This window comes from Equus asinus, chromosome 20 (assembly GCF_041296235.1).
Source record: "Equus asinus isolate D_3611 breed Donkey chromosome 20, EquAss-T2T_v2, whole genome shotgun sequence".
Classification (NCBI taxonomy): Eukaryota; Metazoa; Chordata; class Mammalia; order Perissodactyla; family Equidae; genus Equus; species Equus asinus.
The window spans coordinates 75,664,687-75,800,118 of NC_091809.1; the positions used below are offsets into that span (position 1 = coordinate 75,664,687).

At 38.5% G+C, this 135,432-nt stretch overlaps 3 protein-coding genes across 10 annotated transcripts; 1 reads left to right on the plus strand and 2 right to left on the minus strand.

Moving 5' to 3' along the window:
- Positions 1–23,272: 23,272 nt before the first annotated feature.
- On the plus strand, positions 23,273–41,519 carry CCDC90B (coiled-coil domain containing 90B). Of its 3 annotated transcripts, none has more exons than XM_014840318.3 (9): positions 23,273–23,774; positions 29,361–29,480; positions 30,980–31,083; positions 32,502–32,603; positions 33,485–33,526; positions 33,623–33,694; positions 33,792–33,845; positions 35,209–35,323; positions 39,331–41,519. In XM_014840318.3, exons 1-9 carry the CDS (start codon positions 23,675–23,677, stop codon positions 39,390–39,392), a joined length of 771 nt encoding a protein of 256 aa, XP_014695804.1. In that variant the 5' UTR covers positions 23,273–23,674; the 3' UTR covers positions 39,393–41,519. The 3 variants fall into 3 exon arrangements, with proteins under 3 accessions (XP_014695804.1, XP_044608436.1, XP_044608437.1); XM_044752502.2 differs by having other exon boundaries at positions 23,282–23,406; XM_044752501.2 differs by lacking the exon at positions 33,792–33,845 and having other exon boundaries at positions 23,278–23,774.
- Positions 41,520–41,728: 209 nt separating this feature from the next.
- Positions 41,729–88,547, minus strand: ANKRD42 (ankyrin repeat domain 42). Of its 3 annotated transcripts, XM_070490559.1 has the most exons (12): positions 87,687–88,547; positions 84,199–84,362; positions 76,328–76,447; positions 75,119–75,254; positions 70,838–71,038; positions 69,552–69,677; positions 64,755–64,860; positions 60,535–60,710; positions 53,705–53,831; positions 51,758–51,902; positions 45,062–45,144; positions 41,729–43,169 (listed from the first exon to the last, which is right to left on the minus strand). In XM_070490559.1, exons 1-12 carry the CDS (start codon positions 87,742–87,744, stop codon positions 43,097–43,099), a joined length of 1,515 nt encoding a protein of 504 aa, XP_070346660.1. In that variant the 5' UTR covers positions 87,745–88,547; the 3' UTR covers positions 41,729–43,096. The 3 variants fall into 3 exon arrangements, with proteins under 3 accessions (XP_070346660.1, XP_070346662.1, XP_070346661.1); XM_070490561.1 differs by lacking the exon at positions 84,199–84,362 and having other exon boundaries at positions 87,687–87,824; XM_070490560.1 differs by lacking the exon at positions 41,729–43,169 and having other exon boundaries at positions 45,012–45,144.
- Positions 88,548–96,337: 7,790 nt separating this feature from the next.
- Positions 96,338–120,998, minus strand: PCF11 (PCF11 cleavage and polyadenylation factor subunit). 4 transcript variants are annotated; one of them, XM_044752500.2, is made up of 16 exons: positions 120,497–120,998; positions 116,658–116,783; positions 114,512–114,700; positions 113,975–114,169; positions 111,907–113,024; positions 111,321–111,501; positions 111,123–111,213; positions 108,623–110,187; positions 106,646–106,745; positions 102,675–102,794; positions 102,049–102,151; positions 100,113–100,296; positions 99,483–99,638; positions 98,995–99,087; positions 98,442–98,477; positions 96,338–97,451 (listed from the first exon to the last, which is right to left on the minus strand). In XM_044752500.2, the coding sequence occupies exons 1-16, from the start codon at positions 120,686–120,688 to the stop codon at positions 97,236–97,238; spliced, it is 4,665 nt and encodes a 1,554-aa protein (XP_044608435.2). In that variant the 5' UTR covers positions 120,689–120,998; the 3' UTR covers positions 96,338–97,235. The 4 variants fall into 4 exon arrangements, with proteins under 4 accessions (XP_044608435.2, XP_014695755.3, XP_044608434.2 ...); XM_014840269.3 differs by having other exon boundaries at positions 102,049–102,154; XM_044752499.2 differs by having other exon boundaries at positions 110,730–111,213.
- Positions 120,999–135,432: the final 14,434 nt, after the last annotated feature.

Genomic DNA, 135,432 nt, shown 5'->3' on the forward strand with positions numbered 1-135,432 from the left:
GCGGCATCCCAGGTCCTGGGCAGGGTCTCCCACAACGGAGAATTCAGCAGACTCGAGGCTGGCCTACCCAGGCGCTGCCTGTAGAAGGCAGATGGGGACAGGAGCTCCTTGGAAAGGAAAAGGACACAACAGTTGAATGAACTCCGTGAACTGGTGAATTGCTTAATCTAATCTTTTTCTTTGGATGAGTATCTTTTGTCTCTGCTTTAAACCTCGGGAAAGGGCACCTGTGTGAGGCTGCCGCCAGCTTTCTTCTCATTAAATAACAGGACCCAGGTCTGGCATAACCAATATTCCAGAAGCCTAGGAAAGGACATTAAGTTAAATGAGCCTCTCACCCCCTCCTGCTGTGTGAGCTCTAGGATATGAAATATGCATAGTGATAAATAAAAATAATTCTAGTAATGTGACATTATTAGTTCTAATAATGCTACTATTATTATCAGCTATATAACAGCTCAATAAATAGTACCTTCTTACTCTGTGTGTACAAATGTTTTATATGCATTATTCAGTTTAAAACAATCCCTATAAATACTATTATTATCCCCATTTACAAGTCAGAACACTGAAGCTGTAATAAACAACTGTCATAGCATCACTCAGCTAGTAAGTAACAACACAAGCACTGGTTTAGCCCCAGTCGTAACCACTATACTATAGTAGTCTGTACAGTAGAATCTTGGCATTCATGAGGGATACACCAAAAAGGATAAAAGAGCACACACATTTACCTCCCCTTTAAAATCTTATAAAACTGTAGGAAGGATATTTTGAAAAAAATAACAAACAATAATAACAAACAAAATAATAAATCTTTAATAAAAACATTAACATGAGAGACAGAGTAGTACATTGGTTAAGCACACAGACACGGGAGCCAGACTACCTAGGTTCAAATCTCAGCTCTACCATCTACCAACTGTGTGACCTTGGGCAAGACATTTAACGTCTCTGAGCCTCAGTTTCCTCATTTTTAAAATGAGTTGTTTTGAGGATTAAAAGAGTAAATATAGTTAAGTGTATTAGCTTCCTTTTGCTGCTGTAACAAATTACCACAAACTTAATGACTTAAAGCAACACACATTTATTATCTTACAGTCCTGGAGGTCAGAAGTCCAAAATGAGTCTTACTGGGCTGCAGTTAAGGGCTACGTTCCTCTGGAGTCTCTAGGGGAGAATCCATTTCCTTGCCCTTTCCAGTTCCTAGAGGCCACTCACATTCCTGGGCTCACAGTCCCCTTTCATTGTCAAAGCCAGAATTGCATCACTCCAATCTCTGCTTTCTCTGACTCTGACTTTCCTGCCTCCCTCTTCCCTTGCAAGGGAAGGGCCCACCTGGATAATCCAGGATAATCTCCCTGTCTCAAGATTCTTCATTTAATCACATACGCAAAATCCCTTTTGCCATGTAAGGTAACATATTCACAGGTTCCAGAGGTTAGGATATGGATATCTTTGGGGGCCATTATTCCACCTATCACAGTAAGAGATAGATAGATAGATATATGATAGATAGATAGATAGATAGATAGATAGATAGATAGATACTTTGATACTAACAACAACACTGAAAATAATAAAGATTACCCACGAGCAAATCAGGACTTTTGGGGAATCCCTGAAAGACAGAAAACAAGTGGGATCATATTGACGATATAACCATAGCCCAAAATATGACAAGAAAAGACTATTAGGGATAGTTCCAGGAGGGTGCCAAGCTTGGAGTTAAAATATATAAGGGGTAGAAAAGACCTTAGGCACTTCTCAGGGTGCTTAGTTCAAGGGCTTCCATAGCAGGAGCTGGTTCTGTGGGTCCTGCCACACTCCTTGCTTCTTCTAAGAGGTAGAGCAGGATTTGCCCAGTGAGAGCGAGTGCGATGTGACAGGCCAGGCCCCCTGGGATTCGAGCTCCCGGCACGCGCCCATGAGCAGCACATCCTGCCTCTCTCCTGTCACAGTCACAAAAGCTGAAAATGTAATCTGCGTTCAGAGACCCTCAAACACAAATGTTCATATATAAAAATGGGCACTAATCAAGAATCACCAATATTTGAGGAAAGCAACACTGGTGAAGATTAGGACTAATTTAACCAAGAAGAAGTAACACCTACAGAGCAAGCAGAAGAAAACTTTACATTGTTTAATTATTCTCCTCAGGGAGATGTGAGAAGACACTCCCTAAGAAACAACAAAAGACCCTGAAATAAATAAGATTAAATATTAATAACAATAGAATGAGGAAAAATATGTTGAGTTGAAATTTTTAGAAGATCCTTCTAAATTACTCTTAGGTTAAAGAGAAAAAAAGCAAAATTACAAACTATTTTAGAAGCAAACAATGAAAGTACTAGCTATCAAAACTTGTAGAAAACTGTCAACACAGTATCAGAAAAAAACATCTATAGCCTCAAATGCATTTATTAAAAAAAAAAGTAGAAGATAGATGGAGGGAGATAAACTCAAAAAAAGTAGAAGACAGAAATTACTTTAAAAAAAAAAACAGGGGCTGTCCCGGTGGCAGAGTGGTTAAGTTCGTGTGCTCAGCTTCAGTGGCCCAGGGTTTGCAGGTTTGGATCCCAGGTGCAGGCCTAGGACCGCTTGTCAGGCTATGCTTTGGCAGCATCCCACATAAAATAGAGGAAGATGGGCACAAATGTTAGCTCAGGGACAATCTTCCTCAAAAATAAATTAATCAATTAAATAAAACTTACTGAATGACATAGAAGGAGCTCTAGACACACCGTAATCTGAATTGGAAGGCTAAATATTATAAAGATGTCAATTCTCCCCAAATTAATCTATAAATACAATTTATTTCCAAGGATAATTCCAGCTGGATTTTTTTAGTGGAATTTGGAAAGAATGAGGAATACACTCAAAATCTTTTCAATCTTCAAGCTACAAATATCACCTTTGCTTATAATTTTCTTCATAAAACTTGTGTTTTATAGCTAAAAATCACCACTTTCTTATTTTCTTTTTATTTCTATAAGCACTGCTAGCAATCGCCTTTCTTTTTTTCACTACTTTTTTTGTAGAAAAGCAGCAAAATATATTATATTAATAAAATAAATATAATAAATTATAAATTTATTATATATAAATATATAATAAATAAAATATATAATAAAATGCATACTATACTTAATAAATTAAATATATATAAAATATAAATATGTTTTGTTTGTAAGAATAAATAAAATATGTAAATTATAAAACAAATATAATGTATTCAATACTTATTACATACCTCACCCTCTGTGTGAATGCATATATATTATCTCACAAAATTCATGCAACCCTGTGTAAGACACTTTCAGTTATAAGTATCACTGATTTATATTCCACCAAGAAAGAAAAATCCCCACCATTTAATCTATATATCTCAACTTCAGAGCCAATAAAATTAAAAAGAAAATGTGTCTCAGAATCAATGAAGGATGTATTATCCCCATGGTGTAGGTAAGAAAACCGAAGCACATTCAGAGATTTAAGCAATTTCTCTCTTACTGCCCCTCTGTGCTCCAGCTTAGAAATGTCCTGCACAGATTGTATTTCCCCTTCCATCCTTATCCCACATTTAGAGCTGGTTTTTGATTGTTCATTTGGGTTTTTTTTTTTATTTTTGTTTTTGTTTTAAAGATTGGCACCTGAGCTAACAACTGTTGCCAATCTTTTTTTTTCCTGCTTTTTCTCCCCAAATTCCCCCAGTACATAATTGTATATTTTAGTTGTGGGTCCTTCTCGTTGTGGCATGTGGGATGCTGCCTCAAAGTGGCCTGATGAGCGGTGCCATGTCCGCGCCCAGGATCGGAACCAGTGGAACCCTGGGCCACCGAAGCGGAGCATGCAAACTTAACCACTCGGCCACAGGGCCAGCCCCTGTCCATTTGTTTTTAATTAAGCATGTGCATAAAAACTACACCACACTTTTCCTACTAGAAGCATCAAATTTACTTGACCAACTCCAGAATCCATGAACATTTGCAGGATTGGGTTCCCTGTGTTTAAAGGCAATTCTAATGTTTCATATGACCTAAAGACAGGACCCCTCACTCAGATAACATATTTCATGTACTGAATAGGGTTTTCCCTTTTATGGCAAGCATCTCAGAGTTTGGGAGAAGCTGAAGGGGAACACTTGAAAAGAAAAGGAGCATTCCTTAGCAGAAAGAATGTTTACTAGAGATCCGGAGGCCTTGTTTCCTTAGTAGAAAGAGCATTTAAATAGAGATGCAGAGGGCTCGTTCTTCTTCTGATCTTCCCTTTGGACCACCGGGATTGGTGAGAGACTGTGAGGAGCCCCCCAGCATTTCCTCCTTTACCCACTCAAGTTGGAAAGGATCCTAGAGGACCTCTGCTTCAACCCTTATGTTACAATGAGGAACTGAGGCCCTGATGGAGGAAGTGACCAGCCCCCAACACACAGTCCACAGAAAGAGCCTGGGCTCTGGGGTCTGTCTTGAGTCTGGGCTCAAGCCCTGCTCTGCCACTGGTTGTCCATGTGACCTTGGGCAGCTCCCTCAAGCTCACTGGAAAAGAGGTGTAATAATTCTTCCCTTAAAGTGGTGAGGATTAATGAATTCCTGACACATAGCCTGGAATAAGAACATAATCAATAAACAGCACTTATTATTTACTCTCTGCAACTTCCCATCATTTACCCTGGTTATGCTTTCTTGAACTGTGCAGAGTAAGCTTGATTCCTCTTTAATACAGCAGCCCTTCATGTAAGTGAAGAACTCAGTCCTGTCCTCCAAGTCTTACCCAGATCAAACTATACAGTCCCTTCCATCCCAATTTTTGTGACATGATTTTTTGGAGCCAGCTATCCTCCTTGAAATATTCCATTTGTAAACATTTCTTTTAAAGTGGTACATACTACTAAAGAGTCAATATAGAAAGAAAAAAATGACAGAACATGAAAAAATATTCACAGCATATATTAGAGGAAGGATTACTATCAATCTAGTACAGAGGTGGAAAAAAATTCTATACCATACACTGCATGTATAATTTTTAAAAAATTAGGATCTCAATTAAGAACTGGACGAAGGGTATGAACTCAAAATTCACACAAAAGGATTTAGAACTCATGAACAAACATCTAGACACTCAATCTCATTAATAACCAAAGAAATAAAGACTAAAAATGATTATGAGGTGCCAGTTTATATGTAAAATTAGTATAGAAAAAAAGATTTTTGTCATGGTAATATCTGGTGCTAGTGAGGGTACAGGGCAACTGGTTCATTCAAAAGTACCAATGCCAGGATAAATTTGGACAACTTATTTATAAAACAATTTGGTGAAATACATAAAGAGCAATAACGTTCATACTCCAATCCAAGAAAGTCAATTCTGGAAGTTTATCTTAAAGAACGAAAATATTTTATATTGTTTATGAAAAAGAAGGCTCAATGGCCAACAAAAGGGATTGGTTTTAAAATTTTAATCTACACTGTCTAATATAATGATTTTAAATTCTCTGTACTCACATGAGAAAATGGCAATATTATACAATTTATATTGAACAATTAATAAATAGGTAATATCAAGTTTTTTAAAAGTAAACTGTAGAATTGTATATACATTGTTATTTATTACAACTGTATTGTAAATAAAAGGATTCATAAGAAAAAAGACTATTAATAAATACACCAAAATATGTAAATAATTGTTTTATTGGGATAGCGGAACTATTTTCACTTTTCTTTTCACTTCAGCTGGGAGACTACGTGGTGACTGTACTCTGGGGTACTCTGGAGGCTGCAACTGCAGAAACAGCAAACACCTCTGCAGGAAAATTCAGTGAAGTGAATCTTTGCTTTCACAAAGGAATTTAGCAAAAGATTTAAAAAATAGTAATAATGCATTTATTTCAAAAGCAAGTATTGCCAAAAACAATTTACCTAAAACCACTTGACTCCATGATCTGGAGGCTGATAAAAACATATCAGTTCATGAGGGATGCATATATAAATTTGTATAAAAAGATGTCATGGCCATTTTCATTTGGGAACAGCTCTTGCCGTTGAAATTATAAATCTGCATTGTTTTTACCAGAAGAAGATAAAAATATTAAAAGGACAGCCAGGGTACTATCTTGTTAGGAATAACTTCCCAAACAGCTCCTTGAGAATGTTTTGCTTTACATTTATTTCATTTGCTGGCTTTGGTTAAGAGGGTCTGAGAGACCTGGACCTTGAGCCCAGTTCTGACAGTAATTAGCTATAAGGCTCTGAGTGAGTTATTTAACTTCTCCAAGGCTCAGTTCTCTCATCTGTGAAATGAGATTGAGAATACTTAGTTACAGATGTGTTGTAAGGAATAAATGAGAAAAGGTGTGTACTTTTAAGGACCTATCAAAGCATTAGGAATAGAAGGGTTTGCAAGGCAGATGGCTGGACACAGTGCCCTATCCCCCTACCAACCTGCAAAGTTCCCGAGGGAAATATAAGTGCCGGGCAAGCTCTGGCAAAAGAACACCCTTTACTCCTACGGGGACCCAAACACCAACACAGACTGAGCCATGTGGAGCACTCCTTTGTCTACAGGCCTGGATCATGGTTTCCAAGCCAACTAAGTGGCTTCCTTTGCCCCTTCCCCGTCAGCTCACATGAGAATCCCAGGTCTTACAGCTCAGATAGGAGGACAGATTAATGCAGAAAAAGCACAAACAAAAGAGCCTGTGTGCACAGGAGCCAGAGCAAGAGGGCCTCTGTGAGCCTGGCCGCAGTAGAATGGGTCCTGGCTCCCCAGGCTGGGGAAGTAAAAGCAGCCCTTGGCCTGTCTCACCTTTACACAGCATGGAACAAGATGCTCAAGGAGCACAAGAGAGGCAGAGATGACCGTGGTGTTCCCTGAGGAGGAGAAACCCAACCCTTCTGGATGAAAGAGGATCCCAAAAAACCAACTCCATGTGAGCGCTGACCTTTAAATGGTTCAACTCAGTGGATGCTCCCCTCCCTGGTCCAACAAAATGTGTTCAGACATGAGCAGTCTGTGGCAATGCTCTTTCTACACAGGATGGAGAGAATCAGGTGGCAGCAAAGACTGGTGAGTCTCCCCCAGTGACTCACATGAAGGACCAACGCATGGTCAATCACACAAATGCTGTGTCCTTTCCCCTCCTGGGCTCCTGGCATTATTTAAATGAAAGGGACAGTAGAGCTTATCTATTCTAGGACAGAGGGCTGGGTTTCAGCTAATTAGGAGGAGAGAGGGGATCAGATGTGAGCCTTCACCAGCAATCACATGTAACCGGCTCCAGAGAGTATAACAGCCCTATAGCTAATCTCTCCCTCTCCCCTACATTCATTGTCTACCCTGCAATCACAGAGATCTCTCCAAATTGCTCATCTGATTGTGCAACTCCTCTGTTGAAAGTGCTTCAGTGTTCTCACTGTGTGCAGAGTAAGTTCCAAAAGTTCAAGTTCCTTGGCATGACATCAAGGCTCTTGTCTTCCTTGTCATGCTCTGCTACTCACTAGCTCTGTGACCCTCAGTGAGTTCATTAACTAGTCTATGTTTTTGCTTCCTTGTTTGCAAAATTAAAATAACATAGTCTCTATCTCTTAGGGATTTTGTTAAGATTAAATGACATAATACATGTGTAGCTCTTAGAACAGAGCCTGGTACATGGGAAGCACTCAAGATATGTTAGATCTTATTACCATTGTCATCATCATCACCATCACAATCTATTATTCCATACCCCTCTACATGTTTTTCCCCTTGCCTGGAGTAAGCTGCCTGACATTTTATACCAGCCAGCTCCTACTCATCCCTCAAGAGTCAATCCAACATTGCCTTCCCCTACAAGCCTTCTCTGAATGCCTAGTCTGGTGAGGTCTCCCTTTTCTGTGATGCAGAGTTCCCACTGCTTAGCAATCATAGCACTTAGCACACTCCAGTGTACTTGTCAATGATCTGTCTTCCTCCCCAGACTGGCGAGCTCTGCAAGGGCGGGGGCCAAATCTTATTTATCTTTGAATTGCCAGGCCCAGCAGAATAAATGATGCACTGTAAGTAGTCAGTAAATTTTCATTGTATGGAAATGACACTGAAAGTATCACGGACCCAGCACTATGTGAGTTACTATGAGGGAGACAAAAGGAGAAAAGGATGAGTCCTTGGATTGGAGGAGTATATATACTTGTTGGCCAATCCCAAACAGTCCATGGATTGACTTGTACATGGAGGAGCTCCAAGGGAGTTCTGAGATGAGGTACATTCTTGAGGCCTGAGGACACAGGGACTACCCACCCTCGGTCAGACACCAAGTCTGTCCCATCCAGGCCAGGCTCTGAAGTTTACAGCCAAAAATGTTTCCAAGAGGGCCCAATGGTCTCATATTTGATGAGCCATAAATAAGGCCAGCTGTGACCTCATTTGGGAGGGCTGTGTGGCTGTACGTCAGGCCCTCCTACACTGCTAGTGGCTCTGCAGAGTTGGCAAAGGATTTAGACAAATCCAGTTTACTGCAGCCAATTCTCAAGGGAACTGCCCTGCTCACACTCCTCACTGAGGGAAGAAGTCATACTTTGAGCCTCCAGACCTGTCCTTCCTCCTGGTCAGAGCCATTAGAAGTAAGGGTTCAAATACTCAAGGGCAGCCAATCCAAGGCGGGCCAAGAACCTGCAGAAGAAAGCTCTGTCCAAACAAGGCCAACAGGAACTAACTGAGCCAGTCTGATTCTCGGTCCCAGGAAGTTGGTTGGAGAGTAAGGAAAGGAACAGACATCTGGTGGAGAGAGAAGAAGCAAGAATGCTGCACTGGTTATTCTGTGCTTGCCCTCGCTTCCATGCCTGATCCATTCTCCACCCCTTTCTGCCCTAGTCCCCTGAGCACATCCCCAGTGTCCTTTACCTTCTGGCTTCCAGCTGGGTTCAAGTTCAGCCAGTGGGGCAACTGGCAGGAGATGGGAGACTGGAAGAGAGAAAGGTCATGGTAATTAACCCTCCCACTCTCTTCCTCCCACACCCCAGTTCTGGCAATATCTGCCTTCCTCTATGGCCACAGTTTCTGTCAGGCATTCTTAAACAGCTTCAACTCTCAACCGCGTTCCAAGACCACTATCTCCTCCCTTTGCTCCTATAGGCCTGGGAGTGATATTGGCTTCCTGTCCACGCTAGTTTCTGGAGTCCCCTAGTGGGTTCCTTATTTCTGCCCACACTTTTGCAAATAGTCCCTTCATTTAAAAGTTGCTTCAAAAATCTCAGCTGAGGAATGCCAACCATTTCCTGCCAGGATCTGGACTGATCTAAAGGCTTACAAAGAGAAACAAAAAGAAAAAGTCACCTTGGGGCTGGCCCTGTGGCCGAGTGGTTAAGTTCGCGCGCTCTGCTGCAGGCAGCCCAGTGTTTCGTTGGTTCGAATCCTGGGCGCGGACATGGCACTGCTCGTCAGACCACGCTGAGGCAGCATCCCACATGCCACAACTAGAAGAACCCACAACGAAGAATACACAACTATGTACCGGGGGGCTTTGGGGAGAAAAAGGAAAAAATAAAATCTTTAAAAAAAAAAAAAAAAAAGAAAAAGTCACCTTAATGGTGTAACAACAGAGTGAGAAGCTACAAAATCTGGCTCCTGAGGCCCTGGATTCTGAGTGGACTTCCTGTTTAGGCTCCATTAGGCCTTGCTGTACTAGGATCCACCTCTTCCCCTGAGGTAAGGCCTTGTCTTTCAGCTTTCCAGAGCTGGGCTCACATGTCTATTTTCCTTACTACCACATGTCTCTTCAACAAACACCCCATTCTCCTGTTCTCACATGACTTTCAACAGCTAAGAGGCTGGAAGGCGGGCCCTCACACACTGCCGGTGGCCCGTAGAGCTGGCACAGCATTTGGGAAAGCCCACTTTGCTGCAGCCGCCATTAGCTTACCACTTGGCTCCATCAGAAGGAGGAGAGGACCACTCAGAGCCTGGACATGGCCTCAGATTGGGGCCTATAGACTCTGCACTATCATCAATGAGACAAACTAAATCAAGTAGGAGCAATTTGAGCCCCATTATTACAAAGGAAGCTTATTTATACACATTCTCTTCTAATTTAAGCATTCTCTTCAGTTCTTCTTTAGTGATGATTATTTTCCCATCTTCTGTCCTTCAGGAAGGACCTAGAATGCAGCCTCACCTATGTGTTCATGGCCTCAAATATCTGACACATTAAGCAAGCAGCAGTGGGAACCAAGCTCTTATGATTTGTTTGTGTCCTGATTTCATCAACATTTTTAAACTTGCTGTTACTTAATTTTCTATTCTTACACCTGTTCACATATTTTATCTGGGAGGCAACCTGCCACATATTGACCCATAAAATGAGAACCTGAAAACTAAAAAATAAACCAAGAGTCTAGATAAAACTAAAAAGAATTTCATTCTTCAGAGATGCTGGAGAGGAGGAAGTTTGCGCAACCACCACAATTGGATTAGCTCACCTCCAAGGCCCTTCCTGCTCTGAGAATCTTTATGAGAGTGATTTTTGCTTGGAAGGGTAAGTCTCATGCTGGTAGGCCCAATTCATTCATTGCTAGGATCTGTGCCTGTTGTCCTCAAGTGGGTAGGGTCTGGGGGCGCTACTTGACTCCTACCTGCAGCACCATCCTCACCGAGTCTCAGGAGCTAGTCCTGTCCAGAGCAGCATAAGAGGTTTGTCCTGACCATCTCTATATTGTTCCTTCAGAGACTGTCAGTGCCCCAAGGGCAGCAACCATGCCTCTGCACTTCTCTTGGCTAAGGCCCTAAACACAGCAGATTCTCAGAGAACGCTGGCTAAATGAATCAGGGAATGTGGTTCCCTGTGCCTAATCGCCATCCTGGCAGCCTTCCCAGCAGCCCCACTGGGGTAGACACGGTGAAGTGGCTTGTTCAGGCCCCTCTATGGTGCTCTCGACGGAGGCTGCAAAACTAAAAATGCAATTTCTAAAGCTCCTTTTCATCTAGGTTCTGAATGTGATTTAGTTTCTCTAATCAGACGTGCTGGTCTGAAACTTAAATTCAGAATGGAGTTGCATGGGGAAAGAGACAAAGCACAAGGCAGCCATTTTGGGGTGTAGATCAGAGTTGAACTGCCTTGGATCCAAAGACAATAGCTGTGGCAGCAGCTTCCTGATTTTGGCAAAGGCAGCAACTCTGCAGTACGACTTTGGGGAGTCATTCCTGGAAGCTCAATACGGATTCTGTTTCTTCGGCCCTTCCAACAATTCTGTGAGCCATAAATGCTTGCCCATAAACCCCTTTCTGCTAACCAGGTGAACAGACACTATTATTTCTAACTACGAACCTTGACTGACCCCCTCATACCCTCTCAGACTGCTCCTGGCCTTCCACCTTCCAAAGTTTATTCCCCAAACTCAAACTCCCATGCTCTTAATCACGGCTCAGTTTACCTAAGCTATATTAAGAACTTGCTGTGCTTGGGGCCTTGGGCTAGATGCTGGAATTACTGACATGAATGGGACCTAGTCCCTGCCCTCCTGGAGTTTGTAGTCTAGTGAGGCAACTAATTGGGTAATCAAATAATTTACCCATCACAGATAGGGAATCCAGGATGATTTTAAATGGGAGACACTTATGTTCCAGGAAGCTCACTTGGAAGGCAGCTCATCTCTGTTCCACAAGTGTTCACCAAGCACTATTCTGAGCATCTTCCGGAAAGTGAAACAAGGATCAGTAAACATTTGATGAGATAAGAGATTTTTAAAACCACCATGAGCAAACAACACTGTTCACCATAGTCAGGCTGACTTCCCTAAGGAGAAAACACATACACCCCCCCACCAACTCAATGTTGTTTCTTCATAATAAAGGCTCCCACTCATTGCTTACAACAGTGCAAGGGACACTCAAAATCTTACCTACCTGTGACTGCTGGAGAAAAGAACACTGCTTGACTTTGAGAGTCCAAAGACTTTGTGGTGCTCCAACTCTATCTCCTGTTAATCTCTCTGTCCATCCTGAGGCTCGGGCACATCTAACTTCACCATCTCCAAAACATGACCTGCCTCGTCCCTCTGTCCCTTCCCCCGCAACCCTCCATACTGCTCTTCTGCCTTGCCAAAATTCTACCCATCCTCCTTGGCTCAGCTGAATGCCACCTGTTATCAAAAAACCTTCTATTGATCCCTAGAGACGGGATTAACTTTTCACTCTGCACTATAGACCCTTGACATTTGTAGATTTTAACATTCTCCATTTCGAACATTTTCAAACCACCCCAAAGGTCCAAGATATGGGCTAATTTGGAATTTTGTTGAGGAGAGAATTTGAATTACAACTGCCGTGAGGCTGGTGGACAGGGGAGTGTTACTGAGCCAAGAGGGTGGTGACAAGTTTTGGTATAAATGAGGTCCTGGAGGATAAAGAGAACAGAGAATGGTGGCACCTCCTATTTCCATCCTCACCTTTATCCCACTCTGTTAGAAAAGAAGGGGTTAGTAAGGGATTGGAATCTAGTCCCTGAACCCAAGCAAAAGAGTCTGGGGACATCAGGAGATGCAGGCCAGGCCCTCTAATAGGGGAAATGAGGAAGGCTGTGTAGGGGGAATGGCCAAGGACCAAGGGGGCAGGATTGAAGTGCTGCTGATTAGAATCCAGGGCTCGAGCACCACTTGTCAGGTAGGAGCTCAAGGCCTTAGGGCCAGAGTGGACCAGGTACCCAGGAGCCAAGCACCGTATTTCCATACTTTGTCACACCTACTAATCGAGCCTGACAGGGTCACAATATTTCTGTCATATTTTTTCTGATTTCCGGGGGGGAATATGAAGCTACAGAGGATCCCCCAAGTGCAGAGGTCCCAAAGGCCTTGGCATGTAGCTGCTGAAATGTGAAAGTCCACTGTTAGAGAGAGCCTGCATCAAGCTCCTGTCACCTTCAAGAGCCGGAGATCCTGCCTTCCCCTCCACTAGACTGGCCAGGGACTTTGTCACGGTGGTCCTTGTAGCTATCTGTGGGACCACAGGTCAGAGTGGAGCAATCATGGCACTTGTCCACTTGGCCATGTGATTGGTCCAGGATTGAAATCAAATTCAAGCTGGCCTGTGAATCTTTTGTCTTTGAATGTTTGGACTTGGAACCAGAGAAAACTCAGTCAGTCTCTCCCTGGTGGCTGAAGTCAGATGTAAAATTTCAGAGCTGTCAGAGGCTGTTTTCCTACCATATGGAAAAAGCCAGTCTGCAGGTGAATAACAGAAATAATAGTATGAACAGCTAACATTTCTAAGCACCTTCTATGCGCTTAAACCAGGCACTATGCCACCCCTTTCTGTGCATTAACTCATTCAGTCCTCACAACAACCACAGGAGGTAAGTAATGTGATTGTCCTTGTTTACAAATGAGGAAACTGAGGCAAAGCAAGGTTAAGTCACTTGCACAATATCACAACTAGAAAGTAACAAAGCCTAGGTTTGTCTGGCTCCAGAGCCCATTGTTTTAACCATTACTCTATCTTGCAGAGCTGGCAGGCAGAAGGGAAGAACAAGGAGAGGTGACAAGAGGCCTGGTCATGTTCATGCCTCTGTTCCAGCTGTTCCGGACTACATCTGGAACCATTCTGCCCTGTGTCTGTAGAGAAGAACATGAGTGCACCCAACACAGGGTTGGTTCTCAAGGTGAGTTTCTGTCACTAGTAACTAAAAAATTCCTGACAAAGACAGTATCTCCCCAGTATGTAGCACGGCGTCCACCAACCACCTTCTTACTCTGCGTCTTACTCTTCCCGGCTCAACTGGGCAGTCAAAGTGAGATTCCACTTCCAAATGAAATCAAATCCTTAAAACTCTCCAATATGCTTCTAGTGCCCTAGGAGAAAGTCAAGACTTCTCTGTGTAACATACAAGGTCCTTCAGGGCCTTGCTCTGCTTCATTTCTCACCATCCCTCTGCCCCTGCCCCCTTCTCATGGTAATCTACAGCAAGAGGGAGAAAAATGAATTCCTGGCCTTCCATGTGCTCTCCTCCCCGAATCCCACCACCATTTTTCCTAAGCTCACCCCAATAGCTCACAAGTAGTTCTGAGGACGGGCATCTGCTTTGGGTCCTGCTACCCTGACTGGTTTCTGCTACTCCCTGCTCCAGAGGCAGAAAGCCAGAGACAGAAGCTCAAGACCTCAGCACTCCCAGACAAGCCAGGTGAGCAACCTGGCTGACTCCCAAACGTTCCCTCATCATCTCTGTCCACTGTGCTTCAGCTACCTGGGATTCTGTTACCTAACTGAAACAACATATGAGAAAGTGCCCTGCACAGTGCCTAGAACATAGTAGTTGCTCAGTATGTGATATTTTCCTTCCTTCCTTCCTTTCTTCCTCTCCTGGGAACCCCATTATTGAAGTGCTATTGTCCTCATCCTGCCCCTGTGAAAGTATCTCAGGCAAGACTCCCCACTTCATTGCCCTTGGCTTATCTGAGGATTATTAGGCCTACCACCCAAGTCCTGAGATCTGACAAGAATGGTTCAAGTAGGTCAAGGTAGCTGCTACTTCGAGTTCTGGGTCTGAGGCTGCAGGTGAGCATCAAAGGGCTTAGCTGTGAAAAGGGAAGAGCTTCAGAGGCTGCCAGCCCAGCAGACATGATAGGGCCTGCCCACACAGCACCTTTCCCTGACCCTAGATTCACTATAAAAAGAACAAGCTCAAAGCAAGCTGTTCTGGAAGCACCATTCCATCTTCACAGCAATTCTATTTGTGTCAGCAGAAGAAAGAGGGCTGGAGCATCCCATTCTGGTACAATTGGAACAATTACTGCTTAAATATGATAATTACAGTTTGATCATTTTGTAGGCAAAGGCAAGATTGGTTCCAAGATTTTCTCCTCCTTGTTGGAACTTTCTGTGAAGAAACTGCTTATGTTCCAGGACCACAGGCTTCGTATTTCAGATCTAGATGTGAATGTCTTCCAGCGCCGCTTACCAAAAAGACATAAATTCTGATATTTCTCTTTTGTGCTGTGCTGCTAAATTTAGGGGTGAGCCAAGGCAATTTTCTGGATAAATTAGGCCAGGAGGACTAGACTCTTTGCATGTGGATGTGTCCATCAATTTAAGAGCTGACTATCCTGTCAGAAACCATACTGACATCTTGGCAGCCATTTAACCAAGGTAGCAACATAAACAGTGTCTCTGTCAAGACCTTGAATATAGAATAAAGCTATATTCACAGTGTATTTTGTATCTGCATAAGCTGTATCTGCATCTGATCACATTTGGTTTTTGTGAGCTGCATAACTGGTCTGCCTATTCTGGACATCAGACTCTTACCTGAATGATTCAAGGCTTAGAACCTTATCATGGCAGCAAATAGCTGAGAATAAACAATCTGCGGAATAAAATATACACAGACTACTACACAAATTATTTAAACATAAGTATACATAAAACTGATTATAACCACCACAGTGGGATGGGAAGGTATCTTCCGGAATGGTGAAACTCTTTGATCCTTCGCCAAGTATGGCTAATGAAACATTTCTGCCCTCTTCCTGTCCAGGTCTTCATTTGTCTCCCTGCTTCTGCATTTTGATCCTTTTCTAGGCCCCACAGGGTCCTTGTTCTGCATACATCTGCCTTTAATGGCCACCTCCTAGTCTTGAGGTTTTGAGAATTCTCAGTCTTTCCTTCTGTAGTAGTTCCAAGCTCATGCCTTAAGTACTGATGGAATCAACATATGAAGATTTTTAAGGTTTTAGTGGTCCTTATTCCTAATATACCAATGCAAATATCCACAAATCCTCAAAGTTAAAGAGGTTCAAAATCCTGCTAGCCTTTCTGCAGCTGCTTGGAGCTGAGCAGTGTCACATGTGTCCCTCGAGCTTTAGAGGGAAGAGCACTAGCTCCAGATGAAGTGCCATCTTCAGGGGTCTCCCACCACCCAGAGGTCCTCTACTCCAGGCTACTCCTCATGTCTCATGAATATCCCCTCCTGCCTACTGAAGTTTGAGTATTGCAGTTTCTTCACTCAAATTCTCTCATATTTAGCCTCCACATGTTCTGCTAATCTGCAAAGGACACCCTTTGTCATCTCTCGGTTTTCCACAAGCGAAAATCCACCCCTTTCACAAGGAATTCCTTGTCCACTTCAAAAAGAAATGGGCCTTCCCTCAAAAAGTTAAGCAGAATTACCATATGACCCTGCAGTTCCACTTGTAGGTATACACCCAAAGAATTGAAAATAGATACTCAAATAAGGGCACGTACACACACGTTCATAGCATCATTATTCATAACAGCCAAAAGGTAGAAACAGCCCAAATCTCTATCATCAGATGAATGGAGAAACAAATTGTGGTATATATTCAACAAAATATTATTCAGCCATAAGAAGGAATGAAGTACTGATATATGCTACAACGTGGATGAACCTCCAAAACATTATGCTAAGTGAAAGAAGTCAGACACAAAAAACTACATATGGTATAATTCAACTGATTTCATATGAAATACCCAATATCGGTAAATGCATAGAGACAGAATGCAGATTGGTGGTAGCTGAGGTCTGGGAGGGGTGGGGAGTGGGGAGAACCTGTTTACCAGGTAAAGGTTTTACTTCTGAGCGATGGAAATATTTTGGAACAGATAGAAGCGGTAGTTGTACAATATTGTGAATGCACTACATGCCTACATGCTACTGAACTGTCCGCTTTAAGACGGTTTATTTTATGTTGTGAATTTCCCATCAAAAAAATTTTTTTTTTAAGTAAAAGGCCAAGTTACAGAAGAAGGAGCTACCAATAAAAGAAAGACTTTCTTGATGATAAAAGCTAAAAACAGGGTAGGGATGGTAGGAGTAAAATCAATCAAGGGCCCCCAAGTTCTCCCCAAAGTGATAGAGTGGAACAGTGGCAAAAGGCCTGGACCAGGAGTCAGGAGTTGGGGCTCTGCCACCAAGTAGCCAGTTTCTCTCCTCTCAGATCCTCAAGCTCCCTCAGCCGCAGACCCAGAGGACTACCTCATAGGGCTGTTTTGAGGCTTAAAGCAAACAGTGAAGAGGAAAGTATTCATTGCCCACCATAAAAAGGCAAGGTTTTCTCTGCCATTCTAGCCTCCTCGTAGTGTGTCCTTGGACAAGTTACTTAACCTCGCTAAACCTTGTTTTTATCTCTACCTATCTTGCAGGATTGTTGTGAAGACTGACAATAATGTACGCAAAGTGTCGAGCCCCCATTACCTGCTCAGTAAATTGAAGCTATTATTAAATGGGCAGGGCCAGTTACTGCAGGGAAGGGAAAGAATAAGGGAAAGTGAGCAAAATGGGTGTTGGGGTGAAGATGGGTGTCAGCAAAAACGTCATGATAGCACAAAATTGACATATTAGATGGCATCTGTGCTGCCCCTTCCCTCTCCTGCGTCCATAGAGGACATTGCCAATCACTAGTGACATTCTTTCTCATACAAGTCAATGCTTTGTTCTGAGCAGTTAATCCAAGGAAGTTGTTGTGAAGATGAAATCTATTTGCTACCCCTGTCCTAGATATTTTGTTTTCTTGAACAAACGAAAAAAGCTGTGGAACAGCCTCTCTTGGAGGATAAGAGTTCACGTACCCTAAGAGCAGCCACGATTTCACAATATGTGCTCAATGAGAATAAAAGGTAGGAGGGAGAAAAACAGGTGTTTCTGTACAGTGTGCAGCGTGTTCAATTCTGATCTCCACCCTTACTTGCTCTGTGACCTGGGACAGGTCACTTCAGCCTTCTGAACTTCAGTTTTCCCATCTGTAAAATAGGGGCAATAATACCCAACTCATGGAATTGCTAAGGATCTGAAATGAACTGGTGTATGAACAAGCTTATATGACAGGGTAAAGCAATAGCCATATATAAGGAGTTCTTTGGGGAAGAATGTCTCACTGTGTGGTTGGAGAGGGGAGGCCACAGGCCATGAAGAGTACCCCAGTGCAGAAATTGGGCCCCAAAAGTGAGGGGACTCTGAAATCCTATTTTCCAGGCAGATCCCTGTGAGATTCAAGGCAGCCAAGCCATACAATGAGGAAGCCTTCTCTGATCAGGCACCTTGAGGCCAGAGCTGTGGACTCTGCCTGGCAAAAGATCATCCCTGGTCCAGAAAGAGGAGTTCCTCAAAGTCCTTCAGGTCAGTCTCTAGGACAGAGACCTAGGTGAAATATATGGCCCTGACTCCTGGAAGTCTAGACAAGAGGACTGAGCAAAGAGCAGGCCAAGACCCTTTCTTTTCAACGCTACTCCCCAGCCTTCAGCAATTCCTCTTTACCCATGGATGAAGTCAAAGAGAAGTCGAGGGCCAGCCCCACCTCTTCCAACCTCACCTTCTGAATCCCTCCACCCTGAACCCTTGTTCCAGGCATTCTCTGAGACAAACCAGGCTCTCTCACACATACCTCCTGGCTTTTGCAAGTGCTGTCGCTTTTTATACACAACATACCCCATACCATCATCGACCAAATCCATTCAACTAAATACTTTTCTACCCATCCTTCCAAACTCAAGCCTTCCCAGGGCTCCCTGCTTTGGGTAGTACACGCCTCTCTTACATGTTCCCCCAACAGTCTGTACTTCCCTTCATCACAGTATTGATTAAAATTAGACTGATAGCAACCTCGGGGCAGGACGGTGTCTTCTGTCTGGATCCTCTAGGCTTAGCACAGTGCCTGGCACCATAAATAGTGCTCAGTAAGGATTAGTTGAAAGAATAAATGAATAATCAATGAGAGATACCGTCAAAATTGCAAAGCATATAATGTTTGAACAAGTCTTTTTTTCCTTGTTCTTTTCCTTTAATCATTCTTTTCTTTGATTCATTGTAATCAGCAAACTTAGTGTCACTGCCAGCCTCCTAATACAATCAGAAAAAAATTTGCCCAGATTTGTGCGGGGTAGGGGTTAGTGGTCACTTTTAAGCAGTGAAAAACGCAGTCTTAACATAAAATAACAGAAAGCTTTTGTGACAGTGGGCTCCTCGGATTAGACAAAAACTATAAAATCAGTAGAAGAAATAAGGGCAAAGGATTGTCCTCTGTTCTGTCCACACACTCCCTCTAGTGTCAAGAAATCCAAGTAAGCTAAGGAAGGAAATGGAGCCCGTTGGGTCCCGTCTGTCTCTCTCAATGCCTCATTGACCTGCTTTAAAAAACACTGGGATTCCTTTACACCACCTCTTCCCACATATTCCAAGAGAAAAGGACTGACCAATGAGAGTGGTCTAGGCTGCAACCTCTCTCCCTGAAGTCACCAGAGTTACCTTTACAGAGCTGGAGGGCCTCTGGCCATCTCATGTAATTATGTCCAACCTGGGTCGCCAGACATCTGGACACACAGGAAAGAGTACTCGGGTCATCCAGAGGGCCCTGGCATTTCAAAATGCCTAAAGAAATTGTACCATCACTGGAGATGAAACTAGAAACCACCAAAGAAATTGGCAAGTATCTTTGCCTTCAGCTGTTGGATCAGCACTGTCTCCCACTCGCTAGTTATCTATGCCTTGAATTAATTGAAAATAGGAAAATAGGTAATGGCTTCAAATATGCGGTTGGTAAAGAGCGTAAGGTATGCTTAAATTTGGGGCTCAAAATGGTGAAATCATAATAAAAGTAGTCCTTCACAATGAAAAAACCAGGACCCACACTTCCCTGCTACCCTCTTGGCCTCTGAGAGATGGATAAGCTAGGCTTTTAGAAGGAGAGCATTTCTCACAGCCAGGCCACCTCATCAGACATTGGGAAGAGCAATGACACATTAGCCTGCACTAGTAAATGGAAAACAGTATTTTCTGGAAAGGCACTCAGACTTGCTTTTATCAATTTGGGCTCAAAAACTTTTGAAATCTCCTGAAAGTGTACTGTATGAAAACCAAATTCCTTAGTCTTTTTTCTTCTTCTTTTTTTCAGTTTTATCTCTCCCAATTCCACCATCTTCCAAATGACTCCTATGCCTTAGTCTATCAGGTCTCCTCATGTAACTATAACTAAAATTTGGACATTTATTCATTCATTCGACACATATTTGCCAAAGGCTCACTATGAGCCAGGCATTCTGCTAGGTGTTGGAGAAACAGTGAGAGATGTGTCTCTCCTATCATGGAGGACACATGTAAGAAGTGACATGGGAAGGTTGGGTTGCTATAGGAGTCCATAACAAAAACACAAAATCTACACACAGGGAGGGAGGGAACCCCTAAATAGGCAGCATTTACACTGAGATCTGAAGGATAGGAAGGAATTAACCAGGTAAGGAGGAGAAGAAAGCACTCAAGTTGAGAGTACACCATTGCAAAGGCCCCAAAACGGGAAGGAGCATGGAGATTACTAAAGGGTCTTGCTTACTCCAATCCTCTCTCCTAGACCTCATCGCTACAATCTCTACCTATCAAAAACCCTTAAAAACAAGGCTCAAATCTTATCTCCTCTTGATAACCATGACTGAAAAGTATCATCCTTAACTGAACCAAAGGATTTCTTTTCTATAGCATTTACATGACACTAATCTATTACTGTCTTGTGTGGAAGCCATTAGTATACTTGTTCTGTTCTCCCAGTTATATTACAAGTTCTTGGAGAGCAGAAATCTTTGCACATGGTAGGAACTCAGTTGTTGGACTGAATTATGTTTCTTTTTTTTTTTTTTTGAAGATTAGCCCTGAGCTAACATCTGCTGCCAATCCTCCTCTTTTTGCTGAGGAAGACTGGCCCTGAGCTAACATCCGTGCCCATCTTCCTCTGCTTTATATGTGGGATGCCTACCACAACATGGCCTGACAAGTAGTGCCATGTCCGTACCTGGGATCCGAACCGGTGAACCACGGGCTGCCTAGCAGAATGTGCGAACTTAACCACTGCACCACCAGGCCGGCCCTGAGTTATGTTTCTTTACATTCCTCACAACATCTAGCCTTAAACCTGGCTGGCACTCAGGTATTTCTGTAAGTGAAATTGAAAGGAAGAAAAATTTTTAATTTTTTTTATTTTAGTTGCCACAGAAGGGCAATGCTTGCCAAGAACTGTGAAGGGTCTAAGATCTTACTCTGTTTGCAAGATAACAAGCTAGCCTGCCACAGTTGCATGGATTCTGGCAGAAGACATGAGGCTCCTTGGCCAGAGACAAAGGAGGTAATTACTCATGGCACAGCAAACAGGATGAGCATCACATATTTGCATCAGTTCTCCTTGCTCCCAAATCCCATGCAGGTGATACAGATAGGCCCAGGTATGCGCCTTACCATACAGTGGATTGCATTTTAGAGAGGAACCCTGAGCTAGAAAAAACCAAATCTTTTATAATAGGAAGTAAGCATGAGGCCTTTTGCTCCAGAGGGAGATACTATATTTCCCAAGGCAGTTCATTATACAAACTTCCTTAAAAAAAGAATCCATAACAACAGGCAGAGAGGATGTGGGAGGCATGCAGAAACATGAGAGATCCAGGGAGAATTATCTCCCAACACTGACTAAAGTCAACAGGCATTATTAATAAAAATAGCTACTGTTTATTGGGTGTTTGTACGTGCCATGTATTGTGCTATTTTATATGTATTATCTCCTTTATTCCTCTCGACACACTTATCAGAAAATACTAACAAATCTATGGGAAAATATTTTTATAAATTAAGACTTACAGCATACAAACAATAGCAACAATGAAGAGTTTGGAAACACACAGGCGCGTGAGAGTGGTCTCAGGGAGCGGCTAAATCTATTAGCTGAATACCATCCAGACTCTCACTCCATCTGCTGTGCCTGCTTCTGCTTCTCTGTACTTCTCCAGCCCACTTGGCAGAATATGGCTGTCCCAGCTCCCAAATTCACTTGCTGTAGTTCCAGCCAGCTTCAGAAAATAATTAAGAATCCCGGACTCCAATTGCCAGTTCCACAGAAGAGAATATGATTGGCCCAGCTTTGGTCACGTGACTAGTCAACATTGTGTATTTGTATTACAGAGATAGATTTACAATGATATAAAAATAACCAATACATATTAATATATAAAGAGGTATGCTTTTTTTCTGGTTTTTTTGGTGAGGAAGCTTGGCCCTCAGCTCTGGGGATCTGAACCCACAAACCCCAGGCTGTCAAAGCAGCACGCACAAACTTAACCTCCACACCATAGTGCCAGCCTCTAATCTTTTTTTTTTAAATAATCATTATTTAATTTAAGGTAAGTAAAAATATTGTGGTCCCACTTACTGGTCTGTATCTTTCAGTAGGCTGTGATCTCTTCCAGAGCACAGATATCATTCAACAGAATTATAATTATATTGGAGATATATTTATATATATAAAAATTAATAATTTTCCTGTCACTAAGATTTTTTTTTAAATATTTAATGATAACATAATATTCCAATTTGGGACATTTCTTCAAGTTGCTGAATCACTTTGAATATTTAGATTATTTCCAATTTCTCACTACTATAAATACCATTGCAAGGGTTATAATATTTTAAAGTCTTAGCTACATATGTGATTATTTTTCTTAAGATAGAGACTTAGAAGCGAAACTTGGGCTATTCACTTTTTAGAGTTTCATATACCTTATTGAATTGCTTTCCAAATACATTGTACCAACTTACACTCCTGCCAGCAGTGTGAGTAGCCCTGTCTAGTTGTATATTTGCTAGTATTAACAATTTTTTTAATCTTTAATAGGTAAAAATGGTATATCTTTATGCTTTGCTTTCTTTTTTAACTGATGAGATTAAACTGGTTTTTTTTTTTTAATTTTTTAATAGCCATATATATTTCCTCTCCATAAATTGTCTGTTAAGGCCCTTGCTGGCAGGAATCAAGCGTTGTTCTTTTACTGTGCCTCAGTGCTTAGGATGGTGATTGTTGCTCACAAAGCTTGGAAAAGAAATATGTAGAAAAGTCCAATAGTAACTGTTTGCATCCTTGTGGGAATAATTAAGCCACTAAAACCTAACTACTGTATACCACTTTAGAACTTACAAAGAACATATTAGCACATTTGAACCGCATAACTACCGTGTGTTGTTATTTTCAGCATTTCATCATGGCGGAGCAAAGTCTGGAGTAACTGAGGTCTGAAAAGGATAAGCGGCGGCGAAAATCAAGTCCACCCCAGAAACGGAAGAATTGTTTCCTTGAAGGGACTAAACCAACTAGAGTTCCTTCTTGTGTACACCAGAGGGCGAAGCAGCAGGATATGAAGCAGCGAGAACGAGGGGCTCGCTGGACTACAATTCCCAGAAGGTGTCTTCGCGAGGCCCAAGAATCTCAGCGGCCGAGGACTTCAGATCCCAGGTTCCTGTGCGGCTAGATGTGACCACCCGCCCCCCCCCCCCCCCCCATCCCCCCGCCGTTTCCTACCCATGCAAGCGCGTAATGGCCGCTGGGTACCCTGGGCGACTCTGCTGTTGACGTGTATCTCACTGCCAGGAAACGGGCGCTGGAAGGTTCTCGGAGAAGATCCCGCTTTGTAAGGGCGGTAACGGCGTGCACGGGTTGGGAAGGGGCGGTGGGAGAAGCGGAGCCGCTCTGAACCATGCTAGTGAACTGTAGGTCCGTCTGTGTAGAGGCCCAGCTTTTCGAGAACGCGGGTCGAGCCTGCCCTGGGAGGGCCGCGTGCTACAGACCGCAAACTACATTTCCCAGCATTCTCGCCGTGCCAGAACTACCTTGCCCGAAAGCCTGCGCGTGATTCATCCAACCTCTCGCCGCCTGCCCCCAACCCGAAAGCTGAGGAGATGTGGAGTCGCTGGGTTTGGCGGCTCCTGGGTTCTGAAGGCAGCGTGGGCCGCCGGGTTTCAAACCCCCGCGGGCGTTTCTCGCCGGCCCTGCGGAGAGGTGAGAAAAGACACCGTGCCACCGATGCCTGAGTGTTGTCTAGGGAGGCGACGGCCGTGGCTCGCGCCTGCTCGGCCGAGCGGGAGACAAGGGTGCCACCCCCTCCTCCCCAGCCCCTGCCTGGTGCCGGCGACCCTACTGCCGGCTCTCGCCCGGTTGGATTGGGGCGGGCAGGGCGAGGCCTGGGAAGAGGACCGCTTTCCTCTTGTGAGAGCGAGCCTCTGAAAGGCCTGGAGTTCCCGCCTGGCTTCTTTCTGAACCCTCGGTTTCTTTTTACTGTCAAACGAGGCTGATAATCCCGCCTCGCAGCTCGGTCAGAGCACCGTAGTAAGGTAACCTGTGTTTGGGGAGCCCTGATTTCGTTCGTGGCCTACTTAGGTGCGGCCTCGAGCCCAGGCTTTGGGTAAACGACAGCGTTCGTTTTAGGTCAGGCCCGCTGTATTTGCGCTGGAATTTTCAGTATTCTGCAGTCACGTAGGAGCCATTCAAAAACAAAATGCAAACGTGAATGCCGGAGCCCACGAGTGTTGGACTAGCTGGCGCCCCTGTTAGCAGTCTGTCCTGAACAACATCTGACTTTATTCTGAGAGATGTTTCCCGAATCTTTTTTCCCCAGTTTTTCAACTCTTTAAGGTTGGCCACAGAGTAGGCACTTCATCCTAACCTTCACATGCTGTGTTCACCTTCTTAAATCCCCAGTGCCGGGGAGCTGAGCCGCCCACTACCCGCTGTACTTTGTGCTGTTTTGCTCGTTGTTTCATTTTACTCACCCAGCGAGTGCAGTAGTCGATCCCCCATCTCTAACTGTTGAGCTGCCAGGATCCTTCACAAGGTCTTAGGATGTATACTTGGGTGTTTAGCATGCATACGTACACATTATGATGGATTTTACATAAAAGAAGGTAGCATTTTTTGAACCCTGAGAAAGTACCCCAATCTCAATCCTATCTTTGTAAACTTTTAGGGTTACACTTTGTTTACATAATCAAATGAAAACACAATATTAAACATTTTTAGAGAATGAACTTTGAAATACATATCAGACTGGAAAATACATCCCTGTAAGTAAACAGTAGTGTTTCAACATAGTTGTTGAGTTACCCGACTTGAATCTGAGTGCTCTTGGAGAAACCTTAAGTGGTCCCTTTCACTTGATTTGTGTCTATTATCACTAAACAAATATTTATTGAATGTTTACTGTGTACAAGTAGTTTAAACTTGCCTAATAATGTCAGTAATCAAGGAATTTGAAAACCTTGACCTCTGACCCATGGAAGGATCTTAGTTACCATCTAGTCCAATTCCCTTTTTAAAGATGAAGAGAAAGCACAGGAAGGTGATAGGATTTGTCTAAGTTTTATGACTGATAGTAGTGGATTCCTAGTTACTTCCCAAACTTAGCAGAACATCAGACGCACTGGAGGTGTTTTAAAAATAGAGATTCTTAGGCTCTACCCCAGAACTGCCGACTCAGTCTCCAAAACTGGAGCCCAGGGATCTCTTCATTAGTTTATTATTTAATTTATTAATCCTGGTAATTCCGATGCAACTAGCAAGGCAAAGACCAGCATATAGAAATATATATTAATGACCAGCCATGTCACTGAAGTGGTGCAGCTCCAAAGTTATCAGTAAACTAATATAAAACTTGCAGCTTAGATGTAATGAGACACCATTTTACATGTTTTGTCAAAAGTCAAATCTGGAGGCTGGTGTGGTGGCGTAGTGGTTAAGTTTGCATGCTCCACTTCAGCAGTCCACATTCACAGTGCGGATCCCAGGTGCAGACCTACACACCGCTCATCAAGCCATGCTGTGGTGGTGTCCCACATACAAGATAGAGGAAGACTGGCCCAGATGTTAGCACAGCGACAATCTTCCTCAAGCAAAAAAAAAAAGGTAAAATCTGGCCTTTGCTGGCAGAAAGGCGGCTTGGTGAAAGGTAGGGCAGAGTTCCAATCCAAGATATACAACTTAAAACTTGTGATGCTAGTTAAGTCTTTAAACTGTGAGTTTGCTTCTCACTGTGAAAACCACAAGATAGGTATGAAAGAATCAAAAGAAGTAACAATGAAAGGAAAGGTTTGGGGATTTGTACAATTGTGTAAGTTCTGGGAACTTTTAAGATATTAAGGCCTGTTACTCCACTCTAAGCTGGAAACACTGATTCTAGTTGCTTCATCTCCTCTACTATTAATGTGCCTGCAAAGACTTATTCTTAAGCAATGCTTATGAGTTCAGGTGCTCATGATACTGTCAAGACAGTGCTCATGACACCCTACTACACATAGCAGATGGCTTTTCCACTTCTTTACTGCCGCCAAAGAACAGTGCTCCCCAAAGTCCTACTGCGAGGGAGGGTGTCAACACCTACCTCTTAGGATTGTGAGGACTGAACAAAAGATTGCATGAATATTTGAGCACATATCAAGAATAAATGTTGCACATCTTCTGTATTCTCAGCCCTCCTCATCCCCATAGTAAATAGAGCCCAAGGTGGGAACAGCAAAGGCAGCCCAGCCCATGCCTTGGTGAATTTTGCTCATTCAGTTCCTCTTGCCTGGATTACTCCCCTTTAAGATTTACTATAACTCTAGCATCATTTCCAAACAGCCATTCTTGATTCTTTATTCTCAGCAAGGGCCAAATGTCCCTCCTCTGTATTCCCTCATGGATATATCTTGATGATATGTCATAAAAAACCACAGCCTTTTTCATCATTGTACCCATAATGCCTAGCAGAGTGCCTTTCATTCAGCAAATATCCACGTAACACCTAGAATTGCATTAGGCTTTGGTAAGCCAGTGGCAAGCAAGAGCAGATACGCCCCTGCTCACAAGGACTTTATAGTCTAATGGAGTGGTCAGCAAAGAGCCATAAAGTGAATATTTTAGGCTTTGTAGGCCATATGGTGACTTGCAACTACTCTGCCATGGTAGCATGAAACAGCCACAGATAATACATACATGAATAAGCATGGCTGTGCTGCAGTAAAGCAGTTTAGAAAAACAGGTGCTGGTGGCCTGCAGGTTGTACTTCATGATCCAACCTCTAGCCTCATGGGGAAGTTAAACAGTTATCGGTCACATAAGTGTGTATATTGTGTGAGGTATGGCCAAAAAATAGAGAATACTGTGGGAGCCCCTAACAAGAAAGACCTAACGTAAAGGAGTCTGGGCAGGCTTTCTGGAGGAGGAGACATTCAGACTGAACTCTAAAGGATAAATGTGAGCAGGAAAAGAAAAGGAGAGCTTTCTGAGCAGGGGCTGGGCAAGGGACCATGGGAAGGCACATGGCATGTCTGTGGAATTAAAAGAGCCCCAAGAGCAAAAGGCCAAAGAGCACGATGTGACAGGAGACTGGAGCTGCCCCCTGCAAAGATTTGCTGGCAGTGTTAAGGTATTCTGTCTCTATCCCAAATTCAGTAGGAAGCTTCTCTTTGTGGAAGGCATTCAAATGAAGTCAGAGGAACTGTTTACTCATCTGCCTAGCTCCGACACCATAAGATCTCAAATTACTGAGCTCCTCTGAGCCTTAGTTTTCCTCATCCATAACGTGAGAATTTTAAGGATAATAACTAATAGGTGTGAAAACAGTAAAACATTATATAAATATTATTACTGATTTTTTTCCCTAAACCCCAAATAAAAGATTGAACTTCTGGGGCTGGCCTGGTGGCTTGGTGGTTAAGTTCGCATGCTCTGTTTTGTCAACCTGGGGTTTGCAGGTTCAGATCCTAAGCACAGACTACACTGCTCATCAAGCCATGCTGTGGCAGTGTCCCATATATAAAGCAGAGGAAGACTGGCAAAGATGTTAGCTCAGGGTCAGTCTTCAAGCAAAAAGACAAAGATTGGCAAAAGACGTTAGCTCAGGGCCAGTCTTCCTCACCAAGAAAAAAACGACTGAACTTCAAGCTAGGCAACTAAGCGTACGAATCATTATTCCTAATGCAGTTGTTATTGGAACTATTATTGAAATCTGCCACTCCTTTTCCTCTAATTTTTCTTTTTCTCCCTGTCCTTAGGTCTAATATTGACACACAAAGGCACATTGCTTAACCCTTCTAGACGGCACTCAAAGCCAAAAAGATTGCTGACCACTGTACTAATGTGTGTGTGTGTTCAAAATTGATCCTTTACACCTGCTTCCTCTTATCTTTGGTTAAACAGAATTCATCTATTTGACTGAATTAATCTAAAAGACTGGACATTACTCTTTTATTTTTTTGAATTTAGAGTTTATGTTTAGATTTTTTTTTTTAAACACTTGTTGCCTACCTACTAGTGTATAAAGTCAATGAAGACATCAGTTAGATCTGGTTTTGCTCATCATCCCCTGTGCCTAACACAGTGCCTGGCGCTCAAATGTTTGTTGGCTGGAAAGATTTTTGGGAAGGAATCACATTTGCCCTAAACTATACTGGCAGAAAAGTAATACCTGAGGTTAGAGCTGTGTCTTTTAAGTACCTAGATATCTTAAGTGGTTAGGATGAATAAGAGAAACAGCTTGGGATGACAGAGCATGAGCTTTCGAGTCAGAAGAATCTAAGTCTGAATCCTGATTTGCCAGTGACTCTGTGATCTTAGGCAAAACCCTTTACCTTTCCTAGGCTTGATTATTGTATCTAAAAATGTGGATAATACCACCTTGATTCGGTAGTATATAAAGTATCTAGTATATTACCTTGTGTTCGATTAGTAGTTATACTAATTAGCAGTTATTTTACTTAATATGTAATAATAGTAATGAAGTTATATATGGGCAAAGTTCTCCCTAAAAGAGAATGCCTTTTAATAAAATTCATCAGCAATATATGGAAAAGGAGCTTACTGTGTCTAGGTTAAAAATTGGGAACTTATTGAAACAGGACATTTAGTTCAAAAATTAGAAATCTTTCCTAGAGCTTTCATGATGACACTGGTAAATACTCCAGGATTTAAAATAAAATTCATCGACTGATTCAACAGTAAAATATTGTGACCCAACTATCTGCCAAGCACTGTTCTAGGTGCTAAAGATACAATAATGAAGAACACAGTCAATGCCTCCTGGACGTACATTCTGGTTCAGAGAGACAAACAGTAAACAAACAAGATAATTTCAGATTAGAACTGAGAACTATGTAGGAAATAAACTGTGGATGTGTAAGAGAGAAGGAGTACAGAAAGCTGCTTTAGATGAGGATATAGATGTAGAAAATATTTATAGCTCTGTGAAAGACTTCTGAGCCCAAGGAGAGTTGGGCAGTTTCTGCTCACCAGTAATGAGAGATGTGGCAGTGATGGCCAACCTTTTGGTGCATAGTATTTTATGATTTTAGACTGACTCAGCAAATAAAATATTTCTGAATACTAAAAGAAGGAAATGAAACATTTATTGAATGTTTGCATTCAATATGTTAGAGACTTTTCAGATTAAGTCAGGGGCTCAGAGGAGTCAATAAATCTTGCTTAAGATACAGAATTCCCTAAGTAGAAAAGTTGGAACTGTATTATAAAAAGATGGGGGGAAATGCTTTAAAAGCTAAAGTGTAATACTTCTGTTAGTTACTACAAGAAAAAAAATTGTCTTCTCTTTTTCAGATTTTTTAACCACCACAACCAAGGAAGGATATGATATGAGGCGAGTGGACATAACTCCTTTAGAACAAAGGAAATTAACTTTTGATACCCATGCATTGGTTCAGGACTTGGAAACTCATGGTGAGAAACATGGGTACCTCTTGAAAGAAGAAAATTAACAGCACTCATAATAAATTACCTAGTCAAGACAATATGACTATTATGAACAAAAGTCACTATTTAAATATAAGTACTATTCATCCGGTGGAATATTTCACATTCATAAAAATGGTATTGCTTGAAGAATATTTACTGATATGAAAAATGCTCATGGTATGTTAAGTGAGGAAAGCATTATATAAAATTAGATATGCAGAATTATTTCAATTATGTAAAAAAGAAAAAAAAACTAGAGTTTCTAGGCTGATACTGAAGTCCGTGTGGAAGTACAAGGACAATGTTTAAGAATAGCAAAAAAGAAAAATCAAAGAACAAGCGCAAAAATTTCCAGATACCAAATAGAATGGCATTCAAAACATATATATAGGGGCCAGCCCCAGGGCCAAGTGGTTAAGTTTGTGCACTCTGCTTTGGCAGCCCAGGATTTCACTGGTTCAGATCCTGGGTGCAGACATGGCACCCCTCATCAGGCCTTGCTGATGCAGCATCCCACATAGCACAGCCAGAGGCACTCACAACTAGAATATACAACTATGAACTGGGCTTTGGGGAGAAGAAGAAGAAGAAGAAAAAAAGATGGGCAACAGATGTTAGCTCAGGTGCCAATCTTTAAAAAAAAATATATATATATAATCATTATATATATATATATATATGGATTTAGCAAGCAATAAAGAAGACATTACAAATTAGGGAAAGGAAGGACTATTTAATAAATGAGATAGGACAAATGACTAGCCATTGGAAAAAATATATTAGATCCCCGTACTGAAAAATAAATTCCAGATTAACTAAAAGCAAAATGTAAAAAATAAAATAAAAACTACAAAAATACTAGAATATAGAATATTTTTAGACTTTTAGAGTAACGAAGCAAGATACAAAACTCAAAAGCAATGAAAGTAAAGACTGACAGGTGTGACTACAGAAATATTTAAACCTGTATGTCAAAGGATATCTATAAAGTTAAAAATGTTACAAACACATACGACAATGAGCCTATTGCTTTAATATACAGTGTTCATATGGATCAATAAGAAAAAGTTCAGCTATTTTAGAAAAATGGACAAAGGCTATAAACAAACAGCTCACAGAAAAATAAATATATATCACCAATAAATATATATAAAGATGCTTGACAAAAGAAATGCAAATTTTAAGTATAAATTAAAATAACAATTGCAATACCAGTTTTTATGCCAATTATATATTTTAAAAAAAAGACTAAAAAACTAGTAATATCCAGTATTGATGTAGATGTGGGGAAATGGATCAGTGGGAATTAAAATTGTAGAGTGCTTTTAGAGAGTAATTTAGCATAATCTGTCAAAATTTTAATTGTGACCATTTTTTTCAAAGAGTATAACAATTTAAATGACATGAAAAGTTATTCTAGCTGTCTATCCTGATAAATATGTTCACTTTTTTAAAAAATATAAATACCTATTTGCCGCCTACAGGATTTAACAAAGCACAAGCAGAAACAATTGTATCATTATTGACCACTTTATCAAACGTCAGCCTGGATACTATCTATAAGGAGATGGTCACTCAAGCTCAACAGGTAATATTTTCATTTTTATCACTTCTGACAGTTTAATTAGACAATCTTTTCCATAACTGCATCTCTAAACTTTTGGTTATGACTGGTGTGTGAAATTAAAATCCCATTCCATCATTAAACCTAATCCAATTGCTGACCCCACCTCTAGGATAGAATAAGGCAAAAAGATGTCATGAAAGATGGGGCTGAGGCACAGGGCCAACAGGCAAGCAAGCTTTGTACTTGATCACTAAAGAAAGTGCCATACTAAGTCAAGTCTGCTCAATCTGAGAAATCAGTTATACTCTGAATTCACTTATAATTTGAATTACAGTGATCCCCCCCTTATCCACGGTTTCACTTTCTGCAGTTTGTTACCTGTGGTCAACCACAGTCTGAGAATAGTACATGGAAAATTCCAGAAATAAGCAATTCTTAAGTTTTAAATTGGGCACAGTTCTGAGTAGTATAATGAAATCTTAATGAAATCTTGGCCATGCATCTGGAACTGTTACAGCCTCTGTTTTATAAAAGTCAAGTCAGTTTTGAAATATTCTCACCCCTCTCAGTTAGCAGAGGACTATAACCCCAACAATGCACCCCTGGCCTCAAATTGTGACAAAAAATGGGAGTTCCACTAATGATATTGTTTTGTTTCAGCATTTTTTGTTTTGTTATAAACCCTTAGTTTTAGTCGTAGGGGATCGTTTTCAAGGTTACACCCTCATCTGCTGTCTCTTCTGGTAACGAGGGATAAATGATGAGTCAACAAGCCACCTACTTTTAAGAAGTTGAGTGGTGAAAGTTATATTTTCTTTGTATGGCTGCCTTAAATCATTTCTACAAAAATGTCCCTCCCTAGCAAAGCAAAAGCTTACCAATCTGTCAGAGAGGGGCCACCTTTGCTTTCACATGTTCTTTGCAGTGCCAAATATAGGAAAGATGCCCAGGACTTTAAACAAAACTAATTATGTTATGCTGACGCAGGGTAATTATTTAACACTTCTATTTTGTTTAACTACCTGACTCTGAGTCGTATCTGGTACCCTAGAATTTTCTGACAGTAGAAAATCCCTCAAAATCAAAAGAATAAAAGATAACAAAACCCTTTCCACGTGGGTATTAAAAAAAAAACAAACGTTATTTGTTGAGGAACTCTTAGAGGTTAAATAAGCATTTTATTGGGATTCTTTCAATAGAAAGACCTGAACAGTTATTTCTCTTCACTGGAAAATACTTTTTCTTCCTTGAATCTCCTGTTCCTTTCCATTTTGATATTTCAGTTATATAGGTTTCATACATTTTTTGTTTTTTTACTTAGCCAAGCAACATTATACCTCGTGGCATGATCACAAATTCTTTTAAGTATCATGAAAACAATTCTGTGTAAAGGGATGGCATTGTGTAAATCACTAGGTTACTTTAATTTTGCTTTCTAGGAAATAACAGTACAACAGCTAATGGCTCATTTGGACTCCATCAGGAAAGACATGGTCATCCTAGAGAAAAGTGAATTTGCAAATCTGAGAGCAGAGAATGAGGTGATACAAGTTTAATTTAATACTAATAAAATAACTGATCTCGCCAGTATCCTACTTGGTGAATAATAGGACCAAATAACAATTTTATGTGATTATTAAGTTTTTAGATAAAAATATACTATGTTTAACCATATCCAATTTTTCTATGTATAAACCATAGTTTCTTGCATACTAAAGAATAAGAGGTCTATCTTATACATATAAAAGTCACATAAAAGGAAAAATCTTTGAGCTGTGTTTATTATATAAAATTTCTAGTATAACTCAGTATAATGTTCTCAGCTGAAAGTAATATGGCATTTTCCATTTTATTTGATTCTGTACTAATTTTTGTCACTTAGAAAAACATGTTTCTGTGATTCACTTGGAACTTTGTTATCCACTAGCTTAGATATTTTTAAATTTAGAATATCAATTTTTAAAAGTAGAATACTAAAACATGGAGCCGGCCCCGTGGCCGAGTGGTTAAGTTCGCACACTCTGCTGCGGCGACCCAGGGTTTCGCTAGTTTGAGTCCTGGGCGCAGACATGGCACCACTCATCGGGCCACGCTGAGGAGGCATCCCACATGCCACAACTAGGAGGACCCATAACTAAAGATACACAACTGTGTACCGGGGGGCTTTGGGAGAAAAACAAAAAATAAAATCTTTAAAAAAAAAATAAATAGAAAAAAACTTAAATGTTTTCTAATGTTTTGTTCTTAAGAATTTTCTGAATATGAACTGCAGTTCGTTTTTTGTTTTTATTTTTAATTAAATTCTGTATTAGAAATCCATACATTGTCCAACTTTTGCTAATCCAGTTTCACATTTTTTGAATAAATCATAATATGGGCTTTTGGTTTAATGTTAATTGCATGTGATCTTTCTTATACCTAGAAAATGAAAATTGAATTAGAACAAGTTAAGCAACAACTGATAGTAAGTGAAACTTTTTTTCCCACTTCAAAATATTTTATTAATTTCAGAACAAATATTCATTACAAGATCATTTTAATATTTTTGTTTTCTTTAAAGAATGAAACAAGTCGAATCAGAGCAGATAATAAACTGGACATCAACCTAGAAAGGAGCAGAGTAACAGATATGGTAATGTGCTTTTAAATATACTCTATTAGTTATTTATTCCTTTTTAATTCCTTTTAGTCTTTTTTTTTTTAACCTCCTGATACATCATATCCTTTAGTTTACAGATCAAGAAAAGAAACTTATGGAAGCAACCACAGAATTTACCAAAAAAGTAAGCTAGTATGTAAAAATTTCTCTTTTGTACAGCTCTAAGAGAGCCTTGTGTAACTTGTGTATCATTTTAAAAGTTTGGACTTTAAAAAGCTAGCCCTCTGGAATCCATGATTACCTGATAGCTATGATAGTTAACCAGCACTTTGGGGGAAGTTGCCACCAGGTGGATGGTAGTACCTGAGCTGTGACCTCTGAGTCAGAATCAAGCTTTCCAGGTAACATGCTTATTATTTTTAACTAAATTATTTTTACATAGAAGAGAACCACTTTGTAAAAGATAGGATTCACAATTAGTATTTGAGTACTTAGGTTCAATTAAATCATTATCTTAAAATTTTTTTAATAATAGTAAATATTTATTGAGTCCTTACTATATGTCAGATCCTGTTTTACTTTCTTTACTGCTGTCTATTAATTTATTTAATCCTCATATCAGCCTCTGTGAGGTAGGCACCCTTATTCCCATTTTACCAATTTGGAAAATGAGGCACAGGGAGGTTAAGGTCACACAGCTAATAAGTGGTAGAGCCAGGATATGAACCCGGATTCTAAACCCCATACTCATAACTACTATTTACCTTCTCAGTAATACTAAATTGTAATCACTAATCTCTATGGCTTGAGTAAAACGCAGCTTTATGACTCAGCCTAGTCCTTTTCTTAAAAGTAAAAGCCACTTGGTCTACATTCTAACAGAAGAGACATTACTCTTTCTTTCTTATAACTTAATAGAAGGGAAGGTCCCATTTATCCTTCCAAGCATCGTATTCTCTTACTTCTTGGCCAGATAAAGGAGATAAGTAAGGAAATCAACAAATTCTCTCACAGCGAATTTCTGAGCTCTAAGTACCATCTTCTCTCTCTTCTTACCTCTTAGCCCCTATATACATAGCATTCAGTGTTACCCAACAAGCATTTCTGCCATTTCCTTTAATATTGATGCCAATTCATATTATAAACCTGGTTGGGTTTTTTCTTTGGCAAAATATATTTAAAATATAACTAAGGACTTTATACACATGAAGCGATAGTTCTGTGACTAAAATGTTTTCTTCTTGGTTTATCCTCTTAGATATTTAGGTCTCAAATATCTTATTATGAGGCCTTAGTAGACAGTGCCCAGAATGTGATAATCCTAAGAAATGGTCTCCAAATATCAGAGTAGAAGAAATACTTTTTCTCAGTTTGTGATGTTCATGTAATGTTACTTTTTTATACCACTGGGCTTTTACTATGTTTCCCTAATTAAAACAAAAGTAATAAACAATAAGCCCGTAAGTGAGGATTTCCAATGTAAATATTTTTGTCCGTAACACATAGAAACAAAATTTAATTGTCTTATATATTCTTATTTACTACAGGATACCAAAACCAACAGTATTATTTCAGAGACCAGTAATAAAATTGATAGTGAAATTGCTTCTTTAAAAACGCTGATGGAGTCTAACAAGCTTGAGACAATTCGTTATCTGGCAGGTAAGGCTGGGTTTGTCAGAAAAGGAATTCTTGTCATTTGATTTTCAGACCTGTTAGCTCCTACCTCCCAAGGTAACCATGGCCAGCACAGAAGAAAAGACAGAGGAGCTAGAACAGGCTTCCTTTATTGCTTAGTCCCCTGCAGTGCTTGAAGAATGTAAGTTGAATACATTTAGGATATAAGTTTAATAGGCAACTCTGCAACTTACTAATAGGAAAAGCATATGGATACCAACAAAATATTTAAACACAAGTACAAAATGATGCAAAGGTAAACTGGGTATTGCACAATGAAAAAAATGAACATTTTATTTTTATTGCTCTGCTTTTCCATAAGGACTTCAGTGGACTTAGAGAGAAAGATAAGTAAAATAGATATAGGTCATTATAAATCATATCAAGCAAAGGAGAAAAATTTACCTCCTACCTTGAATACAATTGATTGAGCACAGATGCTTCCCCAAAATTAGATTATTTGTCACATACTGAGCTCCTCAAGTACCATGTGACCTGACCAATTCCAGGGCCTCAGGGAGTTAGAAGAATGCCCTAGTCCAGTAGTACTTTTCTTTTTTCTTTCTTTTTATAAAAAGTAATAAGTTTTCATTATAAATTGTTCATATAATTCAAAAGCAATATAGTAAAAGTGATAACCTTCCATTCCATACCCATAGGCATTTACTATTAGTAGTATATATCTTTCTAGGCTTTTTCTTCTGTATATAAACATTATAGATTTTTAAAATAATAACTAGATCATACTATACAGACTACAGCTTTTTAAAATTTAACCAAATGTCTTGAATATCTTTCCATATCAATACATATATAGACATCTTTTTACTAGAAAGCATAGTATTCTATTCTATGAAAATCCCATAATTTATCCAAACCTCTATTAACAGATATTCTGCTCCCAATTTTTCATTATTAAAAACATTGTTGCACAAAATAGCCATATATATGTTTGTGTTTGAGTAAACATACACATACACATATCTTTGTGCCTTTGTGCTAGTATTTCTGTAAAATAAATTGCTATGTACATCTAAACTTTTGGGTCAAAAAGATACACACATTTAAAAATTTTTGTATCATCAAATTGTCCAAAATAAAAGTGCTGATTTATACCATCGGTGGTTTCCTGGGCAGCCACTAATTATGTTGAGATGGCAGTTGGAATGAAGATGGAATTCCCAGCCCTCAGCTGATGCATACCCCCTTCCTCTCTTCAACTTGAATGGCTCAGCATCTGTCTTTTTAAAATATTGCACTTTTGCTAAAGATTCACTTGAAGAAAGGGTTCTAAGGCTAAAAGAAGTTTTGAAAACCCCTATTCTAGCAAAGTCTCTGGAACTGGAGATCTTCAGTTCAACGGTAATGCTCAGGGGAAATTTTGAAACAGCCCAATTCGTTCTCACTTTCAAAATAGATCTCAAAGCAACCCAGGTTGGGAAGAGCTTCAGATTCCACTCAGCTTCCTCTAAGAGTATTTACCTAAAGAATCAATATCTTAGTTAAAAAGACAATCCTTTTTACCCTCAGTTTGAAGATGGTGATGGTCTCCAGAAAGCTGACATTCAGAAGTGGATATATACAAGGCTAACTCACTCTAATAGACTTAACGGCAGTGGCAAAAGAAATCAGCAAGTCATTGTTTAGAAAAATACCTTTCTTAAGTTATCTTCCTTTCCTTTTTTTACTGAGCGTTTGCAACCAACAGTTCTGAAGGCATTTTCTTTCTCCTTCCTTATCCTTCTCCAAACATATGCTTACTGCTGCTATTACTGGTAAGCCTGTTAGGAAATCCGAATCCCACACTCAGTAGAGGGCAAGTTAAATGTCATGAGTGGATCCACTGGGTCCTAGAATACCTGAGATGTCCCCAGTAAGAGATTCGCATATTGAATTGAGTCATAAGCACAGGAAAAAAAGTGGAAAAAATAGTAATAAAGCCCCAGCATTAAAGACCTTGCATTTCCCTTAGAGAAGAAATCCTTATAAAATTGTAAATCTTAATCATTTTTATTTGGTTTCCCAGCATGTATCAGTCAAGGCTCTGTTTCAGGTATCATACATCCAACTTGAACTAGCTTAGGCGTAAAAGGGAATTTATTGGCTTACTTACTGAATTATGAAAGGACAGAGATAGAGCTTGACCCCAGGGATAACTGGAATCAGAATTTACTGCATATCCTGCCTCTGAATATCTGCCTCATTTTCTTATACCAGCTTCCTCCATGGGTTGGACACATGGCCACCAGTAGCTCCCAGACTCATATCATTCCAGTTTCACCCCTTTCCTTAGTTGCAATTCAGAAAATCGCAGGGAAGGAGTCTTGAATGGCCCTTCTTGGGTCAAACACCACCATTTTAACCCAAATGACTGTTGCCAAGGAGGCAAGAACTATAAGATAATGGCAGTTTCCATTTAATTTCTAAGGTAAATGTGGCAGATTCTATTCTGGGCAGATGAGTAATAATAAACCACTTACAGAATACTTAAGATGTACCAGGCACATGCTCACATGAGCATTTTATGTACATGTAGGATGCATCCTAGACAGGCCATAGAAGATAAACAAATTTGAAATCAATTTGGGATAGTACAATGACAGCAATGAGAAGTAACAGTTGACAGCAGAAATGAGAGAGACATTTAAATGCAGTAACCATTGTGTGGTGTATTCTAATAAAGAAATCAAATACCTCCTTCCTCACAATAAATAAGCGTTCATTTGTTAGTCTGACTTAATTTATCAAGTATTTGGGTTAGCAAAGAATGTAACCATGTAGGTAGCACTATATGGCTCAAACAATGACAAATTAGATTGAGTCCTTCAGGTGACAAGGGATAAATAAGGATAACAGAATGGGTTTTTTAAAAACAAGTTTGGAGTCAGGTCCACATAGTGTTGAGTCCTGGTTCTACCACTTGCTAGCAGTGTAACTTTGGGTTTATTGCCTTGTCTATACAATGGAAATAATATCACTAACCTCATAGGGTTTTAATTATAGTTAAATAAGGTAATGTATGTAATTGCTCAGCACACTGCCTGGAACATGGAAAACAGTAGCAGGATCAAATGGGAGAATGTGTAATTGACCAGTGGCAACATGGCAAGAAACTCTTGAAGTGTTATTCTTTCTCCTCAAATGTCCAGCTTCCCTGTGTGTCTTAGAAAGACCTAATCCCATTTCTTAAAATTAAGGAAATGATCTTGTCATTAGCCAAGTTTCAGTAATTAATGGGATCAAATGGGATAATGTATAATTAAATTTATACATTAAAATTAGGATAGCTTTACTATGAAAGGCTATTTCTTGTGTCTTTAGTCATAGAAGTTTGCCCTTCGTCTCAGATTCTGTATTTTAAAAGTCATGGTTATTTAAACAAACTAGAAACTAGGAAGTCCCTAAAAGTTTCACCTAGATTCAGCTTCTGGAGAACAGAAGGTTTTCTGTCCAGAATGACGTAACAAAGAGCAGGTGGTATATTAACTGTTAAAAAAGCCTGATGCTTTTTCTGCCTTTTCTGGTTTTTACAGATTTTCATTAAAATTTCATTTTTATTTATAAATTTTTAAGTTATGAGAGAAATTATTTTTAAATATATTGAAAAGGCAATTAAAATTTTATATATTTTTAATATAGGTAAGAAAGATAGTTTTTCACTTACAAGATCTGAAATTAGACTTCATAATTATTTAAAGTAGTTGTTGTTATAAAAATGACTTTAAACAGTTTATAGATTCTGACATATAATCTACATTTTAAAATTATTGTCATCCTTATTCTGGTTTAAAATATAGGAAGCTTTTAAGAAGAATTGGTATTAATCCTGCCTTCTTTAGCTTAATTTTCTAGGGAATGAAAAACCTAAGAGAAAATTGGTAGATTTCCTTTGTTTTTTGTTCTTCATTTAAATTGAAGATGACATAATTCTGTTCATCTCTGTAAAACAATCACAAATGCATAACCTGTGACATGCTCTCTTCTTTTCACAGCCTCAGTGTTTACTTGCCTGGCAATAGCACTGGGATTTTATAGACTCTGGAAAAAGCAGTGAAAGTGAAACTACTATAGCGTGCTCAGCCTGCTGCTGCTGTTGACTTCTTAGAACACTACGCCAGGACAGATTTACTTTGAACATTGAAAGTTGCAGCAGAAACTTAATACAACAAAATTATTCAAAGGACACATGGACTAAAAAGAAATGTTTTAGAATAGCAAGGGTGTATTTTGTCTTTGTTTTTTATATGTGTTTTTATTATGTTGAAAAGCTGCCATTCAAACCCTGATTAATTTGAGATAGAAGGGCCTTTTGTCTTTATCCTTTTGATAGTTCATAGAAGCCGAACCAAAGTTTCTTGTGTTTGCTTGAACAACTGTGTAAATCATATATGATTTCTTTTGTATCTGCAACAAATTTGAAAACTATTTCAAAGCCTACAGACTTGTTAATGTATTTATCTTTCCTGATAACTACTGCGCAATTACCTTTTCATAGAAAATAAAATATTATAACAAAGCCATCTGGATTTTAAAAGTGACTTAACATATAGCTGGAGATTGATAATTTTTTGTAATGAACAGATTCTTAAAAATGTGTGCCCTAGTGCAAGTGTACAACACTTAGTATGAAATCTGTAGAGTTGCTAAATCTTGAGCTCTGATTATTACATATATTTTTAAATTTTTTGATTCACAAAAACCAGTTTATCCCTACTTCTTAGGAACCCATCTTAAATTTATTACATAAAGCTTTTTTATGATTTACTTAAATTTCACAGATGTCTATTAATATAACCTCTACTCTCAAGAAAACTATCAGGAAATTCATACTTTTGTTTTCTTGTTATTGGGTCTACTATATTTCTTTCTTATATAATAGTATCTATTAATAGTCTAGCCGTAATTTCAAGAAAAATACAAAATATTTTCATCTCAGACTTTCAGTTTTATCCAGATCAAGAAGCCAAGGCCAGAAAGTGCTAAACATTTCAAAAGATTTCATAATGCCTTGGCAATAGCTTTAAAAGTTTGATAATCCATTAGTTATTCAAAATAACCCTGTGATGTATTTAGTTATAAAGAGGGAATCTGAAGTATAGAGCAGTCAAAAGACTGGCCCACATGGTCCAGTGAGTGAGAATCAGGAGGCTTTCCAACTAAATTTTCTTCAAAGATCTAACTGCTGAGTTGTTTTCAAAACAAAACTCTATTTTAATATTATCCTGTTACATTCTGATTCATGTCTATCTCAGAATCCTCTTGCCACATCATAGATAAATTTTTATTGGAAAATAAATAAGAACCAAAAGTTTCCATTGTAACAAACTCTACAGTGCATTTGTTCACTCAATAAATAAGAATACACGCTAAGTGCCAGACAAAATGCTAGTCCCCATGTGCACAGAGGTGAACATGATGGTTCTCATAGAACTGACAACCTTAATGGAGAAGATAGACAGTACACAAATAAGTAAGTTATTGGCTTGTTACAATTTAAAATATGCTAAAATACTGAGAGGGAACACTTCTTTCCTCCATGTGAAGGAAGTTCTAATAGTATAACATTATTGTCACCACTCTTCCTCCCCTCATCCACATTGCCCCAAGTGAAGTGAAGTGAAAGGAGAAACAAGGCCCAAGTAGCCCAGCCACTTCCTCCCCACTCCTGTTTGGGACCAGCCTGTCTACAGAGAGCATTCATTCTCTTCTGCTTCTGGGATCAGGCTCAGCCCCTGCAGGGTGAGGCCTGCCAGTACAGTGATGCTTGGGACAGAGTGAATAAGTCTGTCCAATTCTGGGTTTCAGTGATAGGAAATTTACTGGACCAAAGATATAAACCATATTCTTCAATACCAGTTTTATCAGCAAACAAAGGTACTATTTAAGCCTTCATTTCAATTAGGTTCACAACCCTGATGGGAAGGAGGGGTGGCACTTATTGAATCTCCTCAAACCTCAACAAATAAATATGCATACTCCCAGTTCATAGCCATTATTGATAAAAAAGATCTTGTGAAGTGCTTTGCATCCAATAATGGAAGAATAGAAGTAACATACGCACGGTACCCTATTCCCATTACTTCTAGATCCTATATCTTTTCCATGGAGACTTCATTTTGGTGGTAATTTTGAAGTTTAGATAGATTTTGTTTAGGGGATGGAAATAAATGAAAAAAGATGAGAGGATTGTGTTTCTGTGTGCCTCAAAACTACACCTCTTCCAGAACTTGTACCCTACTATAAAACAGCTATTGTTGTACAGTTATATATGTATGTCTGTTTCCTATACTAAACTGTGAGTTCCCAGAAGGCCTCTAGGCATATATGAGGTACTTGTTAAATGCCTGTGGAATAAATGATATGAATAGATTGACCTTAATCCAAACTTTTAAATATTTTCAATGTTTTATTACGAGTGTGCTGAGAACATTTCATTTATACTGAGTTTCTGAGAACACGAAACCTTTTGGGCGTTTTCTGTAAGTGGTAAAAAGACTCGAAGAGGATTAGCTACCTTCACCTTGGTTACGGCCATAGACTAGATCCTAACTTGCCCATTCATACTACTTGGTGAAAAGGTAGATGAGGCAAGATTATGTAAGGACTAGTCAAGAGTCAGTAAAAACCCTTCACCATATCTGAAAAACAATTCAAAGCTTATATTGCCTCTTTTGTCAATCTTTAAGAATTTAGATATGTAACACCTTAAGTTTCGAAGTTTTAAATATTTTTAACATAAAGAGAAAAATGAGGCAGTGGAAAGGCCATGGTCACCACCACTGAAATTAGTGATTGTCATTTTGTAGAATACCTACTATTGACTATACAGCAGTGAAGATGCTAAAAATATATATCAACTCACTATTTTTCACAGCAGTCCTCTTAGGCAGGTGGCATTATCCTCATTTTACAGCTGGGGAAACAGGCTAAGTGAAGTAATGTGCCAAGGTCACACAGCAGGTAAGTCACACAGACTTTAACTCCAAATCTCATGCTCTTACTCAACACCCTAATAATCTCCAAGTTGAGTCCTCTACTTCAAGAGATGAACAAACAATCTACTGAGGCATGGGAAAAAACGTAGAATTTCTACTTCTATCTCTTTTTAACATCTTCACTTCTATTTCTGTATTTCATTAACATAATGTGGCATAAGAAATACACATTTGGTTTTTGTCCCCAGTTCCTGGCACAGAACTCCTAAAACTCTTGTAATTTCCTGAGTGATAGGGATGACTAGGAGCTTCTTTTGTTTCCTGGCACAGTCCTAAAAGCCTTGGAATCTCTGGAGTTTGATGAATGTCTTTTGTATGCTGAGATGACTGGTGGCTGAGAGCTCCTACATAGCTTCAGAATGGGGACTGGTTGCCAGAGAGACCAAGGCATGATTCCCCCAACTCCCACTTCTTCCACAGAGGGGCGAGGGAAAGAGAGGAGCTGCAGGTTGAGTTCAGTCACCAGTGGCCAACCCGGTAAACACACAGAGGTGCTAGGAGGGTGGCACACCCAGAGAAGGCATGGAAACTCCATGCACCTCTCATCCCACACCTTGCCCTATGCATCTCTTCCTGAGATGTATTCTTTGTAATCAACTGGTAATAGTAAGTAAAGTATTTTATTGAGTTCTGTGAGTCATTCCAGTGAATTACTGAACTTGAGGAGGGGGTTTAGGAACCTCCAAATACACAGAAATACCAGTGACAACCTGGAACTTGTGAATGGTGTCTGAAGTGGGGGCAGTTTTGTAAGACTGAGCCCTTAACCTGTGGAGTCAGACACTAACCCTGGGTAGTTAGGGTCAGAAGTGAATTGTTGAACACCCAGTTGGTATCTAGAAAAATGAGAATTGGTTGTTAGTGTTGGAAGACACTACATATAACATGACAATAATACATATATGTGATGTAATTAAATATACATTATTTGGGGGTTATATTACAATTTAGATTTAGCTGTTATAATAAAATCCGAAATAATAGTGGCTGAAATAATATAGAAGTTTATTTCTCTCTTACAGTCCAAGCGTAAGCATTCCAGGGCTGGTATGTCAGCTCCATGGGGTCAGAGCCTAGGCTCCTTATCTTAGTGTTCTACTTGGTGTTGCCCTCATTCACAAGGCCCAATGACTCACCACCACATCCACATTCCAGAAGAAGAAAGGGGCAAGAGGTGGGCAAGCCCTTTCCCTTTAGGAGCTTGACCATAAGGTTATACACACCATTTTTGCTCACACTCTATTGGCCACAACTTGGTATCTTAGCTGCAAAGGAGAGCAGCCATAAGCCCAGGTAAATCCTAATACTATGGGAAAAGGGAAGAACAGATATTTGGGGACAACTAGCGAACCTCTGCCACAAGGGTGCATGCTTCTGTTACAACACTCTTCTGGTATTTCCTACGTCACTGGTACAGAGACTAGAGATGTGGCCTTAGAAAACTGAAGCAAGTACAATGAACTATTTCCAGGGTTAAGATTAACTTTAAGGTCACCAGGCTAGAAGGAAAAAGTAAGGCCATGTGTAGTCCCAGAAGGTGAGGGAAATGTTGGATTTGGGAAACTAACAATAAAGACTATAAAGGTTATCAAAAGGATGGGTAAGCCATTTTTTAACACTTGCTTACAGACCCTTGACCAGCCTGAACTGGTCTTAGCAATCAAACGCGCTTACAGCAAACTGGTCCTGATAATACTAGGTCAAAATGGCCTTCAGCATCCATGTAAGGCACATGCCAGAGCCTAGAGGATGGGCAGTCTGCTGTATAGCAAGAAGGCTGCTGCCAGTGAAGCCAAAAGCTAGCAATCAGATCTTCAGGGGGAGGCAGGATCTAGACAACTGACCCAAGAGAGTCACAAATCTTTGCCAGGTCAAGGAGGAGGGGCACGGGGTAGGAAAAGCGAAGGAATTGAAGTCAGAACTGAAATAAAATGCCATGGTTGTTTTTTGGTCAGCAAAGTCAAGGGGGAAAAACAGGAAGAAAGAATAATAAAGCCATGTGCTTTTTATCCTGTCCAATCTACCTCGTCTCTATATTCCTTTCTTATAAAGCTCGGAAGACAGAACAATGATTGAATTCTAAAGCAGATTATTTACACGGATATTCTTAGCAAACACACATTATGTTTTTTCTCTTCTTTTTACAAGCACTGATTTTCATTTTTTTGTAAAACTTTCCGGAGTGAGATATTGGGTTGTTACTTTGAAAGTGTCCTTTTCTAAAACTTACTGGTCTTAGGTTGCATTGTCTCCCAAATCCAGATGCTCTTTAAAAGTCAAGTCATTTGAAAAGTTAAAAAATTTTTAAAAATCTATACTAGTAGTAGTATTCTCTAGAAAGTAAAAGAAACATTATAATTCTCTTATGAAGCCATAAGAGAATTTTTAATAATTTTAATATGTAGAACTTGATTTCTTTTGATTACTAGACTGTAACATATTGTATTTTAAAGTTTATGTGAATATTTTTAAAATTAATTACTCAAATCTAGAGTCTTGACTTGCCTACACAAATATATCAAAAGTATATTGGGAGGAGGAGTACAACTGAGTCATATAATGTTAACAATCCCTTTGGTGTTATGTAACATATTTCTGCCTTCAGAATTGGAGTAATAGCATATCAGAATAATTCTGAGAAGAGTTTACATAGATTTACATTTATATCAATTTAAAAATAAAAGAGAAAAATCAAGCAGGTTTATTTAGTTATTTCACTGATTAGTACCTTCTCACAAAAACTCCCCCGGAAGACATCTTTTTCTTCATTCGCCTCTTCTCTTTGCTTGACTCACAAGAAGAGTCATCTTCCTATACAAAGGAAAAGAGGGTGAAATAAGATTTCTATCCTAGACACGTTTTCATTTTCTACAGTATCTGTTCCAAAAGAAAAAATTTAACCATACTAATTTTGTCAACTCTAGACTAAATATCCTTCAGGGTTTTTTGTGTAAATAAGTTCTTAAATCTGAAGTGCCAGTATATAATACTGTACTGACTCACAAGACGGGAAGGCACTGTGAGAAACCATCCAGTACTATCTCTACTTAAGACACCTCCAAAAGAGAACATCTTATTTCTGCTTCTCTCTTAGACTAACGTTTCATACATATTGCTAAATAAAATGCACAAAGTGTTAGTATGTCATCCTCTGGATTCTTTGCAAGCCTGAGAGTGCTAGAAATCACATTTCCTGGCTCCTCTGTTCCCTCCTCTGTGTTCACACAACATCCCTCTACTGCTCTTCTCTCATTTTCCACTTTGCCCTACCACCTACTGTTTCTGAATATTTCTCATCCATTGTGGCACAGAAGATTCACTTAATAAATGCTATGGGAAGGAGGAAGAGAGGGCTAGAAACACAGTGGATGCTCACTAGATGTTAATCATCTTTGAATAATTCTTCCACTCAAAACTGCCCTGCACCCAGTTAGCCAAGACAGATCTGAAGGCAGGGGCTCCAAGAATAGCACAAAGCATATGTCCATGGAGAGGGCCTACGGCTGGAGTTAGCATTCCCCAGCGTTTTCCTACCCACACCTCTGCTAATGAGGTCAGTCAGCTTAACTCATATTTTAGTGTGTGAACATGTTACTTCCAGTAAGCTGCCATTATCCCAAATACTCCAGAAATAATGGTTAAATACCAAAGCTTCTACTAACACCAAATACGTAACTCATTCTATCAAACCAAGTCTTACTGTACAACTAGTTTAAAAGAAAATATGTGCTTGGTACTCAACAGGCCTCCAGTAGGTGTTCTATGAAAGTTCTAAACTTTCAAATTCCAGAAGTTTCTGCAATTGGGGAATGCTCTTCACCAAGATTACTCATTTTCTCATCATAAATTATAGCCAAAAACATATTTCTCCCCTAACATGTGTTTGCTCCAAAACTCAGGAAAAGAGAACTATAATACTGAGATATTGAATATATGAATCATGGTATTTAGGCATCAAAAGCAATTCTAAGAATAAATGCAGTCTAGTACTATAAAAAAAATTAAACTCCTATGCGAAAATGTATATATTTTAAATATAAACCAGTATTTTTTATTCTGAAAGAATTTATAGGTTTGTTGAAGAGATTAATAATACTACACATAAAACTGTTGACAGAGGTTATATATCTACAAATTACTGCTTGGGTATATGGAATTCTTGTTTTTAAAAAATTCCGTGCAATCTGAGTTCTGGGAAGCATACGAAAATAAAAGGAGATAAATCCCACCTTCTTGATTAGTAGAACAGACTCTTCTTAATAGAGTATCAAAACAATATAACCGAAGAGAGAGACAGAGAGAGAGAGAAAGAAAAAGAGAGATATCACAAACTTCTAGATCTTCCCTAGACTAAACGTTCGTCTTGGATAAGCTCACTTAAGCCCTCGAATTGTTCCAAGGACCATTACAGGTTCATGGACTAGAAGGTCAGAGGACAGAGAGAAACCCAGCAGAGATCATATCAAAGTTCAATCCAGATCCATACTCTTGCAGGCAGAAAACAAGCGTAGGTTCAACAAGGAAGTAGTCATGGAATATTACCAGTTCCAGTTTGGCCATTCTTGATTAGCAAGCATGGCCCAAAGCTTTAGACCAATGACTTCCTAAATGAGTCAGGTTTTGGAGTTCTCTGCTGAAGTTATAGTTCTCTGCTGAAATTATAGTTCCAATCTAGTTTAAATTTCTTAACATTTTTATTTAGGTATACATACCAAAGAGCACAAAGAAAAAAATGTACAGCCTGATGAATTTTTAAAAAGTGAACACACCCAACGTGACCACAACAGAGATCGAGAAATCGAACATTGGTTGTATCCCGGAAGCCTCCATTTGCCTCCTTCTGGGCACTACTGTCTTGATTTACTTTACCTATCTTTGGACTGCTTGGAATCTTACAGTACTCCCCCATATAGTTTCTTTTGCTCAGCATCATGTTTGTGAAATTTATCCACAGTGATGTGTAGAGCAGTAATTCATAGATTATATCAAAATGTATTTACTCTTATTGTTGCTGGGATATTTGGGTTCTTTCTAGTTTGGAGGATATTTATAACAATGCTGATATGAACATTCTTGTACATGTCTTTTGATGCCCCTCTGTGTACATTAAGAGACATGTACTAATTCCACTAGGAATTAATGAGTCCTAGGTATCTACATATAGGTTCAGCTTTAATAGATACTGACAAACAATTTTTCCAAAGTGCTTAAACCAATTTACACTCCCATCGGTGGTGTATAAAAGTTCCAATTGCTCCACATCCTCACCATTTTGTTTTATTTTAATTTTAGCCATTTCATTTTTTTTATTTTAATTTTAGCCATTCTGGTGGTATATACTTGCATCTTGTTTGGTTAATTTACATTTCTGATAACTAATGATTCTGAGTACATTTCCATATGTCTATTGGCCACTTAGATATCTTCTTTTGTGAAGTGCCTGTTCAAACCTTGCCCAGTTTTTTACTGGGTTGTTTGCCTTTTTTATATTGATTTGCATAAGTTCTTTATACATTTTGGTTACAAGGAAGGTATTTTCCTACTCTTTGGCTTGCCTTTTCAATCTGCTAATGTTGTCTTTGATGAACTAAAGTCTTATTTTAATGAAGTCCAATCTATCAATTTTTTCTCTACACCAAGGTCACAAAGATCTCCTACTGTGTTATCTTTTAGAAGCTGTATTACCCTCAACTTCAAACTTAAGACACATCTTGAAATAAATGTTTGAATAAGTGTACAATTGCACAATCAATAACATTATCAAAATTATTATAAATTTCATATTTCAATTTTCATAAGTAAATTAACTCTATTAAAGAGCTATCATTAAATGTTTTTAAAGACCGATTTTTCAAAATAAATTTTTTTATAAGCACAGCGAGCACACAGGAAGGGCACGGGGGTTATAATGGCAGTAAAAAGTGGTGTTAAAAGCCTGGACTTTGGGCTAGACAGTGAGGTTCAAATCACGGCTACCCATCTAACAAGCTGGGTGACTTTACATAAATTCCTTATTTTATCTGAGATTTGGTTCCTTATCCATAAATGAAGATAATAGCACCTACCAGATACAAAGTTCTCAGCACTCAGCCCAACACAGAACAAGTATGCAATAGCTATTGTTGATGATGACGAAGATGTTTATTAAGATACGTTAGATGATCTCATGGACCTTAAATTTTCAATACTCTAGGTAGGGTAAGTGCCCAATTAAACTAGAGTACACAGGATGAGGTGCCCTCAGAGCAGGACAAAGTGCTTGGTGAAAAAAGGAGAGATCATATGTGATCAGGAGGATTAGGAAAGGGTTGACCAACGAGATGGTTCCTGGAGGATTTTGAGAGGCAGAGCTGATAGAGAGCCTTCAAGATACATGGACAAAGGCTGGGTGGTGGGAAAGTGTGGGGCAAGTCCAGAAAAGACAGGCTACATATAGGGGAAGAGAAAAAGAAATAAGGCTGGTGAGGTAGGTTAATGCAGGCTAAGATGAGATAACATGTGAGAAAGCATTATAAAAATAGTTATTATCAAAACCAGTTATTACTACTATCAAAAAACTATTTCATTACATTATATATGTCAAACTATCCTAAGAAACTACACTAAGAATTTTTTTCTAGATAAAAATTATACTTTTGCAGATTCTTTTCCAGGGGTAAAAGTCTTAGGTACAGTTGCATGCAATCATAGGTTCTGACCAGAAGGTGGCAGGAGAAAGGTTTAGTCAGAGCTTCTCGAGAAGAATCTATATAAATGAGCACTGAAGGAAACGTTCATTTTATTTATACTTTATATATTTAGACTCCAAAATAAACTAACCCCTCCTACTCTCAGATGCATAGGGCTCTACACATTTATCCACTGACTATGTTTATTCAACCTGAATATAGAAAATGAAAAGGAAGGAAGGAAAAGGAGAAAAGGATATGAAGAAGGGAGAATATAATACTATGAACACTACTAGACAAAAATACCTCAGGAGTTCTACACAGGATTTCATTTAACATCAGTACAATCTCATGAGGTAAGTGTTATCCTCATTTTAAAGATGATGAGATTGAGACTTAAAAACTTTTGCACACGAGAAAATAAGTAGTGCCAGGGTTGCAGCTGCCATGAAAGGTCAGTGACATTTGCTCATTTACAAAAATTGGGTAATCTAAAGCAGGACTGCAAAGAACGATGGGCCCAGAGTACACGGACCTTGAGTCGGCTCTTGTGAAAGCCTACACGTGGTTGGCAGAGAGCACGGGCTAGGGAGGATGTCCTGTAGAGGATGAAATCAAGACCAACCCTGAGAACAGACTCTTCTGGGCAAGAAAATAATATTTTTAAATAGCTAAGAAACAAAAATTTTCTAAGTAGACAATTTGGAATGACTCAAAAGAAGATGTGCAGCTTGGTGATCCCTGAAAGATCCAGCAGCAGGAGAACAACATACGTTCCTGCCTTTGAGGAGACTGTGGGAGTCGGCAGAGCTCCTGCCACAAGGTGGGGAAGGAATGGATTTGGAGTGTAAGTGGGAGGTTATGAAAGGTGCGTGTCCTCTAGCCAGCATCACAGAGGCTGCACAGATTCGCCTCTCGATACTCAAGTTTCCCTGGGGGCTAAAGGTGGTACAAAATGAGCACTGCAAAAATGAAGAGAATGGATTATTATAATTAATTATATCCCCTGGAAAGTTAAGCACTGGTGAGATACCAAAACCCAGAGAGAGTGTTTGAATTTGTATAAGCTAGAAATATATATGTGTGTTTGTAGATGAGTAGAACGTTGTCTGATATGAGACACATCAAGCCATTAATAGTAGCTCCCTCTGGAGAGTGACACTCGGCACGGGGAGGAACATCTGCCCTGTTTTTAACGTTTTATGACAAGCACATATATTACTTTAATATTCTAAAAGTGGTTATTAAAGAGGCTAATGATTACTTTGTGCAAAATAAAAAAGAGCAAGGATGTTTTCATTAGAGATCAGATTTGAGGTGATACAGGTCTAGAACGCAAGATGACTAAAGAAAAGAATTCTCCTGTGGAAGGAAACTATGAAACGTACCTGAATCCCCACACTGTCACATGAGCTATCCACAGGGCCCCAGCACGGCTGCCCTCACTCAGAAGAGACTGAGAGTCAGCATCTCCCCAGGGCACTTCCAGCATGCTCTCCTCTGAGACCAGATGGCCAGAAATACAACACCGCTGGCGCTTCTTGCTGTCACTTTCACTCTATTTTCTATACTCCACCTGCTTTTCTGTTTTTGTTCTTTTTCTCCGTTTCTCACATCAGTTTCTTTTTAGCTTCCTTCAACATATTTGTCCTTTTTATTTGTCACTCTAAGCATTTTTCTATATTCTAGAGTATATTCTGAATTCTAAGTTCATAATATTCCAGTCAGGAATTATGAAAGAGCTAAGGCTATGGAGTTAAAAGCTAGATACTGAGTACTGATCCCACCATACTAACTGTGTGACTTTATCTTTCTTTTTGTTTTTTGAGGAAGATTAGCCCTGAGCTAACATCTGCTGCCAATCCTCCTCTTTTTGCTGAGGAAGACTGGCCCTGAGCTAACATCCATGTCCATCTTCCTCTACTTTATATGTGGGATGCCTGCCACAGCATGGCTTGCCAAGTGGTGCCATGTCCGCACCCGGGATCTGAACCAGCGAACCCGGGCCGCTGAAGCAGGATGTGCACACTTAACCACTGTGCCACCGGCCCAGCCCCTAGCTGTGTGACTTTAGACAAGTTGCTGAACTTCTCTGAGCCTTAGTTTCCTCATATCTTAAATGAGGGCAGATCAAATGACATACAGTAAGATAACATGTGAAAGAACTTTGTAAAGGTAAAGTGTTACAAATGTTAGTTTTTATTACTCTGTAATCTAAACAAAGGGATGCTATGCCAACTTCCATGCTGGCTCTTTCTACTCTTAAAACTGCTCTTTTGAGGAGCTGAAGCTTTCTTACATGGTTCCATTCAAAGCTCTTTATTTTGGCTATTTGAATGTTAAAATATACATACTCTCTAGCTATCTTAGAATTCTTATTGATTACTCCGCTTATAAAAAAATATTTTTCCCTATATGGTATAATAACAATAATTACTGCACACTTATGAACAGACTGCTATTCTAACCTATATATATATATGGATATATATGTATGTATGTGTGTGAATATATATAGCTATAGTTATATATTTAGTTACGTATATATATTCTCTAATCCATACAATACTCTAGAAAGTACAACTTATTATCTCCAGTTTACAGCTAAGGCAGAGAGAGGTTAAACGATTTGTCCAGGCCAAAAAGGGTTATAGGCAGGATTCAAACCCAAAAAGCCCCAGTCCAAGGCTTGCACTCTTAGCTACTCTTGAATACTACTTCATGAGAAAGATAAATGTGTTAAGAAGGACACCAACCACAGCCACAAAGTTGGGGACCTGAATTTTTTCCAGTGTCTCCCTGAGTTGATCCACCTCTGCTCGATACTCGTCCAGCTGACATTCTAATTTTTCTCTGCATAGTCGTTCATACTCCAGCTGGTCCTGCAGCTCTTTGACAGTCCTATCAAAAAAAAAATTGTTCTCAGTCAACCTCCAGCATCAACTAACAACTATTTTTGGTAATAGTGAAACACATCCATGCACTGTATTTAGGGCCAATAAAACAAAGAAATCATTTATTCAACAAACATGTATTCAGAGTTTACTATGAGTCAGCACTGAGCCAGACACTAGGGATTCAGTAGCAAAGAAAACAAGTCAAATCTGCCCTCGTGGGGCTTACTTTAGTAGTGGAAAAAAACAGACAGTAAACAAATAAGTAAAAATATGGTATATTGGCAGGTGATAAATGGTAAGGAAGAAAAAAGAAAGCAAGAAAGAGTAATATAAAACATTGTCGAGGAAGGGGTTAATACTTCATACACAGTGGCCAGGGAAGGCCTTACTGAGAAGGGGACTTCTGAGCAAAGTCCTAAAGGAAGTAAGAGAAATTATCAAGTAGACATCCAGGGGAAGGGCATTCCAGACAGAGGGAATAGCAAGTGCAAAGGCCCTGAGGCAGAAGTATGCCTGGTGAATTGGAAGAGGCCAATGTGGCTGGAGTAGTTTAAAGTATAAAAAGGGAGAGTAGTAGGTCAGAGAGGTAAAAGAGAGCCAGGACAAATAGGGCCTTATACGTCAGACCAAGGTCCTAGGCTTTTACTCTGAGTGAATGGGAAGACAACAGAGGGTCTGAGCTGAGAAATGGCATGACCTGACTTAGACTTGTTTTGTTTTTTTTTTAACGATGTAAAATTTACTTTGAGTGACATACACAAGTATCAAGTGAACAATTCATTGACTTTTTACTAATGTATAAACCCTTGCATCCTCCACCACTACCAAAATATAGAATATTTCCATCACCTCAGAAGGCTCCCTCATGCTCTTCCCAGGCAATCCTCACTTCCCATAGGCAGTGAATATCTGATAATTCTGATATATCTATCATGGTAGATTAGTTTTGCCTATGCTTGTAAATGAAATTGTACACTACACACATTTGTGTGCCTGGCTTCTTTCAGTCAACAGTATGTGAGATTTATCTGACTTAGGTTTTAACATGATTACTCTAGATGCTGTGACTTGAACCAAGGTTTTTTTGTTTCTTTGGTTTTTGCCTTACGGCTGGATGGTGAAGGAAAGAGCATGCCCAAGGCACGTTGGGTTGGATGTCAGGCCCCAAGGAGGACAATCTAAGAGTATACAGTAGTAACTCTGGTATGAAAGTGAGTAGGATTAAGACTGGGGCTAAGGAAAAAGAATGTCAATTGTGGAAGCCTAAAATTCAGCAAATAAGAAGGGAAAATCATCCCTAGGACGGAGGAATACAACTATGTTTTGTTGTATTGTGAGTCTGATCTAACTAATAGATAACAACAATATCAAAAGGACATCCTTCAAACCAATACTTACCCAGTTTTTCTTTACAATTAGATCTAAGGTCAAGAGTTTGTACCCCAAAGACTTGTATTGGTTAAAAAGCTCAAAGTAGCTGTAGTCTCAAAAAAGTCTTAACTCCTTATAAAGTTTCAGTTTCGGAAGAAGAAAAAAGTTCCGGAGATTGTGCAAAAATGTAATGTACTCAACACCACTCAATTGTACACTTAAAAATGATTAAGATGATATATTTTATGTTATGTGGATTTTTACAACAATTAAAAAAAATCTTAAATCTTCTCCATCCTGGGGCTTAGGAGGAAAACAGAATGTAATCTTATACCCTTTGGTGGGGATGAAAAAACAATTTGTTGGTCAACAAACTCTGATGTGGCATTTAGAGAGCTAACTAAAAATAAACCATTAAAGTTTTGAGGACGTTACCTTTCAGACTTGAGCCGTTCTTTCTTCTGCTTTAGATCTTCTTCTGTTATCCCTCCCAAGTGTTTATAGTTGCTCTCAGCAATTTCCAGAAGGTGTCTCAATTCTACTATTTTCTTATAAGCTCTCACTGCAAGACAGAGTTGAATAGGAACCTAGTTTAGATAGATAACAGTTCATGTGCTCACAGGATGCTGGTCCTGGAGCATCTTCTTCCTCTAGAGCCAGTGTCTGTGTGGTTTGGGGAGGGGGATGGTGGGAGGGTGGCACACACATAGAAGAATAAATATCAGTAACAGAATATTACAATGAACAAGCAATGAAATATGAAAGTGGAGGATTCTTTTCCTGATACTGGAGGATATATCAAATTTTTATGACTATTAATACTATGAACAAGAAGGCTTAAAGAAGACTAGCAATGTTTTAGGACTAGTGGTATATGAGAGGACCATGCATAATCTACAGTAGGTCAGAAAATTAGACAAAGAGAAATATGCTTGATTCATTTAAAATAAACCAGAACTAATCCAGCCCCCAAATTTAAGATCAGTCACGTGTAATATCTATGCAAGAGGATACTGAGAGAAGGAAATGTGTTGACAGCTGCTTTCAGCTATTCTCTAACTATCAAAACTGATTTTTTTATCCTTTGTGGAGGTTCTCAACCGGGAGCAACTTTCTCCCCAACAGGACATTTGGCAACATCTGGAGACATTTTTGCTTGTCACAACTTGGTGGGTGAGGGGAACAGGCTATTGGCATCTAGTGGGTGGAGGCTTGGGATGCTACTTAACATCCTAAAATGCACAGGAGAACCCCCTTGACAAATAAGTATCTGGCCCAAAATGGCAATGTACAGAAGTTGAGAAACCCTGCCTTTCAGGATCAGGTTAGCAAATCACAGCCTCTTCTCTAACACTTACACTTACCTCACACGTACATTTAACACTTACACTTCTAACACTTACCACACGGATTTATCTCTCAATAGGTTAGAGCTGCAGGTTCAAAACTGCATATATCAGAATCAACTGAGGTGCTTTTTGAAAATGCACATGTTTGAGCCCCACACCAAACCAACAAATGCAGGTGTCGGTACTCAGTAAAAGCTCCTCAGACAATTCTGACGGGCAGACAGGTTTGGGAACCACTGTAACTACTAGCAAGCAACTAGAGGGGATCTTAAAAATGTTACATAAGAAAATATCAAAAGAACTATCGCTATTTAGCTTAAATAACAATTTCTTTAATATCTGAAGGCTATATTTTGAAAGAGATGTTCCACGGGGTCATCAGAGGTAAGAACTAGGATGGGGATTAACTCCAGGAAGTGAGATTTTAACTCAACAAAGGAGAAACTTTCAACAAAAGCAATAAGAGCTATCATCTATTTGTGGAGTATCTATGAGGTTCAAGACCCTACTCTAAGGACCTTGCACATTTTAATCCTCACAAGAACACTGTCAAAAGATGGTAATGGGCCTCCTGGGCAATCGTGAGTGCCTTGTCACTGAAGGTGACTGAGTGGATGCTGGACAACATGTGACAGGAATGTCAAGCCAGGAGTCAAATCTCAAATGGTTATAGGGTTCTATGATGCCGTGACCCTGAACATAATTCACTAAAGAATGCTCATCCAGGAAGTCTGGAATGACAAGAACCAACCAGTCCCCTTTAGGTGCTCTGGCAAAATCTAGTGTCCCAAGAAGAGGTTGTCTAGTCCTCTGGTTTCGCCCTGGAATAAAATTAAATAGTGATAAGAACATAGCATGTGACCTCATATATAGTAACTCCACTAGCAGCAAGCACCCGAGCTGGGCACCAGAGAGCCTCAGTGTACGGCAAGGGTGTAAGGGCGCATTTGTAGCTAACACACTACGGCAGGAAACTGTTCTAGTCACGTTCTCAATCTTTCCTGAAATATCTTTTAAAAACTTTGAGATTCACTGACATGATCCCCTCACAAATAACTCTTACTCAATTTCAGAAGAAACTCAAATTCTACAAACTCACTGCTGATGTTCTGCAGTTCTAGGTCCCTGCTAATTCTCAGTGCAAACAACAAAAAGAAATCTAAGCACAAACAGCAAAATAAAAAGTAGATAAAGTGGACTTTGTCAAATTTGCACTGCAAAGTACATCATCAAAAAAGTTAAGAAACAACCCACAGAATAGGAGAAAATATCTGCGGCGAAAATATCTGCAAATCATATCTGATAAGGAACTTACATCTGGAAGTACTCTTACAACTCAATAATAAAAAGATAAACAACTCAGTTGAAAAATAGGCAAAGGATGTGAATAGACATCTCTTCAAAGAAGATACACTAGTGGTCAATGAGCACATGAAAAGATATTCAACATCATTAATCTTTAGGGAAATGCCAATCAAAACTACAATGAGATACCACTTTGCACTCACTACAATAACTATAATCCATAAAACAAACAATAACAAGTATTGGCAAGGATGTGGAGAAACTGGAACCCTCATACATTGTCAGTGTGTATGTAAAATGGTGCAGTCACTTTGAAAAACAGTTTAGCAGTTCCTCAGAATGTTAAATATAGAGTTACCAGATGACCCAGTAATTCTAGCACCTAGCTATATACCCCAGAGAAATGAAAATATATCTCTACATGAAAACATGTACACGAATGTTCTTAGCAGGATTATTCATAATAGCCAAAATGTGGATACAACTCAAGTGTCCATCAACTGATGAATGGATATACAAAATGTGGTATACCCACACAAGAATATTATTTGGCAATAAAAAGGAATGAAGTACTGATCCATGTTACAAATGTGCATGAACCTTTGTGCTAAGTGAAAGAAGCCAGTCACAAAAGACCACATATGGTATCATTCCGTTCATATGAAATGCCTACAATAGGCAAATCTATAGAGACAGAAAGCAGCTTAACAGTTGCCTAGAGATGGGGTTTGGGGGGAACGGAGAAGAGGGTAGGAGTAATGGAGAGTGACTACTAACGGACGTGAGGTTTCTTTTTGGGGTGATGGAAATGTTATAAAATTTATTGTGGTAATGGTTGCACAAATCTGTGAATATACTAAAAACCATTAAATTGTATCTTAAACTGAATGGTATGTGAATTACATCTCAATAAAGTTATTTAAAATAAAGATGACCAAAAATTCTGAAGGGATCATTAACTCTGACCTCAGTGTAGGGTGACTGAGATGGGCTGTTTATCCGGAGCCCCTGTGTCAGCATCTTCAGGTCTTCCCTTGGCTGCACTCACCAGAAAAGAGGGCTCCACTCTCCCCTGGAGAGTGAGGTTCTCCCTGATAATGTTCTGGGATCTCTTTTAAAACTTTGATTTAAAAATCTAGACACAAATTAGAAATTTTCCTTAGAGAATATAGTTTTGGTACAACTAGTTCTTTCTGCCAGAATAACTGAAAATACTTTCCAGAGATCAAGAGGAAGGGAACTGACATTTACTGAGCTTCTACCACAGGCAAGGCACTTCCCATTCTCTAGTGGATTAATTTAATCTTTACAACAATTCTGTAAGAGTGACATTATGTTAATATTCTCATTTTTATAGATGAGAAAACTGGGGCTCAGAGAGTAACACAGCTAGAAAGTGGTAAAGCCCCGAAGCCAGAATCCAATGCCCAAGCTCTACTCAACTTTCCTACAGCTGCCTTTGTTTTGGTGAGTCTCAGCCAAACAGATCCTTCTCACCTTTCTTCTATGAAAGAGCTCCACTGAAATAGTTCTTCTCACCCATAAGTACAAACCATGGCTCTCTGACCATCAATAATTATAACACTGAGATAAGTGTTATATAAGTCATGTAAGTCACTGTCCTGCGAGCTCCTAGATATCCATTTGCTTCAACCTAATCACATATCCCCTTGAGAGGAAGAAACATTCCCACTTTTACTCACTAATTGGGAGTAATGTTTAACCATTTGTTCATAACTCAATGAGTTATGAGTTATGATGAGTTATGAATAATGGTTAAACAAATGGTTAATGAGTTCATAACTCAATGTTTGTATCTCCTCAAAATCCATATGTTGAAGCCCTAACCCTCAAAGTGAGGGTATTTGGAGATGGAGCCCTTGGAAGGTAATTAGGGTTATATTACGTCACGAGGGTGGAGCCCTGGTCCAATGGGATCAGTACCCTTATGAGAAGAGACGCCAGAGAACTCGCTCACTCTCTCTCCCCGGTGTGAGGATGCAGCAAGAAGACAGCCGTCTCCAAGCCAGAAAGAGAGTCCTTCCTAGAAACAGACCCTGCCAGACCTTGATCTGGGACTTCCAGCCTCCAAAACTGTGAAAAAATAAATTTCTGTTGTTTAAGCCACCAACCCAGTCAATGATATTTAATCACAGCAACCTGAACACAGTAAGACACCATTTAATGAGATAAGATTGTCATTCAGTTGGTAATCACAAAAATTAAATCTTTGGCATATATGTCTCCATAATGCAATTAGTATGAAAGAAAAAATGAAATTACAAAACTATTTTAGGAAATCCCACTAACAAATATGGTAGATTATTAATCTTGCCATTGTGGGAATCAATGAACAGAGAATCAAGACTTTCATAGCTTTAAAAAATAAAAAATCAGACCAGTTTAGGAAACAAGCAAATATGCAGAAATAATTTGTCTGTTCACCAATGTAACGCTAGCACCTGGAACAGCGCCTGACACATAACAGGTACTCTATAAACATATGTTGAATGATGGGAGAGAAAAAAGAATTGATAACACACAATTTCAGTCACTTCTTTTAGTACTATATTGAGCAGGTTCAGAACACTTTCCGAATTCCAGAAAGCAAGACTATTTCTGATGCACTGTTACAGCCCTTAGCCTAGGGCCACGCACACAGTATAATTCAAATATATGTTAGACAAATAGAATGCCTTCCTTATCTGTTTTGTCTATCTAAGTCCTGGCTGCCCTTCAAGGTAAAGTCCAAATTCCACTTCTGAAAAGCCTTTCCTGCTACTCTGTCCTTTGTGAACAGTCCTTTTAAACTTACTACCTAGTAGCCTAGCCAAGAATCTAAGAGTCATACTTGATTACTCTCATTCTCTAATACCTTATATCCAATCTATCAGCATATCCTTCGAAATACACCCAAATCTGACTATTTCTCACCATGCCCATCATCTCCACCTAGTACAAGCCATCATCGACTCTCTCCTGAACAGCCCCCTAACTGATCTCCTTTCTTCTACTTTTACCCTGTGAAGGGTAGTGGGCTTTCCATAACACTGTAAATTCAGAGGCAAAACCAGTCAAGGCCAACTGGATCCTGATTTGGCTTTCTCCCTCATCATGGTCTTACTAATGCAGAGTTTGGTTCAAGAATCAAGAAAGCCTGATATATAAATATTACCTTAAATGGAAATACATAGATTGCTTATGTAAGCTCTTCTGGAATGACAATGGAAGGCTTAAGTATAAAAAGGCCGAAATAAAACAAGAATGGAGCTGTCCAGCATCACTGGTAGTTACAGGCCCATATCAGGGACTCTAGGAGCACAGGAAATCTGAGCAGACATTCTGCATCTGCTCTTGTAAAATTCTAATTTAATATCCTTGGCAAATTTAAATTACATCAGAAACTTCATCTAACCTTATATTGGCAGGTGAGTATGTTCTCTTCCCACCTACTCATAATCCACTTGAAACACTATGCTCCCCCTCACCTCCCAGTCTATTCTTCACCCAACAGCTAGAGTGATATTCTCCTTAAACATAAATCAGATCACATCATTCCGCACCTCAAAACCTTCCAACAGCTTAAAATATAAATCTATAATCTTTATTAGAACCTATATGATCTGATTGGACCCCTGCTTACCTCTCCACCTATCTGTCACCACTTCCTTGGTGATTCTACTCCAGCCACACTGATCAAGCTCAATTCCACCTCATGGCCTTTACACAGACTGCTCCCTCTGCTTGGAACGTTCTTCCAAGATCCTCATATGGCTCCTTCTCATCTTTTAGGTCTCTTCTCAAATGTCACTTTCTGATACAGGCCTCCTCTAACGGTTGTCTTATCTACTGCACCACCCTACTTTATTTTCTTTACCTATTTTCTTATTAACTATTTGTCACCCTCCCCCAACCACTCCCACCACTAGAATGTAAGTTCCTGGTGGCAGGGCGAGGACTTTGCATTTTTCACTGTTTCTCCAATATCTACAACAGTGTCTGGCACATAGTAGATAGTCATTAAATATTTGTTGCTATTATTATCTGTAAAAATCATTTGCCATGGAAATTCTTGAGATGTCTCTTTCCCTGTTTCCTATGCTCCACTTCAATATTTTTTCCTCTTGTATAACTTTTCCCTCCTTGAGAGACAGACATCATGTCTTACATTCTTTATATGGTCAATAACCTCTAGTACAAACATTTGTAGGGGGCTGGCCCCATTGCTCAGTGGTTAGGTTCACGTGTTCTGCTTCTGAGGCCCAGGGTTTCACAAGTTTGGATCCTGGGTGTGGACATGGCACTGTTCATCAAGCCATGCTAAGGCAGCACCCCACATAGCAGATCAAGAAGGACCTACGACTAGAATATACAACTAGGTTCTGGGGGGCTTTGGAGAGAAGGAGAAGAAGAAAAAAGACTGGCAACAGATGTTAGCTCAGGTGCCAATCTTAAAAAAAAAAAATCTGTACTAGTTCTGATCCCCCAAAAAACAACAAAGTATTTTACTTTGTAGATAGTATCTGTCTTTAGAATAATTTCCAAAGTTGTGGTAAAAACTGGCTGTGGTATTTCTTAAAGGATAAATCATGACAGAGGTGGCACACTTACTTCTGGCATCTGTTTTATCAGACTCAGTGAGACATAAATCATCCTTGGCATCAGTGCTTCCCTCAACACCATGTCTTATAAAAAACTTCAAATCATTTTCATCAATTTCATTCTCATCATCAATATCATACTTCTGTAGGCCCTCTAATAGCTTTACTGCTGCTAAATGGGCAAACCTGTAGGAAAGAATCAATAATTAACAAGATCCACAATCCTCTTCATATTGAAACTGCAGTTTGAACTTAATTTAGGGAATTATACTCTGTCTATTATGCTATCAAGCCACCCACCAGTAAAGGAGCAAAACTGTATCTGAAGGTCAGTGACAATGCAACGTATATGCAGCGATGTGGGAAACTCAAACAGTTCCTGGACAGTCAGGACAAGCAGTCATGTTATAAAGACTAATTTCATAATTTTTATTGGCAAAAATCCAACTGGGGGGCTAGCCCAGTGGCACAGTGGTTAAGTTTGTACATTCTACTTCAGCAGTCCAGGTTTCACAAGTTCAGATCCCAGGAGCAGACCTATACACCATTCATCAAGTCATGCTGAGGCAGCATCCCACACACAAAATAGAGGAAAACTGGCACAGATGTTAGCTCAGTGACAAGTTTCCTCACCAAAAAAAAAAAAGAAAGAAAAAAAAATCCAACTGGGAGAGGAGACCCAATATCAAAAGAATATTTGGGGCCCCCAAACAGAGCTGCTTAAATGAATAGAAAACCCAAAAACACCCTACTTGATTACTTGTGTTTAGTACCCTTTTTTGATGGTTTAATTTAGATTGTAAAGTTGGTTCTAGTTCCAGTTTTAGGGATAATTATAGCTACAGCCCTCTTAATCTGCATCCTTCCTCAGCCCGATGCACTTGGCATGGCTTTCAAATCTAATGGAAAAATAATGACTTTTTCATCCGCATTTTCTATTTTCTTTGCTCTTTCCCACATCTCTGTGAAGCTTCCAGTAATATACTCTTGGTTTGGAGTTGTACTGATTGTGATTGCATGTAACCTGCACATTTTTTCCATAGTTTCACTAAGTGAAATGTTTAATGCTTTCTATTAGGACATGGAGAATTACTCATTAAACACAAAAACCTCAAATCCTGTTTTTTTTTCATATACTTACATAACCACACACACATGCACACATATATCCTTACCTTTCACCAGGTACTGCAAATCATTAAAGATATAGTAATAAACATATGTAGGAAGTTATAAGGTTAATAGAATTCATTGCCCCTATTACTAGGTTGTAATTTAACAGCTATCATTTACTGAGGATTTGCTTTATGCCAGATTCAAGGTTATTTCTGTAGCACCACACTCATACCAAGCATTTTGATGCTTGAATGACAAAGAAATGTGGGCGAGAAGTTACGAATAGTTCCAGATAAACTTATAGTACTAAATCATCCATGTGATACTGCTACAAAGTTAGACAAATCAATGGACAAAATACAGAGTCCAGAAATAAGCCTACACATATATGGACAATTGACTTGGACAAAGACACAAAGGCAATACAGTGGAGAAACAACAGCCTCTTGAACAAACAGTGCTAAGCCAACTGAATACAAACATGCAAAAAGAAAAGAATTGGATGCGTACCTCATACCATATACAAAAAATTAACTCAAAATGGATCATAGACCTCAATGTAAAACCTAAAACTATACAACATCTAAAATAAAACATAGAAGAAAATCTTTGTGACTTGGTATTAATCAAAGACTTCTTAGCTATGATACCAAAAGCATAATCCATAAAAGAATAAATTGATACTTTTGCTCTACAAAGACATTGTTAAGAGAACAAAAAAACAAGCCACTACTGGGAGAAAAATCTTTGCAAACACAAATCTGAGAAAGAACTAGCACCCAGAATATATAAAGAGCTCTTAAAACTCAACAATAAGAAAACAACCCAATTTTAAAAAGTGGACAAAAGATCTGAACAGTCACTTCACCAAAGGAAAATATACAAATGGCAAATATGTATACGAAAAGAGGCTCAAAATCATTTTTCATTAAGAAAATGCAAATTAAAACCACAATAAGATACCACTACATATCTATCAGAATTGCTAAAATTTAAAAAAAAACTGACAATATCAAATGCTGACAAAATAAAGAGCAACAGAAACTCTCATCCATTGCTTGTGGGAATGCAAATTGGTACAGTCATTTTGGAAGTCACTTCAGCAGTTTCTTAGAAAAGTTAAATATAGCCTTAGCATATGACCCAGGAATCCTACTCTTGAGTATTTACCCAAGAGAAATGAAAACTTATCTTCACACAAAAACTTATACATGAATGTTTACAGCAGCTTTATTCATAATCACCAAAAAATGGATACAATCAAAATGTCCTTCAACAGGTTAACGGATAATCAAACTGTGGAATACTATGGAATTCTACATCCAAAGGACTACCACTCAGCAATAAGAAAGAAATGAACCACTAATACACATGAATGAGTCTCAAAATAATTATGCTGAGTGAAAGAAGCCAGATATATAAAAGCACATACTGTATGATTCCATTTATATAAAACTCTAGAAAATGCAAATTAATCTACAGTGACAGAAAGCAGATCAGTGTTTGCTTGGGGAAGGGGGAATGGGGAGCAGTGGTAGGGACAGAGATTATAACAGGGCACAAAAAAACTTTTGGGATGATGGATATGTTCACTATCTTGATTGTGGTGATGGTTTCACAGGTATATACATATATCAGAATTCATCAGTTTGTACTATATAAATATGTGTACATAATTTATAGTATGCATATTATACCTTGATAAAGCTGTTTTAAAAAATAAAAATGGGGCCAGCCCAGTGGCGTAGTGGTTAAGTTTGCACATTCTACTTCAGCAGTCAGGGTTTCGCAAGTTCAGATCCCAGGAGCAGACCTACATGCCATTCATCAAGCCATGCTTTGGCAGCATCCCACATACAAAATAGAGGAAGACTGACATAGATGTTAGCTCAGGGACAATCTTCCTCAAGCAAAAAGAGGAAGACTGGCAACAGATATTAGCTCAAGGACAATCTTCCTCAACAAAAAAAATAATATAAAAAATAAATAAATAAAAACTAAAAAGTGGGCCTGAGTTGACAAAGATCGTAGGTATGCAGTACAACAAAACCACACTCCAAAGCTTCAAAGAAATTCCACAGACAAAATTCTAAGGAATATGAACTCACAAACAAAAATTGTATGACAATTTAATGAACGATTAGGTCCTTGCATCCTGTCAAGCCTCAGCTGCAACTTTTAGCCCACACTCCTACTTTAAGATTCAAGCAGTTCTGAACCACATGCAGTTCCTCAAATACACAAGATGTTATCTTACAACTCTTCCTCCTTCAAGTGTCAGGGTGAATGATGTCTCATCAAAAAAAAATAAAAGTTTTCCCTGACCTCTATATAAATTCTGTCTCCCTAAGCTTCTTTTATATCTCTCACCATCATCTGAATTAATGCTTCTCCTCTGTAACTTTCAAATAGGAAGACTTGGGCACTTTTTACTGTACTTTATACATAACATGTAATGTGATATAATGATTATAATTAATAATTATGTTTGCACATATGTCTCTCCACAAGACTGTAAGCTCCTCGAAGGCAAGGACTGTGTTTTTTCATCTTTGTAATCTTGATACTAACCATAGCACTTGGAACATGGTAAGTATATAGGAAGTTGAATGAAAAAACAGCCAGAAGAACAATGGATTCCTCGAGGACCTGACTTGAATGAGCTGGAGGTGTTTGATAACAGGTGTTACATTTAATTCAAATATAAATATCAAAATCTGTTTCAAAACCCATATGACTCCTTTTGATTACTCCTTTTTTTCACACAATATTTCTCAACAGGTACTGGCATTTATGGGGACAATTCATTGTGCACCACTGTTCTGAGCACTGTAGGAAATTTTGCATTCCTGGACCTGACCTTACTAGATATTAGTGATGGTCTCCAGTCATTTCCAAATGTCCCTCCCCACCAGGAAAGGAGACAATACTACCTCCCAGTTGAGAATCACTGCTTTAGAGAGAAGAGCTGATATACTGTCAAATGTCAATTCAGCTTGAAAATTGTCATTGCATCAGCATATAATTCCATTAAATCTTCAGAGATTTCTGAGTATAAGAGAGTATATGCAAAACTTCAAAAACAAAACAAAGGAGCAAAGCAGACCGGGATACCTCTTAGCCACATCACTAGGTTTCTCCCCTGCTTTGTTGGTAATATTACTGTCTGCTCCCATTTTAATTATCCACTGCAAACACTCTATGTGGCCTTGTCCAGCAGCTGTAAAAAATAATAATAATAATCAGAAAATACACAAAAAAGTTATTGTTATTACTAACAATTTTCTAAAATTTTGGACAGTACCATTAGAGTAATTTCATAAGTATTGATCCTAGGAATAACCAACAAATGTAGGTTGGGCAGATGTTATTTTTCCTATTTCATTTATTCACTCATTAGACAAACAATTAATCAAATATCTACTGTGCTCGGCCCCTATACAGAAAACTTTCTATACAAATATAAAAGTTGAAGTTCAAAAGGGTTATTTAACATCACACAGCTAGTAAGTAAGAGATTTGAAACTAGAGTCTAGGTTTTTCTAATCCTCATCCAGTGCTCATCTGTCTACAGCTCCTAACCAATCTTGTATCAGACCAGAATGTGAGCACAATCCAGCCATAGGGAACCACACCAACTTCGAAAATCATTCACCATCTTATAGGTTATTCCTGTGACCCTCAGAACTCAAAATTTACAGGCCCCTTGTTGATTACCTAAACTGTTTACCACATTTTCCAAAATCTTGGCCTCGAAACACATGCACTCAATGTTAATTTTCACCTCCACTACTCTGCTTATGTGTTTTCTCACCTAATGCCCATCTCTCAACTATGTGCTCCAACTCCTACCCATCCTTCTAGGTCCATCTCAAGACTTGGGGAAACTGTGGGAAAAAACCTTAGTAGACTTAAAAGATCTGAGTTTAGGTCTACTAAACCATGAGACTAGAGGACAGAACAGAACTTAACAAGTGGCCGGCACATACAGACCCTCAATAAATATCTATAGAGTTGATGTGTGAATGAATGAACGAAAAAAATGAATGAAATCTTATCTCTGCTCTTACTAGCTATGTACCTCTGTTAAGAAACTTGATCCCTTTGGACTTAAATTTCCCCATCTTTTACAAAGATGATTTCATATTTACAAGGAGAGTACACTGCTGCTTCATAAAATTACAATAAAGATTAAGTGTGATGACAGTTTTGCACCCTTTGAGTATCATATAAACATAAGGTATTATTTCTGAATTCCCATGAAGACTTCCTCAATAATTTAACCCTCAGCAACTTCCTCTGTTCCTCAACTCCTATTCCTGAATTCCTATTGTCTGTATTTTAATAACCAAATACTTTTTACCATTAATTACATCCTAACTTGTAGAAATCTCTAGTTGTTCATAGTATAAGTATGTATCCCTTAACAGTATCTCCTATCTTTTTTTAAGATTTTTCTTTTTATTTTTCTTTCTTCTCCCCAAAGCCCCCCAGTACATAGTTGCATATTTTTAGTTGTAGGTCCTTCTAGTTGTGGCATGTGGGACGCCACCTCAGCATGGTCCAATGAGCAGTGCCATTTCCATGCCCAGGATCCAAACCGGCGAAACCCCGGGCCACGGAAGCAGAGTGCATGAATTTAACCACTCGGCCACGGGGCCGGCCCCAACAGTATTCATATCTTAACAAGATCTCATACTGTCTGCATGGTGTGGGCACATCTTGGTGCTAAATATATACATGCCTCTGTAAAATGAATCAAAGAGTAGGAACTTTGGTATGACTTTGGTACCTTAAAAAGTGAATCCACCTCCAATACTGGCAACAGAGAGGAGAGGACACAAAGCCAGATCCAACGACAAAGTGACCCCATCACTACAGCCCTATAGCCCAGCTTACGAAAGGTCTGTAAGAACTCTCGTGTTGCCCTTCTCTACTTGACTCAGAGCCATCTGCCAAACTCAGAGTTGTCTCCTGAAGACCTGGGGTTTCTCTCTCTCCCAAGTGAATTCAAAACCAGCTAACAAAGAATACTAGGGGATTTCCCAGACCTTTAGAAATAACCCCAACTGTAGGCAAAAAGAGCAACATATTCTGTCTTTAAGAGTTACAAAATCACATTTATGAATCACAGATAATGGTGAGTTTTATAAGACAGAATGAGTTTAACCCACCATTTCCATTTTATTACATAGGTAATGTTTACGTGGGGTAGGCCTAAGTAATTTACCTACAATGAAATACAGTCATGCGTTGCTTAATGACAGGGATACACTCTGAGATACACATTAACATGCATCGTTAGGCGATTTCATTGTTGTGAAAACATCACAGAGTGCACTTACACAAACCTAAATGGTATACCTACTATACACCTAGGCTATATGGTACCGATCTTATGAGACCACCATTGTATATGTGGTCCATTATTGACTGAGATGTCATTATGAGGCACACGACTGTACGATAAAAGGATTTTTACCCAAGATCGTTCCTGTATATTGATTAGGACAGGTTGATTAATTTTATCAATGTTTTATAAGAGAACAAGATAAAACTATGCAGTGGCTAGAAATTTTTAAGAAATGATTTAAAGTAATTATGGTTTAAGAGCAAATGAATAGAGGAGAAGTCACTGGGATTTAACAATCACTAAATGACAAAGAAGAATGCCTCAATAATAGATATTGTAGCTTATTTACTGAATCAAAATTAAAATGAAAGGAAAAGAGACAGATTGACAAGTGAGGGAAAAGTGAAGTAAATTATAAGGAGACATGAACTTTTATTTACCCAATTTGGATATGATCTAAACACACAGATGTTCCCCAGGAGAAGCCTAATGTACATAAAAATGCCCCTTCCCTCAGCTGTAGCCACTTATCACCTCTCCACCACACCAGTGGATCCAGCCCTGGCCCCAGAGTCCTTACTGGACAGACTGAAGAGAAGCGGCAAAGGACAAACGCTTCTGGCTCCTCCTCACTTTCACTCTCCCACCTTCTCACAATACCTGCATCCCAAACACTCTGTTGTAATACATCAGTCTCTCCAGAATCTTCTTCCAGATTCCTGATTCCATCTCAGTCAAGTGGTGAAGAAATACTGAGAAAGGCTGAAAACCAGCCATCAATGAAACTTAATTTATCATTCTCCCAAAGATGCACTCTAAGCACCATGAGTGAATCTCTCTTTCGCTACCATGTCTAAATGACACTACACATACACTTTAGCAATAAAAACTGGTTGTATCTAGGATACGAAACGGGGCTTGGCTCCAGGGCACCAAATTTTTTAGAAAAATACTTTATGCACATTTAAAGTCTCCTCCCCATTCACAAATACCATGGTGAAGAGCTTAACCCCTAAACAGCCAGCAGAGAGAGAGAGAGAGCAAGATTCTCCAAGTTTAGGGTAGAGAGTTTACCAATGTGGTGACCTCTCTATGTATAGGAAAAACCTCTTCTTCCCACTCCACTCACATTTTCTCACTTATAAAACTGTTGGCACACCACATGGCACTTAGATTCTATACTTGAGATACATTATGAATTAAACTAACTAACAATTAAGCTAAGAACCTAACCAACAGGAAGATAATCTGTGATTGGGACTGCCAAAAGTTATTTATGAAATCAAGTCCAATTCAAACATATGACCATATTAACAAACCTCCTGTCTTTTCATTCTAAGACTTTTACAAGAATTACCTGCCATCAGATTATGAAGAAACTTATAATATCATAAATGAAGCAGAATGGAAATTTCAGGTGCAGTACATTAAAGAGTTGGCTTTTGATTTTATAACCAAAAGGAAGACTGGCAAGAATAAATCCTAGAGTATATAGTCTCAAACCTAAATTGAAAATTTGACAATGTCTAATTAAAAAACAAAAAAAATTGATCAATATTTTAGAATTCCACCTAGAAAGAAGAACAGTACAGAGAAAAGTGGTAGACATCTTGAAAATGTGCTCAAATCTAATGTTCACTGATATTTCTATGGAAGTAGAAACATTTTTTGCAGGGGCTGGCCCCGTGGCCAAGTGGTTAAGTTCAAGTGTTCCGCTGCAGGCGGCCCAGTGTTTCATTGGTTCGAATCCTGGGTGCGGTCATCAAACCACGCTGAGGCAGCGTCCCACATGCTACAACTAGAAGGACCCACAACGAAGAATATACAACTATGTACCAGGGGGCTTTGGGGAGAAAAAGGAAAAAAGAAAGAAAAAAAAATATTTAAAAAAAAAAAACATTTTTTGCAGTTAAAAGGTCTAAAGAAGGAAATTCTGCTATACTTTTTTCAAGAGATATGGTTCCTGTTTTAGCATGAATTAATAGGTAATTTTTAGTCCAAAGAAAATGTTAGTCCTAAGAAACTTCTCTAGCACTGAATTTCACATCTTAACACGAAAATGTCACAAGAAAATTTCTATTGGAATTACCTTCAAATGTGATAGTGTGTGAATGCCTGTCATCATAAAAGTAATATCACACTTGAATTAAAAATTAACCATTCTTGGGGCCGGCCCAGTGGCGCAGCGGTTAAGTGCGCACTTTCCACTTCGGCGGCCCTGGGTTCACTGGTGGGGACCCTGGGTGCAGACATGGCACCACTTGTCAAGCCATGCTGTGGCAGGCGTCCCACATATAAAGTAGAGGAAGATGGGCATGGATGTTAGCTCAGGGCCAGTCTTCCTCAGAAGAGGATTGGCAGCAGTTGGCTCAGGGCTAATCTCCCCCCGCTAAAAAAATTAAGCATTCTGTCTACTATACAAGGTAGACTGATACGTAGTAGGGTATCAGGAAAAGTTTTACATTTTCGTGTGTTTCCAATGGATACTTATTTTAAGAGATAAGTAACTCAACAACAATTGTGTTAGAACTGAAAATGAAACAGGAATCATAACTTACCTTTATGCAAAAGAGTTGATCCATTATTATCACGTTCATTAATATTAATTACTCCATCTTCTATTAATTTCTTAAGCATTTCCAAATCACCCTTAAAGGCAGCCACATGACCTGGAAATGCTAAAGCTATGAATAAAAAATTCAGCATTTCAGTAAACACATGAGTTCATTCTTTTTCCCTGCCTTAAACAGTCACACATTTCAGGTTCCAATATTAACTTAAGTATGAGAATGTTATATTGGAATTAGTTCAGTTGATGCAATGACAAGTAATAAAAAGAGAATCATAAAATAAGATTATTATTAATTGTGCAGGCTTTCCACCCCTCAGGACCTCAAACATGCCAGGAGAAGTACTGTACCAGAACTATTCTTAGCCATATTCCCCTTTCCCTTCATGTCACCACAAAAGGCAAGGAGATGGCCATTTTCAACCCTTTATATAAAGACACACTTAGTGTTAAGTACTGCATTTACAGACCACTCTCTCTATTTTCAAGAAAGTAAAGAAAGTAAAATAAACTGGAAGCAGATAAAGTATATGTGTGTATGTATACATATACAAATACACATACATGTGTGAATGTACCTGACCTAGTGCCTAGCACATAGTAGATACTTGATAAAATGTTTTTAACAATAATAACTACATATACTGAGCCCCTACTGAATATCAGGCACAACAGTAAGCATTTGTAAGGATTGCCTCATTTAATCCTCTTAACAACTCTGAGATGCAGCTACTCTCATTTTTCACATGGAAAGAAAACAACTCAGAACAGCCCAAGATTATTTTAAAAAGAACAAAGTTGGAGACTTACACCACCTGATTCTAAGTCTTACTATAAAGCTACAGCAATCAAGACAGTGTAGTATTGTCAAATAAACAGATATATCAATAAGACAGAATGCAGAGGCCAGAAATACACCCATACATATACGGGCAACTGATTTTTGACAAAGCTGCCAAGATATTCCAATGGGGAAAAGGAAGTCTTTCCAAAAAAAATGGTGCTAGGACAAGCAGCTATAAATAAAAAAACAAAAAATTTTTAAAACAACACTTTATTTCACTCAGTATCTAAAATTTAACTTGATGGAGATCAAAGATCTGAATTAAAAAGCTAAAACTGCCTAAAATATTGAATAAAGAAACGAATCTGGGTGAATGTGTGGACAATGATATATAACATATTTTAATATAACATTTGCCTTAAAATCTCTCTCTTTCCTTTTCCATTTATTCCGCTTATCAAACGCTAAAATATTTCAGGCTTATTACTTACTTTCCTGATCTTTTGGATCATTTCCTTCATACTCAGCCCCTTGGATAAACTGTAAAATGTTCTGCTTAAAGAACCTCTGGGCCAGGTCCGACACATTTTCTCCATTATCATTGAAGGCTTTTAAAGCTTGTGTTGCACTGCTCATTCTACTGAGTAGGAATTTAAAACAGTGAAGGTGGCCTTCCATGGCTGCTAAGTGAACTAAAAGTGAGAGAGAAAAAAGTTTATTTTTTAAATTAACAATAAAATATCTGGGGAAAAAAGTAACACATTGGCTCTAATCCTCATAGGGAGAGGACCATCCCGGCCCTACCTAACAGGGACTTACTCTGAGCAAACAGAACAGACCTTTTCTCCGCCTACATCTCCCTATGCGTCAGCCTTCTGCCATGGCAAAGCAACAGACAAAATGTTTGCACAGTTAAACTTACTGTGAGTACTGAGAGGCTACATGAGGGTCACCAAAGAGCAGGCCCCAGAAAATCTTCTGGAAAGTGAAACCCCAATTTGCAGTTTATAAGTACATGAGAAATGCTCGCTATGTAAGATAGAGAGATGACAGATAAGATAAATTTATCTTAATATTTTGAAAAAAAGTAGAATAAACTAAAATAGTCACTATGCAAATATGAATGATGTTATTTTTATCACTATGTATTTTGTCACTTTTCCATAAACACTTATTATTTTTATTATAAACAAGAACACTGGATCAAAACTACAGACTAAGCACACACACTACCTCACTATTTCTACTCTAAATCCTTGAAAATAATAGAAAAGGTATTTTTTTTAAAAAGCCATAAAGGACAAGAAAAACAAACAAGAACATCATGAACGACAAGAAATGTTAAGGAATCCCTGAAAGAAAATATATTGAATCAGACTGAAGGAGAACCACAACCCAAAATCTGCAAAACACAGGAATGGTTCTGGGGTATTACAAGCTAAGAGATAATGATTACAAAGAATAAGAGAGCCTTTACACTTTTTGAGAAGTGACTGTTTGGGAAATAGCCCGATCAATACACAAATCTTGACTCTAGAGAAGTAGGGCAGTACCCAAGTGGCCAGTATAGCCCAGGAGAAACAAGAAGTCACAATGCCAAAAGATAAGTGGCTGGCACATGCCACTCCACATTTTCTCAGCTGAACTTCCCACTAAAAAACTCCCCCTGGGGCCAGCCCCGGTCGCCTAGTGGTTAAGTTCGGCATGCTCCACTTCAGCAGCCGGGTGTGGACCTACAACACTCATCTGTCAGTGGCCATGCTTTGGCAATGGCTCACATACAAAAAGAGGAGGATTGGCAACAGATGTTAGTTCAGGGCCAAGGTTCCCAACAAAAAAACAAAACAAAAAACACTCCCCCTGAAACTTCAAGACTCTTCTAACTCCTCACTCATCATGTACACATCTTATAGGCATTTCTAACTTAACCTGTCAAAAAAGTAAATTCCTTATCCTTCTCGCACGCATTTTCCTTATGTAGTCTTTCCCATTCTCACTTAATGGAAACTCTCTCCTTTCCATGTAGTTCAGGCCAAAAATACTGGAGACATCCTTGACTCCCCTTTCTGTCACTCTCCACATCTAATCAATCAGCAAATCTTATTGGTTCTATCTCTAAAATATACACAGACCCCAAGTTCTTCTCACTATCTTTGCTGTCTCTACTCTGGTCCAACCCAATTGTAGCCTAAATTATTGCATCAGGCTCCTAATTGCTCTATTTCTGCCCTTGCCACTTCTACAGCCTCACTGCAATCTGTTACAAAAATAATAGCCAAAATGATGTTTTTAAATATAGTCAGATCACGTCACTCCTGTGCTCAAAATCCTCCAATGGCTCCTGTTACCTCACTGTTCTCATCATCTATCACTCACCCCCTCACTTCTGTTCCAACCACACTGACTTGCTGTTACTCAAACACACCAGGTACACCCCTGCCTCAGGAGGTTTGTCCTTGCTCTTCCTAAAATGTTCTTCCCCCAGGTTATCCATAAGACTTGCTCCCTCAACTCCTTCAAGTCTTTACCCAATTGTCACCTGACCTAACCCCAAGGCTTCCCTGACCGCCCTATTTTAAACTTCATCCTCTCTAACACTCTAATCCCCTTTCCTATTTTCTCCAAACACATATCGCTATTTAATATATATTTTGCTCATTCATTTGATTATTGTCTGTCTCCCTGCTCACCACCACAGGAAGGCAGAAATTTTTGTCTGTTTTATTTGCTGTGACATCCCCAGCACCTAGAAGAGGGATTGACACATAGTAGATGCTCAATAAATAAATGGTGAATAAATAATTTTTTAAGAGAGAGGTTTGAACACAAGCAGTCTAATCCTGAGGCTCTATTCTTAACCTCTACATTATACTATTAAAAAACATATTTCACATGGTTATAAAAATAATTATATATGTTTACAGAAATAAAAGTTGGATTTTTTTTAACGAGCAGGTAATGAGATTCACAAAAATTATCAGACTTATTTAATAAAGAACTAAATAGAAATGAAATTGCCCCCTACCTTGTATTACAGAAAAGTCAGTTCCAGGTGGGTTGGAGATCTAAATGTGAAAGTAAAATAATAAAATTTCTAGAAGATAATATAAAAGGATGTCTTCATGACCATAGAGTAGGGAAAGATTTTTTTAACAGGATTCAGAAAGCAATAACCATAAAGGAAGAGCTTATTTAACTGGACTACATTAAAATTAAAACTTCCATTCTTCAAAAGATATCTTAAAAAGAATGAAAAGGCAAGCCGTTGAATGGAAAAGATATTTAAATAGAAAAGATATTTGCAACACATGTAAGTGACAAAGAGCTTGCATCTAAAACATATACAGGAATCTTACAATTCAATCTAAAAAAAGACAACTCAAAAAGTAGGCAAAAGATTTGAACTGGTACTCCACAAAGAAAATAACCAAATGGCCATTAAACATACTAAATGGTGTTCTGACACCTTTAGCCATCATGGAAAATATAAATTAAAACCACAATGAGATATTACTATACATCCAAAAGAATGAATAAAACTAAACTAATAATATCAAGTGTTAATGAGAAAGTGGCGCAACTGAAAGTCTTAAGCACTGCTTGTGGGTGTATAAATTGGTAACAACCATTTGGAAAATCAAAAGAAGCCAGACACAAAAGAATACCAGTGTATTATTTTATTCTATAGAGGTCAGAAAGAGAAAAATACTAATTTTTATGTTAAAAGTCAAAGTAGTGATTAACTTTGGAGGTTGGTAGTAACCAGAAAGAGGACATGAAGGAGACTATTCTATTTCCTAATCTGGCTAATGGTTACAGAGAAGTATTCATCTGCAAAAATTAAATAAGCTGTGCATTTGAATTGGGCACTTTTCTGTATGCATGTTATACTTCCATTTAAAAACTTAAAAAAAAAAAGAATGAGAGCACAATAGTCATTTCCAGAAAGACAAAAATTGAGAGTTCATACCAACAGACCTTCACTAAATGAACACTAAAGGATGTACTTCAGAAAGAAGCAAAAACGATCCCAGATAGTAGTGTAAAGGGATGGAAGATGAGGCCAGGGAGGCAGGCAAGAGCCAAATTATGAAGGCCCAGCATGCCGAGCTACAGAATCAGAGTTCCACATCGATCCAGGGAGTTTTTAAGCACCAAAGTGATTTGATCAAACCTGTTCATATCATTCTACCTGGACTTCCCCTTTGTTTGTTTGCTGCTTATGATTCCTTTAAAACATAATTCAAGTATTATTTTCAGTAACCCTCATCCCAATCTCACTGTGATCTATCCCTCTTCTGAGCTTCTATAGCACCTCTTAGAAGAAGACAGGATGTTTAGAGTATAGGTTTCAACTGGCTAGTTGATTGCAGACTAGACAACTGCAGTTAAAAAATTAACTCAAATACACTAGTGTCCAATATTTATACCATTTTTTTTAAAAAAGTAGTCTATCACACAGAGATACATAAAGTTAAAAAATAACAACACTAGACAGTAGATGAAGGAAACAGCTGGTAGGAAGAGTAAATTCAAGTTTAATCTTCTCAATTTCTCTTTTGCTCATATGGTTCTAGAAAAAAAAATCAATCACACGACAAGTACATAACATAGGCTTAACATAAGATTAAAAAACGTTCCCGTCAACATATTTACTACTTTAGTGTTGTGAGGGGACTATTGGACTGATGACAGTTTAAATTTCTTAAACGTAATCAAACATTTTAAAAGTTTACATTAATGAAAAACAAAATATTTGCTTTTGTGAATACCTGGAAGGTTTCCATTGTAGTCCACATCTTCTATGCCACATCCCCATTTAACTAGAAGTTGCAAACAGCCAAGCCGCCCATGAAAAGCTGCATAATGTACGGGTTTCCATTCTCGCTTATCAGTCACACTGGGATCCTAGAGGTAACATTCACAAAGACACAGTTTCTTTCCATTTTGTAGGGGAAACACTAAGTCTCCCAGCTTAATTCTGCAAATGAGAATTGGATGCTGTTCTTTTTTTTTTTGAGGAAGACTAGCCCTGAGCTAACATCTGCCAATCCTCCTCTTTTTGCTGAGGAAGACTGGCCCTGAGCTAACATCTGTGCCCATCTTCCTCCACTTTATGTGTGGGACGCCTACCACAGCATGGCTTGCCAAACAGTGCCATGGCCGCACCCAGGATCCGAACTGGCGAACCCTGGGCCCCTGAAGTGGAATGTGCGCACTTAACCGCTGCGCCACACTGGTTTGAACATACAAGCTAATAAGATATGAATGAAGTTTTATAAAACAGTCTTTTAAAAGAACACAAACCAGTCACATAAAAATAGCATTTAAAAAGGAACTTAACTAGTTATTTTACTGGTCACAGGTTTCTGATCAACAAAATGAAAGACATGGAATTCAAATGATCAAACTATATCCTTGAAAGCATAAATGAAGAGTTAATGAAAAAACATTTAATAGGCTTTTGTACCTTTTCTCTAATTATAGAAACACCAACTCTCAAAATGATGTCTTCAATAGAGGTAGTTCTTTTAAGAAGTTATTTTTTACAACTACTGGGTAATATTAAAAATAAATATCACAATAAATGAAATTTCTGGATATATAAATCTCTTTCTAAATTAGTGCATGAAATAGGAATCACAAAAGAAAGACACAGGTAAACACACAGAAATTCAGAAAGATTTACAATAGCTGGTTAAGATGTGTCTGGAAGATTCAGAATCTTCCCAGTTAAACTCTGAACGGATGTGAAGAACCCACAGCCTCTGAAATACTTTGTACTAATAAACTGGTTTTTTTGAAGATTTATCTAAATTATTGCTCCCATGTTTAAAGACGGAAAAGTGAAAGAGAGAAATCAAATTACTTCCTCAAAGTCATAGAAGGCATTTTAAAAGTCAGGAAGAGATAACCAGACTACCAAATGCTATTCCATCTACATGATCACACATTCTCACATATTAACAGGAATCTCTCACCACTCCACTTCGGAGCATTATTTGTAAAGTGAAAGAATGTCCGTGTGTTGCAGCAAGGTGCAAAGGGGTGCATCCCCGATCATCTTGAGCTGCCAGATTTGCTCCATTGATTATAAGAGCCTAAAAGGAGAGAAATAAGAATAATTTACATGAATGCAGACACAGATTATTGGAAGGCAAGTAATTTATTAACCTATCGCTAAATTATTATATATGTTCTTACATATGTGCCATAGGCAAAGGGTGAGAAATTCTTAGCTAATCCTAAGAAAATGCTTGAAGTCTTTTTCACATTGCCTAGGAGACACTTATAATACCTGATTTCACATTCTGATTTGAGCATGTCCATATGATTTACAAGACAGTTTTCACGAGCATTAATTAGTAACTACTAAGTTAAATACTTTAGTGCTAAGCTAATAAAACTGAAATTTAAACTTCCACTATTTCAAAAGCAGAATCTTCTATTAACTGGATTTTGAATACAATAAAAGGATTTCAATATTAAAGTAACTAGTTCTAAGTTCCAAATCAGACTTCTCACTGCATCTGAGGAGATTCCACCTGAATTTATAATTGGCCCGGTTTCTCTAAATGGGTTATATCATATACACAGATACATAAAATAATAAAAAAATTAATATACAGAGTAATTAGTTTAAAGGAATTATTAGTTAATATTTTCAGGTTTTTCTCCCTCAGTCTTTTTTCTTTTTTAACCAGCCTACATTTGCCAGTATCTCATCAAAAGTTTCACTCAGTCATAAGCCCAACAAGAGTTTTAGGAAAAATAGTCATGATTTGTCTGACTCCCATTAACAAACCAGTCAGTAATGATCACAATTGAGTACTGTGATATATTGAGTGCCTACTGTGTTTTAAAAGTCACTACAAAGAATATGAAGACATATCAACTTAGGAAATTAGAACAGATGTAGAGACAAAGATAATCAACTGTGCAAAGCAGTCCTTGATAAGCAAACTACACAGTACAGTACCCAAAAACACCTCAACAGCTCAGAGAAGGAAGAGATCACTCTGACGAAGAGAAGGACACTCAAGGCAGAGGGAATGGTTTGAACTAACACCTGAAGGAAGGAAAGCATCAAGTAAAGTTCATTTGACCCTGACGTCCCCTAAAGTTACTATAGTATTTTCTCCTTCCTTTCCACTGCTTACTTCTCAGTGCCTCAATTTCAAATCCACCTGCAAACTGGGTGCCATTCCTACCACTGTACAGAAATACAGCCAAACTCACCCTACAGTGAGCTCTCAAGTTCAATGGCATTTCCTTAAGCTTATTCCCCTTAGTGTTATCCTGTAGCTGATACCCGGCCTAACTTCTTAAACCTCTCCCTTCATTTGCACAGCCCTAACAGACCCTGGCTCTCCCATCTCTCTGACTTCCTCCTCTGAATTCTTTACTCATTTCTCTGCTTCTTCCCATGCATACTAGCAACAGCTTCAACCTTCAATCCTCCATACTCTACACTCTTTTCTATACTTTATTACTCCTGAAATTTTTGTCTTCAGCCCCCTTTTCAACCGCCTGGGCTTTCTGCACCTGAATGATCTATAGGCACCTTACACTCAAAATATGCCAAACTGAACCCAGTATCTTTCCTCCCAAATCTCTCCTGCCTTTCAGATTCCCCTATCTACACTGTCATAATTATGTCATTCTGACCGGAAACTTTAAATTCTCACTACAGTCTGCCAATGCCGCCTTCTCAAGATGTCTTAAATCATCTCCTTTCTTTCCCACTGCCAACACCTACTTTCACCCTCTAGGGATAGTGATTACACCAAAAGTCTTCAACTGATCTTCTTGCCTCCACACTCTCTCTTCATCCTAGGTAATCCTGGATACATCTCGTTAGAATAATTCCCTGAAATACTGCTTTCATTACCTCATTCTCCTGTTAATGTCCATGTGTATGTATATACATATATAAATGTAGTACACGTATAAAAACTCTCTTTCCTAGCAAATGAATCCAAAATCTTTATTCTACTTCTAAAATATTTTACAAATCTAGATTATCCAAACTTAAGTTTGTAATAGGCCACACAACAAACTATCTACACTCAGTCAAACTCATATAATAGTACATTCCCCGAACACGGCTCATTTTCCTAACTCGGACTTCATACAGGATCACAGCACAGAGGTTAACAGGACAGGTCTAGGTTCAAATCCTGGCTTTGTCACTTACTTAGGCAAGTACTTAACTTTCTGAATCTGTTTCCTAATCTATAAAAAGGGGAACTCACAAGATTGTTACATTAAATGAGGTGATGCATGGCAGACTGTGACTGACACATAAAAAATGTCCAATAAATGATAATCATTATTTTTATTTCTTCCTGACATAGTCCCTACCTACAATGCTTCTTCACCTCTTACCTCTTTGAAATAACCCCACTCTTTTAGGCTTGGCTGAAGTTTTATTTCCTCCATTTATGATCCCTCTATCTCCTCCTAAGTTCTACAATTCTTCTCATCTATACTTTTCATTAGAACCCTAATCACAGACCGTGCTTCGTATTGTTTTATAACTCACTGAGCAAAGCTCCTATGACTCCAAACAGAATCTCAGACTTCTTGCAGGCAGGGACTGTTTGCTTATACAATTTTGTATTCCTCCAAATTCCAGTCTATTTCAATATGCTGATTAAATCTAGTTGCTCTAATAAACTAGATCCTGCCACATCTTAATGTGTTGCTCTGGCCAGGAAATACATTAAATAAGGAATTTTAGGCATGGCAAGCTATAAAGTAGATAATCTGGGCATGACTGTGACAGCCCTTAAAACAACCCAAAAGATAGCCAACTACTTCAGAGATAAAAGGATCTCTTGTCTTACACCATCTGATTAAGCAGATAGTTGATACCAAAATATCTAAGTCATGAAATCCAGTAAGCTGTTGTTTAGAACACAGAAGTAAATCTGTGAATTCAAATTATTAAAATAAAAGCAATATCCTAACAGAACTATGCTAACGTAATTAAACTTATTGAATTTTTAAAAAGTAAATGAAGTTATTAGTACCTGCATACAAGCATCCTGACCTCTGATTGCAGCTATGTGAGCTGCTGTCCAACCTCTTGTAGTTGCTTGTGCAATGTCAGCTCCATGCCAGAGGAGCCAATGAAGACACTAAATACAGACAATAACCATGTTAACAAGTAATAAGGCAAATGTTTTAAACATTTTTATCTTTTATCTTTAGTCTATCACCATGAAATACTCAATGCAGCCTGAGGAGCATACTAAGTGAATGAGGGGGCCAGGTGTAAGAAAAACAAAAGCACAAGCACAGTGATACGGTAACCAACATTTGGCCTTACTGTTGGTAAACAATAGGGAACAGTGGGAACTGTGGCAAACTGAAGACCACATTCCTTGTCCATAAGGTGCAGATGCTACTCACTCCCAGCCAGTTGTTGCTATGAGTAAAATGCTGATCCAAATCTTATGTCTGACCAATACTGTGCAAGCCAAATAAAACACATCTGTGAGCCAAATTCACTCAAGGGCTGCCAGTCTGCAACCTCTGCCATAGATTTTTTTTTTTTTTTAAAGATTTTATTTTTTTCCTTTTTCTCCCCAAAGCCCCCCCGGTACATAGTTGTGTATTCTTCGTTGTGGGTTCTTCTAGTTGTGGCATGTGGGACGCTGCCTCAGCGTGGTCTGATGAGCAGTGCCATGTCCGCGTCCAGGATTCGAACTGACGAAACACTGGGCCACCTGCAGCGGAGCACGCGAACTTAACCACTCGGCCACGGGGCCAGCCCCCTCTGCCATAGATTTTTTTAATGGTTCCAGAAGCTTCTGTATCAAAGCAAACATTGTTATTCTGATGATACTCTCTAAAATAATAAGTGGTTTATATTAAAAAAAGGGAGGGGGTGGGAGTTAAATGCACCTTCATTTAAGATTTTCTTTAATTAACCTAAGTCTCAATACAATACAGTATACTTAGAAGTGTGTGCCACCTATGGCATTACTGTCTTAATAGGTTCAAGTCTGTAGACTCCATCTTCAAGAAGTTTCTTTCTTTTTAAAAGAATTGATTATATCATTAAAACACACTGTCACATGAGTCACAGCCATATCATTTGTTATCAGGCTGATTTTTAAACTGCTTGGACTTTGAAAACATTCCCAAGCCACACACAGACCCACTAGCAAAAGATGAAATCCTTACTGGCTCAAGGTATTTAAGCACATGCTCTGATAAATCACTGGCTGATCACTAAGTTATGCTGACCCAGGGGTGATCCCTAGGAAGCCAGAATTAAAAATAAAAACAAGAATTAGAAGGAAAAAAACCACTGAGCAGTGGTCACATGCTGTGAGGGAAACAGACTCCACACAATCAGTCCAGGCAAGTCAACAAACAAACAAACACCCAGCAACAATCACCCCTGGGCAGTGGTGAGGCAAGGAGGATCAGACTCCCGAGTTGCTACAATATAGAATCTAAAATGTCCAGTTTTCCAAGTGTCCAAACTAAAAAATTATCAGACATACAAAACCAAGAATGTATAACCCATATAAAGAAAAAGGGCAATCAACAAAAACTATCCCTAGGAGGGCTCAGATGTTGGACTTAGCAAGACTTCAAAGCAGCTATCATCAATAGCTTCAGAGAACTAAAAGAAACTATTTTTTTTAAAGAATTTGTGTTTAAAGAGTTAAAGGAAAGTATGATAACAATGATTCACCAAATAGAAAATAAAGACAAAGAAACATAAATTATTTTTAAGAGAACCAAATGAAAATTCTGGAGGTAAAAAGTATATCTGAAATAAAAAGTTCACTACAGGGGTTCAATAGCTGATTTCATCTGACAAAAGAAAAAAATGAAGTCTAATATAGTTTTCACCAGTTGCTAATTTAGTGATTATTTCATAATACCAACATATAAGCACCACAAGTCCTAAGAAATTTCAGAAAAGATAACAAAATGTGAGGAAGTTAATGCAGCACTCAAGTAGAGAATTATAAGATGATCTTTAAATGGGAAAGCAGAAAGGCACCAAAACCTTTTGGTTTAATTTGTTTCTGTTAAATTCAACAAGCGTTTCCTGAACATCTGCTATGCACTGTGATACATACTAAAAATATAAATTAAATTTAATTAAACAAATTCAGATATACAACAAACATTTATTGAGAATCTACAATGCAACTCCAATATGCCAGACACTATGCTAGATGCTGTGGAAGAAAAAGATGACTAAGACCAAAATGGTACCTCCCAATAGCTCAAAATCTAATAAAGAATACAATTCAATATGATAAATACAATGAAAAAATATGTATAAGATTTAAAGGTAGCACTGAGGAGAAGGTAGCTAGTTGGGGGATATTGGGAGGAGAAACACAGAAGGCTTTACCCAGTAGGTGCTTCCTGACGTGGATTTCAACCAGGTAACAAAGGGAACGAGGTGAGACAAGGCAGATGAAACAACATGTGTAAAGTCTATGATAATATGAAACAGGAGTCTAGTTTGGGAAATGATAATACTCCACCAGTACTCCAGCATAAAAGAAGTATCATGGGAGATGAGGTTGAAGAGATAAGTCTACTATATTAAATAGCTTAAATTTTATCCTATGGGGGTAGAAAGACACCGCAAGGACTTACGGAGGCTTGTAAACGATAGCAGATTTTAGTTTTAGAGTGGTGACTTTGTATACAGAATATGAACTAAAGGTGGACGAGACACAAAAGAGGAAAATCAATATGATCTAAGGCAGTGGCTATGCAGATGAAGAGCACAAATGCAAAAGACAAAGATGAAACAGAATGAACTGATGTAATGGTCAGTTCTCAATGCATCAATGTGCATCCATGAAGTGCACCTTCATCCAGACAAACGTTTATAATGTGTTTTGCTTCTATAAAAAACTGAGACAACTCAATAATGATTCAAAGGCCATTAGCCTGGAAAACTACGAAAGGGAAGGAAAAGAATAATGGTTTAGTTACAGAGCAATTGAATTTGAGATTCTAATCAGATATGCATAAGCTGTTGATCAAGCACCTGATACATAAGCCAGAATTCCGGAGAGAAACCAAATCAGTGAGTTATTATGTAAAAGTGATAAAGCCAAGGAAGTCTACAACATTGCCTGAAGAAAGTGTATAAGGTAAGAGAAGCAAGGCCATTGGCAGAAGCATAAAGAATACCTACATTTATAGAGTAGGCAGGGTAGGTTAACCAAAGAAGACTAAGTGAGAGTAATCAGAGAGCTGAAAGGATACCAGGAAAGACATGAAATAAATGGTATATCAAGAAGTCCTATCCTATTTGAATATGGCAGAGTAAAAGAAGTATTTCCTCCTCTCTTCAAAATCATCACAAAAAAAAGAAAAATAAAAAAAGGAAGAAAACCCCATATTTGATGAAACTAAGAGACATGTGAAACTCAAACCACAAAACAGATGGGAAAGCTGCCAAAGTATAGATCTAACAGGGATGCGGGAGGAACCAGCAGAGAAAATACCCATCCAGGGCTGCAAGTGCAGAAAGACTCATGAAGGCACATTTCTCCCAGGTAAGGGGAAGCCACTAAACGACCAAAGTGAAAGTTTATAGCAGTTTAAGTCGGGCACACCAACTGGTGGAGAGAGATTCTCTGGACCAAATTTGGTTCCAAGGAGGAGAGAAGCCCAAACAAACAAGGAATCGCAGAGAAGGCATATTCATAGAAAGCAGTCTCTGTTTGTGCAGCAGGGGAAAAAAATAGGAGACTGCACAGTGAACAGATCTACTGCAGCCAACAGGCTAGGGAAATATAGTAGCTGAAACAAGCTCCCCACACACAACCTTGAATCATGAGAAAAATTCCAGGTGGCTTTGTACGTGGTCCAATAATAAGAAGCTCTGCATAAAAGTATTCACTAAGCACTGATGTACTGGCTAAAAACTGAAAGCAACTAAATATTCACCAATCAAAAAATGGATAAATTCTGATATTAGTCTAAGAATAGACTATTACAACGTGGGTGAAAGAAATCAACTAGAGTACTACTATATGTAACCACACAGTTAAAAGCCAAAAACACATTGTTGAACAAAAAAAAAAAACCAACAAGCTGTAGAATGATACACATAAGATGATGTCATTTATATAAAATCTCACTAAGAACAATGATATAACCATATGTAATAACAGCATAAAACATAGATGGGAATAATAAACCCCAAATTCAGGTAATAGTTATCTCTAGAGTTTCTAGAGTTGAAGGAGAAGAATGGTACCTGAGAGGAGTGCTCAGGGACTTCAACTGTATACGTAATACTCCATTTCTTTTCTGAAAATCTAAAGCAACTATAGCAAAAATGTTAGGATTTGATAGAGCTAGGTATTATGTTATCCCCTATGTCACCCTCTATGTCTGCCTTTGGAACGCACCCACAACATTGTGAGGAAGCACAAACTAGCCCAGATGGAGACCTCACAAAAAGGCCCACACAGAGAGGAATTAAGGTGGAAGCCAACAGCCAGCATCTACCACCAGAAATCTGATGAACAAGCCTGCAGAAGATTCCAGCCCCAGCTTTTGAATCTTCTAGCTGAAGCCCCAGACATCATGGAGCAGAGACAAGCTGTCCCTGGGATGCAAATTCCTGATTCACTCCTGAGCATAAATAAATGGTTATTTTATGCCATTAAGTTTTGGGATAACTTGTTACACAGCCATAGTAATCAGAACACCCAAATATTAGACTGAATTGAAACAAAAAATATTTGCAGTGCCTAGCATAACAGCTCAGTTCTGTCTGCTAAATTTACAAAATTACTTACAGCTGTAAACTTATCTCAGTTTAACAACGTATATAGCTTCTTACCTCCAAACTTCCAGAATGGGCGGCCCAATGTAAAGGGGTAAATTTATGGAGAATGTCAACTTCATTAATGCTGGCTCCACGTTCCACTATTTCTGAAAGCCGCTTTACATCTCCCGCTCGTATTGCATCATGTATGCTACCAAAATGCACCTTCTTCCTCACACCTATTGAAAAATCAAATTGCTTAAAATATATTACAAAACTAAAAAAAAACTAAAGCAATGATTCAATAGAGAGCAGAAAATCACTTTGGCTTTCCAAATAATTTACTACAAAGATGTTTGTGATTAACATCTTAATCAGACTTCCATCTCAGCTCTAACATGAAAAGAGCACAGAGGTTATCATTCCTGCATATACAGGAAAAAAGCTGAACAAACTGAAAATCAATGACTTTTCTTGGACTGATCAGAGAATTGACATCTATCTCAGGGTAAACTGTCACCCTGAATCTGGAGAAACAGGCAAACACAGAAACACAGTCAAGTTCAGTTTATGTGAAGCAGCAGCCACTGGAGGTATAAACTACTAGAAGAACTTAAATGGCAATTTTGACAAATTGCTAGGGGCTGGGTATGTGGTAGCCTAAGACTGAGCAACTCCTTGAGGCCAGTCTTAGGAGGCCCTCACATTTTCATAGATTTTGTCTTCAGAACGCCACCAGGTTATCACTGTGAAAAGCCAAGAAAAATCACCTGTCTTTGGGAGGGGGCAGGGAAAAGTTATCATCTTGAAATATGCCCAGTGCATTCTCGGTAAAAAAAGACCTACTCCCCAGCGAAAAAGACTTTACTAGACCCTTATCTCACATGGGCAGATACCATATATTTTATCAATATTTTTCTTATCTTTCTCATATGTCCTACACTAAGAAAGGGATGGCAGGTCACAATAATTTAAGTTCCAAACTAGTGTCTAAAATAATTTAAGTTCCAAACATCAAGACTGCATTGTCAGGTGTACCGTACTGTGAAATATTTTAATGTGCATTGTGAACCAGAAGAAATAAAGGTATCTAAGTATGAAGAGACACTTGCTGGAGGAGGAAGCAGAGTTCAATCAAAGCATTTCCTAAACAAAATAAACAGGCATGATTCCTGACCTCAAAATTGTTTTTGAAAACAACATACAAACACTTCTGGCAGATAATCTATGCAACCTCATATTCCTATTTATCTATGTATATGTCCTCTCTCTACAATTTGAATGTTAATTTCTTGAAGGCTGGAATCAAATCTTACTCTGGAATCATATCTTACACAATCCTTAGCAAAATGCTACACATTTTACTCAAAAATCCTTTCTGCCCATCTATCATGTGGCAGGTACTGTGACAACATAATGGAAGATAGACATGGATGTAATATATTTTCTTTCCACCAACACTTTAAAATCTATTTGGATAAATTCACTGAAATCAAAAACCTGACAGTAACGTCCTAAGAGAGTACAGGTAAAATTAAGAAGGGGGAGGAGGAAACATTTCAGCAAGGCCTTGAAGAACAATTAAGATATACGCATATAAGGAAGGGAACAAAGAAGGCACAAAAAAAACCCCAAACCACTTAATAAATGTTTAATGATGTTAATTAATCTCCTAGATCAGACCTTCATTCTTCTCCTTTAAACTAGTACAGCAATATCTATAAATGATGTTCTACCACGCTAATCCACTGTAGACAGACACTATCCTTATTATGCCTCTACTCCAAACTGCTTCTGGTTATCCACTGCTAGTCTAGAGAACAAAGCCCAAACCCTCAGTAAGACAAGCTCTGTCCTCTCATAGTTTGGCTCCATCTAATTTTCTGGCCTGTTTTCACACCACATTGCATCCCAATTCATTCATTCATCCACCTATCCATCCACTCAACATTAATTTGGTGTCTACAATGAGGATAAAAAGATGAAGAAGACATGGCCTCTATCCTCAAGGAATTCACAGAGATACAAATACAAATTAGAAAATAATGAGGTAAAAGCAATGACAGAAACATTCTTAAGAACTTATGGAAGAACAGAAGACTTCTAGCTCACAAGGGTAAGAAGGAAGGGGAACAGAAAAGGATTCCTGGGGAAGATAACATCTAAGATAAATCTTAAGGATTAGCAGGAGTTTCCCAGGTAAAATGGGAGCAGGGAAAGGCATCCTAGACAGCATGAACAGTAGGTGCAGCGAAGAAACCACAAAAAATCCTAACCTATTGCTGAAGCATAAAGTGGAAGGAAAAGAGGCTACAATTAGACAAGAGACAGGCTATGGTGGAACTTGTTGGACTTGAGCAGAGCATGAGAAGTCATGGGATTTGAAAAAGAATGATCAGATTTGTAATGCTGAGTTGATACGGCTGATTGTGGTAGGGGGAATTCATTGACTGGGCAGCAAAAGGGCAAGACTAGAGACTCAGGAACACCATGTAAGAAGTCTACACCAGAAAGCTTGAGACCCTCAACTAAGAGAGTGGTAGTAGAAATAGAAAAGGAAAGAGATTCAACAAATATTATGGAAATAAGATGAACTGAACTTGGATGGATATAGCAAGTGGAAATAAGGGAAGGGTAATGGGATAGCTCCAAGGAGTCTGGCTTAGTTACCTGAGTGGTGTGGTGACATTGAGACAGTGAACACTTGAAGGAGAGGGCATATGAATACAAAATTATGTTTTGGACATGGTGATCTTGAGGTACCCAAGGAAGAGTTCCAGAAGGGAGTTGTACATATGAGTCTGCAGCTCATAGGAGAGATCTGGAGTTCAGTCTCAGTGTTAGGTGTGTCTTGGTACTAGGTAGCTTTTTCTGAAACCCGTTCTCACCCCACACTGGAGCCAATGGCGCTCTACTCTTCTTTATAATATTCATCACACTAGTCGTTATTTGTTCAGTATTTATCTTCCCCACTAGAACGTCAGGAATATGCCTGTCTTCTTTACTGATATATCTTTAAGACACAGCACATAATAGGCACTCAATAAATATTACTGGATGATTGTATGAATAACATAAGACTTGGGGGTCCTCAGTAGGGTTGAAGCGATAGTACATCACAATAAAAAAGCACCAGTGATGGCACTGTCCAGGGGAAAAAAGCAACATTTAAGGAGAAGATAAAAGATAAGTCAGCAAAGGAAAAGGAGAGTCAATGAAATGGAAGGAAGAAAACTAGGTCTAATGTCATCTCCACAGGGTCCAATGCTGCAGAGAAGCCAAGGAAGAACTTCAAAGGACCCATAAGATTTAACAAGAATTGATGTCAATCCGGGCAAGAAGTCTCAGGCATGATGCAGATGGAAAGAAAGGGAGGAAAGCTGAAATGAGGGAGGATGGGGGACAGGTGCACAGCTTTGGGGCCCACTGAAAAAAGGTCAATTAGGGGAAATGAGGAGTGATAGCCGAGAAAGGGAAGTGCCAGAAAAGGCTAAGGTTGAGGTGGGATGAAATGAGGAAAGGAGGGTGGCACAGGCAAGGGCCGGCGAAGCAGTCCGACTCACCGGGGTTTGCAGTCTCCGCAGAAGAGGTGGAGGGGCCCGAACCCGGCACCCCGGGCATGCTGCGCTCCCTCCGGAGAGGGGTTGAGTCCAGGCCCCTGCTGCTGCGGCGGTCTTCACTGGCTGTCACCCACGAGCCACTGCGGGGGCCGTCTTCGTCGTCGTCGCCAGGACCGGGGCCGCCGCGCTCCCGGGCTCTCTCGCAGGAGCCCCTGCAGCGGAAACCTTCGTCTTCACTGTCTCTCTCCCAGAAGCCACAGAGGCGGCGGCTGGCGTCTTCGCCGCCACTCACCCCGGAGGAGTCGCTGGCCGCGTAGCCGCGGTCTTCACTTACTCCCTCCCAGGAACTACTGAGGCTGGGGCCGCCAACAACACTCCCTCGCTCCACAGAGCCACCGACGCGGGGGCCGCCGACTTCACTTAAATTCCCGTCGTTGCGGTCTCCCCGTACTCTCTCGCAAGAGGGGCCGGGACGGTGGCCACCATCTCCCCTGACCCCCTCCCGAAACACACTGCGGCGGTGGCCCAAGCCCTCGCTGACCCTCCTCGAGTCACGGCGGGAGAAGCCGACGTCTTCGCTCCCTCTTCCCGGGGAGCCCCTGCAGCGGTGGTCGCCGTCTTCCCGGCTTCTTTCCCAGTCCTCGCTAACCCTCTCCCCCGGCGGGCCGCCGCGATGGCCGTGTTGGCCGTTTATCCTCCACACGCCACGGCTAATGCGGCGGCCGCCGTCTTCGGCCGCTGCTCCCCCCGAGTCGCTGTGGCGGCAACCGCCGTCGGCAGGGGCCCTCTCCTCCGAGTCGCTTGCCAGCGTCCGGACTCGGGCCACCTGGTTGGAGTGGTGGAGGAGCCGTCGCCTTGGAAACAAGTAAACTTCCGGCGTGCTGCGGTCATTTCCAGTTCCTCGCGACTGTGCGTCACTTCCGGCTTCCCTGCCGTCACCCTTTCCAAGGCTTCGCCTCTAGAGGAATCGGCTGGCGGTGCGGGCCGGGTTTCGGGGGACTTCCCCTGGGTCTCTCGCCCCACCTGGCTGGGGCCTGTCTCTGTAACGGCGTGGCATCGGTCTTGCCCTCCGTGGCTCAGCGACGCACGTGGTGGCTCCAGGACTGCAGTCTGCGTAGGTGACCTGTGTGGCGCGGGCCGGGCGGGGCCTTTCGTCCTTGGCAAACCTAGTGTAGCTTTTCAGTGCCGGCTGGAGCATTGGGGAACATCTGTTCTTACCAGCATTTCACAATTACAGAAAAAGACCTCAAGGAGAAGGTGGCAGCTGCAGCCGCTATCATTGAGTGCTTGCTAGTGCCGAGCCTTTTGATAGTCGCTTGGTTCTTAATTCTCACAGTAATTTTGTAAGGTAGGTGCTAGCCCCATTTCACAGGTGAGGAGATTGAAGCTGTCAGTAATTTGCTAAGGCCAAAGAGCGGGTAAGTTAATAGAACCAGTATAAAAACACAGGTCCTTAGTCGAAAGACTGTTCCACGTCCCCTGACTCCAAATTCAAGGTTCTGTTCACTGTAAAATGTTTGCTTTCAACAGTTTGGCCCAAATCTTTTTCTCCCACCCTATAGGTTAACGTGCCTCCTTCCATTCACTATTTTTTGCAAATATATGGGTCAGGTTTTGTGCTGGAAGTTGGGAATACAGAAATTAGCATTCTCTGTCCTTCAAGGGCATCACCCACCTTGATTCTTCTCTCATCCTGTTTTTTTCTATCCTTATTGCCTTTCTACAGGTTTTTCTTCTGTGAACATATTTGGGAAATTGTCCTGACCGTACCTTTCTTCTCTTGAAATAGAGTAAATTGCTTTTCTTGTCATTTCCATAGCATCTTGTAATATTAATGATAACTGCCATGGGGAGTTCATATGATGAGTCCGGTAGTGCTTTATATTAGTTTTCTTATTTAATCCTTAATATAACCTACCCAAGATAGTATTACCATTCCTTTTTACAGTTAGAGAAATAAAGCACCCAAGTTAATTGTCTGAGGATACACAGCTAGTAAGTAGTAAGTGCTTGAATTAGGTTCCCAACGTAAATCTGCTTTTGCTACACATACTACTCAGTCTCTGCATTCCCAGTCTTTATTAGACCACTTATCACATTGTATTATTACCTATTTAACAGTTGATCCTCACCCCTTCCCCACAAGGACTCTCAGCTCCTGGAAGGTAGCGACTGGATCATTATTCATCTTGGTGTTCCTAACATCCAGAATAATTAGTTCAAGGGAAGGGCTTAGTAACTGGTGAGTAGGTGGGTTGTTCGGCTGATTGTCTAGTGGATGAACTGAAAGGCTGAAAGTAAAGTTTTTCACAGTTGCAAGGGAATTTGGGATTAGTCATCCCAATCTCCTCATCTTTAGAAATGGGGCAGCTGAGACCTTTTGTCTTACCAGACGTCTATTGAGTTATTGATATGGGCAAATTTCTATGCTAAATGATTTGTAATTGTCTCAAACTTAATCTGTGTTATTTCTATTTTTACAGATGAAGAAACTGCTCAGATTTGGCCAACATCACATAAGTAGGAGGTGGGGAATTGGAACCCATTATGACTGACTCCAAATTAATACAGTGTTTGTAGCCACTTATATAATAATGGTAAAGGTTTTATTTTTGCTATGTTGTGTGGATAAACTTACTGAGGGAGTGAGGCAGCACATCCTTAAAGGATACAAAAATGGCAGGAAAGATCAGAAAAGGAAACAGATAACAGAAAAGCAGAGAAAGTAGTGGCCAGCCCGGTGGCGTAGCAGTTAAATTTGCACGCCCTGTTTCAGCAGCCCAGGACTTGCCAGGTCCAATCTCAGATGCAGACCTGTGTACCACTTATGAAGCCATGCTGTGGCAGGCATCCCACATATAAAGTAGAGGAAGATGGTCACAGATGTTAGCTCAGGGCCAGTCTGCCTCAGCAAAAAGAGGAGGATTGGCAGCAGATGTTAGCTCAGGGCTAATCGTCCTCAAGAAAAAAAAAGAAAAGCAGAGAAAGTAAAGTCTCCCAAAATAGAGTTAAAAGGAATTAAAAATAAAAAGCAGAAATAATGAGGGGCTGCCTGCTGGCATAGTGGTTAAGTTCACCTGCTCCACTTTGGTGGCCCAGGGTTTGCAGGTTTAGATCCTGGGCACCGACCTACACACTGCTCATCAAGCCATGCTGTGGCGGTGTCCCACATACAAAAGAGAGGAAGATTGGCACAGCTGCTAGCTCAGTGATAATCTTCCTCAAGCAAACAGAAGAAGATTGGCAGCAGATGTTCAGGGCTGATCTTCCTCACCAAAAAAAAAAGAAAGAAATAATGAAATAGAAAATAAAATCAATCTATCATAATAGTAACTGGTATTGAAAAAGAACAATAAGTAGACACTTAGCAAATCTGAGGAAGAAAAGGAGAGGAAACAAAGGGAACATTGTAGGTATGAGGGACTTTGAAAATCAAAAGTGAATTTAGTGTAAACTTGTACTAATAATCTTTAAAATTGATGTGGACAATTTTCTTAGGAAAGTATAAATTTCAAAAAATTGGCTCAAGTGTTAGGAAGCCTTAATAAACTGCTTATCATAAAAGAATGCCCTATGTATCCCTGACACAAGTCACCAGGAACAAAGCATAGAGAAGAGTGGAGTTCTTCCCAACTGTGAAGGTAGCATAGCCCTCACAGATCTAAACAAGGGTAGTGGGAAAAAACTTGTAGTGCATTCTTACTTATGAACATACATGAAAAATTCCTAAGGAAACTATGAAGCCAGCAGTACATTTAAAGAATAATGTGAGAACCAAGTTGGATTTATCCTACCAGTACAAGGGTGGGTCAACATTAGACAATATAGCAATGAAAATTTCCTGCATTAATAGCTAAAGGATAAAAACTATATGATCTTAATTGATACTAAAAAAGTACTTGAAAAATTGGCATCTATTACTGATTCAAAAAGAAGAAAATAAAATTCACATTAAGCAAGTAATAGAAGGAAGCTTACCTAACTGGATGAAGGGTATCAACCAGAAATAAATAGCACATTTAATGTCATGGTCCAGGTTATCTGCTAACATTCCTGTAATTCAGCATTGTTCTGATAATTTTAGACCCATTGTAGTAATAGTAATAAGATAAATAAGGTATGAAATTGGAAAGGAAGAAATTAAGACAAATGATAGCATTCTTTACCTGGAAAATCTAAGACAACTGTAGAATGTCATTAAATGTTAGAATAACGTGTTCAGTAAGATGGTAAGCTATCAGCAACATACAGAGTTAAGATTTCCTATAAACTAGATATAATCAATTTTTGGAAGATCTCGTTCACATTAGGAACAATGGTGAAATAGTCTAGGAATAAACCTATCAAATGAGTAAAACTGACATTAAAAAAACCATAAAACTTCATTTATGGATGTTACAGAAGATCCAAGTAAGTGGAAAGATGTGCTGTGCCCCTGCATGAACAGGCTCAGTATTATAAAGATATGATTCTCCTCAGACTGAATTTGTTGCATTTCAAGTAAAAATTCTAATATAATTTTTAGTAGAAATTGGTAAGATGATTTTAAAGTTTATCTGGAAGAATAAATGTGCAAGGTTAACGAAAACGTTTTTGAAAAAAAAGAATGAGAACTTACCCAAATACATATCAGAACTATAAAGCTAGAGTATTTAGAACAGGGTGGTATTGGAACAGAACTAGACAGATTAGTGGAACAAACTAGAAGCCTGAAATAACCACATGTATATGTTTGTTATAGAGGTGACATTTCAAATAGAGAAATATAGACTTCAGTATTTTCATATACAAAAATTTCAAAAGAATTAAAGATACTAACAAAGTACTAGAAGAAAATACAGAAAGTTTGTTTTATAAACCTTAGGAAGTCCTTCCTAAGCAAGACAAGCCCCAGAGGCTACAGAGAAAAAAATTTACTAGATAAACATTTAAAAGGCTACAAGACATGTTACCATGAAATTGAGACCAGAGATAGATTTAATGTTTATTATCTTCTAAAAATTTAAGTCAGTGAGAAAGAGTAACAATAAAAAAACTAGCAGAAAACCTGATGAAAATACCAAAAGCAAATCAACAAAAGAAAGGATACTCAAACTCAGGAAGACTGCTGTTTGCACATAAAAACTAAAAGATAATGGATAATGAATGTTGGAAGAGGTTGGCTAAACAAAGCACTCTGAAAACTCTGTCAGTGAACGACTAAATTGGTGTGACCCATGGAGGACAATTTGGCAATATCTGTCAAAATTCTAAATAGACATTACCCTTGAACCAGCAGTTATCCAGTTGTAAAATCTTCAGAATAACTTGCTCAGATGTATGTACTGGGACAGTCATTGCAACACATTGTAATTACGAATAATTAGAAACTTGAATATCCATCAGTGAAAGAATGGCAAAATAAATTATGCTACATTCGTAATGTGAAGTATTACACTGTGGTAGAAATGCAGATCTAATTGCATTAATCAACATGGAAAGATAAAGTAAATGAAAAAACAGGCAAAACAGTACATATGTGATCTCAATTAATTCCTAAAAATTACTTTGTAAAAGAATTTTTTTCAGAGTTTGGGGAGGATCTACACCAAATTGTTCATTCACTTGTTACTTTATAGAACAAGAAAGACGATGCAAAACAAGACATCATTTTCTGTACTTCTGGTATTATTTTTAAATTTTTTTTAATTCTTCCTAAGTAAAAACACAGAAGCACAGGAAAACATGCACTGTCACATAAAGCAAAAGAAGATACCTTTAAGGAGTACACGGGCCAGGAGAGATTACGAGGCTAAGGAAAGCACACTGGTTTTGGCAGGGAGTCATTGATAATACTCAGGAGAGCAATTGTAATGAAATAGTCAAGACGTAAAAACCAGGTTTCACAGGATTTCAAGGTAAGTGAGGGACTGACTGAAGGAAGTTTCTCAAGTGAAACACCTTTCAGAACACACACTGAAGTGGCTGGGCATCTAAGCATTCCAGAGAATTAGAATTCTAAGTAGGAAGCTAATGGTTCCATTTAGTAAAAATGACTAGCCCTCTACCTCTACCTCAGTTGTTCCAAAGTGGGGTGATAAATCAGGATGTCCACCTAATTCCCTCTAAGTCAGCTCTTTACATCTAGTTTCAGAGGAGGAAGTGGGACCAAAAAGTTGAATTGAGTTTTGGTAACCATCTTTACCCTTTTCTGCGTATATACCCTCTTCCCATGCTTCCCAGGCATTCTTCCTCTTCCTTTGGGTTGTACCTCCAAACCCTCACTGGGGACCCCACAGGTACTTTTTGCCTTATTCTTGAACTTGCTCTTTCCTACATGCCCAACAAAGTGTCCATTATTTTGGGGAGCTGACCCTATATAGGATTAGGAGAAAACTTCCTACTCTTACAGAAGTTCAGGCCTTTCTTGACAATAGCCTGATTTTCCATTTCTACCTCCAGATTATCTCCTCTTTAGTCAGCTAATCTCTACATGCAGACATGGTTAGATGCTTGCTTATATTTTCCTGAATATTTTGTATAAACCTCTCAAAGCATTTATTAGGTGCTAAATAGGCTGTAAAGAAAGCTGGGAAAATATAACTAGAATCTAGAATTCTCTATTTTAGGACAAGCTGTTACATGAGAATCTTTAAATTTTTCATATATAATTAGGTCCTTATTTTTCTCCCCAAAGCTTATTTTAATTTTAGCTGAATTACAGATCACTTTGTAGTATTTTCCAGAACATGAAAGTTGGAAGTTTTAAGTAGGCAAGTTATGTTGAAATCAGGACATGGTAAAGAGGGCATAAACAAATTTCTAGATTTAGGAAGTACATGACACAACATTCTTTTATTTGTTCTCACAAATTGCGACTCTTAATTCAAAGGGCAATGTTCCATTTTCCCTGCAGCTTTCTTCAGCTTTCCTTGCTGCACTTTCCAGTGTAATACTATTACTTTTCCATCTTCAGAGGCTAAAATTCAATGTTGCTGATTTCTAGATCGGTTATCAGATCTCACTGTTCATTAGAATCAACCATGGGGCTTCTTAAGTATGAGAGGTGTTCCTGAATGAGAATCTACTAAATGAGACTCTCCAGAGATAAGCAGTGTGTTAACATTCACTGTGATTCTAATGCACAGCCAGTGTTGGAGGCCACACATCGAAATCTCTACCCCACATCTAGCCTCTTAGCTCAAAGAAAACTAGGAACTGAACTCAATTTCAACTAAATACCTGTGACCATCTCAGGTAAGGTAGTCCCTCTTCTATTCCAGAGCTAATTCCTCTTCTGCTGTTGATCTCTTTCCAGCTCTGACACTGATCAATCAATCATCTCTATCTTCAGCTTTCTAAGTGAGCTTTTAACATACATGCTGATATCTCTATTTGTTTCATTCTAACTACAATTTAATTTCCAGTTAAATCTTAGAGTAACTTACTAGTTTGTCACCTCTCACCCACCTGACCCATTCCAATTGCCCTTGGCACCCACACTCAACTATTCTTCAGTCAGTAGTTAGGAAATATTCAGGGAATATTTCCGATCTTACCACTTTTTTCCGCATTTTTTTTTTCCTATTTTAACTTCAATAGTGCTTCTTTCTCACCTTCTCACCTACAGACTTTAAATATTTGTTCCCCAGGGACTTGTCCTTGACCTTCTCCCTCTATATGGATACTCTTGGTATGTTGTAGGCTTGAGTGTCACTCTCCCTTTGTCACATACTTAAGTGTTTGATAAAAGCCATGGATGGCTCCCCAGAAAAAGGCATAACAGGAAGTTTTGCCTCCACGTTTGGATTCAGACCCGAGCACTTCCTTCCATGACATGTTCATATGTATTCATAAGTTCAACTATTACATACTGCATGGACACTTACCAGTTTTCGTACTAGACCTCTCTATTGAATTTCATAATCTCTATTCAGTTGATTCTTTAAGGAAAAAAAAACCTCAGATGCAGATAGGGTGTCACTTCTGTTTAACATTTCTAGTGGCTCCCATGGTCATCAGTGTAATACAAATTCTTTAGCATCACCAAGAAGACTCTTCATAACTTCCTAGTCAAAGTAAACTGAGTCTTAACCATATAAAAATTAATTTTGAAAACACATGAAGTGTTTTCAAGCCTTTACATTTGCGGTTCATTCTCCATAGATACCCTTCTCACCAATGTGGACTCCACTCCTAGTTACCTTCCAAGACTCAAATATCACCACCTCTATAAAGTCTACTTTAACCCGCCTCGAGGTAGTTTGGTATGCCTGTTTATCCTAGCATTTATCTTAGGGTATTTTTTTTAATTGCAGAAATAGTATAGAATAGAATGAAGCAAAGCCAGGTTCACATTCTTGTTCCACAACTTTTTCAGTGTGTGATTCAATTTCGTCTGTAAACTGGGGATACCATCTACTATGGAGGATTATTTGTAAGTACCAGAGAAAATATACGTAAAAAGTTTGCCAATGCTTACCACATAGTAAGTGCTCAACAAACTGACTTACGTTGTTTTATATGCCTGTCTCCTCCAATAGATTAATCTTACATCTCAGAGTGCCTGGCACATAGCAGGTGCCACATTCATGTTTTAAAGACCAGTAATGAAAGACAGAAAAGAGAGTCACATTCTAAAGCCATTCAAGAAATAAACAGATACAAACTGGAAGTTTCTTCATCATTCTATTTATTACATGTATGAATATTAACATCTCATGGTATCCATCTAATTCAGTCAAAGCCAACAAAGGAAAAAGGTTAACCATGTTTCAAATGAACATTCTTACAGATTCCCCTGTAACTTAAAATAGAAATATGTTCATCTGCATTAAATCGTTTGACAATTTGAAAAATGTCATTTAAAAAAAATCACCTTTAGTACTTAAATATACTTATTAATTGTTTGATGGCATCAGTGTCCAAGTTCAAGAATAAAAGTTGCTTCATTAGATACTTTTCAAAAATGGACATCAGGATGGTTCTCTATAGCTGGAGATATATATATGTATATATGCAAATATGTTCTATTTTGTTTTTAAAAATTTTTCAAATCTGGCTTTTCTATTTGAGAAAAGTCCTGCAGTGCTCTCACAACCCCCTTTTGAAGGATAAAACTTCAGACTTTGCTTCTTTGATCATGGGAAGCTACTAGAAAAAAAATCTTATGTGAGGTTGCTGTTTAATTCCATTTTCACCCAATAAAAAGTACAGAAACACTGTCTTTATTTGATGGTGTGCATAAATATTACACTCCATGGATAGCAAAAATATTTTTTATTTATAATTTACAGTTTTGCAAGTGAAAATCGTACATTTTTACACATACAATTTCATTTTGTTAAATTTGCACACATCTACAGAACTTTCACACAACAAGCACCTGAAACTGTGCAGGCAGTAGGAAATGCAAATACTAAAATGTATTTATTAACCAAATGATAGCTGAAGGCCCTGCCTCAGCCAGACAATTTATATAGATATATGTCTATATATACATAAAAAATTCTTCACCTTCTAGATCCAACAGCAGCTTTTTTAAAAAAGAAAAACATACCTTTCTCATTTTATTTAAACTGACTCAACTGTATCATTTTCTGTTTTAATTTCAGTGGGTGTTGCAATGCTTTCTTCTGTACAAGCTGGTGGGGTATCAATTTGTTCTTCCTTAACTTTGGAACTTTCACAGGGTTCCTGCAATTCGTTTTTGACAATGTTCAACATAATGTTCAAGGGGTTTTCAACTGGTGTCTTGCTGGGAGATGGTGTACAATCAAATGAAGACGTCTACAAAATGAAAAGCCCTATAAGTATTGATTAAAGTTCAAAAGTATCACATTAAATGACATTTAGTTCTATAAGACCTTTGTTTGGGCAAAGAAACATACATATAACAAATGTAACTAAAATACCTGCTTCCTCACAAAACATACCATAGAGGCAGCCAAATAATAAAATGTATACTGAGCATTTAACACATACTCAGCAATGAGCTAAACAAAAAAAAACAGTAACTAATGTAAGGCCAAAACAAGTTGATTAGACATGCTTCTATATTTAACCCCACATAGATGATAGTCCCTTACATATATCCTGGGACTTTTGTGACTCCTAATTTCACACATTCACAGGATTTTTGGAAATCCCCACAAACCATCAAAACATCCTAGAAAGTCCAGTCTTTTGACTACCTAAATATATTTTCCAAACTGCCTCTAGAACACAGTGGAACAGTATGTTCCATTGTTTGGTTTAAAAGAATGGTCACTCTATGCATATGAAAATTTGAACTCAAAACAAGAGACTGATGTCGTTTTCAGATTGTATGTGTGATCATTTAAAAATTATTTCCCTATTACATGGTTGAGAGAGTATGTAAAAAAGCAGTAAATGCTACCCATAACTCTAGAAACCTATTCTCATCATGATCCTTCTCCAGTTTCCCTCACATTTTCTCTAGGCCTAGTGCTTTAGTAAAAGACATCACGATTCAGGTGAACAGAATACAAGAAGTGATACAGAAATTTCAAAATTTAAATCAGATGCTATCAATCTAACAATAATATTTAGTGAACAATCTAAATGCTACATAAAAACACAAAAACAGCTCAATCAGGTTAATGATATTTCTCTGATGTAAAAACTAATATGAAGGCATGTGATTTTAAGTTCTGCATAGATCTGGTATTCTATTAATACAAATGTCAACAAAAATAAAAACTGAAAAGAGAATTCATTAATGTAAATGAGAAGAAACACTAACCAAAAAGAACTTACATTTTGATAATCTTCATAACATGATGGATGATAAATCTGAAGCAAAAAGAAAAAGAATAGTAAGTAGGTATTCACATATATCTTCATTCCTAATGGCTATTCTGATAAGATTTTCTGTTTTAATTTAAATCAGAAGACAGCTATCTTTGGAAAAGCGACAAAAATCATTTAGTAGTAAAAATGGGTAAAAAGAAAATTTTCATCATTTCTCTTTAAATTTGCTTTATACATTTAAGTAGATAACATGGTATCTTTTCAAAACAGTAACAATTTTGATGATGAAATATAAATTCAGAATCAAAATAGTGTGGTTTTAGGAGAAAGAAGACTGACTAGATTCAAAAGACCTAGTCTTGGGTTTATGCAACCTCTCATACAAAATGAGTACAGAACTAGATGATTGCTAAGATCCCTTCCAACTCACTCTATGACTCTAAAGTCCAATACCTTAGAAATGCTGTTTTTTATTAAAACCAAAAAACAATTAACATTTTTCTTATCCCCACAAAAAAAACTAATTTTAACACTTCCTTAATAAAGAACTGAAAATTACCTTTCCATCCACTCTAATAGCATTTTTTAAATGCCATTCCTCCTCTTCCTCATCCCAGTATTGTTCAAATTGTTCTTGACAGATTTCACAACTCTAAAATAGAATCATATAAATGAAATTTATATAATAGAACACATCTAATCCCATTAAGTAAAAATATATAAACATTTTGTTAAGTAGAGGAAGGAATCTAAGAGTTTTCTGAAAGTTTAAATAATGTTTAATATGTAATATAGATACAAAATAAGTTCTAAGGATTTAGCATTCTTCCATGCAAAAATAGTTAACGTTTCACTGCTGTTGGTCACTGATATTATCTAACTACAGTGGTTATGAAACCCAAAGCCAGATCATAAGAGTAAAATTGAAGAGTAAAGCTTACAAGAAATCTTAAAATCACTAAAAGAAGGATGTAAATAAAGTGATATGATTATTTACTTAAAGGAAGTGAGGAACTTGAACAGGTAGAAAATTTAACATGCTCTTACCTCAACTGCTCCAGCTGGCCCAGCAGGTACACTTTGGAACTCCTTTTCTTTAGCAGCCTCCTGAGTTTTGAGCACGACTTCTTCATGCACCTTTTCAAAAAACTGGCTCTTTGCACGTTCTTCCAGATCAGCTATTTCCTCAAATTCTATCCAGTCCTTAAAAGGAGTTGATTTAGGAAGAATATTTTCATTTCTTAACTTCTATTGCATATCTTCAATATAATGCCATTTAAAGATAAGGGTACATTCTTCTACAATATGCTTTAATATGGATTATTTAAAATTATACCTTCTCTTTGAACCCCATAATAGACACCAAACAATTAAGATCTTAAGGTTAATTTTCCATTACCTGATAAATTCCATGTATAATTTTTTTACAAATAAAAAATCAGTCACAGAAACTTGGAATTTTACACATAGAAGAAACTTCTGTCCCACTCTGATCTCAACAAAAAGCAAATACATACTCTTCGAATTTCTTTTATTTAAAAAACCTTTTATGTTTGAGGGGTCAATTTTATTCAGAAAATTCACAAGTTAGCTCTCAGCAATTATTTAAACAATACACTTTTAGAATGATCTAATTTAAAAGCTAGAACATAGTTCGGAGGCATATGGATTACTTACTGTTAAACTGTAGTACCAACGTCTATGAGTGACTTTTCTGCTAACATCTTTTTCAGTTCTATTTTGCCGATAATGCCAGTCCAAGTGATCTGCGTATACATCTGTCTGTGATGTTGTAAACCTCATTCCACAAGAGTAACACTGAATACCAGTGTACAGTCGATTTATAACACTATCGTAACGTCTATTTTGAAAAACACAGAAATAATCCTTAGTTTTAATAATGTGGCTTAATGGCCTTTAAAAAAAAGGCATTTATAAATATTTCAGTTTTCCATATTTTAATAATGGTAAAGCCATTATTATGTGACAAAATAATCTTTCAGCCAAAAGTTGGCTGAAACAGTTAATAACCAAAGATCAATGTTATTCTCTTTACCTTAACTTCAGTGAATTTTAGAAGATGGAGTCTATCCTCTTATTGACAGGCCTGACCCAGGTACTTATTTCCTTCTAGCTAAAAATGGAATGATCATCTGCTAATTAATAAGGCAATAGTTTGCCTGTTCTTAGATTAGTGTCAATATCAAGATGGACATGGCAGGTGGATATGACAGAACAATTAGATTTCACCTCTCCAGATCTTTGGAGTTCTGAATAACTCAACTGCCCCACCTGGTCTAAAAGACAGTGAAAGAAGTACAGAAGAAATCATAATAGTCTAGGTAACTAAAAAGAAAACTTAGAAGACTAATCGGAAACTGACGTCAGCAATAATCGGTTTTTAAAATTCTAGGCTCCCTATTTGGAAAGAAGTAGGTATAGAGACCAAGTACATGAACAAACAGGGTAATTATTAACTCCTAAAAAGATTTTTTTAATAGTAGACTAAAGCAAAGCACAGTACACTAGTACCTTGTACACCAGCAAATAAAAGAAATATTTAGAGTCATAACATTAATACTGAATAATGATTTAATGAAAACTGCTTTTATGACTGTATGGGGGAGAGTTGGCAGAATAGTAAAAAAAAGCTAGCTAAATCTTCACTGTCAGGAAGTTAAAGAGATCGTCTAAATGTGATAAATCAAGAAATACGATAAATCAGAAAATTATGTATCTTTTAATAGAGAAGTAAATGCCAGGAACCATAGTTAAAAGAGTTAAAAAATGGTTGCCTCTGAGTGAAGAGTAGTACTAGGAGAAAAGGATGCCATCTTTTATTATAAACCCTGTATTATAAGACTTTCAGTATAGAGCTTTAACTATGTGATAGTATTACTTTGAAAAGAAGAATTGATTTTAGAAGGGTGAAACCCATTAGCTGTTCTATTTTTTTACGAAGTACTCATAAGGATATAATGAATCCATAAAGCAGCATCGATTTTTTTTTATGTAAGTAATATAGGCAATAGAAAATTATCGTAAGATAGGCACCAAATGTTAAGAGTGGTTATCAGTAAGGTGGGAACTGTAGGTAATTTTATTTTGATTTTATTTGTATTTACTAATTTTTCACAATGAACATGCATTACTTATAAAATGAAAACATTTCTTTTTAAAAATTTTAAATACTAGACTACAAAAATCTCATTTTCTTAAACTTCAAAAGCCTAAGAATATCAAACAGGAAAAATGATGATTAAGAGAAAATGAAGATAAAAATTAAGACAAGAGTGATTATCAATACCTAATATTTAAACTCCCTATATTTGCTGTACCAACGCAGATATAAAAAAAACAGAAATTTGGGGGTGGTCTTTTGGCCTAAATACTTGTGCAGCAGAGATATTTTAAAAGGGGATTTAAAAATAAGCTTCCTAAAGTTTATGTTATGTTATATATATTTCACTACATTAAAAAAAAAAGAAATCAGGCTTCCTAAATTTTAAAACAGTAAGGAGTAAAAGGAACAGCACTAGTAATAATGCCCACTGTTATTAAAGTCATTGTCCCTTTTATCTTAAAAAATTAGAAAGAAGATTAGATTACGTACTGTTTCAATTCTTCAATTGTAAAATTGGTAAGATCTGGAACATCTTGATCTTCATTTTGATCTTCCTCCTCTTCAGGGGGAGGCTGAGCAGCAACTTCATTTACTTCTTCAATTGAAAAGAAACATACAAATTTCTCAATACCATTCTCCATGTATTCTTTAGAGGGGAACACTATAGTGCATATATAGCATATAGAGAACCCCATCTTGTCTATTCAGTGTTTCTGATCATACATTTACTGGCCAAGGAACCTAACATAATTATTTTGATAAGTAATATTGGTCTGATCTCTTAAAAGTCAATCTTCAAATTGTATTTCATTAATATTGAAACTATTTTTAAAAGGCTAAATTAACATAGAACTAGTAAACATTCTGCACATAATATTTGCAGGAATGTTAGTTAATTCAAACAGTGTCTGCTATAAAGATAATAGTTCCATCTTAGAAAATTTAAAAAGAATTTCATTATAAACCAATTATATTTGATATTCAAAAAGCAAAAACTATACCTAAGAATTCAATTATTGTAAGAACTTTTATCATAACTTACATCATTATATCATATCACACATCTTTATAACTTAATGAAGCTTTGTGTAGATGAAGTATAGAACCATACTTACGCGTTGTAGCTGAATCAGGCTGCGACAATTTGAGAATTCCTGTTTTTAGCAGTTTTGAAAATAATTCGTTTACATCCACCTGACTGAGATGATTATCAGGATATGCCTTAGGAAGGGCTCCTTTAAAAAAATAACATTCTTAAAATGAAAGTAGAACTTAAAGATGCAAATTACCCTAAGCATTTTTCAAAGTTTTCTTACGATGTCCTATCAACAAATTGGACAAAATCTTGTTAAGGATGAGTGTAATTATCTCGAAAGCTCCTAAAATGAAACTTTTCATTTAGGTAAGCAAATCACCACCTCTTAAAAGTATATTCTAGGACAAATACTGAAAACTAACACTGAAAACACCGACACTTTATAAGGACATATGTATTATCTAAGAAAACCAGCATTACCTACTTTTGCCTAATTAAATCCAGGCTAAAGAAAAGAATAGAGAACAGAAAGCCTCATGCTCTCTTCTATGCAATGCAGCACCACCTCTAGGTCCAACTTTCTAATTTTCTATTCCTGATCTTCAAAGCATATTGGGAAAAGTAGTTTTGTATAGATGAAGTAGAGTACCATCTCTTACCAGAGATTTCTAGGGGAAAAAATACTCAAAGCCTAAGTAGAAGTACTCCTGCCTCTCCCTCGCCCCCATGACTACCCAGGGAAGCTAATGCAGGGAGATGAGCCATGTGGCGGAGTATACCTGCCCCTCTGACCTTGGTGGAATTACTGCCCTTGCAAAGGAGTTCAGGCTGTTGCTGAACAGGTGTTAGGCTTACTAAAGCTTCAATAATTTGAATAAATGAGGATAAGGATAATAATCTTCTCCTTAAGCTCATTGGTGGGGAATCAATCCAATTATATATTTTGCTAAGCACTATTCTAATAATTACAACTCTTTAACTGAACATGTTTTAATGTATTTGCATGTCACTATTATGCATCTCACTACACCTCTAGAAAAGAGTTCTGAACCACTAAAAAGTCCTCTTAATAGCAGAAATTCAGTTTGCATCCACAGTACACATAATCCCTGCCCTTGATCACTGCATAATACTCTATACACAGTGCTTTGTACACAATAGCTAATTAATATTATGTTGAAGTGAAATGTCTGAATACATGAATGAATAAATCAACCTCAACAGTTGGTCAATTACAATAGCATTCCACACACTAGTTTAACATTTACTTTTCAATAGATTTAGCTATTTATATGTCTAAGAGTCATAACTAGCCATTCACATGTGTGTTGGGCAGCCAAGTTTAGTTGTCAAGAACATGAACTATGGATCCAGACTCCTGGGATTGTAACTAGAAATTCAAGTTTCTAGTTGTGTGACCTGATCAAGTTGCTTATCCATGCCCCAGTTTCCTTAACCTGTAAAAGGGTAATAACTGTTCCTACCTAAGGTTATCACAATTTAATGAATTAATATTTGTAAGGCATGGAGGTGTTTGGCACTATATACAGTATTTGTTAAAAAAAAAAAGAAAAAGAAGTCAGGGGCCAGCCCAGTGGCACAGAGGTTAAGTTCACACATTCCACTTTGGTGGCCCAGGGTTCAGTGGTTCTGATCCCAGGTGCACATCTAAGCACCGGCTGTCCAGCCATGCTGTGGCAGGCATCCCACATATAAAGTGGAGGAAGATGGGCACAGATGTTAGCTCAGGGAGAATCTTCCTCAAAAAATAAAATTGAAAAAAAAGTCAATAGACCCTACTACACGCTATAAAGCTCTTAGAAGATTGAACCTTATTAAATTCATCTTGGCACAATGACTAACATACAGCAAATGATCAGGATACTAGGAAAGGGGTGTTTTCACTTTCAACTTAAAGAAGAAACCTTGAGAGAAGCTGAATAGAGAACATCAAATACTTTTCACAACTCTTTAAGAATAAGGAGAACTTGGGGCCGGCCCCATGGCATAGTGGTTAAGTTTGGCACACTCCACTTCAGCAGCCCGGGTTTGGATCTCGAGCACAGACCTACACTAGTTGTCAGCAATGCTGCGGCAGCACCCCATACATAAAGTGGAGGAAGAGTGGCACAGATGTTAGCTCAGGGCTAATCTTCCTCAAGAAAAAAAAGAGGAAGATTGGCCACAGTTGTTAGCTCAGGGCTAATCTTCCTCAGCAAAAAAAAAAAAAAAAAAAAAAAGAGTAAGTAGAAAGTTAAAGAAGGAAGGCATACCTAACATCACATTCAATGCCTCCAACCCAGGGGAATAAGATGTGATATCCTCTGTGACACTGCTATGCCCTGCATATATGCACATACACCCCAAGGTTGTAAACGCAAAAACAAAATGTGCAGTTTTTGTATATTATCTCACACAAAAAAGAAAATTTTGCACACTATCTCACCAACCCCAATACAACAAAATCCTCTACTCAACAAGAAAATCTGAGTTCTAAAGGAAAATGCAATAATATAGCACTTTAGAAGTTAGAAAATATTTTTGTATATACAGTCGTCCATTGGTATCCATGGGGGATGGGTTCCAGGACCCTGAAGATAACCAAAATCCACAGATGGCCAAGTCCCTTCTATAAAATGGTGTAGTATTTGCACATAACCTACACATATCCTTCCATATACTTTAAATCATCTCCAGATTACTTATAACACCTAATACAATGTAAATAGTTGCTATACTATATTGTTTAGAGAATAATGATAAAAAATGTCTACATGCTCAGTACAGATACAACCATCATAGGCCTTTTGATCCAAGGTTGGTTGAATCCGTGGATGCCAATCCAACAGTACACAGGGCCAACTAGACTATCTCATTTGATTTTCTTAAAAATAAAAAATTTCCTAGGCAAATACTGACCTTTATCATATCCTGTCTACAGAGTCAGAAAGTAAACCTCAGAGACGATAACTGCTTATACCATGCCCACCTATAAAGTAGCAGAGTGGAGATTCTAACCCTGGTCTTCTGATTTTAGATCCCAAATGCTTTCCTTCCCTTTTCATTACAGTGACAACAAAAAACATTAAAAATATATATTAATTAATACTAACTGTCAATCTAGACACTAAAAACAAAAAGTTTTCAAATTAACTGAATGAATTTCTTGTGATGACACAGTATAAAAACCAATGCATAAACTAAAGCTCGGCTAGGACTTTCCTAATTATTTCAGAAGTTTTAGAAAAATCCCTTAATATGTAAACTGAATAGTGCCATGCTAGACCATGTTTTTGAAGATGGCTGGTTTTAACAATTCAGAAATAAAGCAAGTACCACAACAATTTGATTGGGCTGGTTCTCAATACATTAACTTTGCAGTTATTTTATAAATCACCATAATTTATATACTTCCCATTTTTTCACATATTTAAAGTGAAATTCATTTTTAAAGCCCTCATATCCAATATTGTTATTGTATCCATAACAATACTGTTATGCCTCACCCCTTAGTAACAAAGACACTTATCAGGGGACCTGGTTAGGGAATCACAGAAGTTTTTTTCTACTTCTCCTTTCATATGTTGTGTACTATTATTTGAGTGCCCATAAAAACATATGAATGAATCAACTTTATAAGGCGATGTTCCCAGTACTCAATGTTTACTGGATCATCACACACATATGCACAAAACAAAAACTCAAACTATCAAATAACTGAGATTTCTGAGGTTTGGCATTTATTTCATTTTACCTCAAAACAAACGTCACACTCCTACCCTACCCTCCTGCTTCCACCCAAGAGGTTTCCTTCCCTTTTTTTATGGTCTACAAGTCCTAGCTAACCATCTCTAGTTGTAAACAGGGTCAGTGTGAATACACATCAACAATGTAAACAGACTCAGAAAGGGAACAAAACATCCAGCCTGAGTAAATTTCTCTAAATTGCATATCCCTTCTCAAAATTGTCATTTTCTAAAATTGACAAGGTAGCTATGCAACAAAACATTATTTGTCTTTTGAAAAACACAAAGTTCAGAAAGTACATACCTGAAGGATTCTGAACAAATGCTCCAGGATTCTGTGGATGAACTGGTAAAAATTGTTGTCCTTGGCCAAATGCCACTGGCTGAGCAACACCAGTCAGAACCTTTAAAAGAAACCTTGGTTTTGAGAACATATTTATATTTTAAGTAAAACTTTAACATTCTAATCACATAAAAATATTTAGATATGCAAGGTCTGGTTTCTTGGATAATAAAGATTTACAAGTGTAATTCAACTGGGTCACTTCACTTCTAGCTTTCCACAAAAAGGAACAATAACATCTCCCCTTATCTGTTTCATAAAATTATAAGGAACTCAGAATGGATGGGCCGCATCTTTGAAAAGTTTTAAGATACCATGCAAATATAACGTAGCCAAGAACTAGCTGTGTGACCTTATACAAATCACTTTACCTTGCTGGTGCTTTCCCTTATTTTACAAATAGAAGTGACATCCAAAGATGTGACCTATACACCATCACAATGGCTAGTTAGCAGCAAAGCTGAGGCCAGAACTCCTGACCTGACTCCTTTCCAGATATCAAAAGTATGGTTTAATTAGCAATCTGAACTCCTTTGTGATCATCCTGCTTGGACATCATACTTTGGGTTACAAAGTTGATTGTAAAAAACATCAAGGGAATGTTAAAAAATAAAGTCATGAAACAAGTACTATACAGGCATACAAATACTATATTCATAGCCCATAGTGAGGTAGGACTTCTACACGTTGCTGCTATGTAAACAAATATCCATTTATAAGCCTGTTCAGTATCCATGTGAACTTTTGATGGTATGTATACATAATAAAAACCCCAATTTTGTATAATGTAGGAACAAGACTAAGTCAAGTCCCATTCTAGAGTATCTGTCAATAAGAGTATCATTTCTTTTAAGAACATACAACAGAGTAACTCTAACTAGGCAGGCCAATTGTTTTTTGAAACCATTGGATATGAACAGAAGACAGCTTTCTATCAATAATTCTTATAACGTGCTTCTAAAATCTTTCTTCTTGTTTTGTATTTTCTTCCATGCAATATTACTAGTGAATTTTTCCTAGTAAGAAAGTTCTACCACATGGAAAAAAAGTAAATTTACCCCAAGAGAATTTCAGCAGGCAAGCAAAAATAGTCATTAAATAGCAACTGAATTAATCACAAACTGTAAGCAAATTACTTCAATATGCATTTTAAAATGTATGCAGAACTCGTGCAAAAGAATACAAACAGGTAACTGTACATATTTAGGTGATATAATGAATACATTTGGGAGGTAAGTCATAAGTTTGCTGTGTTCACACTAATATTAAACAACTGTATTTGACTAGAATGACTGGAAAGCTAGTAAAAAATAGGGAGAGAGAAAAAGAATTACAGACTGTAAAGCATGGGCAATTTGATTTTCTTATTTGTTTGTTTAACTCAGTCTAAGGAAGTTCTTAATCAAAGTCAAGTCTAAAAAATTAGCTCTTAGGTTACGTAAAGATTATCAGGGCTCAACAGTTCTACAATGTAGCAGAGGTCTATGAAACACATTCACAAGTGTGTAACATTTTACTAGCTTTGAAGCCCGAAATAAAAAACAATGGGAGCCTACGTATGTGTAAAGGCAAGGGGTATATGGGAAATCTCTGTACCTCAAATCTCAATTTTGCTGTGAACCTGAAACTACTCTAAAATCTAAATAAAGTCTATTAAAAATAAAAACTGTGTGTGTGTGTGTGACAGAGAGAGAGATTGAGAATGAGATTTCTCTAGATCCTGGAAGAGCTAAGATCAATTTTGGATTTAAATTATAAATTTCAGCCCCAAAAGACTCTCATCCCATTTCCCTAGCATGGGCAGTTTTGGAGTACATTAAAAACTTTCCAATCTATAGAATGAACTATGTCCTGAAAACCTTCCTCAAGCCCTAGAAACATTAAAAATGGTTCATATCTGCATACAACATAGTTTTAGAGTGACTACAACAGGCTTACCTGTTGAGATGCCTGAATATTTCCTACTGTTATTGGAGCAGGTAAATTGCCAAAGTTTCCAAATTGAGAACTCTGAAGATTCTTTTCATCAAAGTAGTGTCCAGAAGCTCTGTTAAGGGGATTCGAGAAATTCTGGTTTCCAGGGCCATGTGGTCCATTAAAATTTGGTCCTTGAGGTGAATCAAATATTTGTTCATGTCTTTGGAACTGCAGTCCTTGGGATGGGGCATTAAAAGCACTGCCAGGTGGATCATTATATGGACCAGTTTGATTGAAAGATACTGATTCAAGCCTTTGTGAAGGATGATTGTCAAATCGTGTGCCTTGAAGACCAAGAGGAATATCAAACCTTGATGCTTGCTGGTGTTGTGGACCATCAAATCTTTGAGGTACACCATCAAATCTTGGTTGAACCTGTTGTCCAGGCGGTCCATCAAATCTCTGTGGGCCTGGCTGACCAGTTCGTTCAAATCTAGGACCTGGCTGACCATGTAATCCATCAAATCTTGGCAAGAGTGATGGCTGACCTGGCTGTCCATCAAACCTTAAAGCATGACAACCTTCAAATCTCGGACCACCTTGACCCAGAGGCCCTTCAATTCTCAGGCCACCTCCTGGTACGGAAGGACCCTCAAACCTCATTCCACCTCCTTGTTGGACTAAAGGTCCTTCAAACCTGATCCCAACCCCTGGTTGACCGTGTGGACCCTCAAACCTAAGGTTCCCACCGAGTTGATTATGTTGCCCTTCAAACCTCAGACCAGCTACTGACTGACCGTGGGGGCCCTCAAACCTCATTCCAACTCCCTGCTGTAGCAAAGGGCCCTCAAATCTGATCCCACCTGCTGGCTGACCATGAGGTCCATCAAACCTAATTGCAGCCCCTGATGGGCCATGACCCCCCTCAAATCTAAGTCCACCTACAGGCTGACCTCGAGGATTATCAAATCTAAGTCCACCCACAGGCTGACCATGAGGTCCCTCAAACCTTATACCACCCACAGGTTGACCCCGATGTCCCTCAAACCTGAGACCACCCACAGGCTGGCCCCCTGGTCCTTCAAATCGCAAACCACCTGCAGATCCCTCAAACCTCAGACCAGGGGAACCTTCAAACCGAAAACCACCTCCTCCTGCTTGACCAATTGGCCCCTCAAACCGCAGAGGTGTCCCTACTGGTCCTGGAGGACCTTCAAATCTCAAAGGACACCCACCTCCTAGCTGACCTTGTGGTCCTTCAAATCTCAAAGGGCCACCTCCCCCCATTTGTCCTGGTGACCCATCAAACCGAAGAGAACCTGGTGCAGGAGGTCCATCAATTCTAGGGCTTAATTTATTAGGTCCTTCAAAAATCATCTTGGTTGGGCCATCTCTCGTTACTGATGGCCTACTAGGTCCATCAAATAATGGTCTGTCTTCAGCTAAAGCTGTAAGTCGCTGATTTGTATCAAGGCCGGCGAATCTCGATGCTGGGCTATCTACAAATGGTTTATCTGAATCTTCATACCTAGGTCGCTTAAGTGGAAAACGATCATTGAATGGCGATCTCTGCTCTTCTCGTACACCTTTTAAAAAGAAAAAAGAAATTATTTTCCCTGCATCTGAATTTATATCAAATTATCTTAAAATCATCTTTCTAAATTCATGTAAATGTATATCCAAAAACATATCTATAACTATCTCACTTTATTAGAGGGGAGGCAAGAGACAGCATCAAGTAGCAGATAAGAGGATGCCCTCTAGAGACAGACAAGCCTGGGTAAAAAATCCCCATTCTGTCAACTTACTAATTATTTGACTTTGAGAGCAAGTTATTCAACCTCTCTGGTCTTGTTTCCTACCTGTAAAATGGGGATAATATATATTCATTGGGTTGTTGTGAGGATTAAATCAGATTACATACATAAAGAACCTAGTAAAGTACCTGACCACAGTTGGCTTTATAAGTATTAGCTCCCTTCCCTTCGAGGGGAAAAAAAAGAAACAAAACAAACAAAAAACACCTGGTAGTCCAAACAGTCACAAAAATCCATCCCCACTTAGCTTGTTCATTTTCCCTTCACTGCTGTGTGATTCAATAGGCATAATCTGATTTAACTTTTTCTACCTTTAGCAGAGACTTGCTCGTCATGTCTTCTCCGGCCCTCATGGGGTGAAAGATTCTCAGCATAAGTACGACTCCCAGATATAGGAGAAAGACGTCTTGCTCTTTCACTAAATTGTTCTTTTCTGTCAAACTGTGCTCCACTATTCCTACTTGCATGTTTAGTTTTGGATGGCTCACATTCTATTCCAGACAACAAGGCATCAGTCAAAGGGTAGTCAAAAATATCAGGATCTAAGAGATCAAGTCTTGGAAATGAATGCTGAACCTGTGTCCTTTTCAGTTTTGCTTTATGTTCATAGTAGGTTAATTCAGCATCAGATAAGAGAGGTTTCTTTTTTAATCCACCTTTATTTTCTTCTGTAGGACTATCCCGTACATTGCATCTATGTTTACCTTCTTGATACTGAAATAGCTGTCGAATTTGATGCACAACAACAAGGAACTCATCCTGTGTAATTTCACCAGATGCTAAACGTTCACTCGTCTGCATAAGGGTGATAAAAGGAAATCAAATATTTTAAATACACAAAGTACGTACAAAAAAAACTTAAACAAAGGAGAACAATGACCACATGGGATCATAGTAACTACCTTTTGCAGTAATTCTCTTTTGCTTGCAAGAGTTAACTCTTTAGGAATCTGAAGATTGGCATCTACACTTAATCGATGCTGCTGCTTTGGGGCTCGAGGTGACAAGATCCCTTTAGTGCTTGACCAACTCTCCCTGTGCCTTAGATGAGGAGATTTACTATGTTCATCACCCTGTTGTAAGCTGAAACCATAAAAGCAGTACGTTACTTCCTAAAAATTTTTTAAATACTCAGGACCATATTTAAGGATCCTTTTCAAAGGATCTGGTTCAAACGAATATATGTAACCATAAAAGTTAATTAATTGATTAAGAGCACAAAATTTGAAGTCAGGAAAATCAGATATTAATTCTGATTCTTGCAAGTCCTAGATCTGCAGCCTTAGATAGATTAACCTTCTAAACTTCAATTTTCTTATCTGTAAAATAGGAATAATAATGGTATTTAACCCATAGGGTTATTAAGAATTAAATGGAAAAACAAAGCACTAATTCTAACACCTGCTAAACATTATCCAATTTTTAAATTAATACCATATTTTAAAATGTACATATTATTCTACTTGACTAAAAATGTTAACATCCTACCTTTTATTTTCTTCCCAACCAGATTTCCATCTTTTGGTAGACTTGGAACTTTGCCAATTTTCTATATTCTCCTTTGGTTCAGTGCCTGACTTTGTAGAATGCTGATTTGCAGTTTCCTGTGGTCGTTCCTCTTCAGTCTTTTTTATTCGCCTTGGATCTCGAACATCCTGTTTAGTACTTCTCTTAGCATTTCTTTCTTCCCTGGAAGGTGGCGTAAACTCCTCCATATGTGATTGCTTAACTCCTGATTGGCGAATCTTTCCAGCTTTGGGTGTCGAGGTTGGAGACATACTCCTTTGCCTTCTTTTGGGTGACCGCCTATCTCTTCTCTTTGGAGAATGTATAATTGGTGACCGAGACTTCGGTGATCGAGATCTTGATCGCTTTCTGGTACTTGATCTCCCTGGTTTTGTCCCCTGTTTTTCTGATTCTTCCGTTATTGTATCCTGTTTTTGTACAATGCCATTTATGATTTTATTTCTACTTCCAACCAGTCTGTGTTCAGATGATTTCATGTGCTCATCTTTATCCTTCTTTTCTGCAGTTTTTCTCTTCTCTTTCACATCATCATCTTTGCTATCAGTCTTATCCTGAAGATGTTTTTTTAATCTTGGATCTCTCTTACTCATATCAGACACCCTTGCACTTTCAGATTCTTGATTTTTCAAGTCTTTTGTGTGGGATAATTTGTTTTTCAAAGGTGATGGTGATTTAGACTTAGATTTAGATTTAGAATCTAACTGGTCAAGTTCTTTCTTGGTTATTTTTTCACCTGATTTACTTTTTTCTTGCTTGGATGAATTCAGTTTTTCAGAGGGTATAGTTTTACTTGTCTTAATATCAGATTGGTTCAATGTGTTCACTAGGAATTCTTTCCTGTGACTCTGATCTTTTCCATGAGAAGAATGTTGACTCATCCTATTAAGACGGGGATCCCTGTTAGTTCCTTTCAAATCCTGAATTTGTAAGGATGGACCTGGACGGCTTTTCTCAGGTTGCACAGAAACCTGATGGGGAGCTTTAACTGCCATGGGGGGAATTTGTGACACGTGTAATTTGGATGGTGCAGATCCAGCACCCAAGTTGGATGTCTCCTGCTGAACACTAAGAGAAACTGCCTGAAATACAAAATAAATGTTCATATTAATACTATACAACATGCAGATTATTTGCCTAGAAATTGAAAACTAAAGAATATAATGCTTTATTCAATAAATTCATTTATTCAAGACTGTCTTAACACTGTATACTTCTAGTGTTTAAGTCCACATTAAAATGAAAAGAAGAGAAAGTTTGTGTATTTATCTGGCCTGTTACTAGTCCTTTACTTTGGGGTTTTATAATATAATCTCTAGGTAGAATGAAAAAAAAATCTTCCCTCTTCCTAATTATTCAGGAATCTGAGCCGGACTGCTACTAAAAAACTGCTAAATAAATCACTGCACTCCAGCTGCACAGGAGTCAAAGAGTCATTCCATCTAAATTCTATGTCATAAAATTGAGTTCCTTCCAAAGCAGCACTGATAATGAACTTATAAAATTCTGCCTTCCTGTACCTCCTCACTCTCAAATAAGTTCAAGTGCTAAGTAAAATAACTTAGTGTAAGGTCAATCATGCATAGAAATATATAATCTTCCCGGCCTCCTTAATTTTGTGATAGCTTTTCTTCCAAAGGCTTCTAAGAATCTGATTTCCACTCATAAAGCATAAGCTGATAAAACATTAAAGATTATGCAAAAACATTGGCCACCACACACCTACCATCTTGGGATTGATATTAAGTCCACGTGATATAATTATTTTAAAAAACTAAGGTGACATTTTATGATAGCAATCTAATAGAAAAGTATTTGAAAGAAAATAGTACACAGTTTATATTCAAGTGAGTTTTACAATAAGGATACAAAATTTTGGTCTAATACATACATCAATTTGCAAAAATAAAAGTGGAAAAAGAATACAGTATTAATAAGAGTAACATGTTAATACAATTCAAATATAAAATAATTACTTCTCTTTTGGAAGACAGGTTTAAAATATTTAAAATGCCAAATCTCCACTACTTACCAGTTGTGCCTTAGCTTGCTCTAGCTCAAGCTCCAGCTTTTTCTGCTGAAGTTCTAACAACTGTTTTTGTTTTGCCAGTAACTGCTGCCTTATTAGTTGTTCTTGGGTAAGATTCTTTTGTATATCAGGAACAATTGGAGGAGTGGAGATGCTAGGGGAACTGACCACTGTGCCAGGTGTTGAAGGCTCTTCAGGCTATAAGAAAAAATAATTTGTTAAAAAATATATATCATAGCTAAAAAAGAAGCTAAGGGGGAACTAAAAATTATCAGTTTATCTCTCAGTACATAAGATCCATAATCTTCAATGGCCAATCATGTTTAAAAGCACACAGAAAACTTTCCAGGAATTTAAAAACCCTAAGTACAAACAAGGCAGATATATTTTAAATGCACTATGAACCTGAGGGGGAAAAAAATTTTTTTAACTGATTCCATACAGGGGCTTCTTGATATTTCCTTCTGGCAAGAAATTTTAGAGAAATCAAAATTTGATAGTTAGAAGTATTAGTTATGTATCACTCATATTAAAACTTACCGATTTATTTAAAAATTTAGGATTCACATGGATGCTAGATGTATTCACATTAGGGGGTAGAGGTTTAATAGGCCAAGCAGGATCTAACGAATTGACTCTGACATCCAGGGCATAAAGTTTCTTCAAAGGGAATATCTCATCCCATGTGGAACGTAATTTAAATAAACTTTTTCTAGTATTTTCATCCACCTAGAACAACAAAACAATTCTATGGCTTGTTAAGTTACTATAGAATGTTTTGCATTATTAAGTATAAAGCCACATAAATCTCTTTCTACTTCACTATAGCACACATACTGCTCATTCGTAAATAATACAACAGTAATAATTTATTTAAGGTATATTTGGTTTGCAAACATAGTTAATAAATTTCTCCCTCAAAAAAAATTAGAAAATTAAAGTTATTATGACCTAGCCTTCACGAAAGCAAACTAGGCAAGTTTTTGTATTTTTAAAAGTACAAAATGTTTCCAAATTTTAGGGCTTGATATAGTATTCCTAATTCTACTCTTACTCTGGACAAAAACATAAAACAACTAGAAAATAGTTTATCTGATGGCTTAAATTTTCAAAATTAATTACATGGTAGTACAAAGTTAAAATTAAGACAAAACTATCTTACTAACCAATCTTCTGCAATACAATACGGTTGGTACCTAGGAACAAGCTGTTTGGGGTATGGAAGGCACCTTAATAACAGAAATACACAAAATCTTACCCACTGATGAGCTTTCATTTTAAATATCTGCTCAAGCTTGTGATAGGCAGAACAACAACAATATTTTTTAAATCGGCCATCAGAGAAACCTAGTACTTGGGAAAACTAAATTAGACTTTCAACTCTAGAATAATAAAGCCTTGACTATATTTGAGTCTTTATATAATAATTATATTTACTACAAGGTCATTTTCATCAACTATAGTGTTAAGGCCCAGTTAGATTTAGTAAAGGTATTTTACCAAACACCCACCTGAATTTGAACATACTGAAACTGAAACCAAAAGGTGGTTTTAGCTCCCCAACTTCTATAATACAAAACTTGCTTCTCAGACTAGACTCAAGTAAGCAGTATGTAACAAAAGTCTACAGTACACTATTAATTAACAAGTTCCTGAATACAATGTGAAATACAGCTTTCCAAATTTCATCTGCATATACTTACTTAGCAGTATTTCTTTTCTCCAAGAACTTAAAGGAAAAAAAATTACTCAAGTAGCAACTAAACATTTTCTGTTTAACAAACAAGTAAAACCTGATACTGAATAGTTCTTTCAAAGTAATCCCAATCCTCCAAGTCTGACAACTATAAGATTTCTCCAGACCCAAGTGCATCTACCAAAATATAAGAACTACCACCAATTTTCGTTAGGAAACAATCTTTAAATCTAAATAACTTATAAATATCTTTCACACTTATACCTAGTGTGAAAGATAAAGCCTGACAGGAAGACAATTACTTTCGCAAATCCCTCCTCTTCAACATAATACTGTATTAACCAAACTACCAGATACAATGTTACAGAAGGAATTTACAATCTCTAGGTACAGAAACTAACAAGACTTTCTTCTAAACACTAAGGGAGGAGGGGTGGTGTTTCCAAAATAACCTAAAGCAATTAACTGGTCGACCATTCACACATACCTAGAACATTCACATAAAAAATAAATACTTGAACAAAGTAACAAAAGAGGAAATATTTCCAGGAAAAAAAAAAGTCACAACAAAAGTCTCACACATCAATCACAAATTGAGACACACTGAGGGATTATGCTTATTTTCTAGATAGGAATAATCAACAGCCTAGCACCAAAAACCTAAACAATGAAATCAGAAGTACTCTTGATAGCTTCAGGTCTTTTTGCCCATATTCTAAGTGATGAACAGATCGTGAATCAAATTAACAAACTCAATTCAAAAAAGCAAAAAATTCTAAACACAAATCCATCTATTCTTGAATGGATAATGTAAAACCTCTAGAATCTGCTCTAAAAATTTAACATAAAACACTAACTTTAGCATGGTATTTGACAAATGTCCAAGAAAATAAAACATTTCACCACCCAAGAAAACCCAACACAAAGACAAATATTTATTTAATCAGGAACATTTTTTAAAAATTCAAATGTTTCTAAATGTATATATACCTTTTCAAACACACAAATAAATGTTGCAACTAGATTTTTAGTAAAGGCAGTGAGATACTCTCTTCCAACGTTTTTCACGATAGAATCCATAAGGTACATAACGGGAAGCTTCTCTGAGGAAGGAGCCTGAAGTAATAAAAAGAAACTGAGAAGTTTAGTATAATGAATTGCCACCAAAGAATTACTTCTTAAAGTGAGTTTTTAAATCTACAATACAGACCTCTATTTCTGTTGATATTAAATACTTTTGAGTATTAACCTTTATGAAACTTGTGTTCAAATTCTCATCTCTTACAATGATCTTTGGTTGAGCATACAAAATAAGCTCAGAATTACCAGATAGAAAAACCATAATCTCCAGTACACACACTCAATACACAATGGAATTTCAGATTCATATGGTAAAAAGACCTGTGTTTTAAGTGACCAAAAAGGGGGGGGAGGGAGGATTATTTTCTGTTATCCAAGTGTAAACTTTGTGACTCACATCAATTTATAATGGTGTACCTAGGACTCAACGACGTTAAGTTTTCAGACTTCTGGCAGAAACCCTAATTTCCACAGGCATATTTTATATGTTAAAATCTATGAAGCTTTTTTTACCTGTAAAATCATTAGGATTACTTCTCTATAATCCAATGAACAAAGAAATTAAGTACACTTCACATATGAAGTTAATGGCAAAAAAAAAACACTTTTAAACTTGCACATGAACACACAGGAAGGTGCAAGTTGTCACTGATACAAGAAAAACCGGATGGAGCAGCCGCTGAGTCATGTTAAACCAGGTTGAACTTGAATCTGGAAACCAGGATTTGTCCTGAAGATTTTCTTCACAGCGCGGACTCTCCGTCGTAATATTTTTCCTCTGACATGCACAAACCAGAGGTTCTAAATTTGTGCAGAGGCAGTGTGGTGACGCTGATACAGGTGGCCCTTTCCAAAGCAAAGCAATGTTGCCCAGTTCAACGGCAATGCCTACCCATCACTGGCTTTTAGAAGGCACAGCAAGATTCCAGAAAGCATCAGCAGGTTCACAGACTTGTCGAGGAGCATTAAGACACACCATACAAACTAAGTGTTAACTCTGACTCCACAGGAGCACCCATGATTTAAACAAAAAAAAAAAAAAAACCCATTTACCCATCCCATGTGTATAGGAATCTTAACCCTGAACAACCTACCCATAGCTACCTGTAGCTAGGGTAGGCTCACAGTTCTGCAGTACACAATGCCATCATATTTCACAAAACCAATTGCCCATACAAGTGTGTGGAAGTGCTCTTGCTTCTGATAAGACCCTTACAACCAAAGTTGGCTAAGGAAACCTCTGAATAACTTGGTATGAAAAATGTCTTTTACGGTACTACCTAACAAAGGGTTCACAAGGCCACTGCATGTGGGTAAACTATTAAGTACCAACATGTCAAATGCTTTATTGCTGTGTCTTCATCTTACCATGTCGTGTTTTACACCATTTTAGTCACTGTTGTACTTACGAAGATAAACAGGCTTTCTTTAAAACCAAAATCTATTCAGTAGGCTAATTTTTTATTGTACAAGTGAATCCTTATATGTAATATTTTTTCACTACTACTGCCTCACGGGAGGAGTCAATTTAGGTGTGAATCCTTACGTTTAGTAATGCTGAGATGCCAGATAAGGACACAAACATTCACCTCCAAAAACACAAAATCAAGCCAGTTTGCTACCAAATGACAGAAAAATCCCTCCCCTCACCCTCAACCCCAACCCGGAATAAGATACTCCCCCCAAGTGACTTTTACACCTTTCCCTCAATCTGGATTTACAAAAATAACCAGGAACCGTGTGCCAAAAAAATTTCAGCGGTCTTTTATCAGCAAATAGTCCGTCTATTTTCACCACTCTGTGTAGCCATACACAAACACAAATTTTAATGTGGTCACTATATTCAGCATTTAGTTTCCACTTCTCAAAGGTCTTCTGGATCCATTAAAAACCAGCAAGGAAACTGTTCTTTGAGTGACAACCTGAGCTGCTAAATATTAGGCTCTGTGGAATATTAGTAATCCCCAAAACACTAGATAATTAGATTTTAAAAATCAGTTATTTTTTTTAAACGCAAGTGCAGTTGTTTTTTAAAAGGCATTCAATGTCAAGTTAAGCCTTCAATAAGGCAAAAACTAAGTTCTCATGTCCAACATGTTTGTGGTATCAATAAAAAGGATGTCGAGTATGAGGAATGCTTCCTTTTTAAATCTCACTTTTAAAAAAGAACAACTGTTTCAAACAGACATTCACAGGAAAAGATGAATGAAGACTTGTATTTTAGCTGTCAGACTGAGCATGACTAACTTGTTGGGCCCTTTAAAAGAAAAAAAAAACCTTACTTTTTGTCCTCTTTAAATTAAGGTATGAAAGGTCTACCTGAAACCGTGTATCTTGTGAACAGATTTACCCAAAAGAGTGGATGGAACCTAAAGAAGAATGAACCCAAGTCACTTAAAGACTTTTGTTTAAAACACACAACCACGTAGATAAAAATAAGTCTTGGAAACAGATTCTACACCTTACAAAGGTAAATAAAAAAGACAAATACATATTTTATATGTTTTATTCACAAATTTTATAATACCAGTCACACATTTCAAAACCATTTATTAGAGTCAGACCACTCAGTTTTACACTAGACAGAAACCGCCTCTAAACAATATATTGGTGGTTGTTGTTAAAGTGGCCTTTTAAAAGGGGTTCACTCTGCTAAAAGGAGGCTCATCCTGATAATTTCGATCACTAACACTAGAAAAAACTAAACCATAAGTACAAGCTTGAAAAATAACTTAAAACGTAGTACTGGGAAGCTATTAAAACTCATTAAGATAACTAAGTTTAACAGTAACTTTACTTAAATGACATATCGCTCCCACATGAATCCACAGAAGAGGAGGACTACAGGGAAACATAGGGTGGCAGAGGACCACTTCTGTCAAGGGGAGAAGAAAAGCACGTCTTCACTATCAGGGAAGGGAGGAAAAAAAGAGAAAAGGAAGAGGAGGAGGGACTCAACTTTTCAAAAAAAAAAACCTACAAGTACTTGTTACCCAGTGGGCCAGTTCTCCACCTACAGGTTGGATAAGATCTCCTCCCCCACCCAAACCCCACCCTCAACCCCAATTTCCCGTATTTTGGGGCAAATTAAACCCTCCGACAGGAGACTAAAAGTTCTATCTAGCCGCCCCCACCCCAAAATGGGGCTGACGGGTGTGAGCAGCTGCCTGGCTGGCAGGGAATGGATTCTCCTCTCTTCCCTTTCGCATCATGTGCTTTTCAGGCGCCATGTTGGGCTCCTAACAAGCGGCTGCTCCACTCGGGGCCAATTCCCTATTCCCACCGACCAACAGCTCGCTCCCAGGTCCCCCTTCACCTCCTTCCAACCCACAGAGCACAATTACTCAAAAGGGGACCGGGGGAGGGGGCACAGGGGAGAACCACCACTCCCCACCTTCCCACGGGGTTAAAATGCTTTTAACTCTTACTTCCCCACACCACAAACTGCCTTTAAGTCTCCCCCTCCCCAAAGGGCTCTATTCAAAGCGTGTGTGTCGGGACATACAATGCGGTGGCCTAAATAGGGAGCTGGTAAGCGGAAGTGGGACTCCACCCTTTATCCTCCCCACTCCCTCCCCCCAAGAGGCCCACGCTCGACGCCTGGGCCAAAGACCGAACCTGAGTTGGAAGGGGAGGGTTGGAGAGGAGGAACACTGTCCCCCCTTTGGATGGAAGCGAGACCTGGGATGAGGCTGACACTAAAATCAGGGAGTATTAGAAGAATAGGAGGCTGCGGGGTGTATAAAAACCTTGGCGGTTTGGGCCTCGATGAGAGAGACGATCTCCTTGGCGAAGGGCAGGTTCTCCTCGGCTAGAATGGTCAGCATATTGATGTGCGGTTTGCTATTGAAGGTCAGGTCTTCGAGTGATGACTGATAATCCCGACAGGCGTCCTCCCGGGCCCCCGCAGTACCGGCCTCGGCCGGCGTCTGCTCTGACATTGCGCCGCGGCCCCCCTCCGAGGTCCGCCGCAGCTGAAGCTGAAGCCGCTCTCGACACCCCGCCTCCCTTCCGACTCCTCTTCCTCTCCCCAGCTCTCTCGCGGCTCCGGCTTCACCACATGCTGACCGCGGAGGGGGGTTGGGGGACGACACAGGGGGAACCTCGGGTATGAAACGCCGCCGTCTCACTGGTGATCTCCGTCCACTTCCAGCCGCCACAGAAGCTTCTTTCTCCACAGACACAAAATGGCGGCGGCAGTGGCGGCTCCAGCTCCAAAAATGTCTGTGTTCCCAACCGCTGCGTCGTGCGAAATGAGCTAGGGGAGGGGAAATGTGCGGTAAAAGGGCGGGGCCGTTGGTAAAACCAGGCGTGATTGGCTCGCCGGGCAACGTCACAAGCCCCGCCCCCGGCCCTTCCGCAGGACGTCCTAGCACCGCCTTCTTCTCGGAGTCCTACCCGGGCTTTCGCAACACCTACAGCTCAGAGGTACGGTAGAAAAGACGGCGCCTCTCATTGGCCGGTTCATAAGGGACTGTTCGGTCATTTGTTACCATAACAACCCATTCAGGGAGGCCGATAGACCTTGGGGAGGCTGTTCCCGAGGCCCAACCCAACCAGTTTGAGAGGAAAGCGCAGTTGTCCCCTCTTTGTCCCTCCCTCGGCAGTCTCCTAGCCACTGAACGGCTCGGTCAATCATCCTCTATCCCGCCTGCCCCGGCGGCCGCTGCCGGGAATGGGGGCAAGGGGAAGGAAAGCTTTCGGCCCGCCCCTCTACCGCCGACGGCCGCTCGCGTCTCAGGTGCTCCCGAGAGCCTGGGCGGGTCCAGCGGTCGGGCCGACTGTCCCTCCCGGAGCTAAGGCCGAGAAGGAGGCGCCGAATTTATCCGGAACCTCGGGAAGAGTCGCTGGAGAGTCGACTCCAGCAAGCTGCTTCGCACGTCCACAAACAAAAACACCTAAGCTGCCTTTCTTGAGTTGACTCTTCAAGAAAATGCCTTTATTTACCGGTTGTGTGTGAAAGCCTTTTTCCTAGAGGTTTGGAGAACTTTGGGGAGCCTGCTCAGATCTCTAGGAAGGGTTTCTCACAACAGCCACGTCCAGCCCCGAGCTTGATAGCTTCCCTCTCAATCGTCTGCGTTTCGAAACAGCCTTAGAATACGCTATTTGGAGGAAGTAGGGGAAAAAAACATGTATTTTACTTGTAAGGATCTTTTCCCAGGCTTCTAAAATAAAATCCTGTTTGGAGGCTGAAAATGATCTCTCGAAACATTCAGATAGTTCTCTGTGGAGCGGCAGCATAACACAATAAATTAAGAGTGTTTTTTCGTTGAGTAGAGAGTAACCTAAAGGTAGGCTAAAAAAATTTAGGTGTTAATTAACACAAATTTGCCTCACCATCGTTCTCCTTGGGCTACTAGGTTCTGTGGAGTTACTCGGATGGAATCCAGAAGAAACTGCACTTAAGAAATAAATTCCTTTATTTGTCCGGTATAAAGTAACATTTTCACTTCATTTCTTTTGTTTTTGTTTTTTTGGCAGCTTTATTAAGGTATAATTGACATGTAATAAACACATACTTAAGGTGTACAAGATTGTTTTGACGTGTATTTTTCATTTTTTCTTAACATGATATCTATGAATGAAAAGTAAAACCTGAGGAGGAGAGCTTGTATTTTCTCATTTGAAGCTAAGAAATATTGTTGAATAGTTGTTCATTGGTCTCAATAATTTCAGACCATTGTCAGTGGTGATATTTAGATATAATAGACACGGGTAAAATTAAGGAACTTTCAAAGTTCCTGTTTTCCAGAGGGAAATGTCCAGGGTAAAATAGTTCTCTAATAGTTTTCCTTGTAATTTTAAACGCGGATTTATTTACTGAACTTTGAGTTATAGAAAATATCTGCCTTTCATTATTTCTTAATATCCTTTTAACAACCAAGTGAACTTTTAAAAGATATGAGTCTTCAAAGCCCTGGTTTGGCTTCTGTTGTATCCCTCCCAGGCTACACATGGAGTAAACAATATATGCTTAGCATATAAATCAGCCAATCTATGCATCCACCAAAGACATGGAAAACTCGAGTGACATAGCAATCTCATTTGAATCCTGTGCTGTGCTACCACAAGATATTTTTTCTATATCCTCAGGACACACCACAAACTAGATAATTGTTATTTTTAAATATAAAAATGAATGCGTGAAAATTCTCCCATGATAGTTTCAGTGCCAGTTCTTTCAGCAGAATGTGTAACTAATGCATTCCGCACCAACTTTAAGCCCCAGTTATCTGCCCACCTCTAGGCTAGGTGTGGAGGTGAACATGACAGGCCCTTGGCCTGGCCTTCGTGAAATTTGTAGCCCTATTATAATCTCATGTAGTAATATGAAAAAGTACCACACTTGACAAGGAAACAGTGAGTATCCCAGAGCTATTTTCAAAAACCAAACCCACTGATTATTGTGTTTCCACAGAATATGAAGTCTTTCCATTTTTTTGAGGAAAATAACTGTACTCATCCCTTCATTTACAGAATGTTTACAAGAGGAGTTAATTCCTCCAGAAAAAAAATCTCTGTCTAGGCAATCAAGTACCCTTCTGATGTAAATCTTTGATGTCATCAGAAAGACTGAAACATGTATACTAAGCATAGAAAGTAGAAAGGAACTAAGGGAATATGAATTAAAAAGCAATCCCTTTAAAAACAGGTCGTTAACTAGCACTGTCAGCAGGTGGAACTTCTCCTTTAACATGTGAATCCAATGTATGTAAACAATGGGTAAATATGTGTAAATAATGCAGGAATAATATTTACACTATATATGTATATGTACATATAAAAATATTTACACATTATATATAATTTATATTTCTAAAAACATGAACAAGCCTTTTATCCATTTAAACATTCTTTACTGTTTGCACATACTATAATTACAAAAGCAATCCATATTTATTCTAGAGAATTCAGGTACAAGCATTTAACCAAAAAATGAAAGTTCCCTCCCTCTGCCTTGGCCACAAGGTAATCACTGTTCACAGTATAGTGTGTATTCTTCCATGCCTTTTCCAATGAACATACACACAAACATAATGTGCACAACTTTTTATTTTTGATCTTTACAAAAATGGGATAATTCTATAAAGTTCCTTATTTACTTTTTGAACTCAAGGTATCATGGACATCCTTTCGTGAGCAGTCCTAAAACTATGTAATTCAAAGCATTTGTTTTTATAGTTCATGGCTTAGAATGATGACTCTCGCAAGAATAAAGCCATTCTAGTGTTAGCTCAAAACGAGGCTTTAAATTTGGCATGTAGTAGATATTCAATGAGTACTTGTTGACTGATCCGGACCTTCTGATTTCAATTTCACCTTGCTTGTCCACTGTCGTATTCCAGTAGCTCAAACAGGCAAATACAGGGTTAGCTGAGAACCCAGGATAGACAGTAGACTTGATGTTATGGAGTTTAGAGATAGACATTATCAGGGATGGAGGCTGACTGACAATTCAAATGGAGTGATCGCTATGTTCCAAAAACCAGTTCACAGTTTTTGGTCTTACAAGTTTTATTTTGCCAACAATCCTATTCTTAGCAATCTTTCTGCTTATTTGCAGAAAAATACAACAATGGGTACAATTTCTCAATTTAAGTTTTGCTCCCATATATTTATCTTAATCATTTGGCATTTCCTTCCAGTTGTGGATGAAAAAAGCAAAAGAATATGCAGCAAATGAATACTAATAGAAAATCTCCCAAATAGTATTATTGTGTAACACATTTTAGATATTCCTGGCTAAAAAACTGTTCATTTTTTTATTAGTTCATTCAACACGGCCCCTGCTCACAAGGAGATCATAGTCTGCTGGGTGAGATAAGCAATTAAACCTACAATTACTGTACGGTATGATAAGAGTCATATCTTAGAGTATAAGAAGACAGCAGCATAGACTGGGAGCATGAAAGAAGCATCTAAATCAAACTGGAGCAGTCTGGGAAGCCTTCATGTAGGGTTGACAGTTGGCGGGTTTCACAGGAGTGACTAGGAGTAACTAGATTAAGAGAGAAAGGGGCATTCCTGGCAAAAAGACAGAGGTAAAGCAAAGATTTGTGGGACCCAAAGCACACACAATTTGGAGAAAAATAACACAAAATTACAAATATAAATTTTATGGCCCATGTTGTATAAGTTTTACTGTATAGTGACCTATATGAAGAGGCCTACTCAAAGAAGGAAATATATCTCTGAGATCTGCAGGTATTTCAAAACAGATCAAAATGTGTGTATGTAGGAGAATTTATGAGATAATGGCCGATCATGAGTGATTTCTTATGAGCTTATAGTACAAGAAATGGGAGTCCATTGAAGAATTTTTATAGGAGAGTGGCGAGATTTTTGTATCAAAAAGATAATTCTGGCATTGCCAGATGTGGTAAAAATTAAATTACATTTCTTCAAAAACACTTAGGGTTGTCTTCTTTTCATATTTAAGCAGAAATTGGGATGGAAAAAGTGGATATACATCGTAATAGGTGATTTTGACGTATAGGTTTGGTTATAAAGTTTACTCTGAGAATTATGTGAATTAGTTTTAATTGCATCACATTCTAAAATTCATTTCCAAGATTATTTGGTGTTTGCAATTCTTGTGAGTGAAAATAAAAAGCTCTATTCTTCTTATCACTTAAGTCATTTTCTGGTACCGACTTTTGCTTTGAGAGGCCCAGTTCATCTAATTTCAGGACTGTTCTGTGCCAGGAAATAACTTAGGCCAAAGCAAGAATAGAGACTGTTATCAGAAAAGTGAATTAAACTGAAGCAATGTGTGCATGTACCGCATGGAGAAACCACAACTTAAAATAGTAGTTCAAAGCATGGAGGCTGACATAGTGGTTTCACTCCTGTCTCTGTAGCAGCTTCTTAGCCAGATGACTCTAAGAAAGTCATCTAATTTCTTTAAGCTTCCATTTTCTCATATGTAAAAAGGAATTACTGACAACTTGCACCTCATCAGGTTATTTACAAGGATAGAATGAGATGATATATGCTATTGTGGGACTTTACCATGGTGTATTTGACCCATTAATTTCACTTCTAAGAAGACAAGACAGATTCACTCACACAGGTGTGAAAGAAAGTGTGTAGAAGGTTACTAATTTCAGCATAACTTGTAGTAGCAACCAACTGAAAACACTTGAAATGTCCATTAGTAGGGGACAGGTTAAATTATAATACCTCTATGCAATAGAACAGTATTTCAAACTTTTTAGTCTCAGGACCCTGTTACACTGTTAAAAATTGAGGACCCCAATAGCTTTAGTTTATATGGATTACATCTATCAATATTTATTAAAACTTAGAAATTATAAAAATATTTATTCATTTAAAAATAACGATAATAAACCCTTTACATGTTAATATAAATAACATATTTTTCAAAAAAGTAACTGTTTTCCAAAACGCAAAAAAATCAGAAAGGTGGCATGGTTTATATTTTTGCAAATCTCTTTAATGTCTGGCTTAATAGAAGACAGCTGGATTTTTAGGTCTGCTTCTGTATTCATTCTGCTGCAATAAAATAGGACATGTAGGCTCTGGAAAACTCCATTGTGCTCTAGTGATGAGACTGAAAACGGAAAATAGCATCTTAGTGTTATTATGAAAATAATTTTGACCCCAAGATCCCCTGTCACTTTGAGAACCACTGCATTGGAATATTACGTGGCTTTTAAAAAGAATAAGGAGGCTCTTTACGTGTTGCTGGAGAACAATCTCTAAGATACATTGTTAAGTGAATCAAAAGAACTAAAAGCAAGGTCTAGAACTCTGCAATAGTATACTAACACTGCATTCATTTATAAAAATCAGAGTAACAGAATATATACATATAGATATGTATATGCTTGTATTTGCAGGTAACATCACTGGGAGAATGTATGGACACTGGTAACATTAATTGCCTCTGAAAACAGGGTAAGAAGAAATCTTTTCACCTCGTTCCCTTTTTTTGCCTTTTGAACTTTCTACCTTATGAAAGTATTAACTAATCAAAAAAACTAATTTGCTTTCAAAGAAAGATGATATATATGTACTTTCCAGTGCCTGGCAGATGCTCAATAAATTATAGATAGTGCCTTTTTATTCTGAAATAAAACCATTATTTTAAAAGCTTTTGTAGCAATAGGGAAAATGTAAAACAACTGAAAATCTTTTATTTTGAATGCACACGCTCTTTATTAAACTGCCTTAGAATTAAATGCACAAAATCTGAACATCCTGATAATTTCAGTTATTTGAAATTTGTTATGAGAAAGATCATAAGAATTGTGGAGATAGCCAAATAAGAATCTGCAAATAATGTCCAATTCATTCAACCAGTAAATAGATGAGCTACCTGATCAAGCAAAGAACCCTAAGGCTAATTAGAAAATTTCATAGAGCCAAGTCAGCATAAACTTTTAAAAAATGTTTAATACTAACCATTGGTTTGAAATAATTTTTGCTGCATATTAATCAACTTTAAATTCTCAGGGAATTATAACAACAAATATTTATTTCCTCTCTCACAGGTCTATAGGTTGGATGTGGCTCTGCTAGGCTTAACTGGAATCAGTTGGGCTTGACTTCAGGCTGCTGATTGGGTTCAAGCCTGTTCCATATATTTCCTCATTCTTCTTGGACCAGTGGCTACCTGGAACATGTTCTTCCCCCGGAGGGTCACTGGAGTCCAAGAGAGTAAGCAGAAACGTCAGATGCCTGTTAGGTCTTGGCCTGGAACTGGCACACTTGTCACTTTGGCCCACATCTCATTGACCGAAGCAAGTTAGAAGGCCAAACACATCATCAGTTGGGAGGAGGGGAGGTGTCCTCTGCCTCCTCTAGTGAGACACACTAAAGAGTCATATGATTTTTGGTTTTGTTTTGTTTTGTTTTGTTTTTTGAGGAAGATTAGCCCCAAGCTAACATCTGCTGCCAATCCTCCTGTCTTTGCTGAGGAAGACTGGCCCTGAGCTAACATCCGTGCCCATCTTCCACTACTTTATATGTGGGATGCCTACCACAGCATGGCTTGCCAAGCAGTGCCATGTCCGCACCTGGGATCTGAACCAGCGAACCCTGGACCGCTGAAGCAGAACGTGCACACTTAACCACTGGGCCACTGGGCTGGCCCCTAAAGAGTCATATAGGAAGGAGGTAGATGTAGAATTCCCATACAGGAAGACCATGAAGCATTGGGAATAATGATTCAAGCTATCACACCATTTTTAAAGAGCTCATTGTGCTCCTTAATGGCTCAAGAATAATGACTCTGGGTAAATGCAATCCAAGATGCAAAATCTCTGGTCCATAAACAACCTTATCCTGCTGAACTGGTAACCTCAGTTTCCTTGTGTTGGTAAAGACTGAGGCAATGAAGTAAATCAATCACTTATTTGAATAATCTGTATATATTTGCTATTTATTTGGGGGAAAGGGGAGCAAGATAAGTGGCAGCAGTAGGGGTTTGTTGCCAGTGCAAGCTGCCTCCTTGTTTTGGCCCCAGGCTGGCTTTCAGCCTTGCTGAATATAGCATCTCCAAGGTGCCTTTGCCACCACACACTGGGTCATCATGAATGATAGGAAGATCCAGCAGCAAGATTTTTGCTGAGTGTGTGGCAGAGCATAAACTTGAAGGCTGGGCTGGATAGCAAAGACAGGATCTTGTGGTACTTAGATCTCAACAAGCTACTAAAAGAGAGTCCTCTAATATACACAGAATCTATCTGTCCCTCAAGACATTTGAAATCAGGTAAAATGAAACTAATTAAAGATGCAACCCATCCTTAACCACTTCAACTATTGATTGGACCAAAGTGATCAGCTCCGCATCCTATATGCCTAACAGAAGAAAGGATGTGTCCTCTGGGGGACAGAAGGTAATATGTACACCAACCACTATAGTTTTTAAAATAATATCTGGCTAACATCAATTAAAAATTAAAGACTTGAGAAGAAGCAGGGCAATGTGACCCAAAATCAAGAGAAAAAAAGTCAGTAGAAGCAGATCGACAGATGACCCATATGTTGAATTAAAATAGAATGACTTTACTATAACTATTACAAATATGTTAAAGAAATTTGAGGAAAAGATAAGGTGAATGGAAAGATGAATAATTTCAACAGAGGAATGACTCATTCTCTCTAAAAAAAAAAAAGACCAAATGGAAATTATAGAAATAAAAGAAAAAACATGAAGTTAAAAATGTAGCTCAGTAAATTCCTGGCCATTATTTTCCTAGTCACTATGATTCAACATGTGAGATCATTTGTAACAGCTGATAGAGACTTGAGAAACACTTTGATCATATTAGCAACACATTAGCATTCTAGCTCTTAAGTAAATCATTTCCTCAGAGGATTTGTTTCTTTCTTTCTTTCTTTCTTTGGCTGAAGAAGACTAGCCGTGAGCTAACACCTGTGCCAATCTTATTCCACTTTATATGTGGGTCACCACCGCAGCATGGCTGATGAGTGGTGTAGGTCTGCACCTGGGATCCAAACTGTGAACCTGGGCTGCCAAAGCAGAGTGCACTGAACTTAATGAGTATGCCATGGGGCTGGCCCCTCATTTTTTTTATATTGCTGCATATTTCACCTTTTGCCAGCAGTCTGTGATTGCACCCTCTTTTGGATTCAGGATCTCCTATACACCTTCACCATCTAGAACATTTCAGAGAGAGTGCTATCACAAACAAACAAATAACTGTAGCTAATTTTTAAGTTGTTTTGACATTTAAGGTTAATACAGAAAAATCAGCTGTTCTATCATCTCAGAGGAGCCAGGGTTTTCATATACTTCTATCTATTCACTTCATGTTAAATCAAAGAAAAATTCTGATTGTAAGACATTTTACATGGTCTTATTTGTACCATCCTTGAAATGTTTTTACTCTCCCTGTTACAAATCAAAGGCCTCCACACCAAAACCTTCTCTAAGAACATCTGCCTCTGAACCAGAATTGTAACATTATGCCTCAGATAATTTACTTTATATCTTTTATCATATGCTCAAAGAACTCTCATTGTTTTGAGATGAGTGGTATTATTTAAATAAATTGAATATTATGTCAATTTGGGTAAGACCCTTTTATTTTTATTTATTTATTTATTTTTTGAGGAAGATTAGCCCCGAGCTAACTACTGCCAATCCTCCTCTTTTTGCTGAGGAAGACTGGCCCTGAGCTAACATCTGTGCCCATCTTCCTCTACTTTATACATGTGATGCCTAACACAGCATGGCTTTTGCGAAGCGGTGCCATTTCCACACCCGGGATCCAAACCGGCAAACCCCAGGCCACCGACAAGTGGAATGTGCAAACTTAGTGACTGCCACCGGGCCAGCCCCATGGGTAAGACACTTTTAAAAAGTACTACTTATAATTTTAGAGATCAAGCATTTTAGAGAATCTGACACATAACCTTACAATCTCCAAACAAAAATGTGCAACTGATTACTTGATTTTAGACTTATAAAATAATTTTTTATACTATTGCAATTAATAAAATAGTATTGCAATATCTTTTTTTTTTTTTTAAAGATTTTTTATTTTTTCCTTTTTCTCCCCAAAGCCCCCCGGTACATAGTTGTGTATTCTTCGTTGTGGGTTCTTCTAGTTGTGTCATGTGGGACGCTGCCTCAGCGTGGTTTGATGAGCAGTGCCATGTCCGCACCCAGGATTCGAACTAACGAAACACTGGGCCGCCTGCAGCGGAGCGCGTGAACTTAACCACTCGGCCACGGGGCCAGCCCCTAGTATTGCAATATCTTAAAGAACTCAAGAACTTGGAAAGGTTTTGTTTATGAGGTCAAGCATTCAAAGTGCTTAAAAGAAAATAGAATGTATTGAATTTATAAATGCAATTTAAAGGTTTCAAGAAATGCAATTAACTAATTTGGAAATAGTGTTAATTGTTTGATAAAGATTTGTTTACTCAAGTGGAGTTGATTGACAGTAATCAGGAAATTTTTAACATTTTCTAGGTATATAAATAAAATAATTGAACTTATTATTTTAACTCAAAATCATAATTGATGTGGGCTCAGCAAGCTGAGGAGTTGAAAGAAAGATTTCTTGGACTCTCAAGGTCTGGTAGTAGTGCTCTTTTATTCAGAGAATAGTATGGGGACAGAACCCATGGGCAGTGAAGAGCTGCAGTGTGTTGAGGGTTAGGGCTAAATTTATAAGGCATGGGGATGTGACTTACTTTTACTAGATAAAGGAAAGATGATGTAAAAAGTCATTAAATGGTATCAGTGCAGATGGGCTCTGGTTACTGTGTGGTCATATAACTTTGGATATGAATCAGGTCACATAGATCGGCATGTAGGCCAGGACACCTTGGGCTTCTCTCCCTGGGGCAGCCTTGATCCACATCAATAATGAAAATTAAAGTTTCTTCAATTGTCATCTTAGCATATTAACTATTAATTTTTAAAAATTCCAATATCAATGAAAAATCTTTTCTATGTACAAAGCCACTCTTGGACAGTTAAAAATTCACATTAACAAAGTCATTTGTTGGGGCCAGCCCAGCGGCGCAGCAGTTAAGTTCACACGTTCCGCTTCAGCGACCCTCAAAACAAACAAAACAAAGAAAAAAACAAAGTCCTTTGTTGAATTAGGTTAGGTAATGAAATTAAAAGTATCTGATTATTTGAAAGGAATATGTCATTCTTTTGTTTAAATATAACAATAATCAGCCTGTTAGAAACCTTGGAATACATTTTTTTTTTTTTTTGAGGAAGATTAGCCCTGAGCTAACATCCGTGCCTATCTTCTAATTTTTTTTTTTAAGGAAGATTAGCCCTGAGCTAACCGCTGCCAATCCTCCTGTTTTTGCTGAGGAAGACTGGCCCTGAGCTAACATCCATGCCCATCTTCCTATACTTTGTATGTGGGATGCCTGCCACAGCATGGCTTGACAAGCGGTGCTAGGTCCACACCCAGGATCTGAACTTTCGAACCCCTGGCTGCCAAAGCAGAACGTGTGAATTTAACCACTGTGCCACGGGGCAGGCCCCTTGGAATACATTTTTGACAGCCTGACATTCTTCACTTCACCAGAGAACTTGGAGGCAAAGCAGGTAGTAGTGTAGCTTCCTTCTTTTTCTATTCTGAGCCAGAGCCATCATTCTAAACATCTGCTGCAAAGACTTGAACCCTTCTGCGGCTTCCCATAGCCCCCACGATCAAGTCCCAAATGCCATAAGGTCCCACTTACTTTGGGCCTTGCCTACCCGTGAGCCTCAGGAAGCCAGTCTGCCCTGGATCTCCATATTCCAGCCACATAAGCAAAGCTCCGAGTCTTTTCTTTACTCCGGGCTTTAGCAATTGCATTTGCTCTGCTTGCATTGTTCCCCTCAGCATCCCCTCACTGCACCAACATGCACAATGGCTGACTCACTCTTTCTTAAAGAGGCCTTCCTGACCCTCCAGACTAGATTAAGGACCCCTCGTTTTAAGTCTTTGAAAAAGCTTAACAGAAATCATATCGCTTTGTCACATGATTGTTCAGGCAACCATAGGGGGTTGTTCATCCCCTGTAAAGTATATTTAGATTGTTTGTAGTGTTTGCTGTTATACACAATGACTCAATTAACACCTTTGTATGTTATTACTATACTACAACAGATGCTGTCGCTGCCCGGCACATATTCCCTTGGCCCTCACTGTTTCCTTACTCTTGGGGATGTCTTTTCACTTCAAGCACCTGTGACTCTGCCTTAGGCTTTCTCAGGGCGAGGAGAGAGCTTGGTCCACACGTGGGCAGGGCACTAACAACCCAGCAGCCCACCATCCAATGATGGATGGCACTTTGTGGATAACTATCTCAACCTCCTTGGGCAAGACACGTCTGAGACAAATTCCATCCAGTCCCCTGAGGAGGACCGAGCCCCAGTCGCCCACAGATGTAACCTGTTTATTAATCCTGCACCCTGTATGGGCTTCCTTCCCTTCCCTCTCTCATTTCCCCACCCCCTCACCAGTGATTCTGAGTCACTGTCCAAATAAAACACTTGCATTCAAATCCTTGTCTCAGGGGCTATTTCAGGAAGAATCCAACCTAAAATATTATCAAATCTTTGCTTACCTAGATTCATTTGATAATTACTAAAGTAGGATCTCTGGCTCAAGGGTTAAGTATTTTAAATTTTGATCTATAATGCCAAATGGTTCTCCAAAAACCTTGGTGTGAGGAATGTCTATTTAGCCAGGACTATTTAAAATTTTTAATTTTTTAGTATATATCCTTTTGAATTTTATACATGATTTGAGACACATTTCTAGCAGTGAGCAGTTGTTAGCTAAATTGTGTACTAGGATCTTTTAGTAGCTTGTTAAGAGAACAGGGGCTTTGGAGTCAGGTAAACCCAGGTTAGAGTCCTACATCTTACTTATTAACTTACTTGTTAACTATGTGACCTGGACAAGTTATTAACATCTCTAAGCAACATTTCTTTTATGTCTAGAACAAGCAAAAAAAAAAAAAAAGGTACCAATTTCACAGGTTATTTGAGGATTAATGGGGTGATTCATTAAAAAAACAGCTTAGTGAGGGGTCAGCCTAGTGGCACAGTGGTTAAGTTCGCGAGCTCCTCTCTGGAGGCCCAGGGTTTGAAGGTTTGGATCCCAGGGCGGAGATACACAATGCTTGTCAAGCCATACTGTGCCAGGTGGCCCACATATAAAATAGAGGAAGATGAGGACACATGTTAGCTCAGGGCCAATCTTCCTCAGCAAAAAGAGGAGGGTTGGTGGTGGATGTTAGCTCAGGGCTAATCTTCCTCAAAAAAAAAAAAAGAAGAGACACTGGTGGAACCATAATTCAAAAAACAAGATAATTAAAAAAATAGCTTAGTGGCTGGCAATATTAAGAACCCAATAGGGGCCGGCCCTGTGGCCGAGTGGTTAAGTTTGTGCACTCCGCTTCGGCGGCCCAGGGTTTCCCTGGTTCGGATCCTGGGCATGGACATGGCACCGCTCACCAAGCCATGCTGAGGCAGCATCCCACATGCCACAACTAGAAGGACTCACAACTAAAAATATACAACTATGTACCGGGGGGGCTTTGGGGAGAAAAAGGAAAAATAAAATCTTTAAAAAAAAAAACCCAATAAATGATAGTTATTATTATTACTAGAAAGAAAGAACAATGTCTTACTTATATTTATGTCCTATGGTACTGAGCACAGTACCTTGGACCTAGAAAATGTTCAAATGTTTTTTTAATTGAATTACTTTATCTACACAGTTGTTGAAGAGATCAAATGATAGAATGTGTATAAAAGGGTTTTGAGGGGCTGGCCCCGTGGCCGAGTGGTTAAGTTCGCGCGCTCCGCTGCAGGCGGCCCAGTGTTTCATTGGTTTGAATCCTGGGCACGGACATGGCACTGCTCATCAAACCACGCTGAGGTGGCGTCCCACATGCCACAACTGGAAGGACCCACAGCGAAGAATATACAACTATGTACTGGGGGGCTTTGGGGAGAAAAAGGAAAAGAATAAAACCTTTAAAAAAAAAAGAGGGTTTTGAAAACTAGAAGATACTGTAGAAATGTGGTGCTACCTGTCCCCTACCTAACCCTTGACTGGTCAAAAGCCTCACTTTTTTTCAGAGACTAGTTGGCTAGATGGTGTCCCTCTTCCTGTTCTTCTCAAAATCCTTATTTTGAGGCATTTTTAGACTCCTACTCTGTATGAAACTGCCATTTCTACACCTGTTCTGCTTGCAGCTGTGCCACTGAACTGTCAGGAGCAACTGCTTCAGTATGGAACCCTATTGCCAGTCACCCTGCATCAAACTCCACTAGGCTCGTGGCCCATGCCACAGGCAGTCAGATCGGGGTCAGAAGTATAGAAATTTGATCTGGGTTTTTTGAGACGGTCCAAATTTCAAATGTCCAGATATTTTAAACTGATTTTTGCTAATTGTTATGCTTCTTTTTATGTAAACTTATTATTATCAATTTATTCATTCCTTACTCAGATTTTTATTAAATACCTAATATGAGATAAGCACTGCTGCCATCTTGAACAAGATAGACACGATCCTTGCTCTCAAGGAGCTTACAATCTTGTAATTACGTGAATCACTAAATGTGCTTTAATTTTTATGCTTTTGCAAGACTTTTCATATGAATAAACTCACAAATTGAAAAAAAAATTTCCAAGCTTGTGTCTACCTTTAAAAAAATTTTTTTTTTTAAGATTTTATTTTTCCTTTTTCTCCCAAAAGCCCCCGGTACATAGTTGTGTATTTTTAGTTGTGGGTCCTTCTAGTTGTGACATGTGGGATGCCACCTCAGCATGGCTTGATGAGTGGTGCCATGTCCTCACCCAGGATCCAAACTGGCGAAACTCTAGGCCACCCAAGCGGAGCACAAGAACTTAACCACTGTGCCACGGCCGGCCCCCAGATACATTTTTCATTTTTAAAAATGTGGTCACTTGAGCTGTAAAGAGATGCAAAGGATCATATCTTTCCCAGCAGTTCTCTCAGAAAGAGGAGGAGAAAGAAGACAGAATTTTACTTTAAAGCCAGGCACTTCACTTATCTAATTAAATCAAAACAACTTGAGAGGAAGATGTTCTCATCTCCATTTTAAGAAGAACTGAGGCTCAGAGAAGCTAAATGTCTCGCCAAAGTCTACCACTAACAAATGCCATTGCTAAAGTTAGAACGCAGTGCCGTCCGG

Coding starts and splice junctions, on each gene's coding strand:
- CCDC90B (XM_014840318.3), top strand. CDS start 23,675: ATGTGGAGTCGCTGGGTTTGGCGGCTCCTGGGTTCTGAAGGCAGCGTG. Junction 31,084..32,501: donor TGGTCACTCAAGCTCAACAG/GTAATATTTTCA, acceptor TTTGCTTTCTAG/GAAATAACAGTACAACAGCT. Junction 33,527..33,622: donor AAGTTAAGCAACAACTGATA/GTAAGTGAAACT, acceptor TTTTCTTTAAAG/AATGAAACAAGTCGAATCAG.
- ANKRD42 (XM_070490559.1), bottom strand. CDS start 87,744: ATGCCCGGGGTGCCGGGTTCGGGCCCCTCCACCTCTTCTGCGGAGACT. Junction 75,255..76,327: donor TAATGCTCCGAAGTGGAGTG/GTGAGAGATTCC, acceptor TGTTACCTCTAG/GATCCCAGTGTGACTGATAA. Junction 51,903..53,704: donor GAACGGCTCAAGTCTGAAAG/GTAACGTCCTCA, acceptor TTTTTTTGATAG/GACTGTCAAAGAGCTGCAGG.
- PCF11 (XM_014840260.3), bottom strand. CDS start 120,688: ATGTCAGAGCAGACGCCGGCCGAGGCCGGTACTGCGGGGGCCCGGGAG. Junction 114,170..114,511: donor CTAAATTTTTAAATAAATCG/GTAAGTTTTAAT, acceptor TTTTTCTTATAG/CCTGAAGAGCCTTCAACACC. Junction 97,452..98,441: donor GTTATGAAGATTATCAAAAT/GTAAGTTCTTTT, acceptor TTCATTTTGTAG/ACGTCTTCATTTGATTGTAC.